The sequence below is a fragment of the Astatotilapia calliptera genome, chromosome 23 (assembly GCF_900246225.1).
Source record: "Astatotilapia calliptera chromosome 23, fAstCal1.2, whole genome shotgun sequence".
Lineage (NCBI taxonomy): Eukaryota > Metazoa > Chordata > Actinopteri > Cichliformes > Cichlidae > Astatotilapia > Astatotilapia calliptera.
The window spans coordinates 41681935-41808866 of NC_039323.1; the positions used below are offsets into that span (position 1 = coordinate 41681935).

Consider the following 126932-nt stretch of genomic DNA (forward strand, 5'->3'; position numbering starts at 1 on the left):
TGCCAGTCAGAAGACAGAGTCAGAAGACTAATTGACATTAGTCCTCTCCGGTGTACATGTACTTGTATCCACACCCATGGCCAGGTTAGAATCACCACTTTACCTGGTCATGTCCTTAGACAAGAAACTTGGTGGAAAAAAATCCACACAGAAAGTGCACAGATGATCAAGTGCTCCTTGCAATAAACTGCACTAACAACTTTGCACAACTTTGTATCCCTAAGTCTGTTTACCCCCCATTTTATTCACTTTATTTCAGTTAGTTTGCTCAGATTGAGGATTTGTTCTGTGAGAGCCCCTAATGATTTTCCATATTATGGAGCAAGAGCGAGCAGTTACTGCGCCTGTTTGCTTCACATTGACCTGCAGTTTTGCAGATTTGTCTTGTGTCTACGAGTCATCACATACAGCTTCTTTAGAATTAACACTTCACAGAACTATTTGTGAATTTCTAAAAATCTTGCCAGTTAGCAGGTCGACTGAGAGGTGAATGGTAAACGGCCTGCATTTGTATAGCGCTTTACTCAGTGTAGTGTGGCATTTTACACTACATTCAGTCATTCACACACACAGAGGTAAAACAAGAGCCATGTTTAGAAGGCAGTGCAATGTGCAGATGGCTGAAATAACAGGAGAGATAAAAAGGAGTACAGGTTGAGAGAGGAGAGAGAAAAGACATATGACATGGATATGAGGAAATGAAAATGAGAGACTGGTAGAAATGGGGAAAAGAGTATTAGAGAAAGCAATCCTGAGCTTGTGGGAGAAAAGTAGGGCATGATAGGAGGAGAACAGAGGGACTCATTCCCTGATTTAGTCCTGGTCTCCCAACCCTAATTCTCATGCTGGAGACAAAATAAGAAACACAGGCTGAAGGACAACAATTCATCAAAAGTAAGGATGTTACCTCTGTCATTTATCACCATATTATTAGGATACATTTTAACTCTATTTAATGTAGTAACACTTATGTGTTTGTGATATTTCACAGTGAGTTTTACTTGTGAGTCATAAAGGTGTTTGATAGTGAGTTTTCAAAAATGAAGAGGGAATTTGGGTCAGAATTTCACACAAGGTTTAGGTTTTGTAAGACTCGGCCTAATTCAAATGTCATTATCCCATCTGAGAAATCAAGTGACTGCTCAGGCAGCTGCATGAAATCCTTGTTGGCTCAGAAGGACTTGTGTCTTTTTATAATGTGGCTGTCCCAGCTTAGCATAGCTCAGGAACCTGTCAGACATTAGACCAACTGACATTAGATTACTGTAAGTAATCCAAAGTATTCAGAATACGTTACTCTCATTGAGTAACTTATCGGAATATGTTACAAAATACATTTTGGGCCATGTATTCTGTAATCTGTAGTGGGATACATTTTAAAAGTAACCCTCCCAACACTGCCCTTCACCTTAAATAACCATAACCAGTACATAAAATGAAATACAACCCCCTAGTGGTGATAAAGGGAAACTAGAAAAATGGCTCATATGGGGATATAAAAAGAAAATCATGACAAAGCATTAATCGACCCAGGGACAAAGAGGGACTCTGCTTTCTTATATCAAACTCCACACGTAGTAAAGAGGTTTGATCCCAGTCTGCTCCAGTCTGCATGCCAAATGCCCATCGTAGCCTCAGCATGGTCACCACGGAAGGCATTCAATAGCACCAAAAATTGCTATATAGTCATCAACCAGTAAGTTCTGGTTGAGAAAACTCAGTGAACATCAGTCAACAGGAGCACCCACAGTACACATAATGATATCCCAAAGACCTCTATCAACTATCTGAAAATAAAAGACCAGAAAGCTAGTGTTTGCAAACTGGAGATAATTTGATATGCAGTAAAAAGTGCTATCACTTTGAATCAAGGTGCAGCGGAGCTTTTGGAATGTAAACGTTAGGTCACAACAATTTTGCTTTGCCACCATACAGGAAGCTAAAGTGTACATTTGCCTTTTATAAGTTAACGGTTGCCCTTGCTTTGCTCCTTCTTGTACAAGTGGTTGATACTTTTATTATCTTTTGTATCCAGTAAATCTCTGCTGTGTATGGTTGATATCAGGTTCTGCCAGTAAAACGTGCTGGTAAGTGTTATGGTGTAGAGTCCATGTACAGCAGGGGTGGGAAACTCCAGGCCTCAAGGGCCGGTGTTCTGCAGGGCTTAGATGTGTCTGAAGTATCTGCGTTTTTTCTTTAGAGGGACATAGATCTGACAGTCATCAGCCTAAAAGTGGAGAGCAATGCCGTGCTTTCTCAGTACAGAACCAAGAAGAAGCAGATATATTATCCCCAGAGAGCACTTTGCTCTCAGACTGATGATTAACTTGTAGCTTCTAAAGTTTCTAAAAGTAGAATGGGAGGCAGAGCCTTCAGTTTTCAGGCCGCTTTCCTGTGGAACCAGCTAAGATTGGCTCCGGAGATCATCCACCATCCCTCAAGAATGGCTTTAGTTTCAGGCCTCCCATGACACACTAGGCATTTCTTCTCCACTCACTTCTGATGCATTTGTCTCTCTCCTCTCCTCTCCTCTCCAATCCTCCAGTACATGGTTCCTTCTCCCTGGCCTTGTTTCTGCCAGTGGCCTCTTCCTGTTAAAATGGAGGTTTTCCTTCCTACTTTTGCCACGTGCATGCTCATGACAGATTTTTTAATTGGTGGACTATTGTTGTACAGCGCTTTGAGACAACTGTTGTTGTTAACTAGCACTATACAAAAGCATGAAGAAAGAATAAGAAATTGAATTGGGTTTATTTTACACAGTCTTCTGCTTTTCAGAGTGTACGTTTTTGCTTTCATAAATCAAAGCACAACTTTCTGTGTTCATGAACATGATTTTATAGATATAACATATCAAATCTTTAACAAACTGTCTTCAGACTTGCTTTGTGTCTATCATCACCTTCTCCAGGCACGGGGGGGGCAGGATGTGACAGTAAATAAATACGTTGTGTTTTTCTATGCATTGTACAGGTTAGGTATAACACACAGGCCACACAATCCCCAGCAATTTCTAACAAAAGGACTCCCCCTTATATCAAATATCCTAATGATTTCCTTCAGGTGCCTCTCTGAACGGGCATGCTGTTCCCGTAGCGAAACACTAGCAGAAAACCTGCTCTTGAAGAGTATTATTTCATTGGCAGTTGTATTACCCATTTCTTCATCAGCTGTGTCGTTTTTTATTTGTTTGTTATTCGTTGTTTGTGCTTCACTTTATGGTGAATGACTCGGCTGCTTTTGTGTTTATGAATGATCATATTGTTAGTAGATCACGTGCAGAACTCTATCGCCATGTTTGGAGCTTCATGAGGGGTGTGGGGGGTGTTTCTTTTCAATCCACTCTTCAGCAAATTGGCAATACAACGAGCAGTCATAAATCTATGCAGCTGTATGAAAACCCAAGTACACCCACGATGATGACCAAACATTTATGCATTGTTCCAAGTTTGCTGGTTTGCAAACCTGTGCTGTTCTTTCTGTGAGACGGGAGGCTTTCTCCTGGGAAAAACTGGCAAACAAACCATACTTGTTCAGTATTTTTCTAATTGTTCTGTCATTACTCATCCCCGGGTGGGGGACGAGTTCCTGCCCCAAGTGGAGGAGTTCAAGTATCTCGGGGCCTTGTTCACGAGTGATGGGAGAAGGGAGCCGGAGATCGACAGACGGATTGGTGCAGCGGCCGCAGTGATGCGGACGCTGCACCGGTCTGTCGTGGTGAAGAGGGAGCTGAGTTTTAAAGCGAAGCTCTCAATTTACCGGTCCATCTACGTCCCTACCCTCACCTATGGCCACGAGCTGTGGGTAGTGACCGAAAGAACGAGGTCGCGGATACATGTGGCGGAAATGAGCTTCCTCCGAAGGGTGGCTGGCCTCTCCCTTAGAGATAGGGTTTTTTTGCAGTTTCTTAGAGTATCGCACGGTCTGATGGGGGTGAATTTGCTGGTACGTGCTCTCCTGGTAACAGTGTGGCATTGTGCTAACACACAGCTGAATGATCCGGACCTCCAAACTGCCTAAATGTTTGCTTTTACAGACGTACTCACACTTGCTGTTGATCGGATTATCACGTCCATTTGAATAGCAGCACCTGGCTGCTACTTACCCTCTTTGTACTTTGATTTTCACTGGACTGCATAGAGTCTGTATTTTATATGTTATGAAAACATAAGAGTTCTGACACAGAAACGGAGTAGGGAGAGAGAACAGGGGAAAAGATTAATATTCAAATAGTTGGCAAGGACAGCTCACCTGCAGAAAGTACTGGCATAAAGGACTGCGGGTGGTTATCTGACATATCTACAGTGGAGTTATACTGAAAGCCTGACTGCTTCACTGAGCATCCTTTATGACAACCTAAATGACACAATTAGGCTATAATAGTGCCAAACATTGACCTTATTTAGTTAAATGCTTTTGTTGTGGCCATAAATACAACTCAGACATTTGTCTTTAATCATATTTACCCTGTTTATGCCATCTCCTATTCTCTCCTGTCAGGTATTTCTCCATCCAGGTGACTGCAATATATATATATATATATATATATAATATGAACCAATCAGCTTCTCTGATTTAGTGTTGAGGACAGTTCAGAGTTGCATTTGTGAAAGCAGTTTACCCCATATAAAGAAATGAGGTCCTCTCTCTCATACTTCATGGGCTAAAAGCACAACAACATGTGTAATATCAAAGTCTGTAATTTAACAACATTACAGTCTTTTTCAAGCAACCACAGTGAGGATAAAAGGAACTTTGTGTGTGTTTACAGTTTGTGCTGTCTGTACTTTCACCTTCGCTCTCCATCTTATCTGATCTGCAGTCAAATGCTTTGTAATGATTTTAGTTTATCAGCCATTAGCCAATAAATAGCCAAAGAAAGACTCAGGTAGTAGCCCCGTGTGGCCTGTCTCATGTTTAAGTTTAACTTCATGACTAATGAGTTTTTGTGTGGTGACTGTTTCTTTCCTCTGAATTAGAAAAATTCACCAAAAGCATTTTTTTTCCAAACAAGACAGAAAAATTGTGCCATGACAGTTAAAGATCATATTCTCTGTTTTACACTTCACGAAGAATCCTGTACAATGTAACTACAACTACCTGAAGGCTAAACAACTTAATGTAATACTTTGTTTAATTTCACACATTTCAGAGATCTACATATATACATACAAATAACATATAAATGTACTATATAATATAAACGTAGTAAAAGGTGACTACAATAAAACAGTGCATTGCTGTAAATACACAACGTACTCACATACTGAATCATTCCAAAGAGACATGATCTTAATGTTAAAATATATTAACTGTATTTAGCTCCTAATGTACAGAGCATGTACCTATGTAATCTATATAGGCATTGTGAATTGTTGTCCTATCTTTGTTAAATTAATGCTATAAAACTTCTACTCTGTGGCATCAGTTAAGTGACAGCAGACATTCTATCATTTTGAAGATCAACAAATACATTTGTTTTTTAATGTAATAAAAATAGATAAATGAATAAATACATACCTGCATTAAGACAGCCAGTGTTACGTTTTTAGCTGAGCATGTAATATAGACGCCAAAGCAAAGGAAACACGCAGGTGCAAATTCTTAGTATGATGTTTCCTTTGTGCTGGTAACCATCTGTATATGTACTGTACATGCTTTCAATCTGCAAACAGTATAAAAGATGGATGTGGAAACACTGATGTTAGTCACCAGTTTGTGAAGAGCTTGAACTGAGTGATGAAACTGGACATGATGGGTGAGGGGTGTATCTGACTGTGATGCTCACAGTCCTGTGAGTCTCTGAACATAATTTACCAGCTGAATTTCTTGTGTTTTTCACTGTCACCTGGAACCCATGATGATGTCATCATAAAAGTATTTACAGCCAGGAAGCTGAGATGTTGACGTCATGTCCATCGTTTATATTCTCTATGTCTGCAGCTAAACTAGAACCGTGTTCCCAAAAACACTGTTAACATAATGACTCTTAAAGGGACGATGACCACGAGTCACGCTGTGTTTCCAGTAATGACGTTTTTCTCCCAGTAAGCTTAAACCAGATACAGAAACATCTTCTTTTTTAAAGATCGTGCTGCGTCAGGTAGTTGATTCTCTCTGATTTTTCACTTCACCTCTTTGCCTGAGATTCAAGAGACAATCAAGCACCCAGCTTTTTACAGTAAGGAGAAGGAGAGAGACTGAAGGACAGACTGTCACCAGGGTTGGCTAGTCTCATCATGTTCTCTATTACGTGCTACTTCCATCTGTTAATCTGGATGTTTTTACGTGTAAACGTTTTGCGTTCTTGCACTGCTACAGTGACCTACTTTTGCCTTTTTGGTTTTTGAAATCCTTTGAACCTATAGAAATGTATTTCCTTTTGTAATTGGTACCAGGTAAGTATGTGGTCCTGAAAATGAAAGCACTTCATAATGTAATGGCACACTGAACATGTATGTACAGTACTTTGGTTACCTTGGTTTCTAGTGGTGATGGGAAAACCTTTGTCTGCACAATGCTTTATGGCTGTGTGTAATTTCTCTTACTACTTTTTCATGTACAACTCTATTTAAACAGCCATATCATTTTCAAAGCAGTCGAGTAACATCTGGCAAAAAACACAGTTGGCATTATTTTTTTTAATGTACTGTAATATATGTGGAAAAGAATTTGTGCTGATACAGAACTGTAATGCAAATAAACATTTGGTGTGGAAAAGCTTGTATTATGTGTACTGTCTGAGGTGAAGCTTGTCATGAGAAGGAAAAAGAGAGAAAAGTGGAATCCGTCAGTTTGTGTGTGAGGTGTGTTTGTTTTTTTCAAGTGTTCCTCCAGACTACAAAACACACACACACACACACAGGTGTGTATTCATATCCTTGTGGGGACATCTCATTGACATAATGCTTTTCCTAGTCGCTTACCTTTACCCTAACCATCAGAACTGTATGCGTAACCCTTACCATAACCCAACTGTCAGCCTGACACTAAAACCAAATTTTGAGTCTCAAAAATGCCTTCAGACTTGTGGGGACCTGGATTTTGATCCCCATAGGTATAGTAAACTTCCAATTTTTTGTGGTCCCCACAAAGATGTCTAAACAGGCACACACACACACACACACACAGGGAGAAGAACATTAGTCAAAGAACATTTGCAAACGTTGTCTGACTAAAAACCTGTTTCACTGATGCAATCATAATGTCATTTCTTATTGAACAATGGAAAACCACTGATCCAAACTAGTTGTGCAAAATCCTGCAAAATCCTGCAAAATCCTGCATTACTCAGCTGAGAAAAACAGGGGTACTTATAAGCTGCAATGACGAAAAAGAAATCAGAGACAAAGGAAAACAAAGATGTTACAAACGTGTCATTTTTCTTACACGCGTAAATGGCATTGTGATATTTTAATGCAATTTTCTTTCCTCCATTTTAAGCAAGCATCTAGGATGGAGACAAGCACTAGCCCCTCCCACTGGCACTAAAATGCCAACGTCAAACTGTAGCCATGGCAACACACATATAAAACTGCACACATAATTTATTCCAGTGCTGATTTCAATGAAATGGAGCACAGAGATCAGAACATGAGAGCTGACCTAGATCGGGAGGAGCAGGTTGTTAACAGAAGGAAAACAGTGAATCCAATGGACATAAAGTTGATTGTTACCCATAAAGTCATTTAACATTCACAAATCATCATAAAGCATGTAAACATTCAGGGACACACTGAAACTGTATGGCTTTTATTTTTCTGCTACTTCTTGTGTTTATGGACAACAAAAGTATAAAACAAAGATGATTTTATTTAGTGGTCACAGACACTAATACTGAGGAGAAAACTGATGCACATGGGCTTCTGATGTGCTCATTGGTCTGCACTAGAAATGAGAGCAATATATTCAGTGGAACATCATCTTACTGTTGGACTTATTGCTACTGCTTAATGGCTGATTTTAAAACGTGCTCCCTGAGGCTTTAGTTGTATGTAAATGCAGTCAGCCCAAACCATTCACTTTATTTCACCGCAGCACTAAATAACAACAACAATCGCCTGAAGTTACTTTATATTGTAAGGTAGACCCTACAAGTCACGACAGTCACGAAAAGTCGACTCGTATTTTCTTTCTTTTATGTCAATGCCTTGAAAGATGACAGGTGTGATCTAGTATATTAGTGTTGTGTCTCACAGAATAATTGCAGTGTCACAAAAAACTAAAGAAAACAAAAAACGCCTGTCACTCAACCACTGATGACAACATTTATATTGGCGGAGAACGTCCCCAACAAAAGATCTTAACAATACTGAAAAAGCTTTGTTTGTTTGTTTGTTTTTTCAATCTAAACCACGATTTATCAAAAATGAATCCGGGCTGTGGATTGAAAAAGCAAACAAAATAAAGGGGAAAGAAGATTTTATTAAAACGTTATGAAGCAGAGACAGCTAAGCTATTAGGTTCAACAAAGCCATCACCAAAGGAAAGTTGACAGTAAATCCTCAGGCGGAAAGAAGCAAAACTGTAGAAAAACATCATAATTACAAAATGTAAAACTATATAAATAAATACTTTTCATCATAAAGAGACACTTAAAACTGCCAGAGAAGACTCACTGGGGCTGGGCAGTGCTTCTCCCCAGCTTTTCCTTTTTGCTGAGTGGAGCCAGCTGACACCAAAGGAGACAGGAGTGTCACCTGAGTAGGGGGGAAGGGAGGGGTACACCATTCAGGGAAAAACCACAAACAAAGCTCTAGGAAAAAAGCCTTTTTAGCCAAAAACCCTGAACTGCTACACTTGCACTGCCATTGAGTGCATTAGGTACCACATGGTCAGCTCCACTTCAGCTCAATTTCAAGGGTAGCTATAGGTTAAAACTGTGCCATGGTATTTTCTGGTTGTGTATATACATCAGGGAAGTGGTGTTCCATCATCAAAAACCGACATTAATTAAAACGTACCAAAACAAAAGCGATCTCTCTCTCTCTGTCATACCAGACAGCAGTCATAGCATTAGCAAGTAAACCAATTGAAACACATGAGTTTCCTCTTGCTAACCACCCTTGGTCAAAATGTGTGATGTACCAACGTTTGAAAAAGCTGTTAATAACTCGTTTAATGCATTAGTAAGGAAAGCAGTGACGACTATGGACAGGGGACGATTCCATTCATTTCACTAGGTATGAATGTGCAATTACAATAAAGAGTCTGCACAACACACACCTCAACCCTTTTATTTCAGATGATTGTTATTAATATTTGAATATGCTTTTTGAAAAATCGAGATGTAGGCCTGTGTTTCTCAGCTCATGAACAATTAGTGTTCAGGGGACATTCACTACAAACATGTGACTTATACAATTTGATGCTGGGCATTAAACAGTAATAAGAAAAGCTCAATAAAATGAGCTCAGACTTAAATTCTATTCCAGTGGTCCAAATCTTGCTTTAGCCTTGACAGCAGATGCTGATAATTGGCCTTATAAAGCTACCCTTGTACCTACATATTTTCATTTTCCATGGCTAATCTTGAAAAGGTTAGATACAATATGTGCCTCGTATGCAGAGATGGGCATTCACTCACTTTTCTGAATATTAACTTTATGACCCAATATTTCTCCAAATTTCAAAACAATAATCAACAATTTAGGGGCGCTCAAACAAGGGTCTGATATAAAACAACATGTGATCTGCATGCTTCCTTCTGCTCTGTCTATTGCAAGTGGCTCAATTGCTCAAACTTAAATACGTACTTAAGATCATTTCCGGAGCCACCGTTTCTAGATGACGTGCCAACACCTTTGCAAGGATTTTGACATCTGTGTCAGAAGAGAAACGGGGCATTCAAGAGGGTCCGTATCCTTTTTAGGCAACGGAGAAATAACAGACGGGGGAATCATTTTTGCAGTGAGGGATTTTACAAACACAGACAGCAACAAAGGAGAGTAGACCTGGAAATATTTTGAAAAATTCTGCCTGAAAGCAGCAATTTTCCATTATGCATGTCTCTGATCGCTGATGTTATTTCTGTGTTTGAGCGGTCCCACTCCAACTTAGTACCCAAGTCAACATCCACAGAGGGACTTTTCATTTAAAAGAATTTCTACCTCAGACTTGTTGGTCGATGAATCTGAGGTATAATAATGACTAACAGAAATCTCTAAATTATAAAACATAAATGAATCTCCTTATTATCTGAATGCTCTACAGGGTGGGCCATTTATATGGATACACCGTAATAACATGGGAATGGTTGGTGATATTAAAGTCCTGTTTGTGGCACATTAGTATATGTGAGGGGGCAAACTCCTCAAGATGGGTGGTGACCATGGTGACCATTTAGAAGTCGGCCATCTTGGATACAACTTTTGTTTTTTCAATAGGAAGAGGACCATGTGACACATCAAACTTATTGGTAATGTCACAAGAAAAACAATGGTGTGCTTGGTTTCAGCGTAACTTTTTTCTTTTTTTGGAATTCTAGAAACAGTCGATCATGTTTGTTTGTCAAAGCTGAATTAGCGTTTTTAGCTAACAGCTACAATAAGCATAAAAGTTACCGTACGGCTATCATTTGTTAACATGACGCTTGTTCTTATACATGTAATACATTTATTACCAACCTGAGAGTTCATCCGCTGGTCATTCGACATGACGAATGACTTCTGAAGTCTTAATTCAGCTCAAGACGCTGTAGATTCCCGTCAGTCCGCCAGTAAAATGTAGTTCTATTAATCTGCCCTCGATTACTCTTGAACCGGAACCGGATGTAAGTCCCAAAAAACTGAATTTTGGAACTGAAACTGAACGGTGAGAAGTGAATCTGAAATTATTCGAGAGCTAAATTTTTAAAGGATAAAATACGGTTTCAAAGTAAATGAATTCATTTTCAAAATATAAAATTCAATTTCAATTCAGTGATGATCATTTTCAAACCAATAAATTGAATTTCAAATTAGGCTAATTCATATTCAGTTTGTAAAAGCATTTATTCAAGTTACAATTCAGATTCAATCTGAGCAATTCAAATTCAAATTTAACTTATTCAAATTCAGTTTCTGATGGCACAGATTTCTGCACATAGAAACTCTTCAAATAAGATACTGTCATGGTTCTCAAGACCTGGAGAGGTCGTGGTGTGTGTTTTGGTCTTCGCCTCTCCCACCTGGGCAGAACTGGACCTTGATTCCTCGCCTCTGAACCCGCCCTGAAAACACACCTATGGCTCATTCACACTGATGCTGGCAGACTACTTAAGATGGTAAGAGAGGCTGCTTCCTCGCTGGATCGTCACACTACCTAGTCCAGTGTAGCCTAGCCTTTTGAGCATTCCTTGTGATTTCCTAGAGTTTCCTCCTAACGTTGTTTTCCTGTGTACAGGCCTTCTAGATTCCCTGCCCATCTTCCCTGCTGTCTGGATTCCTGTGGATGTGTGAGTGAGCATGAGCATTTTGGAGTGGACTATCTGAGTGAGTTGTGGATTGAGTTGGTCGGTGTTTACATCCCTCCTCAGGCCAACGCGAACTGAAGTCAAAACTGTGAAGAAGTGGACCAACGCAGCAAAGCAGGAACTGCAGGACTGTTTTGACTGCACTGATTGGACTGTTTTTGAAGCTGCATCTGAGATCCTGGATGAGCTCACGGACACTGTGACATCATACATCAGTTTTTGTGAAGACGTGTGTGTGCCAACAAAGACCTTTTGCACATACAACAACAACAAACCATGGTACACTAACTCTACACTAACGACTGCACCTCCAAGAACTCGGCTGTTAAACTCCTAAAGTTTGCAGACGACACCACCGTCATTGGACTCATTCAGGATGGTGATGAGTCTGCATACCGGCAGGAAGTTGAGGTATAGAAGCCTGCAGACCAGGACCACCCGACACAGGACCCTCGCCATCTCCCTCCTATACTGCTGAACTGTCACACTGCTCCCACTGCCAGACTGAAACTGACCTTATGTACATTCTGTGGTATTCATTTCACTTCATTTCATTTCTGTCATCCTGTATTTTCTGTATATAAGATTTAGATTGGTTATTTGTGGTTGGTTTACACAGCTTGTGTATGTTTGTGTATGTACGTGTATGCATTTGTAACTGTATATATCCACACGTGTGTGTGTGTGTGTGTGTGTGTGTGTGTGTGTGTGTGTGTGTGTGTGTGTGTGTGTGTGTGTGTGGGTGAATTGTGTTGATTACATTGTTGAGATTTACATTGCTGTGCCAAGGAACCAAATTCCTTGTATGTGTCTGTGCATATACATGGCCAACAAACGCGATTCTGATTCTGATTTGAAGAGGAGCGTGTGTGCACCTGCCTTGGACCTTCCCTCCACTTCTGACACCCCTCCACTCCCTGGAGCCCCGTGTTATCTGTCTCACTGTATATATGTATATATCCTCACTTGGTGCCACATTGTAAATAAACCCTTACCTTCTCTCTAAAACTTCAGAGTCCTGCGAGTGAGTCTTCTACCTAATAATCTGTGACAGATGATCTGTTAGCTGTTTGACTCTTTCAAGGATGTTTGATATAAAGGAAGGTTGGAGATTGGCCTATAATTAGCTAAGACTGCTGGGTCTAGAGATGCTTTTTGAGTAAAGGTGTAACTACAGCCAGCTTGAAGGCCTGTGGTACATAGCCGATCATTAGAGATAGGTTGATCATATTTAAGATCGAAGCATTAATTAATGGCAGGACTTCTTTGAGCAGTTTTGTAGGAATGGGGTCTAAAAGACACGTTGATGGTTTGGAGGAAGTAATTATTGAAGTTAACTCAGAAAGATTAATTGGAGAAAAAGAGATGATTTTGAGTAATTTTTTCTCTAATGATAAGAATTTTATTTGTGAAGAACTTCATGAAGTCATTACTAGTTAACGTTGAAGGAATGGTTGGCTCAACAGAGCTCTGACTTTTTGTCAGCCGTCAATCAGTGATGAGTAGTAAGATGTTCTGGCTTTCTTATAAAGCCCCAACAGGTAACACTTTATAATAAGTGCACACTATTAAGCATTAGTTAATCATCTGTTAAGCAGTAGTTAATCATCTGTTAAGCAGTAGTTAATGGTTACTTAATTATCTCTACAGTATCTACAAAGTATTTCTCATAATCAGTTAATAGTTTACAAGCACTGCTATTAACACTTTATTCATGATGATTAAGCTAATGTACAACACTTTTTATTAATCATGTTTTCATGTTCTAAAAATCATTGATTAATCATTTATAAATACTACTTTGCATCAGTTACAAACCAGTCATTTCAGGATGTTCAGTGGTATACAAAATCATTGGTAAAAGGTAAGTAGATGGTTAACACACCCTATATAACACTAAAAACTCTACATGTACCACACATACTAGTTTCATACTAGACTTTTTATAAATACTGGATATCAGGGTTACATCAGTCAGCTGCTATATCTTAACAGATGTCTTACAATTTATTTATAACTGTCACTTAAAGGCTGCCAAAGCTGTAACTCACTATCGACCAACTTCTTTTTCGATAGATTATCTATAAATACTCATAAATACCTTAATAAACTTTAGGAAGTTACAAACCATTGGCTACTTGTTAGTAAAGTATTTTGAGTGAGCTCATCTAAAGTGGGGACCATATATACCTTACAGCCTATTTATAGATGTGAAAGTTTCTAAAATATATTGTAACAAAAAATAAATGACAACACACAGGGTGGATCCAGAAAACACTGTATTTTAAAGATGCCAGTCACAAAAACATCAGAACAATGCTTACAGATTGGACACACAAATACAAAAATGAAAACAGTGTAATAAACTATCAGCCAATATTTGAAGTAATACAGAACATGGCTGAATGCAAACTATATGACCTGTAGCTCTTTACATGAAGTGTTCAAATAGCATTTTCAAAAAGGTGAAAAAAAATAGCAGTAGCAACATTAACTTTTATAATTATCTGTATTTTTTGGAAATGTCAGTCTCACCAATGTACCATTATTGTGCTTTTTTGCGAGCCACTCGTTCCACTCAATAACTGTGAGGTGATCTGACAGTAGTCTATCTGTTACCCCTGAGTCTCCAGATTTGCTCTTTGTAAGGCCTCTAGGCTCTCTCCAGATGTTGGGTGTGGGCACCTGTACGATGGTCAACATGCCACCTGCTGTGGTTAACAGTATGGTGTTCATACCCTAAATTTGGGAGTACACGATAGGCCCGCCATTCATCACTTATCACTGAGGAACCAATCCGGACATGAAGGGTAATCACAGGAACAAGATGTCTTCAAGATCTTTTCTCCAAAAGTTGCAAGATAGGTCTTGTTTTCCCTCGATGTTATTTTCTTCCTCTCCCCTACTGATGCAGAAACAAAGAAAAAGAACACAAATGACTAAAAGATACTATGAAAGGTTGATAAATGTATGGATGTAATATAAAATTACAGTCACAAAAATTTACCTTTCGTTTGGGACCAAAGTGACTCATCGATCACAACAAGCTCCCTTCGGCCACCAATCTGCTGACCTGACATCTCAATCTAATTTTTTGGACATTTTACTGAGTGTTGTTGCACAATAGTGTCATCTATCATTTCGATTTGACGTAATCGCAGACCCCGAGAAAATCTTCAGAGAACAAAAAATCCTTACAAAGAGTAATTTAAATCTATTTCTGTTGTATTCCCTCCTATGGTGTCGGCACACTAATTAGGGCTTATAGTCAGACTGATACACACGGTAGCTTGTTTATATTTCGACTTCATCTCTTTATTAACATAACACAGAAATTACACACACACATATAACGGGGGGTGGTGCCCACTACTGGTGATAGCTTGTATAGCACACCATATATTTTGGTAACATCTCCTCCCCACTAAGCTATGCGACTGTGGCACCGCGCACAGAAACATTTCCCTTAACTAAAGGGTTACTTTTTTTTCTTTATTTTTCTTATTCTTTCTTCTTCTTTTTTTGGTTTTTACAACATTCATGAAAACTGGAACTAATGTTGCTTCCTGTATTAAATTGAGAATAATGTCTCTGAACCCAACATTCTCACAGAACTACTTCAATATACTCACCCATCACGATAACGAGTGGGCGGCTTAGTGACTCTCACTGGGTAAGGTCTCCTCTGTAACCTGTGTACAGTCAGACGGTGGTGGTTTAACAGACTGGGGTGTTTCTGGAGGTATTCTGGTCCCCAGAACTTGTTCAACAGTCTCTTCCTGCGGGGATGTACAAGGGTGAAGCATGGTGTCACTACCACTCTGGGCTGGTGACATTTGAGAGCTTGTCGGAGGATCCACTGCAACCTGCTGAGATACTGGCTCAGGTCGTGTCAGCATCTGATCCACATGATGTTTCCACACTCCTTGTGCTCCCACATTCACCTTGTATGACACTGGCCCAGTCTTTTCCAGTACGACACCGTGCATCCACTTGTCCTTGTCCTAACAGAACTAAGGAGCTAGGACTACTAGAGACAGAAATCAAAACCAAGAGAATCAAAACACATCATGAAATCAAGGATAACTAATACAAACAGAAAAACACTGAGTCCACAGACTGAGGACCGTGACAGTGGAGATACTGGTGAAACTTGCACACTCCAAAAATTATCGCAAACCCCTCCCACTCGATCTGAGCATAGTTTCATTCTGCTTTGCTGAGAGTCCGTGAAGCATAAGCAATTAGCCGTTCTTGGCCATCAGACATAACATGTGAGAGCACGGCTCCAACTACATATGGTGAAGCATCACACGCCAAGCAGAGAGGCAGTTCAGGATTGTAGTGGGTGAGTATTTCTGGTGAGGCCAGATGTTCTTTAGCTTTCTGGAAAGCTGACTCACAGGCTGATGTCCATTTCTTCTCTTTACTGAGCAGCTCATTCAGCGGCTTCAGGACTGTTGCTAAATCAGGTATGAAAGGTCCAAAATAGTTGAGCATTCCCAGAAAAGAACGTAACTGGCTGACATCAGCTGGTGCTGGAGCTTCCATAACGGCACGCACCTTTTCTGGTGATTTGTGTAACCCTGCCGCATCAATTATGTGGCCCAGGTATTCCACTGATTCTTGGAAAAACAGGCACTTCTGTTTGAGACGCAGGCCATACTCCTCCAGCCTGCTCAAAACTGCCTCAAGGGTTGTCTGTTTGTCAGGACCACTGACGAGGATGTCATCCAGATAACAATGGGTGTATGGCAGGCTGAGAAGCGCTTGATCCATAGCCTTCTGAAACAACGCAGGTGACGACGCCACTCCAAAAGGTAAATGATTGAAACAGAACAGCCCTTTTTGAGTCAAATTCAAATTTTATTTGTCACGTACACAGTCATACACAGTACGATATGCAGTGAAATGCTTAGACAACTGCTCGTGACCTAAAGAAAAAAAAAGGAAAAGGCTATGAATAAGATAGGAAATAAATATGAAAAATTAAAAAGGGTAAAAAGGGTAAGGGTGAGTCGAAACAGTCAGCAGCTTCTTAGACTGCTCTTCTACCTCCATCTGTAGATAGGCATTTGCTAAGTCCAGCTTACTGAATGCTGACCCCCTGCTAGAGAAGCAAACAGGTCCTCGATGCGTGGAAGTGGGTACTTATCCGCACAGAACTGTGAATTGAGAGTGACCTTGAAATCGCCACAGAGTCTCACGGAGCCATCCTTCTTGTTGACAGGGACCACAGGCATAGCCCAGTCACTATGCTCCACTGGTGTGATCACCCCAAGCTCAGTCAGGCTTTTCAGTTTCACCTCCACCCATCATTCGATCTCATATTCACCTCCAGTCAGTCCCAAACCATCTGAGAGTATCTTCTGTACATAATCAGATAGATCGCGCCCGGCCTCTCTTCCTTCTTTTAATCCGACCAGTCTAAGGTTCTTTCGACGAGCCCTGTTTTCTTGATCATCAATCTGGGCACATAGTTGATCAACTTTGTTAATTGGCTTGGCATTATCTTTAGCCAAGACAGCCACCTGTTCCTCTGAGATACGACTTTCAGCTTCTGTTCGCCTCGTTTGGATAGCAGCTACAGAATTTTTAAGTTCTGTAGTGTCAGTTTTAATCAACGTCACATCAGCTGCAACCCCGTTCAGCGTCACTCCGATCTTAGCAATCTCAGCAAACAGGGCCTCTATATCGCTTCTTCCAACCTTCTTCTTGGTTAACAGGTCTGGCAGAGCTAGCTTCTCCAATGGCGACAGTTGGTAGGCACAACTGCACAATACACTTTTTTTGACTGGATGCCATATTTCATCCCAAATTTACTTTAAATCTTTTCCAGTTTAGTTAGAGTGCTCCCCAACGTCGAGTGGTATCATAGTAGGAGTTGTTTCAGAATTTAATTTTCATTATAATATCGGCTGGGGTTCAGAGCTTTTCTACGACGCAGCCATTCCCAATACCTCACCACGTGACTCAGACTGGTTTCTGAGTTTCACAGCTGGGGTGGACAAGGCTAAGCATCAGGCTTTCAAATGAATTAAAAGTCTGTCTGGGTCTTTGGTTGATTAATAGGCTGGTGTGAAAAATTGCTGCCACACCTCCCCCTCGGCCTGTGCTTCGAGGTTTCTGGTAGTTAGAATGACTCGGGGGTGTTGATTCATTTAAACTAACATAATCATCCTGCTGCAACCAGGTTTCTGTAAGGCAGAGTAAATCAATTTGTTGATCAATTATTAAGTCATGTACTAACAGAGACCCTTGATTGACCTTTGACATAGTTCACTCCTGACTGCATGCAAGTGATGCAATGAAGATAATACAGCATGGGCCAAAGGAGAGCAAGGCTCATGTCAGCTGATATTTTCTTTACCAAAACGTCAAACAATGTTAAGAAAATTATCATTCTCTTTTTTTAATTATTTTGGTAGGCTATTAAATCCTTTGCTTAACATAAAACGGGCATAAAATTTACCCAATGCATCAAGAAATTTCTCATGAACCAGATAGTGTTGTTTTTTTAACAAGCGTTACATTGCACCAGTTTCCTTTAAAGCTTTTAATACTATTCATAAGAATTATCCATGCTGCCTACTGATCATTCTGTGATAAATCCTTAGTTTATTTCTAATCCAGTGAAAGTGTCAGAGGTGCATAAAGCTGCTAACTTTAATCTGGCATATCCTGATCTTTAAATATCTTTATTTTGAAAGCTAATTATTTTATTTCATGATTCTTCTTGCCTAATTTGAACCTTTTAATTAATTATTATTATTATTATTTTGGATTGACTCTTATTTCAAAAATTTACAGCCCCATGACCAGATTATTAGTTCTGGTTAATGTCCTGGAAAGTGGCAAGTGAAAACAGAGCTACAGTGAGCCAACTTTCAGTGTGGGAGTTTTATAAAGCCCACTTTATTTGTGAGATAAATGAAATAACACTTCTCACTTCCCTGTAACTTCTATTGTTGACAAGTTCCATAGTCTCCTCAGTATAACTAACATCTGTCTGTTGCTCAGGGATCTTCTGCTGGGCTGCTTTTGTTTCACTGCTCACAGTCTGTGTCCCTTACTATTTCCCCCTCCTATCACCATCAGATTCATCTGTACTGAATAGCACAAAAAAGTCATAAAGTCACAGCAGAGATATGAGATAAGATGGTCATAGATGCCATTACCTAATATTGTCACAGAAATTCTAAACTATTATTTGATCATTTACCTTCTGTAGTAATGTAGGGCTGTGTAAAATGTGCTGTACAAATAAAACATGGCACCCTGATTGTCATCTCTACAGTCTTGTGCTCCACTTGGCCCCGCCTTATCTTTGCTATTATCACTCTCAGAAGAGAACTTCATTATTTGGTATTAGTGGCAACAGACTTATTTATAAAGGAAAGTAGCCCCATAATAATAATAGGAATAATAATAATAACAATAGCTTATTGTTGGACCTTAACCAGTTGTTGTGCAAGCATTTTATTTTCTTGACAAAGTATGAGGAGGTGACATCCATCCAATTTGTTTTATACTTTTCAAAGTTAGTTATGTAGCCTATTATTAGGATAGATTAGCTCCTGACGGCCACCCTAACCTTGGACTTTAAGATATCCTATCAACTCACAACATGTAGTGACCTTCAGTGAGGCTCCAAAAATAAAAACAACAAAAATAGACACAGCAGGCTTGTAAGCGATCAGCGGTTTTATGTATGCTCTGCAACACTACGTAAGTGGCCAAAGGCTGGATCACACAATATTTAAACAAAGACTTGTCTGAGTAGTGTTGTCAAAAAACAAAAGCTGTTGGGTGCTTTCAAAATGATCTGTTGTGCAGAATGAACTTTAGGCTTTGAAACCACTTCTAGGACCACTTCTGTTTATTTTCCATACTAACAATCTTGGTCGAGATTTCAGAGCAAATGTTTATTTTTATGCTGACTGCACAGCGTTCTGCTCTTCACAAGCCTCTAATTACACTATTAAACTCTTTGTTAAGGTTTTGCAGAACAGACTCAAGAATGCCAGGCAGAATAAAAGTTCAATAGGTTGTGTACAAGTTCACTTAGCAGGTGCAGTGTGTGTGTGTGTGTGTGTGTGTGTGTGTGTGTGTGTGTGTGTGTGTGTGTGTGTGTGTGTGTGTGTGTGTGTGTGTGTGTGTGTGTGTGTGTGTGGAAGGAAGTAAGTCAACAATTTTCAAATAGGTTTCTTTGCTAGCCTAGTCTGAGCCCCAGACATCTGAGGTGATCCAGGCGGTAAGATCCACTGAGGCCCTTTAGGCACGTGTTGTGATTTGGTGCTTTGTAAATAAAACTGAATTGAATTAGGAGGTGGAGTGTATGCTACTGCACCATAACACAGAGGTATATCCCGTTCACTGTTCCATGCTGATATTAGAAATGGTTTATCTCATATTTGGTCAATGATAAATGGACTGGTGCCTTTATGGTGCTTTTTTACTCTGAGCACTAAAAGTACTTTACATTCACCAACTGGCACAAGCACTCTTTTCTATGTTCTTTCTATCTGATATTCACACACATTCATACTTTGATGGATGCATCGGAGAGCAGCTTGGGATTAATATCTTGTCCAAGGATATTTTGCACGCAGACTCTGAGCAGAACCATCAACCTTCTGATTAGTAGGTGACCTGCTATACCACCTGAGCTACAGCGACCCCACCATTGTTCAACTGCTGTAAAAAAATTATTTTGCTACAGCAGTTGAAATGACGAGGTATAAACAAACCTGCTCAGAAAACTTGATGAAAGAGAGCTCAACGAGTGAAAGGAGTGCAGCTTGCCGTTCTTGTTAACAGCCAGTGGTGTAAACCTGCTCACATCTCTATCAAAGATATTGAACTGTATTATTTGCCCAATGAATTTACCCATGTGGTCTTGGTGACTGTCTATGTTCCTCGCTCTGTTAACCCCACACCTGGTAGGTCTGATCATAAACTGTCCCAATGCCGTGGAAGACGTCATGCCTCATTCCTGTACCAAAGGTGCTTTGTTCCAGTGGCTTCCACGATTACAGACCTATTGCACTGACTTCCTACATCGTAGATGGCCTGTAACTGTATAGCACTTTTACTTAGTCCCTAAGGACCCCAAAGCGCTCTACACTACATTCAGTCATCCACCCATTCACACACTGGTGATTGTATCCACAGCTGCCCTGGGGCGCACTGACAGAGGCGAGGCTGCCGGACACCACCGGGCCCTCTGACCACCACCAGTAGGCAACGGGTGAAGTGTCTTGCCCAAGGACACAACGACCGAGACTGTCGGAGCTGGGCTCGAACCGGCAACCTTCCGATTACAAGGCGAACTGCCAACTCTTGAGCCACGATCGCCCTAAGTGAAGACTGTGGAAAGGGTCATCGTAGATCAGCTCTGACCCAGGCCAGATCTCCCCTTGTGATAATCACCCTCGTGTGTATGTGTTATGTGAGTTCTCCGTTGTTCCTTGCCGGAACATCTGTTCTCCCTCCTAGTTTCTCATCCATGTTCATGACCTTAGGTTTCAGGTTTCATGTTCTTGGTGTTTAGTTGTACCCAGTTTAGTTTATTGTCAGCGATAGCTTCCTTTTGCCTTTGTTTTGCATTCATGTTTCCTCCTAGCTTAATAAGCCCCACTCTTACTTAAGTCCAGTCCTGCCACCATTGTCTGCATTTAGGTCGTCTCTCTCAAAACACAATCTGCACGTGCAGCTCTTGTGTAGCTGAGCCTTAAGATGCTTAAGGTGAAGTACCTTAAGGCAGTTGTTGTTTGATTTGGCAACAACAGTTTTTAGATTGTATAAATAAATGAAATTAAACATAACTAAATATTTTGAACAAACCGCAGTAATAACTGTATATAGGCTTCATGATAGGCTTGTTGATAAATCTTTGTTGTTCATATATATACACGTTAAATCTGGTAGTTTTTTATATTTATTTTCACATTTTTACAGCTCTTTATTTTTCATTTATTCAAAAAGTTTCTGCGACTCATGCTCCCACTCACTACCTGTGGTTTCTTCAGTAGAGACACAGACAGAAACCAGGCTGAGCATTAAACAGACTTTCATGTGTCACTGTTCACACACACTGCAAGCAAAAAAACGAATTAAAAAGTGTCCTCTGCTGTGGTGACTCACACTTAATTCTAGACAACATTTTGGTGAACATCTCAGCATCACCTGTAACATCCCTGTGTGTGTCCCTTCCAGTCCAAGCATACTACTGCAAAGCAAAAGCCAGTTTGCAAACTTGCACCAGATGTGCCAATAATGCCACCTGGCACTGTTGTTCCTACAGCTGGAGGACAGAAAAAAAAAGACACCCCACTGATTTGTAACTCAATGACCTGTAGTCAGATCAAAACCCAAGGGAACGCATGTTCTGTGGATCAGAGCCCAGATTTACTTGGGCAACCTTCATGAGCAGACAAGCATTGCAAAAGTGTTTGCATCTCCAGCACTCGTACTCTAATGTGTGATGAGCCTCCTAATTTTGAAAGTAGTTGGAGCTTGAAGCTTGGAATATGTTGAGGCCTGGACAGGAGAGGAGACAAGAAAGTATTGCTGCTGGTGTTCAGAGCTGCTGACTCTGGGTTAACTGGCTAAACAGTTAGATGTTCCTAAACCAGAATGACAGTCACTGACAGATTCACAGACCTGCAACCAACTATTCCACCATGCTCTTTTCCCTAGTCCAATCAACCAGACTAGGCTGGGAAACGCTGTTGCTGGGGAAAAGGAGAGTTGGATGGCCTGAAACTGGTGTTCCAGAACAGTGGAAACAGTCCTCAGGGGAGAAATCCATCCTGCCCAGAATACCTTGAAGTTTCCCCAGCAGCAGATAGACTGATTGCTGCAACTTGAGGTTCTCTAGTTTGTACAAATTATCTAAAAATAAAAGGTATCCGTACCAAAGCTATCTTCTATATCCCTAACAATAAATCTCCTGACTGTGGTAACTAGCCTGTAGAATTTTAGACAGCTGTTAACAGGACACTTCTTTTGGATTTTCCTCTGGGTACTTTGACTTCCTCCTACTGTTCATTCTTCTCTAGGTCACACCATATGTATGTCTGCTCTTGAGAAACCCATATTCGTAGCAGACATCAATTACAAGGATCAATTTTCACTCACTAGCTTGCAGTTAAAAGTGAGTAGAGTTAAACAAATATGATATTCCAATAAAGTTTATTATTTCAAGTAAGAATGGATGGATGGACAAATGACTATTTAAGACGATATGGTGTTTGTAAGGTTGCCCTTATTCTAGTCTGTTTTAACTTTAACTTGCAACATCTTCCAAATTCAAATGCAATAAAAAATACACACATCGGTCTCCCTGTGGAAAGCACATACATTTTTTTCTTTTTCTCTTTTTGTGTCAGAAACTCACAGTGGAGGCGAAGCTGGTGATGCATGGTGGAGTGAAAGATTCAGACACCAGTTGCAATTATGCGTTGCTGCTCTAATAACCTGTCCAGGGACTGGAGTTGCTGCAGCATCCCATGAGGATTCCCTCCAGTCGTTTGCAGGATTAACTGAAGTAAATCTTCATCAAGACATTGGGCAGTTAAACTCTCCTCTGTGTGTTATCCTGAAGATAATGATTTTTAAATGACAAGGCTGATTATGATGGGATCAAACAAATGAGGAATGATGGCAAACTGTAATATTGTTACTTTTATGAACAATATAATTCAACCTTTTTCCCCATTGAAACAAGCTAGTAACTAAGTGTCATGCATCTTTTCTGTTTTGAGGAAGAAAACAGAAGAATTCATGCGATATAACATTATTTATATTATTTTATTATATTTTGTGTAATTGTTATCCTATGAGTTACTTAACTATTCATTTACTGGGGCAACCCCCACAATTTGTCAAAGTAAGAGGTCCAATTAAACAAACACAGCTACATGTCTATTTACTGTCAGCCACGTTAAAGGCCTCGTTTTGCCGTCACTTGTAAGAGAGCCTAAAGTGTGCTTTCTGGAGCCAAAAATAACAGGCATGTATAAAAGTGCTTCCAGCACCAACATGACATTTGGCTACTTATTGCTGCTGCTGCAGTGAAGCTGTCCAATACGATGTGCATTACGATGAATGTTTTCATCCTATTACAGTATTGTTTGAGGCTTGCTCTCACCTGCAAATGACAGGCATCATGTGGACATACAGTATTTGGCTTATTGAAGAACTAGTTCATTTTCTTGATCAATCCATCATTTAAAAAGTATAAAATATTGTGTTGTATCAAGACAAAATTACATATAATACCTGACTAATGCTTAATGGTGTGTAGTTATTATGATGTGTTATCAAAAACAGCGAGAACAGAAAAACACCAACAGAAAATGGAAGTCAGAAAGACAAAAGGGGAAGTAGCCTGTCTCAAACCGGTTTGACCATAACGCACAATCTTGTCTTTAGCCCACTGAGCGAGAAACACACTGCAATCACATACACCGCAGGGCATGCAAGTGGGTGAGTCTAAGTGCACAAAAAGCAGAATGTAGTGACCAGTTGCATTTATATCAACCCATAAATATAATGTTTCATGTTTTCTTGCATATATTTACTTTTCAGATCATAAATAAATCAACAGAATTATTTAACCATGTTTAAAGCATGAATTTGGTACAATCCTCGCCCGTGTACTAGGCTGTAGCTTCTTCTGGTTGGCTTACATATTTACCCAATCCAGTTTTTAGATTTGTTTTTAGGTTTGCAGAAAACCCGTGCATTTGAGTTACGTTTCAGTATCTAAACATATGTCAGCATAGTTGTATATCATCTAGCAACATTTGAATTGTTGCTTATGTGGCAAGAATTGTTAGTGAAAATCACACCCACCGAATAATTCGATATCAGTTCATTTGCACCATCCATTAACACAGACATCATCAGGAGCAGGTTTGAAGGAGTGATAATATCAGCTGACAGAAAGAAAAGGAAGCAGAATGAAAAAATCCTGCCCAATGAGCACTTGGGTGACTTTGTTCTCTCTGCTCTCATTATCTGTGTCAGCGCCCAGAGCTCCATCTGCCATAAGACATAAAAACATAGTAAGAAAAAGAGTCTTGAAACCACATTCTGACTTTTTGCTTGAAACAAAAGCAGATTCCTGCTTTTTTCTTGGCAGATTTCTTTGGGGTCATGATGAAAAGTGCTTTCAAATGCCGTGAGTGTGTCAGAGAAAGGAAATGCAAAAAGGCTTTGCTTTTCTTTTTCGGTGGCTGTAGTGTTTTATTCATGGATGTGCGGTCCTCCTCCATGACAGAGATTAAACTAAGATGTAGCCAGGAGCGATTTAAAATTCCTTTACTGTGTCATTTGAGAGTCAGTCAACTGTACCTTTCAGATTTTCTAAAAGTCATCAGAACATACTCCATTGAGTGAAAAGTAAGGAAATGGAAAATGATTAACTTTCACCCTAATAGACACAGCTGCACCTGTTTAGCACATACATGCATTTTAAAATGTTTGCCTCAGTGTAGTTGTAGCTCAGGCGGTCGAGCAGCTTTGTGGTTCGATCCCTAGTTCACTGGTATCTTTGCACATACCTCATGTTTCCATTTTTATCTGTACAAATGTCTTCAGTGACTCGTTTATTTGAGGCCTTCTTGTCTTTTCAACACAACACTGCGTTGGGGCTCCTAATGACAATTTTGTTTATTTATACAACACATTTTATTACATGTAAACTGATTGTGCTTATGACAGAAAATAAAGACATACCAACCTGTGTAATTTGAAAAGTGCCAAAAGACTGAAAATGGGAAGACACCAAACAGGAACACCTATCAAGCGTCAGCCTGTGTGAACAGAAAGGTCTTAAATGTCATGGTCCTGGGTCATTGAGAGTTTTTGAGTTTGTTCTGGACTTCTGATTCACTTTCTTGGATTCAAGCTTGTGTAACTTAGAAACACTAGTGAAATAATGAGTTTATTTTTAGTCCCTGGCTCTTGTTTGTTTGTTTGTTCCCTTTGGTCTCCAGTCTGTCTCTGTCCCATCTCCTGCGTCTCCCCAGGCACGTCCTCGTGTCTGCCTGCTCTCCCTGTATTATCTAGTTAGGATGTCTGTATTCCTGGTTCCTGTGTCTTTCCCTTTCTGTTCTCATGTCTCCCTGTCTGTTTGTCCCCAGTCCCAGTGTCAAGTTCACACCTGAGTCTGAGTGTTTGTCTTGTATCTGCGATGTTCAGTTTTGCTTCCCGTCTTGTCAGTTAGACATTGTTCAGCTGTGTCCCCCGGGTGTTTACACTCTGCCCAAACTGGAATTGGTACCAGGTTGTAGTGGCCGTGAAAAGTTGTATCACATGTGCTACATGTGATACATGGCAGGGGATCAAGACACTCACTGGCTACAAAGACAGTCGCACACAAACAAACTCCCTGGACATCACCTTACCTGATACCCTAAACCAGTTCTTCGCCAGCTGGTCCTGATGGTGTAGCAGGAAGAGCTCTTAAAACATGTGCAGACCAACTGGCAGCTGTTGCTGCACAACTGTAGATAAGATGGGGCCTGATTATTTAAGAGCTTGTATGTGAGGAGGAGGATTTTGAATTCAATATGAGTGCAGCCCCACCAAGGCTGAAGACGGAGCAATGGAAGAACACATAAGAGAAGGACGCAACACACAAACTCAATGCTCAGTGGATCTAAGAGCATACCATTGCAACTTCCCTGAACAGGATCCAGTAACAATCACAGTGACAAACATCCAAGACGGATCCCAAAATGTCGACTGGGGAGAAACGTTTCGTCACTCATTCAAGTGACTTCAGTGTCAGCTGACTGCAGGTCAGCCTTATAAACAGGACACTTGCATGACTGAAACTAGCACGACTGACGAACAATGGGCTGCCAGGTCTGTCTCATGATCATTAATATGAAAATTGTCATGACCACCCAGTGTTGGGGAGTGTTATACCGCCACATGTATTCCGTTAATACATGTACCGCCGTTACGTATTTAAAATACAAAATATGAGTAACTGTATTCCGTTACAGTCAAAGGAGCTTGCAAAGAAAAGCGTCTGGACTTCTTTAAGTTGCTTGAAGACGTTTCACCTCTCATCCGAGAAGCTTCTTCAGTTCTAAGGTCAAATGGTGGAGAGTCCCAGATTTCTCACAACAACAGTCACCTCAAGGCGCTTTATATTTTAAGGTAGACCCTACAATAATACATACAGAGAAAAACCCAACAATCATATGAACCCCTATGAGCAAGCACTTTGGCGACAGTGGGAAGGAAAAACTCCCTTTTAACAGGAAGAAACCTCTGGCAGAACCAGGCTCAGGGAGGGGCGGGGCCATCTGCTGCGATTGGTTGGGGTGAGAGAAGGAAGACAGGATAAAGACATGCTGTGGAAGAGAGACAGAGGTTAATAACAAGTATTATTCAATGCAGAGAGGTCTGTTAACACATAGTGAGTGAAGTAGAAACTCCCAGAGCATCATGGGAATCCCCTGGCAGCCTACGTCTATTGCAGCATAACTAAGGGAGGATTCAGGGTCACCTGGTCCAGCCCTAACTATATGCTTTAGCAAAAAAGGAAAGTTTGAAGCCTAATCTTGAAAGTAGAGATAGTGTCTGTCTCCTGAATCCAAACTGGAAGCTGGTTCCACAGAAGAGGGGCCTGAAAACTGAAGGCTCTGCCTCCCATTCTACTTTGAAATACTCTAGGAACAACAAGTAGGCCTGCAGAGCGAGAGCGAAGTGCTCTAATAGGGTGATATGGTACTACAAGGTCATTAAGATCAGATGGGTGAAAGATGGTGGTGGATTGGGCAGCTCGGTGGTTAGCACTGTTGCCGCACAGCAAGAAGGTCCTGAGTTCAATTCCACCATCAGGCCGGGGTCTTTCTGTGTGGAGTTTGCATGTTCTCCCCGTGTTTGCGTGGGTTCTCTCCGGGTACTCCGGCTTCCTCCCACAGTCCAAAGACATGCAGCTTGTGGGGATAGGTTAATTGGATAATCCAAATTGTCACTAGGTTTGAATGTGCGAGTGAATGTGAGTGTGAATGGTTGTCTGTCCCTGTGTGTTGGCCCTGCGACAGACTGGCGACCTGTCCAGGGTGTACCCCGCCTCTCGCCCTATGACAGCTGGGATAGGCTGTCATGGGATAGGCTGGATAAAGTTGGACTGAAAGATAGTACAGAGGCACTAATCATGGCAATACTGGAACAAGGTCTACCATACCAGGCAAGACCCCAGGTGTAGGCTGTGCAAAGATGCTCCAAACCGGGGGTCTTGTCCCTAGATGCGGGGCGATCGTGGCTCAAGATCGCCCCGCATCTAGGGACAAGACCCCCGGTGCGGGGCGATCTTGAGCCACGATCGCCCCGCATCTAGGGGGCGATCGTGGCTCAAGAGTTGGGAGCCTTGTAATTGGTTCGAGCCCCGGCTTGGACAGTCTCGGTCATTGTGTCCTTGTGCAAGACACTTCACCCGTTGCCTACTGGTGGTGGTCAGAGGGCCCGGTGGTGCCAGTGTCCGGCAGCCTCACCTCTGTCAGTGCGCCCCAGGGTGGCTACAATGTAGCTGCCATCACCGGTGTGAATGGTGATGGCATGGGTAGATGTGTGAATGGGTGGATGACTGGTTGTGCAAAGCGCTTTGGGGTCCTTAGGGACTAGAAAAGCGCTGTACAAATACAGGTCATTTACAAACCAACCAGACATAGAAGCGCTGCACAAGCAGAAGACAACGGCTGCAGTGATAGCTGTAGCTATACTGCGTGAGGAAGAGGGAGCTCTAGAACATTCTGAGAGAGGAGCTCTGAAAGACACGGAGGGTCAACAACAGTGACCCCCATGCTGGGCATGCCAGGATTAACATTTGACAACTCCTGTTAAACGATATCACAGCAAAGCATGTAATCGACACGCTGGTCCACAGTGTCCAGTGTGAAATGGACATGCAATCTAGTTTTGTTTGCACCCTTTTCTGTTTATTTAATGTTGTGTATGTAACGGTGACTTCAGTAACAGCAACCAGGGAAACTGGTAAAAAAGAGAAAGTTGACTTGTTGCTTACTGGACTCTGACATCTCCAGTCCAACAGCTGAAACCAGAAACGATGCAAATCAAATTTCAAGTGAATCTTTCAGATATTTGAATTATTGTGTGCTTACAAACTGAATGAGTTTGACTCCTTCACAAAATAAATAACATCTCTGCATCAGAGAGTCAAGTATCACACGAGCAGGCTGGCATGCAGGGACTGCATTTGTATTCACCTGGCAGAGCGCATCCTTCTATCCTAGCGTCTGAAAATCAGATCGTAGGAGCAATGGTAGAGTTAGAAAGCATGTGGAGAGGCCATTAAACTTGGCAACAAACAATACATTTTTGTCAGTCCACAGCTTCAAGGCATTCGCAATCTGATATTTACATGCATTTATAATAAAAGTTTGAATATGAAATGTTTTTGTGTAAATATCATCACTCGTGAGCAGGAAGAAATTGAAAAACTTTAATGGCTTTTTGGGTGTACTTTTACATGCATAAAAAGCAAAAGACACCATGAAAAAACAAACTACCTCTTTGTTTTATTATCTTTACATTCCTCTCAAAAACAAACTGGAGTTAAAACCAATTAGTACATGCGGAGATAATGAAAGATAAAAACACATAATTGTTGATAATTGCGATTTAAACTATTTCATACAAATGTTTGAACAAAGAATTGCCTTGAAAAAAAACAACATTGGCAACAGATGATTGAAAAACAAATCCTAACTTTACATCACAAGAATTCCAATGCAAAGAAACCTTAAGACATCAAAAAAGCTCAAATGCTGGAAGTTACAGGCAAAACAAAAAAGTCCGTAAACTTGGGCACAGACTTTTGGTTTGAAAGGATTCAGTAGGTGCTGCGCTCGGGTCTAAACTTTGTACAGTAAATTCTATCATACACTTTGACAAAGTCACTGAAATCCCCCAAAAGTAAACTAACATTAAAATAGACAGGTTTCTGCACATATTTACTTCATGTCAAAGCAGTGTGAAAAACTTTATTTTGTAATTCTTCCTGTTTCCTGTTCAAATATTTTAGTATTGCTGGAAAGTCTGGACGTAAAACTAAAATCAATCAAAGAGCCATGTAATGAGTGGTGACATGTTTATTTGTTGCTTGTAGATGTCCTCACCACGTTTAGAGTCATTTTAAATTTTGATCTTTTGTCTTCATACATAAACAAAAAACACGAATTTTCTTGATCTCTATGCTGCTCCCGTGCTGACTACTGCATCACTGTGCCAACGTGTAATTACTCATTCATTTAAAACATTTAAAAACAACACCTTCTTTTCTTTGTTAGGGGACGGCCTAATAGTTACTGCACTTTAAAATACACAGAAACAATAATAAAGATGAAACTAAGGAAGCTCTCGATGAGCTACGTCTTCATTTGCAGTCGCAAACCGCTGATGAAATCAATGTTACAGATGTAAATATTCCAAAATATATTTCTTAATTGCTCCATCTGTTATATCTAATTAGATTTATTTAACTTAAATCGATTTGATCTAATTTGACATTATTATACTTTAATATAACACCTGCCCCACAGTCACTGAATGAAAAACCACTCTAATCACAGTTTTTTCAGTCAATGGTTTTGGCAGACATGCAGGTGGTGAATCAACTTTATTAACAGGAATGATCAAAGACGTGAAGGCTTTAATTCTAGATGTGTTGAATATTTAGGGCCTTATGATCCATGTCTTATAATAACAGTCAGTGTTGTGTGTTCTACCAAACCACGATCACAGCAGTGGTGACAATGTGCAAACAACACACATCAGTTCTGCGCGTTAAACCTGGAAAGGACTGCGTCTCCAGTAAAGCCTCGACTCATTGGTGGTTTCCTGCAGGTTCTGTTGGGGTACTGACGTCTGCGACACGCACAGCACTTCCTGTGCCACCTACTACAGCAGCAGCATGCGTCTGCCAATCCACTGTTACGTCCATTCAATACGTGTGGTTATTTGTGCTGAAATTATTCAAGAGGAATCACGAGGGTAGTGCCACCAGTTTGAGTTTTGTGGCTATAAATGAACATATCACCATCATTTATGAAACAAAAGCACAGAACTGGAAAATATTTTAAGGCTTAGTTCAAGTATTAATCTAACAGCATTTATACTGATGACGCCAATAACCTTGATAAAATGAACTGGAGGTATTCATGGTCCCAAGAGGATGAACACTTGTGGTTTTGACCAACTCTTCTTTTCACCAGTATCCAGCCCTGCGAGGCCGAGGCTGCTCTGCTCTCAGTGTCCTTGTTGGACATTCAATAAATGTTAAAGCGGAGGATGTTGGACATGTTGAACGTGCCGTCCTAACACACATCTGTGAATTTGGTAGATGTAAAAGTTTTCTGTGTCTTTCAATATTCAAATCCAAATGAATTTTAAAAAAATGAAAGAATTCGACACTGGAAAATGTTTAATTTCTTCATGCTTTGTATCCTGTTAACATCAGGTCACAATATGCGTCTACAAAGTGTGTGTGGTTTTTATCCAGCTAGTGATTCGGATGTTTATTAGTCACATGTGTATTTTACTACAAAGAACTTTGGCCTTGAACGCATCAGCAGGACATTTAACTTTTTAATCATCAGTCTGCATCCTGTGTGATCTATACACATACAGTGTCTGTAGCTTCTGACAGTTTTAGGTTTTGTGTTTGCTGTGTATTTAATAATCATAAGAAATAAAGTAAATCATTACCATATGAACATGACTCTTCAAAGCCCCACCCACCCCGCAATCCCCCAAACTGATGTTCCAAGTCAGAGAATTTCACAAAATTTCTAAATCAATATTATTATTCTTACTAAGCTATTTAACATCAAAATATCAAAACGACTTAATAAACTTCTGAAAATGTGCGTCGCTTCACCGCAGTTAACGCCAGCCCTGCTATTTAAACCACGTTTGGCACAGCTTCACTCTCCACCTGTTTTTGAGGGCTGTCAGCAGTAAACTGGGACCTGTGTCCAGTTCAGCTCGCACAAAGGCATTAAACACGTTGTGTCTGGTCAATATGAGGAAGGAGAAAAAAACCTTCATCCATGTCCAGTTCAAGGAGAGTTCCAATATCTTAGACAGCCGTCTCCTGATCCTCTCTCTGTATCATCTGGTAATGCTGTCTGTTCTCCAGGTACGCTGCCAGTTCAGCATCTTCAGCCTTCTCCGCCCTGTTCTTAGGAGTATCACCCTGAAAAAGAGACATTACACTCAAAAATGAATATTTTTGCATGACAAAGAGCTTTGTGTTAGCCCACTAAACTTGGTTTGCATTAAACTGTTTACATGATCAAAACAAAGAAACAAAACTGTGTGTTTAATGCTGCTCAGTAATGCTGCCTTCACTGTACAGGTTCCTCCCAGTTTCTGAAATGTTGCATTGCATACAAAGAAATGTAAACGCAGAAAACGAAGCTTTTTAGGAACGTTTCTCATTTGCTTCCCTGTGTCGGAGGCGGCCCAACACAGAGCAACCAGCTCACCAATCAAGACTCGGCAGTGCACTGAAAACCAAAGAACTGAGGATAGAAGCTGCTTTACAGTGTGGGTGCTTCATTTGTGTCGTATTCATGTTGTTGGGACATAAATCTATTTACTTAATTACAATATATGGTAAAAAAATATGACCGCAACTAGGGCTGGGCGATATGGCCCAAATTCATATCTCGATCTTTAGCTGGATATACGATATATATCTCAATATTTATTTAAAACCATAAAGTACGAACAAAACGAGAGTTTAGTCAAAGCTGTGTCCCAGATCTCACATAGGCAGTTTTATTAACATGCAGCGCAGATGTACGTGCAAAACTTATATAAATGATCAGCATTTGTTAAATAATAATGCTCCATAAATAAAATAAAACTATGTTGTTTTTGTGCACAACAAAAACATCACAATCGTGCAGTCAAAATGTAAACTAACAGACGCCGAGTGTAATGAGCTGCTGTTCTACTGCGTGACTGACAGCCTGGAGTTTGAAACCCTCTTTGTAACCGTGTCTCTTACAGCTGCCATTTGTGGCCCTTATACGCACACAGTACGGTAACATTACGCTGAAGCACAGTACGTATCACTCCGCTCCTGACTACGGTAGCTGTAATGCTCCAACAATCCATCAAGCGCTGCAGCTTCGTAGCAAAGTCGTACCAAAACATTTTTGACAGATTGCTGAGCGCCGTGTACATAAAATCGGTTTGCGGTCAGTAAGCACAACCAGAACTCATGCATAAGGCGCACTGATGATTTTTGAGAAAATTAAAGGATTTTAGTGTGAGTGTCCGAAAAATACGGTATACGAGTTTTGTAAGGTGGTTTGTTTCGGGGCAGGATGCTGGGAGACGGTCTGGGATGCAGCTTGTTTCACACACTCTTCATTTTGCACTTTTGTTGCTGTTGTAAATGGTGAAAATACTGGTAGTGCTACCTGCACGGCCGTGCAGCCCCACGCACGGGCGACCTGCGGTAACTCGTTAACGGAGATTTGTCGGGTTAATGCAGTTACGGCGTTAACGTCATTTTAGAGTAGCACTGCAGCACTAAACTAATAATCTTCAAATGTTTTCTGTTTGCCGAGCAGCTCCTCTGTGATAGCTGCCGTGTCCGTCCTGTCGCTGCCTGCAGGTGAAGCGATGGGGGGGGGAGAGGCAGAGTAACGCAGCGTGGAGACAAAAGTGGACGAAAGAGGCAAACTTGCAGCTCCACAAGTATAATTATAACGTAACAGACTACATCGACATAAACAATATTGTCACATCTCATATAAAAAGATATCGATATATTTAAAAACTCGATGCACCGCCCAGTCCTAACCACAACCATAACAGTGGTCGAGCCATGGGTAGGGTTTACGCTCCAGGAAGAGCCAGAGCCAAGCGGGAGAGAGTCCAAGTGCAGAGACGTTTTAAGATGAAACAAAGTACTTTATGGTGAATGTTAAAACTTCTCTTGTTTCCTCCCCCCTCTCCTCCCCTCAGTATCTAGGTCATTGCTGAGTCCAGTGAGTTAAGAGCTTTTCCTATGCAGTTAAAACCTCCATAGAAAAACTAAAAGAGAAACATTTGAGACCAGAACACAAACATGTGCTAAAGCCACTGCAATAGTGCCATTTTTGCACTGCATTCACCAAAATGTGCAGTCGTTCATCAGCTCCCCTCTGAAATGCTTCCTGAGCGAGTGTTTCTGACACGTTCTCCACATACGTGTTGTTCACTACACATTTGTGTTGGTGCTTTATTCTCTGAAAAGGCAAATTCTAGCTGTGTGGATTGTGCTCCTTCGCTGAAACGATTAAAGTAAAGAAGACTCGACGTACTCCGGGGCTGAGAAAGACAAAATGGAACAAAATGTGTGTGAAGCTTTGAAAGGATTTCTGCACAGATTGGTCACAACATGCAGTTTTCTTCCTTTTAAACCACTTCGTTGTACATTCACCTGTGTGCTTCAGCACCGTCTTCTTGCATCACCCGACCTCTCTTAAGCTTTAGTCATGCCTAAAGCTTAAGAGAGGGGTGAGTCACTTATTTACCCAGAAGAGCAGACTGTGCCAGTATACGTCTTTATGGGAAAATCTACAACCCACTAATTTTATCTCTGTGACTGAAACATCGTCAAGTAACTTTTGGACATCTCCATTTTGCAGCCAGCATCGGTGATACTCAGTATATCCAGTAACGAGGGCAGAAATACTGTTTGTATGTAGTTCTGTCATTGTGAGCCACATGAATCAGGAGTCCGTCTGCAAGTATAAAAAGCAATTTGACACTGACAAAGAAGGAGGGCGTTTCCTTTTTGTTTAACAGAGTCGTGGAGAACTGTAAATGCTACTGAACCTACCAGCAGGTCTGTTTTCATGAGTGAGGCTCCTGCTTCCACCAGATAATGACAGATAGTCCTGTGACACAGCGACGCAGCCTGATGAAGAACCGTTTCCCCACTGGTGGTCCACGATGCAGCACCAGAGAGAAAAGAAGAGAGCGAGCTGTATTTCATGTATGCTGGGAGTGAAACACAGCTGATGAAGAGGCACCCAGCTGATTCTGTTTGGCTTTTATGTTTATTCTCTTTAATGTTTTCTACACTTGTTGGAATGCCAGGCAACAGAAAGAGACCAGAGCTCATTGGCATCATCATCAAAGCTTGAATACAGTCAGTTTATTTCAGATAGAGAACACACAAACCTCGTTATTATTCTAAGACTAGTGTTAACATGCAGCCCAAAACAAATCGCCTCAAGTTATTTGTTCCTACTGTAACATCTAAATGTTTCACATACTCACTGTAGCTTTTCAGTGACATCAATCAGCTCACTTGGTGCTGGAAAACAGAGAAGGAGGAGTGACTGTAGAGACACGGGGTTCATCCAACTATGCAAACTGGTTTTTTAACCTTCAGTTTGCAGTATCATCTCATTATTAGCAACAGTGGTGGCAGTATTTTCACAGTCATAGCGCTGTGAGCTGATCCCACCGACTTGACAAATAGAAAAAGACGAACAGACGGATGGATGGATGGATGGAGCTCTGCCACAGCCTGACAGAACTGCACCAGCATGTTTTTCATGACTGTAAATACTAGATCTTCATCTCCACTCGATGCTTTTCTGTTACCATTGTCAAGGATGTAGCGCACCATGTCCTTGCTTCCTGTACTAACAGCATGGTGTAGCAAGCTCCACCCTGACTGGTCCAGGACCGTGAGGTCTGCTCCCCTCAGGTGCAGCTCCTGCAGCTGCAGGTGATATACAGGCGAGATAAACGTTAACAGAAAGGCTTTTTTAACACGATGACAAACTAAATTTGTAATTAAAGTCTAAATGCATCACAGTGAGATGTTAATCCTACTGTTAGCTGTTAACACATGGAAAGGATGCGAAAGGTGTGAGAGAGGTGTCTCAGAGGAACGTGTTTCCATGCAACTTCCTTAAGTTAGCTGCGGACTAATAAATAAATCTGCAAGCACTTATCAGTACTTACCTTCTTCAAGTCCTTGTTCTTCACACAATCCATTAACATTTCTACGAGACAGAGAGAGAACGCAAACACAAAATCACAGCTTCATTGTCACGCTACAGAAAGCATCTGCATAAACAACCAAACATCGTATCATCGTGTCCGTACAAAAAACATGTACGGGCAGTAAATTACATCCACGAGGGTCAGAATATTAGAAACACCTGAGCAGCATCACAAACAACAGCTTCAGTGCTGTGACACAATAATTGTTTTATTACATGGATAATTGGTATATTTACTGAGTCATGTTTGTAGTGATAGCTGGCATTTTCTGTTCTAATGGAAATTATGAAGCAAACAGGGATCAGCCACTCTGTGGCTACAGTGCAGTAGCGGAGTGATTAGATAACGCCACAAAGGATCATCATTATATTGAACATCCCCATGAAAACTGTTCAGAGTTGTTACTGGGTGAAACAGTTGGTTGGTGTGTGTCTGTCTAAGCCGAGATATGAGATGAATGTTTATTAGGTTGACCTCAATACTTGCTTTCACTCCCTCTCTCTTTAGTAGCTGAGTCCTAATCCAGTTATGTTAGGCTTAGTGTGTGTGTGTGTGTGTGTGTGTGTGTGTGTGTGTGTGTGTGTGTGTGTGTGTGTGTGTGTGTGTGTGTGTGTGTGAGAGAGAGTGAGACAGAAAGAGAGAGAGGGGTGCAAAGAGTGAGTGAAAGGAGGGGGAGAGAAAGCGAGCAGACTTCAAAAACCTCTAAGAGCGTTTGTAGCTGTAAGACAAATCAAAAACAACACACACACAGTCGCACACACACAACAAAACCAAACACACACTGTGAATTAAATGAATTTAGCCGAGGGAAAGAATTAAGTAAACCAGAGAAAATAAGATTCAGTCTTACGACACAAGAGAGGAGAAAAGGTAGAAAGAGGACACACAAACACACAAACACTCGCACACGTCACTTGGTCCATTGAACTCTTCAGTTTGATGCAGTCAGCCTGTCTGACCCTTATGGGAGCTGCGTGTGTGCGTATGGATGAAAGCAGATGTATGCATGTACGCAAGAAAGAAAGCCTGGAGTCACATTTCATTAAAACAAACGGAACGACAACAGGACAAAGCCGAGCCTCACGTGTTGAACATCCACTGTGCTGCACCTGAAACTGAGGCTAGTGTTTTACAGTCTGCAGCAGCCATAGAGTCACATTCACTGATGGTTACTGTTTTGCATCACATTAAACTAAATGTGTTCATTTCAGAGTAAAACGCTGGGACATGTTTGCAGAGTGCTGGATTCCTCTTAATCACAGAGGAGTTGTGACAAATTTGGAATCGTCAGACTGCAGAGCAGAGTCACACTCTTCCTGGTGAAGATGCTGGGATTTCCTGCCTTTGTTTACAGTAAATGGATTTTTGTCTTCCTGGCTGAACTATGAACAGCGACAGAGGGTTGGATGTGGAAGCGTTGCTAACCCCACAACATCATTCCTTTTAATCACATGGTTCGCTGTGGCTCATGAAAGAGAACTTATTTGTAGAATAACTGTTGGGATGCATTATTTTTTCATTACTGAACGTGAGTAATCCCTCCCTATTTTTATTTGTTGTCCAGTCTTTTTACAGGAAATCCTCTTCCTGACCTTTTGTCAGTGTGACATTCTTCTTCAGGTGTTTTTGGAACTACACAATTTGTACAGACTTTTGTTGCCTCTGTTTTTTCTGAAGCAGATGCTGAGCATATGGTTGATGTAAAAATACCACAAACAATGGGATACATGATATCCAAATTTCTGGCAATTCAGTAGGTGTAGCGGCGTAGCTGTAGGTCAGGAGGTCAATTAGAAGGTTGGTGGTTCGATCCCTGGCTCCCTCAGTCTGCATGAGCACGACCCCCCTCTGTGATGCGTCCATCCACAGTGTGTGAATGTTAGCTAGAAGCACTTAAAGCGTAGAAGACTGTGCTTGTGTGGCTGAATGTGGCGTGTTGTATAAAGCTCTGAGTGCAGAATAAGAATCAGTCCATTTTAAAACACGTGACCAGTGGAAATATGAATGTGTCCCTATGCAGCAGCTCACTCTCAACTGGCATTTTTCATGAATAACACTCCTGTATTAGCAGTTATTATTGTTATTAATGATGGGACTAATAAAGGTTATCTTATCTTATCTTATCTTTAATAACTGACAGCAACAACTGGGTCGTATTCATCTAACACACAAACCTGCTGCCAAGTGAAAACATGCAACATCCCAAAGAAACACAAGCACAGAGGTGCTGACAGAAGAGGAAGCCACGGCCACGACTCCCAGCATGCTAGAACGAGTGCAGGCAGAGCGAGTCGGAGGAAATGTGTCAGAGAAGAAAAGAGTCTTTTTGAGTCTCTTCTCTGTCTTTCACACAGACTTGTCAGGTACACGTTCAGCTCTGTGTGGAGCGAAATGTTTGAGTGAAGGAATCAGACATCATTCAGTCAGGTCCTACAAGTTAAGCCCTCGATACTGTGTGTGTGCATTACCTTTTTCTCTCTCCTTTTCTGTTTCGCTCATCTTTTGGCTCTTTTCCCATCTGGAGAAACAATGACAGCAAACACGATGATCACCTGTTCAAAATAACTACTGTGTGCTTTCATGGTTCAGTCACACTGTAGTAAAAACAGCACAGCAACCTGCTTTCAGCCAGGAAACATCAGTGGCTGCACTGAATCTTTTTGGATTCGGTGATTCAAGTAGTTATGGCAACAATTTCATTACCAAGAGTCTGAGCATGCAACCATCACAAGATGACTGCACAAGTCGCCTGGTCAGAGGCAAAAGTGTCTCCAAACAATCACGGCCTGACTCGGACTGCCTACAAATACACAGACTGCAGCCAGACTAGCAGCAGCGTTCTGGTTTCTGCCTCCAGTCTGAATGTTACTGCTCAGTCAGGTATGAATAGGCTGCATGCCAATAATCATCTGTCAGAGAGCAGGGGATGGGTTATATCTGCTTTAATGCAACCTTGAAACCTTTGTCTGAAAACAGTTCAGTTGCTTTGTTAGCTCTTTGTGGAGAGAGATCAGCTGGCCTGGATATTCCATCGTAATTTCATTGTTTTCAGTGAAATCAAAATCGAGGTTTTGGCAGAAAGTGAAGGAATCTTGTTGCTGCCGTTTGGTGTTTAACACTTTCAGTACATATGAATATGAAAAAATAAGGATAAATTATAACAAAGAACAGATTGGGTGGGTCAGTTCAAGCCGGCAGTGTTTCCAGAGTAAACGTTCAGTCTCTGTGAAGTTTGAGCAGACTCTACATGCCATCCCTCCGTCTCCTCACCTGCTCTGTGCAGCTTCATGTATCTTTAATTCAAAAATAACCCCATGTTATTTCTGGGACACTTTTGAAACCCTCTACTTCCACTTCTGCTGGAACTGTCGTATGATGCAAGCAGTGCTTTGTGTGGGATCAGCTCCAGAGGCAGCATCAAAGCAGGAATGTGATATAACCGCGCCCATTGTCTTCGCAGGGTGAAGCATCCTTCAGTATGTTACAGGGCCTTTGGCAGGTGACACAGCTGGATGGCGCTGGAGACTGCGCTCAGGGTAGAACCAGCCAGCGTCGTGTCAGTGATGACGCCTGATTCCCAAACCTGACTTAACAAGAAATGTCTAAAAATGGAGTCCAATAACAAACTCATTCACACTATTGAGATCCTGTTTCTCTTTCTTCTACCTTATTCTAGCTGCTCGGACCTTTGCTGGTTAACTCCTCCCTCAGTTTTCAGCCGATTTTCACCATTCAAACTTTAAACTGTTCTTCTCCTTCCGCTAATTCCTGCTATATCTTTTGGTGCTCATAACTGTTATACTTTTTGTGCCATTTTCTGGCCCATTTTGCTGAATAGGACCATATTATCAGTGTGATCACTAGTTTGGCTTGCCGGGCTGAGCCGTGTTTTAGCTCAGTGAGATGAGCAGCCGTTCTCAGAGCGGGAGGCCCGGGTTCGAATCCCGCTTATGGCAACAATTTCTTCAACTTTTTTTTAAACTGTTTTCAGCAGAATTTTCAGTTTCTTCACCTGTTATCAGTTACCTGAGAACCAGTTTGGCTCAGTGAGATGAGTAGCTGTGACACCAGGAGGCCCGGGTTCGAATCCCGCTCATGGCAACATTTCCTTCCAGCAGACAGTTTAACTTTTTCACCTCTTTTCAGTACAAATTTCTGCTTCTTCACCTGCAGAATTTTCAGTTTCTTCACCTCCTCTCAGCACATAGTTTTACTTCTGCTGTTTCCAGCAGATTCCACTGCGAGGCATTCACACTGCATTTTCGCAGGAAATGCAACTTTTTCTAGTTGAATTTATGTTTTTCAACTGATGCCACACATGTTACACCAGTCTGTTAGGAAAGACTTTTTATACTTCCTCATCCAGAAATAAACTGCTCTACTGCAAATTTGTGCGTGTACAAAAATGTTTTTTTCCCAGACTGAGAGCCAGTGTGCTGTGTAAACAGAGACTACAGCCTAAGATCACAAGTACAGCAAGTGATCTCTCACACAGCTGTTTAGGGTGCAAAACCACTTGTACTCATTACTCAGTGCAAAAACGTTTTAATGAGCACGTTACTTTGTCGCTTTAATGAGTACTATTATGTTTTAATGAGCAGAGATATGTGACTTGACTCAAACTGACTGGTTTCATCATTAATGGATGAAAACTATTAGCAAAACATTAACTCACATCACACCGTCAAGAACAGTCTTCCTCAAATCACATCACACTCCTGAGTGCCCATCATGTCTCCTAGTGCAGCTTAAGTAGAGTTACATGAGGGTTAGAGGAGGACAGCCATTTGTGACCGAGCTACCAAATCAGAAACCTGCCTCATACATATACATGAGAAACTGTAAATGCATCGCTCACAGTTTCTAACGTATATAAAGATAAAGGAGGCAGGCTTCAGAGACACAGAGATATCCTGTATATGATCGACAGGGTTTGTCTGTATTATTGATCTCAGAGTTGTTCTGATTTGGCGCTATACAAATAAAAGTGACCTGAACTGAATAAAGTGTATTTGTGGACAGCATCACACACAAACACACACACACACACACACACAAACACACACTCGGGAGGCTTGGTTTCAACATCAATTATATAAAATCATTTAATACCAAGCTAATCTGGTCCTAACCAAGGAGTCAGTGTGCTATGAGGCGTTCACAGCCTGATGAAAGGTAGAAAAAACTGTTTGTGTAGAGGTATTGTGTACTGATGAAGTGGTTTAAAAGTGTTTTTAAGCATACTTACTTTTGCCTTTGGTTGGTATCCGCAGCTGTTGTGTTGGAACGATGGATACAGCCCGCTCTGCAGAATACATTTAAAAGGTTTCACTGATGCTAAATAGTCAAATCAATACTCTTTGCTGTAAATAGATGAACACTGTTAAAGCTATATGGCCGGCTTCGATGTGTGTGCATTTTATGTTTTATATTTGGAGTAATGGTGTTTGCTGATCGCGTTCCTTCATTTCAAGCATCTTGTTAGTAGTTTGAATTTTTATTACATATTTATTTTTTACATGTGTATATGTGTTTATTCTTTTATTATTGACAAAAGCTTAGAAGAAAATTACATTTTCAAGACTTCGAGATGATGAACTGAACATAATACATGCAGAAATCCAAACATGTGGAAGTTATAATAAATCATTTAAAAAAAATATAGATGTTCGTATTCTTTGCACAAACATCATCACACAGACAAAGTTTGGTTAAGCTGAGGAGACGATACAGACATTTATACATCCATATACTCTGATCATCATCGCTGTTATCTTCAAGATCAGTCTGTGTTTATCTCGGCATCGTTGGCTGGATGCACCAACAGGGCTTCACAACGTCTGAGGGTTGACGTCAGCATCAGTGATAAACCCAACCTGCTGCTAGCAGAATAGGTCAGTTGTTCTTTCATGTCTTGGCAGTCGGTGGACGAGGAAAATATTCACCGACACGAACCAGAAAGATTTATTTATTTTCCAAGTCAAAACTTAGGGTTAGGATTTGTTTGGGGTTATCACTGATGATGACTTAGACCTCCAACGGTTAGCTTCAACAGTTACATTACCATCCACGCTGTTCTGCTGTGCAGTAACACAGCACATGGCCAGATTGATAGAAAAACAACTTTAAGAGGATAAAAAGAGCCACAGAGCTGAAGGGTCTTAGACTGCTTAGACCCTCCTCCTCTTTCTCACTGATTCCTCTGTGGTCATTAACCTGACTATCCCTCATCTCTAGTTCTGGAGAGAGACACTGTTAAAAATATAACCCAGCAAGCTGCAGGCTGGAAGCCAAACAGACGAGAGCTGCGACACAAAACATGTAAAAAACACGGTGCATATTTAAGAGTCACTAACCGGCTGAGTTTGCTGGTCACAGGTTCTTTGTTGTGCGTCAAAACTTCTGCTTCTGTGCTGTCACTGTTCATGTGCTGCCTTGGGGAAGAACTACAGCAGAACACAAAGGAAACAAAGGTAGAGTGAGCATGCAGCCAGGACTTCATGTTGCCTGGACAGAAGAAAGAGGCACAGTTCACAGATCCACTGAGCTCTGAAGCTTCACGTATGCATGAAAACACCTGCATGTGAGATCTCAACAACATCCCTGTGAATATTTGACACAGAGAGAGAAATGATGAACCAGTCATGACTTTACAGAGAGACGTGTTTCAGACAGATCTGAGATTCACAGGGACGTTATGAGGAACAAAACATCTTCAGCCTGTCTGCAGCGTCTTGGTCGGTGTGGTTAAAGAAGTAAACTGTGTGATAATGAGCATGATTGAGGTAAAGGCATGGGTAGAGAACAGAGGAAGGAAGTATAAAGCATTTTAAGGGCTGTGAAAGTAGGACAAGCTTAGGGCAAAGCAAGAAGAAACAGCCGCTATGTGAAATTCTCTGAATTTTCAAAACATGTGAAACTGGTAGCAGCCGAGGGAGTCTCACAAAGTCCCAAATCTATGGCACCAAGAGAAAATAGAGAGCACACATAGTGCTTTATCCCAGCACTGATGTGGTTGCTCTACCATTGTTCCCATTTTCCTGAAAAGCAAACCTTTGTGGTCATCTGTGTAATACCAGTTCTCTGAGGTGGGAGCAGCATCATGTTGCTGTATCTGCACAAACTCTCAGCCTGCCTTAAAAACACATTGTTGTGATGTGTTAACATTGTTTTTACTCTACCTCACTGTTAACACCAGTATGATGGCACGGTATCCATCAGTGGCATCCAAGCAGGAATCAGTTTAAGCACAGAAGTGTGAGTAAGAGGACTTAACTGACTGTTCATTGATGCAGCAGATTCCTGATGGTTTGCTTCTTCATCAGGTTACATTTGGATATGTTGAGTTGTTGTGTTATTTTTAGTTATCATCAAGCTCCCTTTAGTTTTGAGTCTTTGTCTGTGCAGTCTGTCTTGTCCTCTATGGACTGTTCTCATGTGTCTCTTGTGTTTCATGTCTCCCCAGTCTGTCACATGTTTCATGTCTGTGTGTTCCATGTTGTCAAGCGTGTGTTGTCATGTCATGTCCCATTATGTTGCCTGTGGTCCATGTTCAGTGTGTTTAGTTTTGCTCCCCCTGTGGCGTCATGTTCATGTGTGTCAGCTGTGTTTCCACTTCCCTCATTACCCTTCAGTGTATTTAAGTCCTCTGTCTGTTTTACGTTTGCATGCAGAGTTTTCCACGTCTTCGTTTTCGCCATTGTGTTTCTGTTTTTCTAACAGAATAAAAGGCTGACTCATCTCACCAGGATAAAGAAGCTTTAGGTTTGTCTGAGGTTAACCAGCTGGTTACTACACTGTGTACCCTGCTTGAACCTACCAAACACAATAACATCTGATCATGGATGATACTGCAAAGTAAAAATCTATGTCAGCAGAATCTTCTGTATGTGTGATCAACAGCTGCATATATAAGTTTTGGTCATTTAGGTGAAATGTCTTGTGTAGCAGCCACAGCTCCAAAGCTGCTGCTCCCAGCACAAAACAGAGACTAAAGTCAAGGATTTGTACTGCTCAGCTGTCTTTGTTTATGTTGTTAAGCTCAGCATCATCTTTGTGTCTGTGTCAGTCTACACAAAATAGAAACTTTCTTACAACGGTTTTAAGTTTTTCCCACAAAACAGACTCCAATTTTCCAAAGATTTCCAATTCTTGAGCTCCTGATTATGTCAGTCTTGATGCCAAACTGACAGTAAGTGAAGCTTTCAGGTCAAAATTCATTTAAAAAACTAAATGTTTTGTGTGTAGGTGTCCTTCAGTGTGTTTGCCAGAGAGACAGGGGAACGGAGAGAAATAGAACAGAGAAAAGTAATTGTAGTGGGAGGAATAACGCTCACCTCTGGCCCTGCGTGGGCAAACCGCTGTGCTGTGCTGCGTGTGTGTGTGTGTGTGTGTGTGTGTGCGTGTGTGTGTGTGTGTGTGTCTAAATACAGTAGATTGGTGCGACTCTGGAGTGCTCTGACATGCATTACGTTTCTCTCTCCATCCACTGTTTTCCTGACTATCTTCCTCCTGAACCTCTCTCTCCCTCACTCTGCCCCTCGATCTCATCTCTCCTCCTCATCCTCCCACTCGGTGCACTCAGCATTGCAAATCAACCCGCCAACACTCACACACGCACACACAGCCAAAGGGATTTACTGTCAGGATCAGCAGGTTGTGTTGCTATGCTTATACTCATGTTGTACCTGTTACTTTATTTACTGCCTCTTTCTGTTCCACATGCAAATGTGTGTTCACAGTTTGTAGCTCACATGGCCACAGCCGCTCAGCTGCCAGGAGAAACAGTAAACAGGTTTTTTGTAACATTTTGTTGTAACATTTGTTACTTGATGGTCATAGTTTGTGACTGGGACACATCAGATCACACAAAAGACAAGAAATAGAATTCAGGCTCTAAGCTGCCTTCTAACAGTTTGTTAAAACTAACATTAGTAATGAAATCAGTTCTTTATTAACTAACTAATTATGAGAATCTTCATGGGAGCTCATGCTGCTTTAGCTGCATTTTTGTGGCATTTATGATACTGTACGGACGAGAATGTCAATCCAGGATAAAAATGAGTGAAAACCTAAAGTGCTTAGAGTGCATACCACAAGAACTAAATGAATCCCCGGGCGAATCCCTTGCCAGGCCGCCCCTGCTAACCCTCCCCACATTTCTTGGCTGTTTCTATACCGCTGGGGTAAAATGCCAAAAAAGCTTTTTTGATACATCATGGCCATCAGAGGAACTGGTAACAGGAAGTAATAGGCCACAAATCCCAGGCCTACTTAGACAAATGGCAAAAGTCATTTTACAGGCATTTTCCTTCCTTTCATCCAGTACAGAGTCGCAGCAGAGCTGAAGCCAGTCACAGCTGTCACAGGGTCCCAGGGAGGAAGCTGAACTACCCGGGAAGAACATGCAAACTCCACACAGAGGAGAAGCAGCCTGGCGTCAAACCCAGGACCACCTTGTGTGAAGTGACGACCCACTGTACCAGTTTGCACACTGTGCTACACAAAACTGATGTAATCTGTGCAAAGACTGTAAAAACATACAGTGGGTGTGAAACTAGTGAAAAGATGATGAAAGAAACATTGCAATACATGCTTGTATAATAATAATAATAATAATAATAATAATAATAATAATAATAATAATAATAATAATAATTAGTGTTCTAAACATACTGATGTGTATTTGTGCAACACTTGATGAGCAGAAAAACATGACAAGTGCACTGCTCTGTAGAGAATGGATAATAGTCTGAGAGTGAGCATCATATTACATTTGATGGCTAGACATTTATAAAATTAGTTATTTGGATTTTGGAGTGATAGCAAATGCAATTACGCCCACAGTGCTCTACAAAACATTGTGTTGTTTGTGGCAATTGTTAGGAGTCTAAGTGTTTTAAAGCCCTAGATATGGATTCATCTACTGTCAGCTGGCTTTAACTGGTTATAGTTGCTGTAACTGAAATAATAAATATCTGAGATACTAACCACAGATGTGGCTGTCACAGATGCCTCAAATGAATCTGCATGCAAGGACATCTCAGACATCTCTGTTGTTTAGCCAGTGAAGCTTAGTTCAGACCAGTGAAACAGGCAGCACGAAAGGGTTAAAGCATTCCAGTATTCAGTAAACTGGTTAATTATTTATTATTCATTAGCAGTTTGTTTCTTTGTTAAGTGACTCCAGTAATTATATTTATACATTTTAATTTGAGATATAAATTAAGTTTCATTTGAAATAATCTTTTCCTTTAAAGAGCAACCAATCCTTCAGAGTCAACCCAACACGGTTCCAACACTCTTCTGTTGTCTAAAAACATTAGAAACACTTCATAAAGCCACAGTCTTGCACTAGGTGTCAAGTTACTTCATGATGATGACCATTTATAAGCACTGTATTTCAGCACAATCTGATGAATTTCATGGTTAGAGGGCTTCCTCATACACAACAACCACAGCCAGGTTTGGAGAGGCATCCTCAAGAACTTCAAAGGCCATGGCTCCAACAGTAGCCTCACACTAGCAGAGGAGCTCAACAACTTCTTTGCTCAGTTTGAGACCAAAGAAGTTGATTATCATATAAATGGCGGTAAAAAACGGCACGATCGTAGACTCATGTTTTCAACCCAGCTGCGACAGTCGCGGCACAGCTCGCCATCTTAAAAAAAGTACAGAGCTGCACGACCACCCGATGTGCCACAAAGATTGTGTCTTGTGAAACAGGCTGTGATGTGAAAATTATCACCAGATACCCGCAACACAAGCGACGCGGCAAGAACAAAAATGGCTGGAGAGAGTTCAACCCCAGGAGAGCTGCTGACCTTGACGGCATCCCAGCGACTGTGGACAAAGCCTGTGCGGATCAACTGGCAGGTATCCTTACCAGGCTGTTCAGCCTCTGACTCATGCCACTGTTCCCACCTGTCTGAAGGCCTCCACCATCATTCCCATTCAAAAGACTGAAATATACACCGTCAATGACTACAGACCTACAGCCCTCACATCAAGTCATCAAGTGTTTTGAGTGGATGGTGTCAACCGGTTTGCTTACTGAGCAAAAACGGTCCATGGAAGATGCCATCACCACTAAACTGCCCCGATCAGTCAGACTCGGCCACCACCTCGCCACTCTACTGTGACTCAGCACCGGATCTCTACAGGGCTGCCTTCTAAGCCTCCTACTGTACAGCCTGTCCACACATGACTGTACACCACCCACCCAACGTCATCAAACGTATGTCGACAACACCTCCGTGGTTACACTCATGTCTGACGGAGATTAGACAGCCTACAGGGCGGAGGTAGAGAACTTGTCCCACTGCTGCTCAGAAAATAACCTGAAACTGAACGAGCTTAAAGCAAAAGAACTCAACATGAAGTTCAGGAGGCACAGACAGGTCCACTACCCTCCCATTAGAGGGAGAACGAGTGGAATTCTTGATGTCCTACTATTCATATTTTATTACTGCACAGTTGGTGTGGAGCACCCATAATTTTACTGTACATGTACAATGACAATAAAGAGCTATTCTATTCTGTTCTATTCTAAGTGCAAAAAAACACATTTAAGGAAGACCAATAGGAAGACCAGAACTGCTTAAATTCCATTAAAAGGGATGGAAGTTAGACCATTAGAAACTTCGACTTTGTTCTGATGAACACTAATTTGAAATGGTGTAAAACATGGAGCTGGAGGTAGGATGGATTTGGGAGTCTTTCTCACTGACATATTCAGAATTCAAGACAGCACTTAACCAACATCTTAAAGAGACATAACATGCCATGTGGTTTCTGCTTTGTACCTCAACAGGAAAACGAGCAATAATCCCACCTCTGCCTCTGTAAGACCTGCGTGACCAAGAAGTACCATCAACCAAGCAACTACTTTCAGCTTTCCTACCCTTACAAGCTCTGGGTAGTGTGTGTCTGGGTAGTCTACACTGAAAGGAGAAGGTTGTGATGGTTTGAGGATCTGATTAGGATGCCTTGTGTATGCTGACCATGTCCTACAAGGAAGAGGCCTCTTGCAGGTCCCAGACACACTGGGGAGATTACCTTTGTTACCTTGCTTGGGAACACTTTGTTGCCCCCCCCCCCCGGGCTGGCAGGGTGATCTGAACTCAGGTGAGTGACAGATGGATGAGTGAACTACAAAGTTTGAGGATTTTCATGTTTTAGAAAATTCAAATGTGTTATTCAATTATTTTGATCTTTTTACTCTATAATGCAAAACATGAGGAAAAAACAGTGGAAAGTCTTATAATAAATAGATGTGCTGAAACCTTTCACTGGTGCTGTATTTGAGGAATGTTTTTCAAGATTTTCATCCTTAGATCAAACCAATGAAGCCGAGTGCCACAGGCAAACACAGAGATGTCAGGAAGATAAAAACACATCTTTGGCTTGGTTCTTTTCATGGGATTTCTTTACTGTAAGAAAATATTGAATAAAACCAGTTTTCTCCCCAGAAATTCTTGATCCTCTCACTCATAATCTGCTTACCCTCTTCTCATTTTGCCTCACGAGAATTGTTTATGGAGCATCAACAGACAGCTGTAGGTAAGGAATTAACCTTCACGAGTCTATGGTACATAGTTAATAATATGAAAATACGAGTAGAATACAAACGTGTTGTCTACAGATCTCAAGACCCACAGACACAAACATATGCAAACACAAGCTAACATAATGATGACAGATTTTCTCAGTAGGAAAAGAAACTGAACTCATCCATTTATGCACGATTAGATTTTATAGGCACTAAAACACAAAGCGCCACACTGAACTAGGAACTTCCAATCCCCCAAATCTACATTTTTATATATTTAACTAAAATTATGAAATAAAATAATAATTAAAACTTTAAAAAGGACCCAGGTTTTTGACATCAATCTATACTTTTTCCCCAGGTCTGGCCTGGCCCACTGCTTTAGTCTTTGAAACAACAGACTGACTTTCATTACTGGACCACAACATTGGCTTCCTTGTTTTGTTTCATTTTTTAGAACCAGAAACATAGAAGCAGGGTGAGAGCAACAGACACACATTAAAACACATTAAGGACGCATTTGTGTTTAATGTGCGTCTTTACCTGGGAACAGAGCATGAAGGTGAGTCGGAGGAGGAAGCAGCAGTGTAGACTAAAGCATCAGTGGAGCTCTGACTAGAAGTGTTGTCCCTGGAGAAGCTTTTAGGTCATGAAATAGGCCCTACAGAGTATTTCGTTTGACAGCAATACGAGGTGACTCTTGGAATCAGCTTATTTTGTGTATAATAATAGAGGGTTTCTTGTTGGTTATTTAACTTTTACAGAGAGTGAGTGGGGGAGACTCACAGCCAGAGCACGTAGGTCGGACTCGAGCCCAGGTGGCTGCATTTCAGCCGCATGGGGTATAATTACCTGCTAATCCAGGGGACTAAAGTCTTGATTTAAAAAGGATCATTGTAAACATCTATATTTATGGACTGTCGTGGTTGTTGTCCAACTACAGAATTCGCCACAGAATTATTTAAAAGGCTGTAATAAGAAAATTATCAAAGGAAGAATAATTAATACTTTTCTCATGTAAATTTTGGTTGTAAGTAACTGTAATTGGCAGACTATTTCTATTGATTTATTGATTACTTCAAGGAGTCAAAGTAAGGCCACGCTTTTCCTTCTCCTCCTCCAGCGTTATGCACTGCAATGAATGGAACAAAGAAAAAATGTTTAATGAAAATTCAGCTTAGTCACAACTGATTTACCTGCTGTTTACTGGGCTAGGGGCGGGGTTAACCAGGTCGGCCATGGCTGAGGGGGAGGTGCCTACAGTTGTCATGACAACAAGTTCAGGGTCCAGGATGAAGATCTCTTCCTGGGAGATTTCTGATACGTAGTTGAGATGTTCCTGAAGGTTTTAGCAAAGAATCAAACGAGAAGGCATCATTAAGGTCACGGAGTGAAAATGACTAAAAACTAGAACACAGGTGGTGAAACCTTACCTGTGCTCGGTCGATCCTGTAGAAACGATCGGCTGTCGTGGCTGAGGAGACACAAAAAGACGGTTTCAGCCAAATAAAGACAACGTGGGAAAATTACTATTCCTGTAAGCATGTCTCAAACTCAGCTCATTTAAAGCAGATTGCTGCAGGCGGTCATTAAGGTTCAGGTCAGCAAATAACTTTGAACATTGTTAATCTGTACATATGCTAGCTCCCACCTCCTGTGCCAATTACTGTGGGAAACCAATAGCCTGCAGAGTAACAAGATGAGACGCTGCCCCCACAGGGTGAGAAACTGTTGTTTCTTACACCATAAAATAATTGTATTTTATTTCAGTGTAACAGGGAACTCGCATTCATTTTGTGAAGACCAAATCAATGACTACTGTGATGCAACAATGACTTTCTAACCAGACTGCATTTTTGTCCCATTGCACCGAGTTCACCTTTGTTCTGCATCATTATAATGAACATGGACCAGTTTAATTCGTGGTCCAGCACAGCCCAGCAGCTGGTAACACAACTCCTTTCACACCATTCTAGGAATGTTATTCTAAAGCCAGATTCTGTGCAGTTTGTCCATCTGAGCAGCTGGTGGAGGAAATATAGTCTAATATAGGAAGAACTGATGAAATTCTTTGATGTCATGAATACAGTCATACAGTGAAATAACTTAATAACAAACAAATGTGAAAAGTACAAACAAACAATGTAGTTTTTCAAAAGCACTTAAACATATCAGCCATGTGTGTAAATCCTCTGTTGGGTTGGAGCAGAAGTAGCACTGATCACATGCGCCCTCCTCAAACACATCCTCCTTATCTCTCTGTCAGGTAGATGCTGCATCTTTTTAAATCCAGTTTTCTGCTCAATGCCAACAGGACACAACCCAGGCAGAGGTGTGTGTGTGTGGGGGGGGGTTGTGTTAATGTGCATGCACATTTAGCATTGTGTAGGAAGCCTGGTCTTTCTCTATGATATTTTTGGCAAGTTGCTCTGAGAGATAAATATTCATGACATTCTCCAAAACCCAGGATCTGATGGGACTATGTTTTATGTTATTTTGAGGAAGTGCTAACACAGAAACCTGTTTACATTAGAGAACTGTGTCAGCATTTGTCCTGCTCACACTGCCTGTGATAATGCTGCATGGACCTACGATACGATTTTCTAACAATTTGAACATTTGAAATCTACACAAAACAAAAGCAGAGTGCAGATCTTGATTGTAGGTCACTGACTGCGTTCTTACAATCAGATACACATTTCACAGCAACATGTGGTGCGAGAGATCTGGTATTGCTTGCACAAGATTGAAAAGGGGCACTCAAAATGTAACAAGTTGTGTGTTTGTCCATTTCTCCCAGTGGAACACAAAAAAACACCAGTAATGTGACTTCATCACTGCCTTAGAACAGAAGACAGTAAACTTAATCTGCAACATTTGTAAATGACTATAAACATGATTCCTCTGCCATTATGCTTATGAATGCATGCATTCATTATATGACACATCCATAGCAGCAAAAACATGCATGACTGATCTGAGCTTCATCCAAGTTAATTAAAGACCAACAGGCAGCTGATCAAAACTGAACTGGTAACTGCCATTTCAAACAGGCAAGATGAGTGTTGATAAGAGTATTTATGTATAAGTCATACTCATGAAACAGGATGTCACCATAATATCATCATACTGGGTAATGATTAGCATAAAGGTAAAAACTACTATTATTAAGTAATACTTACAGTCGAGGAAACACCACTTTGGAGACAATCTCTGTGAGCAAAGATTCTTCGGCTTGGCTGCCTCCTCCTGAATGACAAACAGACACCTGATTACAGGTCAGTGGACGAGAGAGTAAACAGAAGCTGAGCCGACGCGAGGACGAGATCCTCTGGTAATACTGAGTCTTGTTTTTCAAGCAGTCATGGCTTCTTGTTCAGCTCAAAAGTAGTCGTTGCAAATAATCTCCTCCAAATTTACTGCATGATGAATATCTGTTTCGGGCCACATATAAAGCCATGAAAATATAACACGATTACCAGACATCACAACATTGTTGGGATTTGGTTTTAAAATGAATAAATAGAGTCATTTTTACACATTCTCCTACTGTTGAATCTGGAGAAACACCTGCGAGACCTAACAAGCTGCATTCACATTTAAAGTAGATTAAAGTAGATTACTGACCCTCATCAGGTCTGACTGTTAGCTATTTAGATTTAATAAAGACTAACACAATATACATGAACAGAAACATGCACCAACAAAACACTCAGGGACTATCACACCTGACCATCAATACATCATTCAATTCAGTTTTATTTATACAGCGCCAAATCACAACAACAGTCGCCTCGAGGTGCTTTATACTGTAAGGTCGACCCTACAATAACACACAGAGAGAAAAACCCAACAATCATATGACCCCCTATGAGCAAGCACTATGGCAACAGTGGGAAGGAAAAACTCCCTTTTAACAGGAAGAAACCTCCGGCAGAACCAGGCTCAGGGAGGGGCGGGGCCATCTGCTGTGATTGGTTGGCGTGAGAGAAGGAGGACAGGATAAAGACATGCTGTGGAAGAGAGACAGAGGTTAATAACAAGTATTATTCACTGCAGAGAGGTCTGTTAAGACATAGTGAGTGAAGTAGAAACTCCCATAGCATCATGGGGATCCCCAGCAGCCTACACCTATTGCAGCATAACTAAGGGAGGATTCAGGGTCACCTGGTCCAGCCCTAACTATATGCTTTAGCAAAAAGGAAAGTTTGAAGCCTAATCTTAAAAGTAGAGATAGTGTCTGTCTCCTGAATCCAAACTGGAAGCTGGTTCCACAGAAGAGGGGCCTGAAAACTGAAGGCTCTGCCTCCCATTCTACTTTTAAATACTCTAGGAACAACAAGTAGGCCTGCAGAGCGAGAGCGAAGCGCTCTAATAGGGTGATATGGTACTACAAGGTCATTAAGATCAGATGAATGATGTCATCGCACATTAGGGCCGAGTCCCATGGATGGACATGCATTCAAGAAGTTGTAGCTTACTTTTCACTTCACATCCAGCTTTAGTTGTAAGGGGTCTCTGCAACAGCAGGTTGTCTTTTTAATGAGCCTTTACTGAGTGGGCACATCCTGCCTACTGAAGACCTTTAAATTGTCTTTGGCAATTTAAAAAATAAAGAGCTGTGACAGGTTTAATCCTCACATCCTACAGCAAACAACGTACAATAAAAATACAAAATCCTCTACAAAGCAAACCAGTTTAGTTTTAGTCATAAAAATAGATTTCAGTTTGCAAACAACAAACGTCGCATCAGGATAAAGCAGACGTAATCGCTGTTCCCTGTGAGCAGGTGCGATACAGCAGGCCCTGGATGTGTCCTGTACACATCCACTCACATTATCTTCTCGAGTCATAATGTCAAAAACTTGTGACAAGAAGAAAGTTGCACTTCTTTATACAGCCTCATTACTGCAACTTTTTGTATATTGATATGGCGCAGCCTTTTTTACATCCAGTCTCCAATTAGTTTAGAATGCAGCAGCAGGACTTTTTAACTAGATCAAAACACAGACAGCACATTACTGAGATTCCTGCCTCCCTGCTCAGTTTCCCTGTTAGCTGTAGACTGAAGTTTGAACGCTTGTTCTCTGTTTACAGAGAAGTAAATGGTCTGAGCCTGGTATCTGTGAACTCCTGCCCCCGTACAACACAGTCAGACACCTAAGATCTCCAGACCAAAGCCTGCGTCTGTCCCACAGATACACCGGATTATGAGTGAAACAGCAGAATCGATCATTATTTTTCACTGACTAAAAACACACCATCAGTTCTGGCTGACTTTGTCTGACTTCTCAAACAAACGACTCAACCCCACAGGAAATCCTTTGCTGTGTTTTCAATCCACACCACCTTTGAAAGTATTTGAGGGTCAGGAATATTTGCATATTATAGTTTTATGTTCATTTATGGCAAATGAACATAATCTAATTACAATCTGTGCAGAAGTTTATTATAGAGCTCGTGACCTCCCATCAGTATTTCATTGGAAACTTGTCAAAATATAGATATATACTGAGTGACCACCTGTAGGTTTACAGATGTGCTGCTTATAAGGTTGGAAATCTGCAGTCAGCTGGATGAGGGACGAAACATTTCTCTCACAACGCTGCGTCCAGATGAACTTCCTGGGATTTCCTTACCCGCAGGATTTAAAGTCACTTGTTGCATGCTCCGTTTGTTTAGAGATGTATTTAAAGTACTTCTAAGTTTCTGATTCCAGGTTTCTACGTGTAACAAGAAGATATGAGAGATGGGGTGGACGCGAGCTTCAGGGCCATTATGTTGTCCCCCTGTAACATTTCCAGAGTCGTTTGAAGTATAAGGAATCCTACAATCAGAAGAAAGCAAATAAAACTGCTGTTACTTTATGGTTTTTTTTGAATATCACTCAATAAACTCAGTTTGTTTGTTTGTTGTTTATGTTTCAAGCTTTAATGTGTTTGAGAGCATTTCTCTGTACAACTATGGGAGTGTGCGCCAGATTTCAGCCCCTAGCTTTGAAAAATGTATTTTTAAATGCCAAAGATGGTGGTGCCAAACTATTGATTTTTAAGTGTAGCTGAAGTTAAGCTTGACTTTTGAAATCCCATCTTTCTGAGGTCATATTTGACCTAAAACTATCTGCCTGACATGGATTAAATAGTCCTCTGGCTCCACTGAAAATTGTACTTTGAAAATATTTGTATGTGCACATTACAAAGAGCTCAAATTTATAAAGAAATGTATCATCATCCTACATGTTTTTCAGGGAGATCAGAGAGGACCTGGTATGGAGTGGCCCAGCTGAATGTAGACTGTGACTTGTGTGGCTCCTAGTAAATGAAACCATTTAATGATTTGCCAGGTAACCCATTTGAGTTCAGCACTGCAGAAAGAAAAAGTCACCTTCCAGTAGAAGTGGCAGGAAGAGGACAGCTAAAGAAAGTTGTGTTTTTCTCCTCTCAAACGGTAACAGAAAGGTTCGCTGGAGTAAACACTCCTGCTCTCCGCTGTTTGTCTTTACTTGCCTAATCCTGCTGTCATGTTCGGTACCAGTCTCAAGCTGAGTAAAATGCCTGCAGGCTTTGAAAGAAAACCTACAAACGCTTCTAAAAAGTTTGACTTATCTGAGTGACTGCGTCTTCTTTGCTTTCTCCGTCTTCACTGTCCTACTTAACCCTTATTCTGCAGCAAGTTCAAAGAAAGCAGACAAAGAATGAGTGAAGTAAAATGCCGACAGTACTGTAGGAACAGATACCGGAGTGAATAATAAGCAGACTTCGCTCAAGTGAAATGCTGGTTTTAATTGTCACTGCTTCAAGATGCCTCGTCTCTCATTTTCTCCTGAGATGAGACAGGATCAGCCAATCGCTGCAAACGATGTAACACATGGCAGCAGCTTTACCGGCACACAGCAACAATAAACTGCCTTACTGTAACACAGTCCTTTTCTAGTCAAATTAGATGACAGGTTGCCAAGAAAGGTTCGCCGAGATACACAGAGAGATGCGACTGCCAACCAGAACAGCTCCTCAATATGTTTTCATTTTGCGGACACTGAATGAATGCAGAGGGCATTACTAATATATTTTGTGAGGTTTTTAGCTGTGGTATCAGCTGTAGCAGCAACAGCCTAACCAAGGTGATCCTTCTCCAATAATATGTTCCAGCTCTTCCTCGGTGGATCCTGAGGTACTCCCACAGTTCAGACTGGATATATAACCCCTTCAACGTGTACTAGGTGTACTCAGCAGGTGAGAGCCTGCAAAAGCTCCACTTAAAGAACAGATTGGATGGACTGGCAGAAGCCAAGCTCTGTTTTACAGCTGTTATGTGGGCGTATGCATATTATAGAGCTCTGCTTTGCAAAGAAAAACATTCAAAATACTGAATATCCTGCAACACACAAAAAGTTTACTCGGTAGGTGGTTGTAGAAGCTATTTTTTCTCCCGCTCCATCACAAACTGCACCAGTGAGCATCAACAGTCACCAGAGAGCAGGAGATCAAACTGTGAAACAGGCGTTCATTATTCTGGTTGCTACGCAACACAAAGTCTGACAGCAACTCCCAAATTCTCTCCTATTAATGATCTCGCCTATATAAAATTAGGATGTTGTTAAAAATAACATTTACAGTTAGTGCTGCTCTGATTTCACCTAATGAGGAAGATGAAGAGCTTGTGATGTGGATACATGGTGTCCGACAGGCTGAGTTCATCCAGTGTTTGTCTAAATACAGCATTCACTAGATTCACACTCAAGTAATGGACTTTATCTGCTTTTCAGCAGAGCACAGAAAACTGTTTTTCTTTATCAAGTGAATGAGCTCTCTGCACGCTCTGTGAAACCTGCCTGAAAACTGGGTTTCACCTTTGATCAACAACTGCACAGCTTCTAAATGGCGAATGATGCCGTTTATATTGAGTAGGAAATGACTTCTTCTTCTTTGCTTCATAAATTTTGGACTTTATACTCAGAGTCAGACGGACAGACTCATTTACCAAAGCACTAATTATTGTGATGCCGTCTGTCTCTAAAGTCTGTTAATATAAACCACAGGAAAAGAGAAGCCGCACGCTTATGAACACAACTCAGATTGCACTGGCTAGCGTTCAATAAAAGCGCAGCAGCTACATCCCATACAACACACATATCAGGGTGACAGAACATGACAGTGTGGCATCTCATCAGCAAATCCCCCTCGGCTAGCACAAGCACAGGAAGAGCAGAGAGGGAGGAAGAACAGAGGATCCTTGATACAGACTCGCTGGAGCGCTGAGCAGGTGAGCTCGCCGAGTCCTGAGACTTGTCATTAAGCTTTGTGATTCAGACTAACCTGTTACAGTCGTAAAAAAATGTGTTGAAATGCTCGTGCATCTTCAAAAATGCTGAATATAAAAAAGTTCACATTGTTCTTAATTCAATTTTAAAAGTTTCATATATTCTATATATTTATTACAAGCATAGTCATTTTCATTTGATGGCTGTGGTTTATACCCCCTGAATATCAAAATCCTGTAATACTAATGAAAACAATCAATTACTCGTTTTTAATGAAGGCTGGCTCCATCGCTCTGGATGAGAGATGTGGTCAGAGGTTGACTCGTGGTGGGCATGAACGTCGCGGTAATGTCTGGCTTTCTTTGAACTGTTTCCAGCCTGGTATGATTGTACAGCATCTTTAACGACTTTAAAAAACAATAATTGGGTGCAGTTTGAATTTATTTTGGATTTTCTCTAATATGCACAAGGTGAACAGCACTTATACAGTACAGGCTCAAATATATATATACACACCGCTGCTAATATTTGGTTAAATATTCACCCCAACCAATCACAGCAGATGGCCCCGCCCCTCCCTGAGCCTGGTTCTGTTGGAGGTTTCTTCCTGTAAAAAGGGAGTTTTTCCTTCCCACTGTCGCCAAAGTGCTGCTCATAGGGGGTCATATGATTGTTGGGTTTTTCTGTGTATGTATTATTGTAGGGTCGACCTTACAGTATAAAGCACCTTGAGGCGACTTGTTTGGCGCTGTATAAATAACATTGAATTGAATTGAAATGTCCCTTTAACTACACTTTCGGTGGCCATCAACAAGCTTCGGGCATAATTAACGTTGGATATTCAGCAATTCTTCCGAAGAGTTGACAGGTTAATTTAACCAAGTTTCCTGGCACAAATTTGCAACAGTTTTGAGATCAGCGCTTTGGGACCATCGTCCCAGGAACTTAATGTTAGCCTACTTTAGTCCAAAATGGCAGTTTCACAATGTGAAACTAGCTTCACTGTGCAGAGTCACACTGGAGTTAAAACAGTTCATTACGGGTTCAGGTGTTGCTGATGCACACTGTAACCATTTCCCTCTGATTTCAAGGTGACGATACGGATCTTCTTCCAGACTTCCAGGCAAAACTGTGACATATCTGAGTGTAACACATGTGTAGTGTACATTTGTTTGAAATGATGAATTTAGAAATGTCTCCAAGAAACATTCCCAACTTGTGTAAATCTACACTTGACAAGGAGAATTGTCCATGAGGTGTAGTCAAACTTCTGACTACAACTAGAGTTTTTGTGTAGATTTCTTAAGTAATGGGTAAAGCTGGAATTGCAGTAGCCCAGCAACCTCACTAGTTGTTCAAACTACTCTAACTTCAGTTTCATTGATTACCTAAGATGCCCATTGGAAACCTAGTTCAGAGTGATTCACTTCTAGAACCTGAGCAATTACCTGTTGGCTTTGCTTTGTGACTAGTCCTTCTGGAGCTTCAGGTAGTTTAAAGGTTTTCTAAAGCACAAGTAACTAGAATTAGCTGTGCAGATTTAATGGTTTTAATCTTTGCTCAACAACCCTTGATATCTGAATACAGCTATAAATAGACCTCTCAAATCAGAACTGTACTGTGTAATTGTTTGATTGAGTCAGAAGAACAAAATCATCGACTTGAAGAGACCGTGAGCAGGCAGTGCAGTTTAGTACACGAATGAACGAAAAACATCTACCATTCCAGGTAACTGAGTATTCATGCTAACTTTTTTAATAATTTGGGGATTATATGACAAACCCAACATACTTTGCACACCAGGTCAAACTCAACTATTAACTTTGCTGCACACAAACGACACCACAGATACCACACGGAAATACACAAGTAATCAGAATACTTCAAGGTTACCAACACATGAAGAAACTCAAACCGAGTCAGATACAGCACAGCATGCATCATGCAGTCACACTGAGACACATGGGGAAAGTCTCCTTGAAAACAAAACGCTATCAGGAATCAAAGATTACATTATGTCACCTCACGGTGCGTTTTAGTTCCCCATCTCTCAGATTCTGTTTGTTTTGAGAGTACTTTTATTCATGTAGGTGCAGCCAGTGTATAAACACAGAGACGTGTGGTAATTCATTCTCTGACAGTGTTAGGGGTTACATGGAGAATAAAGTGTAGTGAAGACGTGTCCGGATGGTATGAATGGAAATAGCGCTCAGCAATTTGCAGCCATGCTGACGTAAACTGTCATTTGAGGAGAGACTGGAAAGTTGGTTTTGTTTTCTATGTATAATGTTGCCTTGTTTTGTTTTGCTAAACAGCCATTTTTATAAAAGCCACTTTCCTGAATCGGTTGCTGGCAACAATACTGCTCAGAAAGCAGCGGTGGATGACAGAAAAGCTAACAAGAATTAGCTCTGCAGAGTGTTATTAGCGGTTGTCACCGAGCTTAGAAGCGTCTGTGAGGCACCGGAAGAGACCTGGTTGTGTTGACATCACACATGAGTTGGGGAATATATAGTACGGGATATAATCTGGGAGCTAACGGCTGCACTCATTTCTGAAACAAGATGAATGCTGCAGTTTCTTGAAAAGGGGGATTTTCGCTGGATGTCCCAATTGAGTCAATCTTATTTAAGTAGAACTGGAGTGATAAGGCCAACACTGACTATGACAACAACATTAACACAGATAGCTCTACCAGAGTTGTTAACAAAATGCTGCATTAGGTCTGAATGAGTGAAGAAAGTCACAGCTTTCAACACCTGGTGTAAAGAAGATTACCGATCGTGGCTAAAAGAGACATTTGGTTGGTTGATGGTGGTAGACGGGGAGGCCAGATTATTCTAGTTTTATGTTTTGCATGAGAGAACGGCCTCTGGAAGTAAGAGAGCTATATACAGACAGCCTGTCAACCACAGATGGAACTAGGTTGGTTTCAAGGCTGGTGGTTGATCTGCTAAAACTGGAACACCTGTGTAAGACTCTCACACCTAAAATGCTGATAAGAATCTGCAGTCATAGTTTTGCAGACTCGGTGCAAGACCTCGTTTTTTCCCACAGTAACACCTGACTTGATGCTGACTCATTAAAAATCCATTTCATCTATTGTGCTCATCCAACATCTGTAAAAGTGTCACGTCTGACTTTTTAAAGCAAGAAAACAACATCTAACATCTCAGCCTGGCTTTCATATACTGTGTGGCAGTATATGTTGTTTGTTTGAATCATTAAGCCTTTCATTAACAAGATGGATTCAGGATGTAGTAAACAGATCCCAGAGTTTGGCAGACTAAAAGCTGGTCAGACAGGAAATCTGTAAGGTCACTGGCTTCATTTCTTTGGTAGCATAACTCCTTTGCTCTTTCACACATACAGTACAGCAGGTTTCCATAGAAACTATGTGCACATTACGCAACCATAATGGACACTGCTCGTGCTCATGTGATATTTAGCATCTGACACAAAGAGGAAGGTCTACAGACATTTTTTCCATCCTGGCCGAACTGAAAACTGAGCTGGAAACGTGGTGAGAAGAATATCATGAAAGAAGATGCTGCAGCACATAATGAAACTTCTCAGCAGTTTCCAGGAGAGTCTGTACTTAAACATGTATGTGTGTATGTTTCAATGTTGGCTTCCTTTATCGTGTAAACTCATGTGCTCGTCTCCTTGTACTGATTGATTGATTATACTAATATATGACTCACAAATATTCTCCAGTTAATTAGTTTCAATCTAAAGTTGTGCTTCTCATTTACGAAATGAAATCTTGAAAGCAAAAAAGTAGAGCAGCTGAGTGTAACTGACTTTAACAGAACGTATTTAGCTCATCTTCTGTTATAGATGGGAGGATATAATACAACACTCGCTTTAATAACTGTGTCCACGTGCCTTCGAATAAACAGCAAGAATGAGCAGCAAATATCGATCAGACTTTATGTGGAAGAGAAACTAAGTCCACGTGAAATGTCTGAAGCTCATTGTTAAGACACACCACGTGGAAGTGACTGTGTCACGGAGCCCATACTGTCTTCTTATTCTTATATCTGTGTGCTGTGTCTGGTGCTTGTGTGATGGAGTAAATATTCCATCAGGGACGGAGGACGACTGATGCCTTCAGCAACCCTGCTGTCAGACGTTACCGCTGCTCTGGCTCTGCTCTGCGGAAACCTAAAAATGAATGTTGTTGTATTAACTGATATTTCCTAAGGTCAGACTTTGCATAGAAATGTTTCTACTGAAGGCTGAACCCACACTCGTTCACATTTTTACCACAGTTGTCTAGTGTAGAGCAAAACCTACATATGGTATAAACAGAAGTTTCAAGATTTTTTATTTTGAGATAACAAATCTTCATCAGCTAGAATGATGCGATTTGCTCGATGATGTTATTTGTCTAACCTTCCATCTTTTTCTAACACGTTTACCTTTTACCAAGTAAGCCTGCAATGTGAGAGCGAAGTGCTCTAATAGGGTGATATGGTACTACAAGGTCATTAAGATAAGATGGGGCCTGATTATTTAAGACCTTGTATGTGAGGAGCAGGATTTTGAATTCTGGATTTAACAGGAAGCCAAAACAGGAGAAATCTGCTCTCTCTTTCTAGTCCCTGTCAGGACTCTTGCTGCAGCATTTTGGATCAGCTGAAGGCTTTTCAGGGAGTTTTTAGGACTTCCTGATAATAATGAATTACAGTCGTCCAGCCTGGAAGTAATAAATGCATGAACTAGTTTTTCCGCGTCACTCTGAGACAGGATATTTCTAACTTTAGAGATGTTGCGCAAATGGAAGAACGCAGTCTTACATATTTGTTTAATATGTGCGTTGAAGGACATGTCCTGGTCAAAAATGACTCCAAGGTTCCTCATAGTGTTACTGGAGGCCAAGGTAATGCCATCCAGAGTAAGGATCTGCTTAGATACCATATTTCTAAGCTTTTCAGGGCCGAGTACAATAACCTCAGTTTGATCTGAATTAAGAAGCAGAAAGTTAGCGGCCATCCAGGTCTTTATGTCTTTAAGACATTCCTGCAGTTTAACTCATTGGTGTGTGTTATCTGGCTTCATGGACAGATAGAGCTGGGTGTCATCTGCATAGCAGTGTAAATGTATGCTATGTCTTCTAATGATGCTGCCTAAGGGAAGCATGTATAATGTAAACAGAATTGGTCCTAGCACTGAACCCTGTGGAACTCCATAATTAACCTCAGTGTGTGAAGAGGACTCTCCATTTACATGCACAAACTGGAGTCTATTAGATAGATATGATACAAACCACTGCAGCACAGTACCTGTAATACCTACAGCATGTTCTAATCGCTCTAATAGGATATTATGATCAACAGTATCGAACGCTGCACTGAGGTCTAGCAGGACAAGCACAGAGATGAGTCCACTGTCAGAGGCCATAAGAAGATCATTTGTAACCTTCACTAAAGCTGTTTCTGTGCTGTGATGAGCTCTGAAACCTGACTGAAACTCTTCAAATAAACCTCTGCAGATGATCTGTTAGCTGTTTGACAACTACTCTTTCAAGGATGTTTGATATGAAAGGAAGGTTGGAGATTGGCCTATAATTAGCTAAGACTGCTGGGTCTAGAGATGCTTTTTGAGTAAAGGTGTAACTACAGCCAGCTTGAAGGCCTGTGGTACATAGCTGATTATTAGAGATAGGTTGATCATATTTAAGATCGAAGCATTAATTAATGGCAGGACTTCTTTGAGCAGTTTTGTAGGAATGGGGTCTAAAAGACGTTGAGGATTATTCTGGATGCTTCTATCAGTAGTAGTCAATAACCCAACTATGGTATTCTAGTTTTTCTATAAAGTTAAATAAAACTGCACTCAAAGATAATAGAACAACAGAACAAGTCGGTAATATTTTGGCCAATAGTCACACTTTTTACTGCAGATCTCTTTGTAGACACACTCACTCTGGATGCTCTCATATTCAGGCTATGCACACCATAGAAATCAATATTACCAAGATGAACCTCTCAGGGGGATTCTTAACCAACCAAAACGTTCAAGCTAATAAAAAAATAATCAGTTTCATTAACAACAAAAGGAAAAACTAAATTTTTAAATGTTCTTGATTACTGTGAACATTCGGCTTTCGTTGCTACAGGAGTCCGTTTTCCGATTAAAACTAGAATACAAAAGTGTTGAGCAAGCTTTTATTTCCCATGTGTCTCTGAGCCAAACAAGTGTAGAACATAAAGCCCGACATTTTACTACCAACCTGCAGTCCCACAGGTATAGGATGAAGAGAGCAGAAGTCCTAAAGGTAAAGATAAGAGCAGGAATGTAGAAGGAAACGCACTCACGCACAGACACGGAGCTTAATTAGCTTTACTCCAACTTTTAAAAAGAGTTTTCGTGCTTCTTCACGATTTTGTGTCACTGCACTTTTCTATTTAATAACACAGAACAATGACCCTTTCATCTCAACGTATCTCCTCTGCCACTCTTGTTCTCTCTTCTTCTTCTTACCTCTTGTAATCGCTGGATGTGTTCTCTGCAGGTCTCTAAGTCACTGTCACCAGGAACCACGATCAGTCCCAGAGGAATGGCTGGAGATACAGAGGAACAGGACAATTATCCACCAGCACTTTGATATCTACTTATACACTCTGCAGTCCTCAGGACCCTGAGAGTCTAATTCTGGTCATGTAGCAGCGTGACTCAGAGCTGGGATCGCACTTAAATGGTACAAAGTATACATGTGAGCGGTCGGCAGTACTGTGGTTCCTATGGGCCAAACTGGGAACTGCAAACTGTTTCCCCCACTGTAAGTAAACACCTTCATTCAGTTAACGTAAGAATTTAATTTCCCTGTGACAAAACGAGCAGCACAAGCAGGAGCAGAAGACGTTTTCTTTAAAATGAGTCATTGAGTCCGTAAAATGACAACATATTGGACAACTGCACATCAGATGGTTTTCATCCAGGGCCAGAATTTAGTATTTAGTGCCAAATTGATAATGGCACCAGTAACTTTTATTTTAATAAATAAGCCTGACCAAGCTGGCTTCCCATCAGTAAGCCGATGTGGATGCTGAAAGAAAAAAAAGTGCCCCACGAGGCAGCCCAGGCCAGCAGCCTGCACCAGCACAGCACTGCTGGCTGAACATCACACAGCTCATTGTGCTGGAAAAGCTGTCAGACTGCGTGAAGACTTGAACACACACACACACACACACACACACACACACACACACACACACCCCTCAGCGAGGGAGACAAAGTCGACGGTTGCTTCACTAACAGCAGCCCAGTGAAAGCTTGACAGGTTCAAGAAAAGTGTGGCTTGTTTACTTTTTTGCTAATTGACTTCTCTCACAATATTTCTTGAAAGCAGGCGCGGACAGCGGTCTATTAGCCAGACACACCTTCAAACAGTCACCACAGCGCTGCTTTCAAAGGCAGCTGCTGCATTTGTAGCCGCACACACTGACCTTTTCAAGTAACAGACAAGGCAAAAACATGTAGAACCAGTAAAACAGGCAGATTGTTTTCCAGGGAAACTGTGAACCTTCAGACAAAGAGAAGAACGCCTTCGTTCTCAGACTGCAGTGTTTACCTCCAGTTAGCCATAATTCCAACACTTCTAAAGATCCCTGCTAGTGTTTGGAAGTGTTACTGCGAACAGTACTACAGCACTGCTAACTTTACGTTTCTATTCTCTTTCTATTGTGCTGTTTTCAGTGGTTTCGATTCAGCAGCTTGCACATTCGCAATTTCTCTTCTCTTTTATTTCCTATTGACTCGGCGCCTGACTGGAAACACAGTCACAGCTTACAGATAATAAGCTACAACTAAAAGTGAGCTGCTGTTTTCACATTTCACAGATGGTAGTAACAATAAATGTAATGAAACCGTATAGTTATTAAACATCCTTCAACCTTTATTAAGAGTCTCTATTCTGTGCTTAGCGTGCACACAGAGCCACAGGAGTGGCATTGAGATGATACACTGAGCCTCTGGCTATGAAATGTTTTTCTTTTTTGAATCGTCTCCCTGAGTGTGACACATCTACAAGCTGAGAGCAGTGATGGACTTACATAATGAAAACTTCTGCAAGCGAGAACAGAGAACGAGGCATAAAATATGACGCTAATTATCTGAAACCAAAACATGCTGGAAATATATTGAAAACAAAGCAATGAGGTAATGCCACTATGAATTCTTAATAAGCAATGAAAAATATTAATATCGATGTTTCCACTTTGGGCAAAGACCTGCAATCATATGTTGTCTTTGCAAATGAAACACATAAAATTTACCATTATTACCAGTTTACAGTGTTATGAAACGTGCTGTTTGTAACAACAAAGGTAACAGCGCCACCATGTGGTCTGACATAGCACTGCATGTGCACGGCTGCAAAGCCCACTGACTGTAATTGTCTCTAATGAGGAAGATCATAGAGCCGTCCCTTTCTATATTCCTGAAACATCGGAGACGTGCGCTGTTCTCTGCTGTCTGTGCAGCATGAACTGAAACGAGGAGGTCTGACGCGAGCACAGCGATGAGGAACGACTGAGATGGCTGAAAATGAACATGTTGACCTTCACGCCTCTTCTCCACCTTTCAATCATCGAGCAGTTTTTATTTCCTTGTCAGCCTGAAGATGCTGCTGTCATTCAGCTACGCTACATAAGCCGACGGTTTATTGAATCTCCAAGCCAACTTTTCATTTAATTACATATTTTTAAAAAGTTGGTGTGTGGCAGGTTCATCACTATGTACTCCTGTCTCTACTTCTTTGAGCTGATGTTATCAAATTCAGTTACTTGCATCCCAGCCAGCAGGAAATTCAGCCAAATTCCAGGTGTTTGAGTGTTGTGTTGGCCAATCAGCAACACTTTACTTGATAAGTGACAATACAGCCACGAGACCAGAACCCATACATGAGATCCAACAGTACTCTTGGTACAGTGTCCTCAGCTGAGTCCCTGGATGTTGACTGAGACGGATGAAAATATTTGTTTGGCAAACAGCTACAGAAAGCATGTGGCAGGCTGGGCTGTCCCGCATGTTAAACTGAAGGGATCCTCAGTTATCTGGCAGCCTCATAATAGTGATATAAATATTATTGTCCTAATAACTTAGACATACATGTCTGTGCGGATCAACCCAAACTGAGTAACTTCATCATGTTATAAACTTCCAGTAAGGAAGCCACGGCATATTCTTGCTAAGTACAGGTCATATGATTAAAAACATAGGAATATTTGTGACATTATGAGTGAAGCGTGCATATGAAGACAGAAGCAGAATGCGTTCACAGAGTCAGCAATGTGACCGAGTGGACACACAGATGTTAGTGAGGGTGTCTCTCCTTACATGCTTGCCGTAGTTTGTCCTTGTCGTAGTGCAGAGCCTCGTAGTCACTCATGCTGATCCGGCTGACTCTGATCCTCAGCCTCTCCGGGACCGGCTGCTGACTGAGACACAAACACGGCCCAAAGACTTTTAGCAAATGCTCAGTGAAACCCGCACGTGTCATATAACGCACGCTGCTCACAGGGTTGGATTTGGCTGCTGCTGCAGTGAGTGACTAAAAAGAACGTACTCGTTGAGGTGTGGTATAGAGGTTCGCCGTTTGGTTTTCTGAACCATATTGGCCTGGTTTCTGAGGCTGATATGGATGACTGATGGAGCAAGTCTGCAAGGTTCACCGTCCACCTAAAAGCAATACAAAAGCAATAGCCTCAATCAAAAATGCAATCAGCTAAGCAGCCCACAGATTGATACCCAAATGTACTTAGACATCAGCAGAAGACCGAGGTGTTACTTGAGAGCCAGTCAGTGGGAACGATGGGTACAAGTGTAAACAGGAAGCAGGTTCAGTGACAGTGCTGGATGTTACCTCAGCCCAAAGGTGTACATTCAATATTAAAAAGCACATGGCTACAGAACGAGGCTCATGTGCACCATTTACCTGCACCGGGAGAGGTTTAGTAGTGGTGAGGATCACTTCTCTGCACTGGTTCAACCTCTCACCATGACCTCCAACCTGAAGAGTAGCCTACACACACACACACACACACACACACAGAACAACTTGAGTTCAGACTGCTTGGAATACAGTGCTTTTACACAACACTCCCACTTATGGGGGAAGTTTCAAATCACTAAGTCCAATTAAAGCTCCTATTAAAGAGCTCTGCATCAAAGGACTTCAGCTGTACAACATAATAATAATAATAATTATGTAATAATTAGGACAGATCCTTGCTTCTATCAGAAAACGTAAACAGAAAAAGCTAAATGTAGACCTGTCCCATCGAAGTGAAACTCTAAGTTCAACCAGGAGGTTCCACCTGAAACATCTGCAGCCCACAACAAACATTACCAGCTGGTTAACTAGTGAGTTTAAATTGGCCATAGAGCTGAATTCAAGCGTGAATAGCAGCCTCTGATAATAAAATAACCTGACGTTGACGTATCAGGTCAGGAGAATGTGCTTCGAGCTGATTGGTAAATGACCACATGTTACAACCAAGGATACAGAAGAGCATCTCTGAATGCACAACACACTGAACCTCGAAGCAGCCGGGCTATAGTAGCAGAACACAGCTTTTGCCCCTCTATCAACCAAGAACAGGAAGTTGAGTGTACAGTTTGCAAAGGCTCACACTGGACAGCCAGACTGGAAGACGATGCCCGGCGTGATGATTGATGACACAGTGTGGTGTAAAGAACAAAGAGCACAGTTCCATCCTGCCTGGTTTAAACCGTTCGAGCTGCTGCTGGTACATATCCCCTCGCCACCCTTTGGGTCCCAAGTTCCAAACGAGCATTGTTTAAACTCCACAGCCTGCCAGAGTATTGTTGCTGACCACGGGGTCCTCAAACATGAAGGTGGGTTCACTGTACTCATCAGCCCCACAGCACCTTTGTGATGTACTGAATGGGGTTTGGGATCAAGAACAGGCAGCTGACAGATCTGCAGCAGCCATGTGATGCTATCATGTGAATATGATGATGTTTCCATCTCTTTGCTGTATCTATGTGGTAGTAGCAAGGTGTACCTAATAATCTGTCATAATTCTGTAATTATGACAGATTTTTAGATGCGTTCTAAATCAAAAACAAAACTGAACACAAGACAAAGGCTCTCAGGTGGGAGCTGGTCATCCTCCTTTGTAACCATGGTTACCAGGACACAGAGAGAACGCCATACCAGTGAAGTCATCGTGAATCCGATAACTTCGATGTATCCGTCGTCATGGCGTTGAGGTTCAAAGTCATGATGCTCACTGGGGTTACCCCACGGTGTGGTGCCTGCACAATACCTGGGAACACAACAAGTACCATCACGAACACAGAAACACCTGCTTCAACGTGAGTGTCCAACGCACTGTATTTGTTTGAATGAACGTTGCTCAAACACCACAGCTGCAGTTCTCTTATGATATTTACAGCTGCTCTGCTTCTCTTTAATCTGAGTAGGAAATGTGCCTTTGGACTCTCGCCATTAATGTAACAACACATGACAAACACAACATGCTTTTGTAACCAAAGCTCTCCTGATAGGGCTGACTTAGGATCTAGCACCCTTTACATTTGTTAATGCTGCACACCCGGCAGCCTGACTGGTATGTATGTCTTTGTGTTACTAGTCACAGCTTACATAGATGGTAATGTGTACAACTAGCAGTTTTCTGTCAGTACACTGACTGACCTGGGGATGTTGAGGAAGACCAGGCACTGTAGCTTCAAGTCCTGAACCTTTGATGTTAAATCTGTCCCATCACACTGCAGAGGGAGACAAAGAGAGGAAGAGAGATACAGATGGACTTAAACTCATCACTTTGGCATCATCGTGGAAAAAGTCCTAAAATGCCAAAGAGAAGCACAAAGACTAACCGCCTCACTCAGCTGATCCTTACTCACACTTCCCCACATAGCAAAACTGGTATGGCCCGGATCCAGCCCACACAATGTGCTTACACATGGCCCACATACTGCAAAGAATGACGGCCCTTTGGTGGCCCAGATCAGGTTTGCCAGAGGTGGCCCACACATAGGCCAGCACAAGGCCAGTTGCAGACACACTGGTGGTCCTGAGCTGGCCCATGTGTGGATTACCTCTGGCAAACCTGATCTGGGCCACCAAAGGCAGTATGTGGGCCATCTGTAGGTGGTGTGCAGCCACGGGCCAGTTGCAGACTCACTGCTGGCCCAGATGGCAGCCTAATCTGTGCCTTAATCAAGCCCTGTAATAACAACATGCGCCAGAACATGCATAACAGTGCAAACGTAACATGACGAAACTCTGTTCAGACAGTGAATGGACTGATTCTTATATAGAGCTTTTTTACTCTCCCAATTACTCAAAGTGCTCTATACAACATGCCACACTCACCCAATCACACACTTCCTCTTATCTGAGTGCTCCATAAACCTCTGACTGGGTGTGTGCACACACTGCAGTTACCAATGATAAGTACTCTCTTGCTTGGGCCATACTCTACTGTATCTGAATACGGTGTATAAGATCTGAATCGGACAGACAGAGGTTTGGCTGACAGCTACTCACCACCACCTTGATGTGCTTTGACAGGTCTTTGGAGCTTCCCATCAGGAAATCTGAGAATGCCGTCTGTGTGAGACAAGCAGGAGTGCATCATGAAATCAAAGCAGGCCCTTATTCTTTGCTTATTGGTTGCACCAGTCACACAGACATGATTGACTGATTGGAACAGAGTTTGAAAAACGAGCAGTGGTCCTTTAAGTTGGATCATTATTAAAGACACATGCTTCCAACATGATTTTAAACTTGAGGGTAAACTCACCCCAGCGTAGAACATCTTATTCCTGAAACGACTGTTAAACTTCTCTGGGTTGGCCTCTGAAACAGTCACAGACAGTAAATGAAGCACATGCAGAGCCACCAAACAACAAGTCAGAATGTGAATCTTTGTGTCACAGTGGTGTTTGTACCTCTCGACTCGTGAAATTCAAGCGTCACATGGGCATCAAATCCTAGGCTGAAGTAATTGTTGAAAACATCCAAAGGAAGCTGAGACCATGCAGACACACACACAAAGGTTAGCTGAGGTCACATTGGTAAAGCCATTGCTTGAGAGTGTGTGTGTGTGTGTGTGTGTGTGTGTGTGTGTGTGTGTGTGTGTGTGTGTGTGTGTGTTGTAAGGGGCTTGGAAAGAAAGCATCTGGAGTTCTTTACATTTCTTGAAGATGTTTCACTTGTCATCTGAGAAGCTACTTCAGTTCCAAAACCAAATGGTAGAGAGTCCCAGGTTTGTGTGCGTGTCCATGTGCGTGCGTATGCACTGACCTTATCAGTTTGCTGTTCATCTGGCTCAGCCCCTGCACTGTGGTTTGGTTCAACCAGGAGGTTCCACCTGTCTAGCTGGACAACTGTTCCCTCCTCCACATGAGACAGGATCTTAGACAGAGGTTCATCCGTGTAGCCCTGAATGCATTCACATACAGAAATGCACGCACAAATATACAGATATGTGACACATTTAAGGAAAGTTCTGAGGGTTCACCTTCATCATAGCATGCTTTCCAGCGTGCAAACATCCGCAGAGCACAAAATTAAAATACATCAAAATAAATAAAAAGCTATGGCCCCTCCTGTGGCTGATTATGTGCCTATGTTTAAGGCACCACCACAAACCAAAATAAATTTGGGGAGAATGTTGTTCCATCCATCCAGCACTTTGCAGACACTTGTAGAATTCATGCCAAGTCAAAGGCTCACTAAAACACTTTGCATTTTTACTTCATTCTTTACTTTTAAAAAAACTGTCACTTCCAAAATCAAACGCTACAGGAGGTGAAACTCAGGGTTAATCCAAGCCTATAAACAGACTGGAGGTAAATCTAAACGTAAAAACATGGCACACACACAAGAGTTAGAAGACATGATAAATGTTGATACAAAGGAGTTTGACTTCCAGCAGCCAGCGACTGGAGTCTGGATTTATTCATGTTAGATGTGTGTGTGTGTTTCTTAGTTTGTACCCACCCCTCCCCAGTTAAGGGTCCTAGCGAGGTCATTTCCTGTCCCAAGTGGTAGCACAGCAACCGGAGGCTGGGGGGTTAATGCCAGTTCATCAAGACAGGATAGGATCCAACCCACCTGGTTCAATGCACACACACACACACACACACACACACACACACACACACACACACACACACACACACACAAAATGACTTTAACACCACAACCGCATTAATATGGCAAATCTCCGTTAGCGAGTTAACGCAGTCTGTCCTGTGCGTGGGCTGTACAGCGCTAACACGTTAACGAGCTAACCACGCTAACGGTTGTTTAGCCGCTTGTTTAGCCGCTTGTTTAGCTTGTCAACATGAGGGGGGAGACAAAGAGCGATTCAAAAGACCACTATGAGTAGAACATTGAGGAAACAGTTCACACTGCACGGGATAGGGTTACCGGGGCCCCACCCTGGAGCCAGTCCTCGGGAGGATCCTCGAGACAAGCGTCTGGTGGTCGGGCCTTAGTCCATGGGGCAGGTGCAGCTCGACAAAGGACATGGGCCCATCCTCCTGTAGGCCCACTACCCGCACGAGGCACTGTTGGAGTCGGGTGCAATGTGTGTCGGGTGGCAGCCAGGAGCAGGCCCTGGGAGACCGATCCCTGACTACCAAAACTAGTGACTGGGACATGAAATGTCACCTCCCTGGTGGGGAAGGTATAGTCGGGCTCACCTCAATGCACATCTTGGGCTCTGGAACCAGTCTCCTGGAGAGGGGTTGGACTCTGTCTTAGTCTGGAGTTGCCCCTGGTGAAAGGCAGCTTGTATCCCCTTGGCTTGCTGCCTCTACGTTGGGGTTTCTCCCGGTGGACGAGAGAGTTTGCTCCCTGCGCCTACGGGTCGGGGAATGGGTCCTGACTGTGGTCTGCACTTATGGGCCAAACAACGGTTCAGAAACGCAGCCTTCTTGGAATCCCTGGGTGAAGTGCTTGAGGGTGCTCCACCTGGAGACTCTGTTGTCCTACGCGGAGGACGTCCAAAAGTGCACGTGGCACCAAGACACCCTAGGCCGCAGGTCGATGATTGATTTTAGAATCGTATCACCAGACCTGCGGGATATCTTCTGGTCAGTCGGGTGAAGAGAGGGGCAGAGTTGTCAACTGATCACCACCTGGTGGTGAGTTGGATCAGGTGGCGGGGGAGGATACTGGACAGACCTGGTGTAGCAGAGGCCCTGGACCACAAGATCTTCAACTCACACCTCCGGCAGAGCTTCAATAAGTCTGAATGGGCCATGTTCAGCACCTCCATTGCCCAAGCTGCTGCACTGAGCTGCGGACACAAGGCAGTTGGTGCATAGTACGGGTGGAGTACTGATGACTGCAACTGAGAACATTGTTGGGCGGTAGAAGGAATACTTCTACCGCCCGACGAGGGGGACGAGTCGTTTATCTCTGGGGGTGATGTCACTGAGGCAGTGAAACTGCTCCTTGGTGGCAGGGCGATGTGGTGGATGAGGTTCGCCCTGAGTTCCTGAAGGCTCTGGATCTTGTAGGGCTGTCCTGGTTGACACGCCTCTACAATGTTGCATGGAGGTCAGGGGCAGTACCTCTAGATTGGCAGACTGGGGTGGTTGTTCCAACTATAGGGGGATCACACTCCTCAGCCTGGGAATGTCTATGCCAGGGTGCTGGAAAGTAGAGTCATTCCGTTAGTTGAATCTCGGATACAGGAGGAACAAGGTAATGTTCCTGGTCATGGAACACTGGACCAGCTCTTTATCGGCTCAAGGATACTTGAGGGTGAATGGGAGTTTGCCCAACCAGTCTACATGTGCTTTGTGGACTTGGAGAAGGCATGTGACCATGTCCCTCGGGCCATGCAATCCTTATACAACCGTTGCAGCTCCGCAATAAGCTGGACTTGTTTCCGGTTGGTGATGTACTCTGCCAGAGCCACCCTCTGCTCTGCATCTCTAGGTGTAGCCAAGTGGCACAAGGCTTTCACTTTGGAGGTCTCAGAATCTCATCTCCGCTTTTCGCGGATGATGTGGTTCTGTTGCCCTCATCAGGCGAATGGAACAGTTCGCAGCAGAGTGTGTTATAGGATATGAATTACCATATTTATTGTTTGATTGTTTAGTCCTGTTGGATTATAAATAAAGACACTGCTCAGAAACGGACTGTTCTGTACTACCTGTCTAAACCAATCAAATGGAAGCTAATTAGTGGCTTTGAACATTTTAACTCCTTAGTACAAAAAGTAAGGTTTTCTTGAAGCAGTGCTCAGATGACACTCATGCATTTATTCTGCCAGTCAGAGGTTCATTCAACTAAATCAACCTGCAGCTAGTGTAGCCTGCAGGGACAGCCCTCTAAAGCGCTCTGCAGAAAGTTGATCACTAGAGATTTTGAGCATAAAGAGCCCAAGTCTCCAGTCAGCAAAGGTCTGAGACTTTGTGATGTCAGAGGAAGAACAGCATCACTAAACCAGATCTCATGAGGGGAAGCCAAGCCGAAAGCTTGAAACTGGAAATCTATCCATCCATCTATCAACTTCTAAATAATATGCAAATTAAATACACATTATAATTCATTTGATTTGTAGTTTTACACCCTGATTAAAAGCAAGAACGGTTTAAGCAGGGCTCTGTACTACTATTACAGTACTGTTTTGTCCAAGCATGAGCTCAGACAAGAAGCAAATGTGCACATTTAAAAAGCTTGGTCCAGCAGGTCCTGGGAGTGCAAAAACACTCGTAGCTAATGATCAGCAATTTACCATATTTTCTTATATCTGAGACTATTTTCAAATAGAGGTAAGAGAAATCATTCCACCTAGTAAATAATTTATTCCCAGGCGGCAGCTGAATGCAAATGCACATGACTTTTGCAAAGTGAACATATTAATGGTACATGTCTGTGTGCATGTGGTCATTCTTACAGTGCCGTCTCCTCCACAGGCCAGTATCCTTAGGTTATGGACTTTACGATACAGCTCCAAACTACAAGACAAAGGTCGATGGTTAATTCAGTTCATTCTAACACAGCAGATATACAGTGGTGTGAAAAAGTGTCCGATTTCCTGAGTTTTTTGGTATGTTTGTCACACTTAAATGTTTCAGATCATCAAACAAATTCAAATATTAGACAAGGACAACACAAGTATCATCTTTGTAGAATTGTTGTAATTCAACCTCATTTGAGGGTTTTTGAGGATGAACAGCCTTTTAGATCGGATGCAGGTCAGGACTCCAAAGTCTTCATTTTGTTTTTCTTAAGCCACTCAGAGGTGGACTCGCTGGTGTGTTTTCGATCATTATCCTGCTGCAGAACAGAAGCGTCTTCGAGGTCACAAACAGATGGCCGGACATTCTGCTTCAGAAAGCTTCAGCAGAACTGATGCTTCCATTTGCTGCAGCCAGGCTCCCAGGTCCTGCCCCAGACCATCACACAACCACCACCAGCCAATTTTACTGTTGGTATGATGTTCCTTTTTCTGAAATGCTGTGCTAGTTTTACGCCAGATGTGATGAGGCACACTGAAAAAATTAAACTTCTGTCTCTTCAGTCCACAGAACACTTTTCAAACTGGGGGTCATCAAGATGTTTTTTTGGCAACACTGAGACGAACCTTTATGTTCCTTTTTGCTCAGCAGTGGGTTTCATCTCAGAACTCTTGCAGGCCAGTTGTGCCCTGCGTCTGTCTTATGGTGGAGTCAAAGTGAGGCCTGCAGTTCTTTGGATGCTTCTCTCTTAGATAAATCGTTACTGTGCTCTTGGGGTAATTTTGGCCAGCTGGCCACTTCTGGGAAGGTTCGCCGCCGTTCCTTGTCTTTGCCTTCTGTGGATAATGGCTCTCATTCTGGTCTCGGTCTACTTCCCTTTGTCAGGCTGGTCATAGTTAAGTGACTTCTTGACTAAGAACAGGTGGTGGCAGTAATCAGGCCTGGGTTTAAGCTTCACCACAGTAAACCACATATACCACAGTTAATTTACATTAAACGAGGGTGGGGTGGAATTTTTTCCCTTTAATAATAAACAATGATAAACAGCTTCATTTAGTAACTGTATTTAGTGTTTACTCATATTATCTTCTGTTTATCTAATATTTAACTTTGTTTGATGATCTGAAACATTAAGGGTGACTAACCTTGAACAACAAATAGGAAATCAGGAAGGTGGAAAACATTATTTCACACAACTGTACATGTGTATGTGTATGTATATGTGTATGTGTATGTGCATGTGTATGTGTATGTATATGTGCATGTATATGTGCATGTATATGTATATGTGTATGTGCATGTATATGTATATGTATATGTGTATGTGCATGTACATGTGCATGTATATGTGCATGTACATGTGCATGTATATGTGCATGTATATGTACATGTATATGTGCATGTATATGTATATGTGCATGTACAGTACATGTGTATGTGCATGTATATGTGCATGTATATGTACATGTATATGTATATGTGTATGTGCATGTACATGTGCATGTATATGTGCATGTATATGTACATGTATATGTGCATGTATATGTATATGTGCATGTACAGTACATGTGCATGTATATGTGTATGTATATGTATATGTGCATGTACAGTACATGTATATGTGTATGTGTGTGAGACACTAACCCCTCCTTTGGTCCTCCTTGGCTCAGGTCAAACACCTGTCTGGGGTTCAGATACCACATGAAGGACTGCAAAATCTTAGTGCCCTGACCAACAGAGAAGCAGTCAGTCAGACACACTTCGTCACAGTTTTTGTTCCTGTGAGTCCACAGATATGTTCATGTTTGTTTCATTGTGGCCTCAAACATCAACAGTGACACGATTGATCACTAATGTTCTCTCTTTGGTAATGAGTTAGTTAACTACACCAAGTTATTATTTTACTTTTGTTTAGAATTGACTTTGTTTTAGTTTATATTTTAGTTATTTTTCCAGCTTTTGTCCTGTGGTTTACTGTTTTTATTTAAAATGTAAAACTTTCTGTTGCCAAAAACACTAGATCTAAATCATTTTGGACAAAAAGAGGACTACTACGAGGCCACTGACTGCATGCCTGCACTGGTGTGGATCTGTTTCAAATCTGAGTACCTGGTTTCCTCCACTCTTGGGATTGACAAACACAAGCAGGGGTTTCATAAGTGGTGATGGGATGGGTCGGATTATGAATGGCTTCCACTGCCGCCCGTCCTGTCAGAGAAAAAACAGGATCTGCTCAGATGGTCAAAAGCACAGCAGCTGTTGTTCACTGCAGTATTTAAAAAATAGAATTAAGGACCGAAAACTAAAAGCTATTTTAGCTTCTCATTAGAAGACATCTGAAGGTTTCCTGTGCCAAACTAAAAGCAAGTCATGTCCTAAAAAACAGGCTTTATTAACCAGTCATCATCACAGAAACAATATTTAATGTGTGACTGTAGAACAGTGCAGACTGTTCCCGATTTGCTGCCTCCTCATAAACGTCCTGTTACACATGAAGTGAACATGGAAGAAGCTCTGCTTTGACTTTATGAGAATTCAATAAACTGAGTGCATCTTACGCACACTCACATCAACCTTTTACTAAAACAAAAAACTAAAATAAAAATAGAAGAAAATAGAACTAGAGTTAGAAAACAGACTGATTGTGGTATTACAATCAATTACAATCATCTATAGCTATTCGTAAAAACATCCATCCATTCATCCTCTTATCATTTTCAGGGTCACGGGGGGGCTGGAGCCTCTCCCAGCTGTGGCTGTGAAGGTCCTCAGCCTCCAGGTCATCGAAGTTTGAAAGAGGAGTGAAAGAAGCATCTATGTCCGCTGTGACGGAACGACCATCTTTGAACAGAGGGCGGGGCTTATCACACCAACTGTCTGCCATCTATGATACAGCTTTGAGATCCTTCCCAGACGCCTTAACGCCCACTCACATCCTGGGCCACTTGACCTCAGGAGATCACATGATAGGGTGGGGCCAGGTTTCACAATGGGCCTTGGGGACACTCATAGGGCTTAAATCTGGGACTCTCCACCAATTGTCTCTTAGAACTGAGAAGTTTCTTCGGCTCTAAGAAACGTCTTCAAGAAACTCGAACGTCCAGACGCTTTTCTTTCCAAGCTCCTCAGACTACGATGGCCTGGATGACCGAGAAGCTTCACAGACGCTGGCTGTGTCTGTCCCAGCTGGGATAGGCTCCTCCCTATATCAGCTGTCTTAGGGGGAGGGGCAGGGTACACCCTGGACAGGTCGCCAGTCTGTCGCAGAGCTAACACGTAGAGACAAACAACAACTCACACTCACATTCACACCAGTGGGCAATTTAGAATGACCAATTAACCTGACCCCACTAACGTCATGGAGAGTGGACGGAGGAACCCACGCAAACCTGGCCAGGTGGTGGAACTGAACTCAGGACCTTCTTGCTGTGAGGCAACAGTGCTCACCACCGCACCACTGTACTGCCTTTAATGGAGTCATATAGCATCTTTACAACGTGTATAAATGTAGGTAAGGCACTAACGTTGATGCATGGACTGTACAAAGATGTCAGCATGTGAACCGGGGCTGAGCTTGCCCTCCGTGTTTGGATGATATCATCGGAAACGTGCTGTTCAAAGGTTCTTTTTCCAAAAATAAAATATATAAAGTGTTCGTGTGTTGATTTAAGATGACAAAGACTCACAAACACTAGACAGGCTTCGCTGTTTGCTTAAGACGCCAGAGTTCAAGCTTCCTCTGCAGTGTGCCTTAGCCCACCCTGTAGCACAAGACTAACCTCTTTTTTGCTGCTTTTCCTCTTGAACGATGTTCTCTTTTTCTTTTTGCTGGACTTCATCGATGACTGTGAGATGGAGAAAAAGCAGCTGATTTCACATCATTTCATCATTTGTACTGCCATCACTACTCCCCACAGTTCCTTTTATTCTATCCACACACCACTTAAAGGACCTGCAGTAACATGAAACCACTGATCTGACTGATGGCTGCCTGAATGACAGCAGACAACAAAATGACCTCATAATTGAAGCAGGATGGAAGCACTAAGAACAGCGTTACCTGATGGCGTTTGACCCGAATTATCCATGTTGGTGGAACTATGAGGGCAGCATGAGCACCCATTGGACAAGCTTCCTCAATTTGCTGCAGCATGAAGCAAGAAACCTTGTTGTGGTACTAATGGAAGAGATGCATGGTTATAATATGTGCATTTATTGAGCTCTGGAGACATGAACGGCATCAGTTTGGTACCCACAGCCTGTTTGCACCACGAGCAGCTGATGGCAACAATCTCTTTACTGTGGAACGCAAACTTCTGCTGGAAGCCCTGAAAGCACAGAAGGAGAAACTGCTATAACAATTAAACTTGTTTCCACTCCTGTTCAGTTAAAGATGCAAAGCAGATGTTTAGGACAACAGCGCTACTGCTCGTCAGTAAGACAATCATTTCCACACCTTCCCACACTGTCTGCATTTGCCTTCTTGTCGTCTCCGATGCACCCAGTGATGGCGAACCACAATGGGCTGAGCACACACAAAAAACACAGCAGAAATTTACAACACTCAGAATTCAACGAACATGAGTGATTATAGCTGTGACTGTACGATGATCCAGCTGCAGCAGCAGGTTTGAACCCCAGAGAAAGAAAGAAACCAGAACTCACCTCTCGAATATTTCTGGATCCTGATTCTCTGAATGATGGTTTACACCTGAAATTAATCTGGAGCAGAGAAGAAGAAGAGGGTTACCGGGGTCTAACGGCACAGCTGAACACTGGGCCTCTGACTGGCACACTTCCTGGGTAAGCAGCACTGACACGCCTGTGGGACCAGGCCAATTAGGTGTCATGTGTCTTACAGATAAGGGTCATGACTTCCTCAACAGGACTCGCTGACAGAAAGGAACAAGCAGACGGGACCCCCCAAGCAAGAATTACGTCACACAGGTGTGACGACACACATCTTTAGTTAGCACTGTGTAGCGCTACCTCCATCCTGGCATTGTGTCTGCAACCAATCGTGGCCCTTTTTGATAGTTTCCTACACCAGAACACTTTCAGAAAGCAGCTTCAGATCAATGACCTCCTTGTGTTTTCAGATCAAAGCACCCAAACCGTCAAGATTATCAGATTGTCACACCACAAGAAAAACGAGAGGACCAAATTTGAAGGATTTCAGAAAAAAGGACCCTGACAGAAGAAGAATTTTCAGAGGACGTGTCTGCCCTGGATTAGCTTCCACGTTGATTCACTCAGTGTCTAAATACCTACACCTGTTCCCAGTGGAAATGACATCTCCATCAACAATAATTATTTTTGAGTGGCATATGCCACCCCTCATCCCATGCTGCTGTGCAGTGATTCATTATAATAGACTGATGTAAGGTTCAGAGCACCCACGATCAACCTGTGCATCAGGCCGAGGATCAGAGAGGAGGACAGAGGACAGAGAAAGAAGACAAGGACGAGTTCTGTGTGTCTCACTCTAAAGCTGGGGTCACTGACGGGTAGCGTGGCATCCATAAGAATAGCTTTAGAGCCGGGAAACTGCAGATCAGACAGGACGCTCAGTCAAACACAACCTGTTGTCCTCTGCTTACAAATGATGAATTCGACTGCACTGACATACAGAATCATCACCAGCTGCAATCAACACTGGATCCATGTTAGACTTCCAGGTGTGTCCAACTCCAGTCCTGGAGAGCTGCGCTCCTGCAGCTTTTAGATGCATCCTTGTTCCGACACACCTGAATCTAATGAATGGTTTGTTATCAGGCCAAACGTGATGGCTGCTGAAGAGGGAATCCAACCATCGGATTCAGCTGTGTTGGAGTAGGGATGCATCTAAAAACTGCAGGACTGGAGCTGCACACCCCTGCTCTAGGGAGCGTTCAGTTTGCTTCACACTTCTCTGCGATAATAAAGGCACAGAGTCTCTGGGACAGAGACTCACCTTACTGGTAGTCATAAGGACTAATATACACCTCTGTGTCTTCATGTATCCTCACAGGCAGCGTTATACCTTCTCCAGTTGTTCTATGCAGACGGTGTGAGCGACGATCTTACAGGCAGCACACTTCCTTCGACTGACAGACTTTTGCTACAAAGAAAAAAGGGAAAAGGTGATCAGCTCTGAATAGAAACATTGATTAACAATTAAATCACATGAACAGGAGAAAAAAAACAGGGTTCTTGTGTTGTAGTCGTTCATTTGCTTTATGAGCCTCAAAGAACAGCCGTAATTCCATCTATGACCACTGGGAGACAGTCCTGCACCACGTGAGTGAAACCACCACAGATACACAACATAGCAATGATATGACTTGACAGTATCTAAAAATATGACGGCTTTGTGCGTGTGATACAGCCAGCATGTGTCTGACAGTGATATGAGCTGACACGGTGCTGCAGGAGAGCAGCCTCAGTGTGCATGTTATTATTATAGAAACACAGCGTTTACTATCCCAGATGAATCAAAGCACTCAGGGGTTCAGGCCTCATACAGCCGGCAAATGGAAATAATAACTTTTCAGTCCAGTGGCTCAGGAGGTGGGCAGGTCTCACTCATATGCACACATTACAAGAACTATATTATCTATTGATTTACTTGTCGCTATGTCACTGAATGATAAGACAGAATACAGGAGAACCTGGGACGAGTTCATGGTTCAAACACAGAACGGCTATTTTCAACAGAACCCTGTTATTTCCTTGTGATCGGACACTGAAGGCAGCCTGTAACCAGCACAGCCTGTGGCACTGACTCGGCTGCATCTTTTTACAAACCTTTGGACTTTTCACATATTTACAGATGTTTACAAAAGCAGCACTGCACTGATTTTTTTAAAACACAGTAGTGAAAATGCTCTCCCATCACCAACTGAAAAGGTCAAAGGTCATTTGCATCTGATTAGTCAACATTTTTATGAGTGAGGTCGACGGGAATTAGGATACAGACAGAAACAAGTATACGTCATGCAGGTTTCTCCAGCCACCAAACATGAATGAGTGCATGAGTTTACAGATGTACTGTAAATGTGGTGGAACAGCCTGTGGGAGATATTGGTTTGCTATCCCTGAACGCTAACCGCTCACATTAAAAAGAGAGACTGATGCAGAATGTAAAGTTTTTAATAAGAGCTGCACTTAAGTGTTTATGTGGTAGTGTCAGAGGTGGAGCTGTGTGCTTAGTTTGTGGAGAGCACGCTGCTGTGTTTAAACTACCATTACAAGACTGAACATGCAGAGAAACACAAGAACTCCACTGATCCAGAGCAGAACGAGCCAAGCAGACAATGTGGACGGTTTCTCCTGGAGACAAAAGCTGGCATGCTTGGATAGGCTAGGTGTGCTAGGTTGTTCTAGTCTGAAGGAGGATCTTGTTGTCACTAATGCAAATGTCCTTCACATCTCCATCTCAGAACTTGGATGCACGTGTTCGAGCCCAAACACCCTAGATATCGCTCGCCAATCAAGAAAAACAACTGAAAAACTTCAGATGAAGTCATTAAACTGCAGGCAACATAACAATCTCACTCTATAGAAAGTTAAACCCTGAAATAAATGGGAATTCTGTCAAAGGCTTTTTGGGAATGTTGACTAAACCGTGATAAAATGTTGGAGCTCTTACTGTGCAAGTCTCACATGTGAAGATTGTAACGTCTCTTCTTACCAGCAGCACTTTATAAAGACACCGAGTGCAGCTCATTGCTCATTCAGGGTGTCCCATTAGGACTAGGGATGGGTACCGATATCCGGTGCCATTATGGCATGAACGGTAGTAACCTGAGCTGTGATACACTTTGGATTCCAGCCAATCATTTTACCTTTCCAAGGATAGTAGGCGGGCCCAGGTTCTTTTAGAGCAGAGCTACAGATTAAAAATGTCCAAGGCGAAGCGGTCAAAGTCTGGCTGTACTTCACAACAAAAGGTGCAAACTCAGCAGCAACAAGTGCTTTAAGCTGATACTGTGCAAAAGAGGTAAGACCTCGAATCTGATGAAGCACCTGGCGACGCATAGCGTTGTTTTAAAAGCCGAGAAATGCGCCGTATTTGATAGCTTGCTGCGAGACCTCACACCGAGCGCATCTACTGCGGGTGTGGTAAATCTCCATTAGTGAGTTAGCGCGGATCGCCCGGTGCGTGGGGCTGGACGGTGGTTATCATTTTGCAGAAAAAAAGAGACTGCTAAAAATAAAAACATGAGAGGTTTGTGTTCTCCATTCTTTAAGCACCGGTTCGAGCACCGTTTAAGCACCGGCACCGTTTCAAAAGTACCGATTTGGCACCGGTATCGGATAAAACCTAAACGATACCCATCCCTAATTGGGACTGGGAGTGTGATGCACACCTGCTAACTGGTGGTGCTAGCTGGTGGTGCTCATAGCTGTTTCACTGCGTCCACAGAAGCTGGAGGGGTTGACCAGTCTAAATTCTGCTTCTTGTTGCTTCCAGTAACTTGTCATTTGTTTAAAGCTGTTGCCAAGAAAACTTAACAGTATGTTTGCTGAGCAGCCAGTACACACTGTGCAAGGAGATGCTTTCACACTGATCTCCTCCAGATTGTTATGCGTGTTCTCCGTAAGTCGGTTGCTTAGTTGTTGATGTTAATGCAAGGACTTGTAGAAAGCAGCAGACATTGAGCAGGTGCACGTGGAAGCATGCGACTGTATAAACATTCAGTGTAACACAGTAAAGAAAACCTGGAGCCATGTATAAATCACACTCTACCCCAAACAGAACAAAGCGCAGTGTGAGTGCAGGCGGCTGCACAGAACTCGGCCGGGCTGGAAACACACAGGCAGATACTAACCAGTAATCTGGCAATACAGTGCTGTTCTCCCACATAGCAGTAGTCTCCAGACACGTTTGTTTCAAACCAGATATGATCTCCATACACAGCTACCTCCTACAGAGACAAACATGGAGAGAGACAAAGAAGAGCTAAGAAAAGGACAGAAGCTGAAAGAAGAGCTGCGGTTCCTACGGACCGTCAATGAAAGATCTGAAGTATCAGCTCACTGATGAAATGTGCACAGTGTTTGACAGAAGACATTTCAAATCACTGTGAAAAATCCTGTGAGTGAACCACGATCAGCTAGCAAGAAAAAAAACCCATACCCAAATGTTAATATTTCATACAGTATGATTCAGTCTAATGTGCTTCTCATTGGCAGACACAAGATGGACTGAAGACCCACTGAAATGCATGATTGATTCCTAAGCCTATGAAAGCCGTAGCTTTCCCTCTCCTGATAATCCAGCAGTTCTGCTGAGCAGTCTGACATGGCATAAAGAGCCGACCCTGTACGTCTCCGTCACACTCACAGTCCAGTCCACAGTGCTGGAGATGTTTGCTTCTGGGTCGGTCACAGAGGATGTGCTGGGCTGACAGGGGAGATGGTGCAGACCGGACTTGGCTATGGCTTTTCTGGAAACACAAAGACCAGGAAAACTGTCAGCGTCCGAGAAAACAGAGAAAACGCAAAGTCGTCAAGGTAACAAAAGGTGACAGGAACATATGTGGAGGTCTATGCACACACGCACACACACATGTGCAAGCAGTCGTGTGAATGCTGAGGCATTTACACTATTGTCAATGGAAAATTGTACTTAGCAGTCAGTATAAGCTTTTAGTGATATAAGTTTGCATGTGGTAGAATACTGCATGTTGACCTTTTGATGACTTAGGCTGTTGTGTGCATTCCAGAGCGCTCTGGCATGCACACCCTGGGGGCGTGGGAGAGGTCGGAGCTTCTCTTATTGTTTTGTGGCAGGATAAACGTAACGATGTCTGTTTTAGTCTAAGTGCCTTTTGTTTAGATGAACTGCTGGACGTCCAGACCAGCAGGTTTAGGGGAGTCTTTATGGGGTCACATTGACCCCCCCCCCCCCACACACACACACACACACACACACACACACACACACACACACACACACACACTCCAATGTAAGGAACAAACACCTGCTGATGTATAAAGACCAGGGCAGAGTCCCGGAGCCCTCACTCCTGTGCGAGCGCTCTGTGGCTGCTCTTGCTGCAAGTAAAACTGTGTTTCTCCTCTCTGACTCTCAGCTGAAGAAGTGTCTTAGAATACATCTCTGGACATCTCTTGAGTTCCTAATCTTCAAGTCACTCCTGTTTTCTGCTGTTAAACCACTTCCACAGTTTCTGTGCTACTTTCATGGTTCAATTTTAAAATATTCTGCTATTTCTGCTTATGAAGGCTATATCCGTTGGTATTTATTACTTTTACACATTTTAAATTATTAAGCTTTTTATGAGTTTTTTCTCCTATTGAAATGAATGGCAAACATCCCAAATTGCACTCAAACTTGCTTCTTTTCAAGCTCAACTCCTTCCTCACACTTTCACGTACAAACACCACTCCAACGTTAAAATGCACTCAAATTATTGGGCTACTACCAAATAATTCAGCTGTTTCGTGTCTCTTACCGTTTTCGTAAAATCCCTGTTGAAGTTTTCAGTGACACCGTGAAGATTTTTCAGAAAATACATGCGTCGCTATGGTTGCTATGCAGCTCAGCTACAGCGCACCACTCTAGTTTTCTGAATCTGTTCTTCACGTCTGACCAAATTCTTCTTCCTCGCTCAATTTTCACCCTACCCTACACAAATCATACATCGAAACGTAGGTATTTTTGTTAGGATTCAGAAAATGTGACTTATTATTGTGGGAATTACAGATTTCTGCCAAATGGCCTCAAAGCAACACAGTCTTCAGACTCCGCATTCACAGTCTCAAAGTCTCTGACGGGACGCGTTTTCAAATGGTCATAAATGATGTCATGTACAGACGGAGCCCAACATATCTCCAGACAGCCCTGCTCACGATTCAGTCATGTTTTTGATACCTTTTACCATTAACTGTGTTTGTTTCAGGGTACCAATCTGTTTGTGGAAAACACCAGACACACTAACACAAAGAAGGTCGATGAAGGTTGCACAGCAGCGTGGGGAGTTTGGGCCTTTCTCATTTTTCCCTTTTCATTTTCAATAAATATGAAGACACTGACTATTCAAAGTCATTCACATTTGGAAAAGAAATGTTTATTATTTATTTGCATAAAGCACGAGCTACGTGTGAGTCAGAAGCTGCTCTGCATATTTCATACTGCTGTGATTCTGGCTGACACGGTGGTGCGTGGGTGTAACACAGCGCACGTACAGCAAGTGTGTGGGCAGTTACGGCTGTGCTGGTGACTGCATGTTATGTATTACTGGTAACAAGAAGTCACGTAAGCGTCCCAGTTTGGGCAGATGTACAGCATCAGAGCATAACTGGAGTCTAACCAACAACTACACGTAGCAGAAGCTTCAGCTGCCCAGCCAGGCTGCTGACTGCCTGTTAATCACGATGAACACTGAGATAACAGGCGGCTTAGTAGAAAACAGTCGTTGCTCATAATCGTCAGAAAAATGTAAAAAGCAGCCACAGAGCAAAATAACTAGCAGGGATTTCAAAACTTGTTTTAATGGACTGAAGCAAAATCCTGCCCCCCCCTAACAGGCATAATGGTGCACTGCCTGTTAGCTTAACCCTTCCTTACTTCATATCACACTCACATCTGTGTTTTGCCACAAAATTGTGTAGCATTTGTCATTTTTCTGACAGACTGAGTATTAAAATACGATGCACCGTTTTAGACATTTATCACAGGCTAATAAAAAGAGGTTGTATTAAAGCATCATTGATCACCAACACCCATCCAAACAGGGTGCCCTCCACGCCAATACTTAGCATTTCTAAGATCTGATTGGTGCCTGCAGCTCACTGCACACATCCTGAACATGCCACAGACACACAAACATACTGCTGTGACGTCCCAACTGTTTGACCACGTCTGACATGTAGTGACGGATCATCATGAAGGGTCGGTTGGTAGAAATGGACGTTACTTCTGCTAAAACCATCAGACATTTTCCCTAATTTGCATCTTTTTTGACTGCAGGGCTCTGAACACGCTGCTGTGTGTGATACAAACATTCCCACAGCTCTATGTTATGGTGTCATTTCAACATTTCCACAGACTTCTTTAATATTCAATATGCAGCTCAGTTTTATTTAGTGCTTTATGAAGCACGGCAGCCTGAAAGAAAGCTCTTTTTCTTAGATTATATTTGTACGTGAAGCAGAAGGCGCGACGGTTAGTGAAGAAGCTGCAGTTTGTTTCAGGGAACACAAACTTTACTGTGAGGGTTTGAGAGAATTAGCCTGTGTGTGTGATAACTGTGCAGATGTTGTTCCCAGAGCTGCCACAAGAAGGCTGAAGCAGGTATTTGTAACTATAGTGAAGTCAAGTGGTTTCTCATTCTTATCTCAGAAAGGAAACGCCAGCATTGTTCAGGGTCTCGAACCAGCTACTCGCGCTTTGCTAGTCAGCTGCTCTAACCTCCAGTCTTCATCTCACCAAGGAGCTCAAAGTTTGATTTGAGTTGCCAGTGAAAAACACAGCAGCATAGATCAGCCCTCAGATCCTGCAACGGTAACGCCAGTGTCATGTGATCACTGACATTCAAATATTCATTAGTGTAGAGCTAAAGGTCATAGCTCTCTCTGTTACATTATGAGCCGTCTTTAAGCTGATGGGTCTGCTCAGCTATCTTCAAAGAAACACTGTGTCTCGCATTAAGCAGAAAAATGATCTACAGTGGCTTTGAAAAGTATTTTGCCCCCTTGAACTTTCCCACATTTTGTCACATTACAGCCACAAACATGAATCAATGTTATTTGAATTCCAGGTGAAAGACCAACACAAAGTGGTGTACACGTGAGAAGTGGAACGAACATCAGACATGATTCCAAACATTTTTACAAATCAATAACTGCAAAGTGGGGTGTGCGTAATTATTCAGCCCTCTTTAGTCTGAGTGCAGTCAGTTGCTCATAGACGTTGCCTGATGAGTGCTAATGACTAAACAGAGAGCACCTGTGTGTAATCTAATGTCAGTACAAATACAGCTGCTCTGTGATGGCCTCAGATGTTGTCTAAGAGAATATTGGGAGCAACAACACCATGAAGTCCAAAGAACACACCAGACAGGTCAGGGATAAAGTTATTGAGAAATTTAAAGCAGGCTTAGGCTACAAAAAGATTTCCCAAGCCTTGAACATCCCACGGAGCACTGTTCAAGCCATCATTAAGAAATGGAAGGAGTATGGCACAACTGTAAACCTACCAAGACAAGGCCGTCCACCTAAACTCACAGGCCGAACAAGGAGAGCGCTGATCAGAAATGCAGCCAAGAGGCCCATGGTGACTCTGGACGAGCTGCAGAGATCTACAGCTCAGGTGGGGGAATCTGTCCACAGGACAAATATTAGTCGTGCACTGCACAAAGTTGGCCTTTATGGAAGAGTGGCAAGAAGAAAGCCATTGTTAACAAAAAACCAGAAGAAGTCCCGTTTGCAGTTTGCCACAAGCCATGTGGGGGACACAGCAAACATGTGGAAGAAGCTGCTCTGGTCAGATGAGACCAAAATGCAAAACGCTATGTGTGGAAAACTAACACTGCACATCACTCTGAACACACCATCCCCACTGTCAGATATGGTGGTGGCAGCATCGTGCTCTGGGGGGGCTTCTCTTCAGCAGGGACAGGGAAGCTGGTCAGAGTTGATGGGAAGATGGATGGAGCCAAATACAGGCAACCTTGGAAGAAAACCTCTTGGAGTCTGCAAAAGACTTGAGACTGGGGCGGAGCTTCACCTTCCAGCAGGACAACGACCCTGAACATAAAGCCAGGGCAACAATAGGATGGTTTAAAACAAAACATATCCATGTGTTAGAATGGCCCAGTCAAAGTCCAGATCTAAATCCAATCCAGAATCTGTGGCAAGATCTGAAAACTGCTGTTCACAAACGCTGCCCATCTAATCTGACTGAGCTGGAGCTGTTCTGCAAAGAAGAATGGGCAAAGATTTCAGTCTGTAGATGTGCAAAGCTGGTAGAGACAGACCCTGAAAGACTGGCAGCTGGAACTGCAGCAAAAGCTGGTTCTACAAAGTATTGACTCAGGGGCTGAATAATTACGCACACCCCACTTTGCAGTTATTTATTTGTAACAAATGTTTGGAGTCATGTCTGATGTTCGTTCCACTTCTCACGTGTGCACCACTTTGTGTTGGTCTTTCACCTGGAAGTCCAATAAAACTGATTCATGTTTGTGGCTGTAATGTGACAGAATGTGGGAAAGTTCAGGGGGCCAAATACTTTTGCAAACCACTGTATGCTGCCAGTAAATTAGTCTGACTATAGAATCAAACTGAACCAGCACAATAATACACTGCTGCTTAGTTATTATTTAGTTACATGTCACTGTATATTTTTAACATCTGAGGAAAAAAAATGTATGTCTGCAAAACATAAAACACCAGTTCTGTCAGGTCTATGTTAGGTGTGTGTGTGTGTGTGTGTGTGTGTGTGTGTGTGTGTGTGTGTGTGTGTGTGTGTGTGTGTGTGTGTGTGTGACAGAGAGAGAGAGACATACGAGAGGAAGTTGTCCCATGTATCCTGGTAAGGATTGTAATAAATGCTTTGCTGGGGTCCATCTAGTGGAGAGGAACAGCCTTTATGGAGCATGGAGCCACATGAGGTAGCATCTGCTGCAGCCGCCCCAACATCAAAGCTCAGGCCTGCTGGAGCCGGCTGGCCAAGGCTGGGACTGGTCACGGAAGTCGACATTGCGTTCGTCAACTTCGCTGTACTGAGACTCGACTCTAATGGATTATATCGGCCGAAGATGCCAAACCCTGCTTCGTTGTCCTGAAACACGGAGTCTGCCGGAAGCAAGTGTGAGGAATTTCGTCTCAGACAGCGAGGAGGCCAGAGCAAGGGCCGGGCTTTGATGTTCTCCGTAACCACAGCCTGCGTTAGGTGCCTGTGAGCTGCCAGGGTGAAGCTTTCTTCATCAGCTTCATCATCGCTTTCTTCTTCTTCACCCGACTCAGAACAGGAGCACGGGGAGACATCCATGCCCTCTTCATCCTCTTCTTCCTTTTGCAGTCCTGTGCCCATATGCACTACACTTGCCAGTAACATAGAGGATCCCAGTAAATGAGGTTCGATAGATTTCACTTTCGAACGACGTGCACAGGAGACTGAGCAGCAGGGACGATGTCTTCCTCTTCCTCTTCCTTCACTTGCATTTGTTAGCCCAAGCTCGATGATAGACTGTCGCTTCTGTCCACTAGCCACTAGTAGGCCAACACTCGGGCGCCTGCGCTGGTCAGTGCAAACCAGAGGCAAACCGACAGAGGAGCGTCTGGACTGTACTAATGCTACAGAGGGCAGACCGACGCTGGAGCGCCTCCTGGCTTTACTGGCCTGAACAGAGGGACATTTGTGACGCACTGCAGCAAAATGCTTTTGTCTTTTTTGGCGTCGACCAAAGTGTCGCTGGAAAAACAAATCCATCTCGTCTTGGAGAGCGATATAGTACACTGCTACTCAAAATGCATCTGATGAGATACGGTTGGGTAAAGAACACACAGTGCCCTTTCCTTGTCTTCATTGACTGCGGGTTAGCAGTCAGATATCAGATATCCATGCGACCGAAGATTGGTTTCCTCCACTCGAAGCTGGTACAGCTACTGCTGGACATCTCTGACTCTCCAGCCCTCCTTTGGAAATGCTGCAGAGGCAAACAGGCCGTTACAGAAATCTGTCATTTCTCATTAACAGAGAAAAATGTTCCCACCAAGGAGTTTACTGAGGTTAACGACTAAAAGAATCTCCAAACAAATCAGACTCAATCAGCTGTTCTCAGGTTGGATGATCTAACTTGCTGTTTCATGATGCAGTGCTGCTTTCTTCAAAGTCAATCAAATTATGACCAAAACTTTATTGATACCAAAACATCTGACACCCCACACACACACACACGGGTATGTATTCATGTCCTTGTGGGAACATCTCATTGACATAATGCTTTCCCTGGCCGCTCACCCTAACCTTAAAAAATGAATGTCTAACCATAACCCTGATACTAAAACCACATTTTGAGTCTCAAACTTGTGAGGACGGGGATTTTGGTCCCCACAAAGACATCTAAACAGGTACACACACACACACACACACACACAGACCTACTGTATCATAAATATAAACTAAAGCTCATACAGGGTCACATCATTATTGTAGGATCGTTACAATATAAAGTGAAACGTTTAACTGATAAGTTGCTTTACTAGCAGCTACACTGTTCACTGCAGCTGTGAAGCTGCTTCCAATGAAAAGGCTCATGTGTGAGCACAGGGACCGTAGTGTGTCGCAGCACAGCAGGGTGGACTGTAGTGTCACGTATCTTAATAAAACACACAGCTTCACTTTCCAGTCAGAAGAATCACTCAAATTAGAGTTAGAGTTACTAAATAAAGGTAACATTCGATCAGTCAATCTAATCTTTGTGGTTCTTCAGAAGAAGTCAAATGTAAATATAAAAGTGCTAAAATAAATTTCAGTTCCTGATTCTGAGAAGTATCAATTTATGCCCTCAGAGATGACAAAGCATGAAACCAAAGCTCAGCTCTGAAATCTGACCATAGCCACATACTTAGCAACTGAAAAATGTTGCATCAATTTGACCTCCAACCACTGACTGAAGTGTGCGAGTGGTTAAAATTAGATTGCTGTGGATGTGTGGCACATAGGCCAGCTATTCAGTATTTATATAAACTTCATCTTCTGTGGTCTTTGAAATATGAATTTGGGCCCTGCGGCTGCCGACGCTGTCTAAACAATACGATCCTCGAGAGTCAGCAAGACCAGAAAAGTCCTCAGTAGACGAAGCTGTGACCAAACGCAGCGTTTTCTTTGCTTTTTAACTAGAAAAATCAATTCTACGTGGAGCTTCCCGCGGCGTGAACAGGCAGATTGTTTAAAAGGCTCTTCATCCTTAAATAAGTGAAGTGAGGAAGCATGCTTCGTAGCGTTGGCTTGGTGGGTAGCAAACAGGAAATGAGTGTAGATATTTAATCAGGAGATTATGAGACTCAGCATATAGACAGTTTGTACGAGTCACACGTCTGAACAACACGGTTAAGCGGTGAACGACCAGCTCATTTTACCATCCGTGGCTTTGTTCTGTGTTCGCCCATCAGCAACCCAACAGTTTGTTAATGCTCACACTATTATACTCAGCAATAAGCTCCAGCTTCAGCCGCTCGCTCGGCTGCTGGCAAACCAGTTAACCTGAGATGAACACCAACACGTCACATTTTTAAATATTCTCTAAGATCACTGCTGATGTCTTTCCTCCTCCTCCTCAACACCTGAATGCTCCAGACCAGCAAACTACGGATCTATGAAGCCTTAAAGCTGTGCTTTAATTCACCATGACTGTACAAAGATATTTGTTTGTGTTTCTCGCCTTAATAAATAACAGAAAACATTTTCTATAAATGAAAGTCAGCCAAGATGACTGGATGGAACTTAAGACGGTTTTGAACCGTTTCTGTTCTAGTTCCGTTTTTCTAACACTGAATTTACAAGAAACAGAGCGAAGCACACACCACCACAAACGAACCTCGAGACGACAGATGAGATGATAACAGTGGGGCAGAACATTTGACATGTGGTGTGACTAACTGAACGTATAAGAGCAAACTGAAGATCACGCAGCGCATCGGATGAGGACAGTAAAGCGAGAAAAAGGCGTTTTAGAACCGTGAAGCTGAAACCTCGGGTATCACAGGAAGTCCCATCACAGACTCATTAGCCCACCGAAACCTCCTCTGTTCGCTTACAGTAATCAGCTTGACATTCAGCAGCAAACGGCTCTGCCACTCACTACGTTCAGAGATCATCACACTGACATACATTTCTTCTATTCTGAATCTTGAATGTGGGCACATTTGATCCTTACGGTTACGTAACCACAATCAGAACCAGAGCGACTTACTGCAGGCTGATGTGACGCGGATGATTAATCTACAACTTCTTAGTTTCCAACACAACAGTTGTTTTTTAACTGGGATAAGCTCAAAAGAGTCACACACAAGTTATATGACAGTAACAGGCTGGATATGTCTACAGTTCCTTCTAATCGAGTTCTAATATTTTCCTCCGCGATGTGTTTTCTGTTACATAACGGCTTCTTTCTCCGGCTCTAATCCCACAATGGGCCAAAGTGAGGCAGCGATGGGATGAAAGTACTCAGTAATAACCCATCAGACATCCCCGCAGTCGAGCTGTCAACAAATACTTTTGTTATATAATCTTTAAAAATGTAAACGTGCATTTTTCAAGCAGCCAAACCAGTTGCTGTCGCTCTACAAAGCCAAGCTTCCCACAGAGCAGTTGCAGTTTCCCAGCACTAACTGGGTGCTTAGCAGAACACCGTGCAACCACACAGCTGGAACAGTTGTGTGTCACAGGTGCGGTCTCACTGCAGTGCATGTTCCTTCAGTTATTAGCACCGTTACCATTTTTCTGCTTTATTTCAAACCTTAAGGCTCTTTTCATACTTAGAAGAAAAATCGAATTGTTGTGTTTCTGGTAAAACTCTCGCGGCGTGCTTGCCAAACTTTAACTGTGCTGAATGAATAATCAGCAGGGCTGTGGAAAAGCAGACTGATGGATGCATCAGGGGCCAACCACAGTCCACCATCTTTAATGTAAAACACACTAAAACAGACAGTTGGACTCTTTGGAAAACGCTCAAAGAACTTTGAAGTTGGGCGCGAGTACGCGCAGCCACACCGCCGCACGTACTCACGCATCAACACGTTGCTGCTCGGAGCTGGGCTCAAGTGATGCCCTGCAACACAACTTTGCATGCTGGGATAATTTACTAGTATGTGCAGCTTTAGTACAAACTTGTGAACACCAGCAGGGTTTTTGACTGCTTACATACAGATGTTCAAAATGTTCAGACCAATGCACACTCCCAGTAACTTTCACTGGTCAAGTGAGGGACTCTGGGATGCAGAGAGATGACACAATATGTGCTCTAAATGTTTTCCAACACTTTACTTCTTCAAGTTAAATGACACAGCTCAGTGACAGTTATCCTGCAGCAGGTCACAGAGTGCTCAGCTGGATGTTAAGTCTTCTCCCTCGAGTGTCATTCAACATACATACAATGCTGACATCGTGGTGCTCCGAGGCATCCACTGTGGACGAGCTCTGCACTCATTTCCATTAACAACAGTCATTTCAAATTCTCTCACTGACACTGTGGGATGAAATTACCAAAGTGTGCCAGAAAAATGTTGTGAAATTAATCACAAGAACAACAAGTCTGCTTTAAAGTGTGCTTGGGGTTGATTTAGACTATTCTCAATAACCGACCAAGTATTCACATGATTATCATCATGGGACGATAACAGTCATTGCAAACAGGAAACAAACGTGGTCTCCGTCCAAGAATTTGATACAGCACGTCATCGTTTGACTGGCTAAGTGCATGCAGCTAAAAATACTTCTTATTGGCTGGTGGAACCCACAATGAGACATTAATAAGGCTCCACCATCCCATCTTGGTAAGCTAGCCTTGACATTTCAAGATGTGCCGCTCTCACTAAGCAGTGCAATAAATGATATGTGCAGCGTTCAGTCTGTGGCATGGTCTGGTGGTATAAATGGCTGAGGTACAAGGGAAGAGGACACTAAGAACAGGTCTGCCTTGAAAGCATCTTTACAATGAGCAGCTACTTTAGGAAACTATTTTTACACTTCACCAAAAATTAAAGATTTTTAGTCCGTAAGTTTGCCAAAGGGTGTGAGGCGTTGCAGAGCTCTGATCTGTTGGCTTAAATATTTACATGAAAAGCAGTGGTCTGCAACGCAAGCACACAAAGAGTGCTCTAGATAAATGTGGTTTTCCTCTATTGGAGTGAAACAACGCCTCAGAGCTATGTGGCAATCACCTCTATACACCAACACTTCATTATTAGAGGGGCTTTGCAGCTATCACACACAGCAATCAGATTATTTTACATCCTGATGGCAGATTTTTGGGGTCTTTTCTGGCTTTATTTGATAGAAACAGTGAAGACTGACGGGGAGGGCCGCAGGTCGGATTCGAACCCGGGCCGGCCGCTCTCAGCCATACTGTATAGCATGTGGTCGCCTGCTGCCCCAGTGAGCTATGATGGTAGATTTACCTCAGCCTGTTTCTTCTACCTCCACTGCAGGCAGCGTCTGAATCAACATCCTGGTGATTAATCCACCAATAGGACTCTGTCATGTGTTACTGTTTAAACTGGTTTCATCTTTGAAGGCGTGCAGTGACGGGAAACAATAACTTGCTTTCTCACCAAAAGTAACAAGAACGTTCTCAAAATGTTGTTTGTTTGTAACATTTGTTACAAACAAACAGAAATGCAGCAATAACTGAGACTAACGTTTGTCAGATCAATGGCTGAATTTTACAATATGTAATATTGACCTTAATAAATTCCTTCCAGACTTTATGTGAAGAAAAAGCATAAAGTGCAATGAGTGCGCTTATGCCTGCGACAAAGTAAAGGTAACTTTAGAACGCCGTCATGCTCTGCACGCCACCTGAGCCATCAGATGAACCACAGGTAGGACTTTCAGTCATTTCTGCCGCTTCAGGCTTGTTTGCTTTGCACCACAATCTGCGTTTTTCCATCACTGAAGAGCTATTTCTGATTTCAAGAGACGGTCAAACGCAAGACTACAAGAACTGTAATTTAACTATAGCTCATGTTCTTAATAAGATGCTTGCAAAAACAATCCGTTTATAAAACTGCATCAATGTACACGTGCAGCAGGAAGGTGAAACAGGTGGAACACATGTGGATCTGCCTCACATCCATATACAACCACAGATACTGAATGCAAGGCAGCTCACAAAGTTCTTCAGCCATCCAGCTGCATCCAGCTGCATCCAGCAAGAACAGTGCCACATCCTGCCGTCACTGCAACGCTCACCGTGTGTTACACAGCCGAACAGCAGCGCAGTCTGGCACTGAGGAAACACTGACTGGAATGTGATGTGGTTGATTAAGTGGTTATATGTAAAGTGCATGTAAAGGGCTCCTTACATTTCATTTTTAGCCCCCAGCCCCCCTCATGTTCTGATGCATAGATCAGACTTTTCCCACAGAAGCACAGACAGGTTCGTCTTTATTGATCCCAAAGTTTTGATCTGCAGTGGTGCAAAACAACACCTACACACCGAGTTACTGGGAAAACGTTTCCTGGAAACAGAGTCAAAATTAATAATAGCAATAATAATAATGGCAACAACAACAAAGTGAGACAGCTAGCAAAGAGGTTTTTTCTTAAATGAATGCAAATAACCTCTGCCTCTCTGCCCCCACCCTCACATGCACCCAAAGCCTGGTGGGGGGGGCGGGACTAAGCCAACCACAGGAAACCTTCACAGCGCACTGGGAGACATTCAGGATCCAGAGCAGCAAAACAGTCAGGCTGAGATGTTTACGTTGGACTGATGATGTTGGCGTCGAGGGACGTCTAATAATACAGGAACAACGGCCCACAGAGCTGATACACGGACTCTCTGACATTGTCCCTCTGTCTGGTAGCTGCGCCCTGCTCTTATTACCACTCTGCACCATTGTCAGGCTAAACAGTGACACGCTTCCATTCTAAACCACAGCGAGGCAAAGTCACTAAAATCACACTAACAAACACACGTAGACGTGCGTAAGTAATGGTGCTAACATACCTCTAATCACAAGCATTTGAACAGCAGGGCAGTCAGAGCACGTGTCACAGTGTCATCTGAAAGCAGACTACAGACACTCCGTCAACCTTTCAGTTCTAGTCTCTCTTCTGGTTCCATCTGACATCACCGATGCTTTCATTGTCATGACGATACAAGAGTCACGATCCAAAGGGAGCAGCTAATTTCCACAGCATGCTGGCCTTTGGCTCAGAAATGCACATTACATGTAGAACAGCACTGTGACACATTTCAGTTTCAGGGTGTGCCCCTGACCTGGGTACCACCCACTCTGTGTGGAGCTGGTGCAGCTGCACACAGCCGACAGGATATTTATGTGTCAAGGAAGGTGGCTTTGATCCACTTGACGAGTGACAAGTTTGTCGTTTTACTTTCAATTGCTGAATAAAATCTTCTTTTGGTTCCGAGTGCACTTCCCCCACAACACTCGGACAGCTACACCCCTTCGTCGCTTGGACTCTGTGGGGCACAGAAAGTCTATGTGCTGCTTGCCTCTGGACAGATGTTCTACAGATGTGATACTGAGATGGAGGCAAAGCACTGAAGCTGAAGAAGCTAAAACACAGAGTGCTGCACAGTCTGCAATAAACTCGTCACTCCACTGTGGACAGTCGTATATAATAGTAATCAGAACTGTCACCTCACAGCAAGACGGTTCTGGGTCTGTCAGCGTTTGTACGTATTAATATTAATCGAATACGGACCAAAATTACTTGAAACAGACATCCAAAAAGAAGAAAGCTTTTCAGAGTTTCTGACTGCTCTAAAGTAAACGACGGAGTTCCTGTCAGAGCTACGCTGCCTGTCGTCCACTGTGTGTAGCCTCCGACTGTCGTACATGCACCGCAGCACTGGATGTTCCTGCACATTCTTCAACTCGGAGAAAATGTCACAGATTTTCCAAAATGAGCGCATGAGCAACACAGGATGAACAAATGAATGTAGCCATTACATGTTTAGGATTACCAGATGAACTACTGGGTTTCACACACACACACACACACACACACACACACACACACACACACACACACACTTGTTACAGGACAGCGACTGTGGCCTCCTGCTACACTGGAGTCTAAACTCTTTATATGAACAAAACCTACAGCTGTGCAAAGATGTCAGCTCATCTTGCAAGTGCCCCTGTATGCCTGCTAGACTCATCATTACTGTTCTGCTCTCTGCTTGAAGTCACAAGAACAAGGAAGAACACAGCACTGCATCAGCCTGCAAGAACACAGACTCAGTGTGAGTGGATTCAGCCTCATGTTCAACACTTTCTTTCACTATCAAACCCTCCAGCTGAGACATTATTATTATTGTTAAGACTGTGTGGAAATAATGTTCACTCAACTCAACACTGACTTCATTTTAAGTTAGCATGTAGCAAACTTTTTAACCTAACAAATATTCAAAAATCAAAAGGAGAAATTAAAAGCCAACCTGTCAAAGAAAGCAGAAAACTATCCATCCGTGAGTCCACGCCTCTTATTTGTCGAGCTTAGACTAAACCCTGGTGTACGGTGACGGCTATTAGGAACAGAGGGGAGGGAAGTGTGTGTGTGTGTGTGTGCACATAGGGGGGTTAGGGGCGTGTGCTAAGAGGAAGAGAGAGTGGGCGTGGCCCTGAGACACGGAGAGCCTGAGAGAGGACTAAAATAACTACTGTATTTCCTTGACAAGCCGAGTGCAGAGCTGTTTGATAAATGCTCACACACTGACACACACACAGACACACACATACAACCAGCCTCTGTGAGAAAGAGGAAACTGAAGTAACACACAGCGAGTGATTATGACACCGCAGTCTTTCAAAGGCACACCGAGCTATTCAGAGTAGGTGTACAGTGAGGATAGACGAAACACAAAGCACCCACTCAAACACAAAGTCTATGACTCAGAGCTGCAAAGGACGTCTTTACACCAGCGCAGGAGGGAACAATGAAGAGCACTGAACAGCGAACAGATGACCATCAGACCTAAAAATACATCCCCAATTCCAGCCGGGACGCCGCGTTAAATACTAATAAAAATCAGAAAGTCCTAAACTTTGATTTGATTCACAACAGAAAACATGTTCAATGTTTAACTTAAAACCAACCATGTGACAGTGAGGTCATTATGAATGTGATGACAGCAACAAAGGTGGACGGGGCCACGCTTCTCGCTGTGCAGCATCCTGCCTTCTTTTAACTACAGGCTGTGAACTGGACGTTTGAGAGGGGACTGGTCCCGACGGGTCAGACTATTTAACATCAGCTAAACGTGAAAAGGTTCCAACCTGAGCCTGGCTTTTTTGGTTTGTTTTTCCACAATAACTCCAGCACATTGGATAAAGCTTGCTGTGGTTTTACCTTGAAAGTGGGAATATTTCGGGCCCTCGCGGTACTTCAGGTACTCGTCACCATGTAGCACAGGTGGCTGCTCAAAACAAGCTACAACCTAACATCTACACGTTGATGCCAGGTTCATCTTCATAATCAGTGTCATCATTTAACATGTAGATTATTTAGTCTATTCACACACACAGCAACCCAGATTATCCACTAGTTGCACACCACGCTCAGTGACTCACTGACACTTTCTAACCAAGCTGGAAGCACAGCTGTCATCTTTATTTCTGTTGACCTGACAACTACAGCCCCCGTTGCCGTGGGAATTGTGTTCCCAGTCCACAGGATCACTAGTAAACCACTGGCAAGGTTATACACACAGACACATATGCACATTTGCACACAAACAATCCTGCTGTGAGTGCCAGCGTGAGCAGGAAATAACAGTGCAGAGACTTACAGCCTGTGTGTGTGTTGCCTCTGAGGATGTTTCAGGCATATCTGCCCTGCCAAGGTCTCTGAAGCACAGAAGGCAATAGCTCCACCTACTGGTCATTAACAGATGTTACACCAACAAAGTGCAACTCTCTCTTAAGGTCTTGTCGCTCTTTCAGCCTTACCTCCTGGTGAACAGCTTGAATCCAGTGAAGGACTTGGAGCAGCCACTGTGGATCTCCTCTTCCTCCACACAGAAAAGAGGCAACAAGGCTGGACCGGGGGCAAAGGAAGAAGGCAAAGAGGAACTGGATGAGGATGCAGAGTTGCAGTCTCCATCATCTACGTTAACATTTTGTAAGCACGTTCCTTCCCCTTCTGCGTTTGTGTCCACACTGGTTTCTTCAAGCTCACCACTGCAGGCCTCCGGGTCAGTGCCGTGCTCCAGATCTGTACCTGCTCCCGGTTCCGAATCCATGAGAGAGTCTGTTCAGGTCCTGTGATCTCACATTGTGTTAGAACGACCTGCAACGCTCCTGGATTTCTGGGTAGTCTTTGAAAAGCATGATGTTAAAGACGAGTCCACTTATGACGTCAGTCCAGCTCCTGTGTTACAAAGGAACTCCCACAGGACCACTTTAATTATTCCTCCTGCCTGCAAGTCCTTTACACTCTACCTCTCAATGACACCAGCTTCACTCAACTTATACAGATGTGAGATATGACCTGAAATCACGAGACAGAGAGTGAGTGTACATTGTGTCCACAGAGATATCATTAAAGGACCACACCAGCAATCACAACATGTCAGTAACTGAAGTGTGTCCTTACACAAGACACTACATGGTTCTCCTGCAGTTACTTAAGAACACTACTCTAAGTACTAAAGCACAGCTCAACTAAACGTATTGTGCCTCAGTTACAGTGACCCATACACTAAAAGAGTTCTAGCAGTAATGACAAAAGTTACCTGTTACTAGAGTGTCTAAAGAATTGTGATGTAACAAACACAACTCTAGTAAAGCCTTAAAGTGCAGTTCAACTACTGTTAGCCTGAATAATAATCAACACTTACGAGCTGGTCAAGGACTTCAAACATGGCTACCCAGCAGAAGCTACAAAGTCAATAATCCACAAACCAAAGGTCGTTCACAAGAGAGACAAGGTGTGTGTGTGAGTCTACAGACGGATTAGTGCGTCTTGAGGGAGAGTTAATCCTTCCCAGCCGTCCACATGTACGCCTGCAGTAAGCAGCAGCAGCTCACAGCCACTCACTCTGCATCTCACCCTCCACACTTCTTCCTCTGACAAAGTTTACACTCAGTCTTCTTCGCCTCCTCCTTTTGGATTCGTGTTGAGTTTAATGACACTTCATGTAACGTGGATACTGACGCGCGTGCGCAAACACTATAACTACTGTAGCGAACTGCTGCACGCGCAGTTTGGTAAATACACACTGATCCTGTGTAGTACTACTCGGCCGGCTAAACCCAGGAAGTGGATAATGAAAACAATCAGGGCCTCGGCGCGAGTTGCCTTGTCACGTGCCTGACTGAATGTCTTCAAATGAATTAATGCTGCTGTTCACTATACAAACGTTTTATACACACAAGAAAGAAAGAAAGAAAGAAAGAAAGAAAGAAAGAAAGAAAGAAAGAAAGAAAGAAAGAAAGAAAGAAAGAAAGAAAGAAAGAAAGTTTGCTGGTGAGAGATTTTTCAAATTGACTGTTCTCTGCTGCACTTCGCTCTCTCTGCAGGTCATTACTATAAACCAGGTTGCGCACGCAGCCTGCTGTGAGTCTACCTTGAACATTTGCGTTGGCTCTATACTTCAGCGTCACTGAAACACATTCACGCACAGACTTTGGCGACACTGATCAGCCGTTGTCTCTGCCCTGCTGTAAATGCCCACATGAGGGTGCTGTGTAACGGACAGCCACTCGGTCCGTGACAGGATTTTACTTTCTGCTATATTTGTTTTAGATTAGTTTCTTTAACCCGGGATTACCAGACAGTCGTTAGTGTGGTTTCAGCAGTGCTCGGATGTTGCAACACTAATACAAGCTACACCATCACCGAAGAGGCCGTGACTCCTGCTTCCGTTTTGTAGGGTTACACTTTCTAACATCAGCTCATTGACAGGTTTAATACGCGGGAAAAATTTTTCAGATTTCACTGTCTCGTCGGGGCGTTTTCACGCCGGTAGTGGGTTTACTGTGGTCTGAATCCGTTCTTGATTTTGTAAACTTGTACCGTTTTCCGTGGTTTTCGTTTCTTTTCACAGACAACATTTCAAGCAAACAAAAAGGCGTGTCTACAAACCACGTGAGAATATTCAGTCCGCTCATTGGCCAGAAGTATCTGGGGCGGGAGCCACAAAGGTAAATACAGGAAGAAGGTGCCGTGTTCTGGTTCTGGACGCGGGCAGTTAACGTTCATTTCACGGTGTGTTGCTAGCTTGTACAGAGCTTTGCACCTTCCCACATCGAGACGGCAGACCGCACGTCACTACGGGCCGTTTAGCTCTCACGTGGTGGTTGGTTAGGATCACGTGCACACCATAAACTCACCGCTCGATCGATGTGGAAACGAACACAGCTTTAAGGCATCCGATCAGAAATGCCGTTCACATTTTTTAATAAGCAAATATTAATACCTCACTTATCACATGTCCACTGCCTCTTACACAGCACGTGCACCTTGATGTCTGCCTCAAACAAAGTGAGACAGAGTCAGAATTAGTGAGTGAGCGCAGAATTAAATGTGGAGAAGAATTACTGTGAAAAGCAGACATATTCGCAGCTTTTGCCCAACCCTGAACTCTGAGGAAACTCGGAGTTTTGAGAACAGCTGATCATTTAGAGCAGCGGTCCCCAACCCCCGGGCCTCGGACCGGTACCGGTGCGTGAGTCGTTTGGTACCGGGCCGCGAGAGTTGAGGCTCAGGTGTGAAATGTCTGGTTTTCAGGGTTATTTTGTTATCATTTTTATCGTTTACTCGGTTTTCCTCGGTCTTTTCACGTGTGTTATGAATAAATGTTCTTTTTTTCGGTACCGGTACTAGTTTTATTTTGTTGTATTTATCCGCGACACCTTAAAGGCCGGTCCGTGAAAATATTGTCGGGCATAAACCGGTCCATGGTGCAAAAAAGGTTGGAGACCGCTGATTTAGAGTCCACACCAGACCAGGATTGTTCTGTGCAAACATTTTGCAATGAATCTTAAATTTCATTTTGTGATACTTTTTACAAGAACTGGTCTGCATGCAACAAGCGGAGGACGTGTGAATTAGCATCCAGGCAGCATTCACACTGCTTGTGTATACACACACATATTGATATATTATATATATAGATACACACACACCTGCTCTTCTCCTTTCTATTTCACTGTTCTCTCGTCCTTCGCCCACTCCATATTTCCATGACAAATAAAAAGCCACTCAGCAGCATGACACACAATTCAGAGAAATCCTTTTAACTTCCAAACACCCACAGCTGACCCATTTTCTGTGTTTCTATGTAAAGAAGGGCTCAGGTTCTGAATCGTAACCATAACCCTATACAGCCCGATCATCTCATTTCTTCTCTACAGATGATATTTACGGAGTCAGAGGGACACTGACAACTGATAACACAGTGGAAAAGTGGAAGTGTTGTGTTCACAGTTCATTTGTTCCGTTTGTTCATAAACACACACAGTCCAGAGTAATCGATCACTGGGACATGCTCAGTCCTGACTCTTCTGCTTATACTATTATAAGCAAATGTTTCACTTATGTGTCAACGTATGTTTCAGTTACAGTAATACGTGTGCAGCAACATGGGTTTTCAATTAGGACAACATGGTGCAGTGGTTAGCACTGTGCCCTCACAGGAAGAAGGTTCCTGGTTTAACTCTCCTCAAGCACAGGTTTCCTCTGGGTACTCCAGCTTCTTTCCACAGACCAAATACATTAGGTGCATAGAATACGGTGCTATATGAAAATGAAGACTGTCTATGTAAGATCAGAGAAGCACTCTGTAAATGCCGCTTTGCTGCAGCAGTGAAGGCAGAGCCAGCTGATCCTGGTTCTGTTTACAGATTTGAAAATTCTGCACTGGTCTGAAGACTTCGACCACCAGTGTGTGGATGTGTGTGTGGATGTGTGTGTGAATGTGTGGATGACCGAATGTAGTAAAGCGCTTTGGGGTCCTTAGGGACTGAGTAAAGCGCTATACAAATGCAGGCCATTTACCATTTCGACAACAGTGAATGTTGTCACTAGTTGTTATTATTGCCATTAAAATGAGTGTCTAATATTGTAGGCTATTTATCTTACAGTGTGAAGCTCCGTGAGTGGCAGCTGTTGTGAACTGGAGCATGTATTTGGTCTGTGGAAGGAAGCTGTGAGTGTTTGGAAGCAGCATGTCTTTATCCTGTCTTCCTTCTCTCTCCCTGACCAATCACAGCATATGGCCCCGCCCCTCCCTGAGCCTGGTTCTGTCTTCCTGTTAAAAGGGAGTTTTTCCTTCCCACTGTCACCAAAGTGCTTGCTCATAGGGGATTGTTGGGTTTTTCTCTCTGTGTATTATTGTAGGGTCGCCCTTACAGTATAAAGCACACTGAGGAGACTGTTTTTCTGATTTGTCGCTGTATAAATAACATTGAATTGAAAACTGCTGCTGCATGCAGAGTGGACTGTGGACCCATCCCATTTAAAGGTCACACCCAGGACACTGGACCAGTCAAATGCCACAACTTTGATTCTCTTTAAGCCAACATGGTCACCATAACTACATATTTAAGGAAAAGCATTTCATTGTGAAGCTTGTTTGTTTTAACAAATTATATGCTGGGACATATTGCACTGGAGCAGGTAACTGATTACACAGTTAGAGGTTTGATCTGCAATAAAACTGTAAAGCTCTTTATACAAGACTGCGATATTTTCATTTTGCATGTAGCCACACTTCACTACACCTATGCACACCTTGCATACAGCTGTATTGTAATAACACGTGAGTTCCCAGAATTAGAGTTACACTAAGTATTCAGCATGATGTGAGACGCTGACGAGTCACGAGTATAGATCTGCACCATCGTCCTGCTGACTGTCAGCTCCATGTCTTACTGTTGGTGTTGTCACAGAGCGACAGTGCTGAACAGACTTCATGGGGCCTGATCCACTGCTGATTATTCATCACAAAACAATCACATCATTGTTTGTCATACTTTTCTTACTTTCAGTCAGATGATAGAGTTTAGTTTTAAGTGATCTTCTGTCCATTGTGGGGGACAGTACTGATCAGAGACATTGATTGACCTACTTTCTGAATGAGGGCGTGCAGACTGATAGCTAATGCTAACTAGTCCTCTCCTTGTTGAATGTAGCAAAGTAATCATGACAGAAATGAGGAGGAATGGTAACAAAACTGTGATGAGTTATTGCTCTCTGCAAAAACATCCCATTCCAGTATAATGCAGCTGACCCATGACAGCATTTATTGTTGTCAGTCATCACAGCACAGACCTGTCAGATCAGCCCATGGCATGTATATCCATGGAATGAAAACCATCTGCTTCCTGGCTAATGCAGATAAAATATTTGAATGCATGCTTGCCAAGTGTTTGGCTCCGATGTCAGCTTGTTTGTATCACGTGTCCACAAAGTTTTAATAAATGCATGTGTCCTTACACATGAGCAAACTGATGTTAACTAGGCTTAATTTCAGTTGATAAGAGGCACATAAAACTATTTCCTTCACCGTAGAAAGAGAACTTCAGTCTGATAGGCCGCTTTTCACTTCCCAGTGTGTTCATCAGTGTGTAATTTATGACAGATACATGAAGAGCAACATTAGTGAAATCAGAGAAAGATATGATAACTACAGCACAACATTTTATGTGTTTATGTACATAAAAAAACACTTATGGATTATTCGCTCCCAGCAATCTTCAGCCAGGAGTGAAAGTCATGCTTGTGTTTTTCCTCCTTCATCTGCAAAGTTCTCACACAGTTTATCAAGCTTACAGATACTTGAGCCTCTGGCTACTGAGCAGGATTAGATCATATCTGCTACTCATGTGTGTTAGGGGACATACAGACTGAACAGAAAGGATATTTCAAAATGGGAAATGGTTATATCCTCTTTCTTGTTAAAGGCACATCCTTCATGTATGGACTGGAATGATTCTTATATAGTGCTTTTCTACTCTGAGCAAATTCATTCACACAAGCACGTTTTCTAGGTAAATGGTAAATGGCCTGCATTTGTATAGCGCTTTTCTAGTCCATAGGACCCCAAAGCGCTTTACACTACATTCAGTCATCCACCCATTCACACACACATTCACACACTGGTGATAGCAAGCTACATTGTAGCCACAGCTGCCCTGGGGCGCACTGACAGAGGCGAAGCTGCCGGACACAGGCGCCACCGGGCCCTCTGACCACCACCAGTAGGCAAACACGGGGTTAGTATCTTGCCCAAGGATATTTGGCATGCAGCCAGGATGCAGCCTGGGATCAAACCACCGACCTTCTGATTAGTGGTTGACCACTAGGTTGTTAAGTGCTCAGTATCTAACATTTACACACATTCACACTTCGATGGATGCATCAGAGAGCAACATGGGGTTAGTATCTTACCCAAGGATATTTGGCATGCCAGGAATCAAACCACCAACCTTCCAGTTAGTAGCTGACCTGCTCTACCTCCTGAGCTGCAGCCATCCTGTAGCTGCTGTTTAGACTTTGGCAGTTCTAAGTTTTATTGGCTTTAATCCATCAAGTTCTGTTCTGTTTGTTTAAAAAACATGATGCCACTTAACTCAGGATGGACGCTCAGTCCTTACAGCTGCTGAATTCAAACTACAGGCTGGATCCGATGACACGCAGAGCTACAAATCAATAGAAAACAGCCAAGCATGAGCTGTGAGGTGTTCGGTGTTTGAAAGCCAAGTGCATCGTGCTGTTTATAGCATCAGCTGCACCTCTTCCCTGCCTGTAGGCAAACCGTAGTGGATTTAATCTGCAGTTTCAGTACCCATGAAACCAAAGCATCACAACAGTTGTATGTGATACTGGTCATTAAAATCAGCTGGATGAGCCTTCTTTGGAGCAGGAATGATAACAAACATCAGGAACAGTGTGAGTATCTACGGACTGCTGAAATGCAGACACCAAGCTGCTGCCAGCTGCTCCGTCTTTAGAAGAAAAGCTGAAATTCTGTCAGAAGAATTCTTAGAGCTGACGTGTTGAGACAGAGACGGATGGATCAGGTGACAGGCCGTCATAATCTCCACTCAGTGATAAGGACTCCAGCTGGTGAAACCACCAGCCAAAGCCTAACCCACACTTTTGGAGTTATAGAAGTGTTCCTCTAAAATATCCATCTGTGGCTTCCTAGCTACACTCGAAAGCTGATTCGCTTCTCCTTGCACAGATCGAAGTGCTACACGATCAGGATTTAGGGAAATTTCCTTCCTGTCGATGCATGATTTTCAGCACTGATTTTCAGTCTGTGCAGAAATGAATGATCTGTTATTGGTTTTACAGCCTCATTTATGTCAGAACGATGAAAAATATTCAGTCAGTACCACAAAACCAGCTCTCTGTGGGGCAGCGCTGTGCTTGTCCACAGTTACTGTTTTGGTCTTTCATTTGCAGGTAGCACTCGCAGCACTCGCCTATCCCGTGTTGAACATCCGAATCAGGCAGTGACAGGTGCAGCTTACAGTGGATAAAATCACCAAGAACAAAAACGGTGCTATCAGAGTAGCTGGTGTTGACTACAGTGATGTGTCGGTCGCGAACGAAACGGCTCTTAGAGCCGACTCTTTCAAGTGAACGACGCGAGCCGACTCCTTATTGGGATCCGTGGGCGGTTTTTTTTTCTCTCTCTCTCTCTCTCGCACTTTTTTCCGCTTCACTCCGCACGCGAGCCTTGTGCTTTGCGCTGGGCAGAGGGGGGAGGGGCGGTAGTTACACTCAGTAGCACAGGAACAGAGCGGGAGGGAGAGAGAAAGAGAGCCAGGGACAACAACGTCACATTAGAAAGGTATAGTAATCATCCACAACTATTTTCAGTTGGAGATGATAAAGGATTCAGAAAGTTTATTCATGCAGGTCCATATGACAGAGAATATGCATGTTCTGTTTGTTTTCATATTATAATTTATATTTAATTGTGTTGTGGTTTGCAGTGTTTTGTGTTGTTTTCACTTTAAATTTGTTTAAAAGGAAAAAGCTGAAAATTTAATTAGTTAAAAGTTGAAATGTGAATAGTTGGTTTTTGTATTATATGATTTATTTATTACATTTTATGTGGAGTGAATAAATAAAAGTATGTTTACAGTGGCGCCTAGAGACAAAGCACATACAAACTTCAAAACACGTACAACACACAACAGAAGTGCTCCAGGATGCTGGGCGCAGTGTTGAGCTTTTGTTAACTCGTGGCTACACAAGCCAGCAAGTACCAACGACCGGATTTGGTGTGTGGTAGTAACAGGTAAATGAACTTTATTTAAATTATTTGAATATATATGAGTGCCTGTGTATAAATACACAAACAATACACACATGCTTTCAATTGTGTAATTTAAGTGATCTTGTAGCTCTGTTTGGAAGTTCAGTTCATGCTAGAAATGTGTTTTGGAGTAGGGCTGGGTATCGTCACTGATTTCTAGAATCACGTCTCTAGAATCGATCCACGATTCGATTCGATTCGATTGAATTTGAATCTGGGAAATCATCAGTACATTTACATATTTTTGTATCTATAAAAAGGAAGCTGACACACGCAAGGCTTTATCAAAGGTGTGAGCATCACAGCAGAGGCCTTTGTGTCAAAGTAGCTGAAGATAAAACACAGAAAAACATGAAGGTTTTCCTGGCCTGGATTTTATAAAAATATTCTGCAGTACATCAAAAACGAAAGAAAACATTTAATCAAGTTATTAACATCACCTCTGAAGTTACAGCGGTTTTATTAGAGACACAGCGTTTTGCATTTTGCATAATTTTAAAAAGTTTCAATTTGTTCAGAAGCCTGTTGAACTGCAGAAATTAGGTTTTCTTTTCAGAAGTAAAAGGAAAAAAAAACATCAGCAACAGCCTGTAAATAACGGTAGTCTTGTGCGTAACAAACAAGCGAATAATGCAGAAAACAGATTTCAGGGATAGACGGGAAACTGTTCTTGAAGTACACAGAGAGAGAGAGAGCTGTGCATGAAGTGTGATTTCATCCTGGTGGAAGCAAAACAGCAAAAGTCAGAGAAAGTCCATGACGATGTTTATGTGAAGCGTAGTTTGGATCTTCTTTTGCTGCTGGTTCGGTCAATACTGTTTGAAGGTAGATCAAACTAACAGCTTTAGAATCAGCGCAAAAAGGGCGTGAACACAAAGCGCGGACCTGCCGAAACATCAGAATCAGCGAGCTGTCGGCTTTCAGCCCCGACCGTGTCCGTGCCGTCGGTGAGAAAGTCACATCTCACTGATTCTGATCTGCAGGTCGCGCTGTGTGTTTACGTCTTTGTACAGAAGCCTGTACCTGCTCTCATTTACTGTTTTAAATGTTTGGTGGTTGTCAAAATTTTGTGACGTTTCACCTGAGATTCTGGAGTTTCGGGCAAAATACATTTATATTAAAAAATCGATTCAGGATTTTAATGAATCGATATCACGTTATCCAAGCCAGAATCAATTTTAATCGATGAATCGATTATTAAAACCCAGCCCTACTTTGGAGTTTGTACGTGCTTTGTCTCTAGGGGCCACCGCATATATTTATATATAAACATATATAAATAAAACCACTTTTTTTACATTAGTAATTCCTTTTGTGTATAATTTTATATTGTTGTTAATAATAAATTAATTAAAGCAACAAAACAACCTGAAGAGCCGGTTCTCTAAAAAGAGCCAGAAATCCCATCACTACTGCAGCGAGTTATTTGGTTTGCAGCTGTTGCTTCATTACCAAACGGAGGGACACAAACTGCATAAAACAACATCTGCTTTTGCTTTGTGAACACAAAGCACATAAAACAGGAAACACGACACTGAGACAGACAAAAAGCTAAACTAAAGAGACAGGACTGACTGGGGAGACACAACTAAACAGAAGAACCAGCCAACCACAGGCAGACACAGGGAACAGACAGGGATTACAAAAGGGAACTAACAAACCTATAATGAACCAAAGCTATGCAAGGGCATTAAACTCAAAGGCACAAAGGAACAAATGACCAAAGCACTATGAGCTCACTATACAGCTAGTCATAAAGCCTCTCTAAAAACTAAAGCAAATCATGAATTGCCAAAAGACCCCGGGGCCAAGGCCGAGGGAAATCCTGACGTTAGCACGGGACAGAAAGCTCACTCTTCAAACACAAACATGAGCTCCTCTCGCACGTTGACAGGAGAGAGTTTTACATTGATCGTGCCAATTTAATCAATTGTGTCAAAGGTCACCAACCAGGAAGCTCTTCTGTCGCCACAGTTACCCGCTGACCATCTATGGCTCACATCACCTGTATATGCTGCTGGTTTGGTGTTTTGAAGCGTTTTTAGCCACTTGGCCCCATGTTAGCACATCGCACGTCATTTGCTTACAGTTAGAATTAAGCACCTTGAGGTGACTCTTGTTGTGAGTTGGTGCTATATACAGAAAATTGAACTGAAATTGATTGCAACACAAATATAACACAGCTTTGACGTGAGGTAAGATGAACCACTGGCTGAGTTTTCCCCCAAGCTTCCACCTGCCTTTGCCCTTCAGTCTCCATTTAACAGCATATCCTTTATGTAGCTGCCAGTTCTCAAAACACCTGATCTAACTTAATCTGAACTAAGATTACTTACTCTGCCACTCTTCTCTGCTTATAGGTAGTGCCAGAGCTATAATAAATAAGGAGGCCACAGATCTCTAGTCACCATGCTAGAGCTGGTGCCTTATGGATTATTATTGCACGCTTACAAAGAAGAGTTTTTGTTTTATGCAGCCAATGACGCGAGACGAGAGAGGAGTGGCTGTTTTCTGCAACTGCTTCAGCAGGTTCAGCTGATGCACCAATGCGTGCCGCTCACAAACATCAGCGTGAACATCAGTATGCTGCCACACCGTTGTATGCCAGTGATGACGAGAAGATTTACGAACTAAAGGCGTAGCTGCAGCTACTGGCTGGAACAATAAAAACTGACCAGACTAAGGCGAAAAAATAGTCCCAGAGCAACGTTCCCTCTAAGCTGCGCGTGAGCAGTTGCGCACTGCTGGCACGTCTCTGCGCACAGAAAATCTGCGTTGCCCACAAAACAAATCTAACCTGAATTGAAATTAAAATTAAAACTTCAACAATCCTGTTCTGCAGTGTGAGTCAGTGACTGGCTGCTCCCGTATGGGATCAGAACGATGCCACCTTATCCCACAGTCCAGCCAATGATGCGATTCACATTCGTATATATGCAGCTGATCAACGTCGCTGACAGGCTCTGACAGCGTCCTTATGTGCGACACCGGTGTTTTAGCAAAGCGGCTGATGTGGAGTGAAGCCACGTTAATGACAATGTGTACAACCATTGGAGACGTGAGCAGGACCGTCTGTCCTGCTCACGTCTCCAATGGTTGTACACATTGTCATTAAAGTGGTATAAAGTCCACACTTTGTCCGTCAGTTGTTAGACGAACAACTGACGGACAAAGTGTGGACTTTATACCAGTTTTTAAATTGTGTTGATCGGCCACGTAAAACCAGAGTTATGATAAAATATCTGCAATGTTTGGTTTCCTTCCTGAATACTGTCGTTGTTTATATTTACTGCAGGAAGAAACGGTAAAAACTGCGTTTTATAAGGAAAACGCTCGAAAGCCTGTGAGCAAAAACAAAACTCCCAGCCTTTCCTATTGGTGGAAAAATGTACCATGTGGACCAATCAAAGAATGATATGGCAACATGACCTTTAGTTGTTTAGGGAGGGGGAAGTTTTAGGAGGGACGGCGTGTTTGAGATGTGAGAGATTTGAGACGTTTAGCGCAAATCTTGTGTAGTTAGTGTGTAGTTAGTGTGTAGTGAGTGTGTAGTTAGTGTGTAGTTAGCGTGTAGTTAGCGTGTAGTTAGTGTGTAGTTAGCGTGTAGTCAGCGTGTAGTCAGTGTGTAGTCAGTGTGTAGTTAGTGTGTAGTCAGTGTGTAGTCAGTGTGTAGTCAGTGTGTAGTTAGTGTGTAGTTAGCGTGTAGTTAGCGTGTAGTTAGTGTGTAGTGAGTGTGTAGTTAGCGTGTAGTTAGCGTGTAGTTAGTGTGTAGTTAGCGTGTAGTCAGCGTGTAGTCAGTGTGTAGTCAGTGTGTAGTTAGTGTGTAGTCAGTGTGTAGTCAGTGTGTAGTCAGTGTGTAGTTAGTGTGTAGTTAGCGTGTAGTTAGCGTGTAGTTAGTGTGTAGTGAGTGTGTAGTGAGTGTGTAGTTAGCGTGTAGTTAGTGTGTAGTTAGTGTGTAGTCAGCGTGTAGTCAGTGTGTAGTCAGTGTGTAGTCAGTGTGTAGTCAGTGTGTAGTTAGCGTGTAGTGAGCGTGTAGTTAGTGTGTAGTTAGCGTGTAGTGAGCGTGTAGTTAGCGTGTAGTGAGCGTGTAGTTAGCGTGTAGTTAGCGTGTAGTGAGCGTGTAGTTAGCGTGTAGTGAGCGTGTAGTTAGCGTGTAGTTAGCGTGTAGTTAGTGTGTAGTTAGCGTGTAGTTAGCGTGTAGTGAGCGTGTAGTGAGCGTGTAGTTAGCGTGTAGTTAGCGTGTAGTGAGCGTGTAGTTAGCGTGTAGTTAGTGTGTAGTTAGCGTGTAGTGAGCGTGTAGTTAGCGTGTAGTTAGCGTGTAGTGAGCGTGTAGTGAGCGTGTAGTTAGCGTGTAGTTAGTGTGTAGTTAGCGTGTAGTGAGCGTGTAGTTAGTGTGTAGTGAGCGTGTAGTGAGTGTGTAGTTAGCGTGTAGTGAGCGTGTAGTGAGTGTGTAGTTAGCGTGTAGTGAGCGTGTAGTGAGTGTGTAGTTAGCGTGTAGTTAGCGTGTAGTTAGTGTGTAGTTAGCGTGTAGTGAGCGTGTAGTTAGTGTGTAGTGAGCGTGTAGTCAGTGTGTAGTCAGTGTGTAGTTAGCGTGTAGTTAGCGTGTAGTTAGTGTGTAGTGAGTGTGTAGTGAGTGTGTAGTTAGCGTGTAGTTAGCGTGTAGTTAGTGTGTAGTCAGTGTGTAGTCAGTGTGTAGTCAGTGTGTAGTTAGCGTGTAGTGAGCGTGTAGTTAGTGTGTAGTTAGCGTGTAGTGAGCGTGTAGTTAGCGTGTAGTTAGCGTGTAGTGAGCGTGTAGTTAGCGTGTAGTGAGCGTGTAGTGAGCGTGTAGTGAGTGTGTAGTTAGCGTGTAGTTAGCGTGTAGTTAGTGTGTAGTTAGCGTGTAGTTAGCGTGTAGTGAGCGTGTAGTGAGCGTGTAGTTAGCGTGTAGTTAGCGTGTAGTGAGCGTGTAGTTAGCGTGTAGTTAGTGTGTAGTTAGCGTGTAGTGAGCGTGTAGTTAGCGTGTAGTTAGCGTGTAGTGAGCGTGTAGTGAGCGTGTAGTTAGCGTGTAGTTAGTGTGTAGTTAGCGTGTAGTGAGCGTGTAGTTAGTGTGTAGTGAGCATGTAGTGAGTGTGTAGTTAGCGTGTAGTGAGCATGTAGTGAGTGTGTAGTTAGCGTGTAGTTAGCGTGTAGTTAGTGTGTAGTTAGCGTGTAGTGAGCGTGTAGTTAGTGTGTAGTGAGCGTGTAGTGAGCATGTAGTGAGTGTGTAGTGAGCGTGTAGTTAGTGTGTAGTGAGCGTGTAGTGAGCATGTAGTGAGCGTGTAGTGAGCGTGTAGTTAGTGTGTAGTGAGCGTGTAGTGAGCGTGTAGTTAGTGTGTAGTTAGTGTGTAGTGAGCATGTAGTGAGTGTGTAGTTAGCGTGTAGTGAGCGTGTAGTGAGTGTGTAGTTAGCGTGTAGTTAGCGTGTAGTTAGTGTGTAGTTAGCGTGTAGTGAGCGTGTAGTTAGTGTGTAGTGAGCGTGTAGTGAGCATGTAGTGAGTGTGTAGTGAGCGTGTAGTTAGTGTGTAGTGAGCGTGTAGTGAGCATGTAGTGAGCGTGTAGTGAGCGTGTAGTTAGTGTGTAGTGAGCGTGTAGTGAGCGTGTAGTTAGTGTGTAGTTAGTGTGTAGTGAGCATGTAGTGAGTGTGTAGTTAGCGTGTAGTGAGCGTGTAGTGAGTGTGTAGTTAGCGTGTAGTTAGCGTGTAGTTAGTGTGTAGTTAGCGTGTAGTGAGCGTGTAGTTAGTGTGTAGTTAGTGTGTAGTCAGTGTGTAGTTAGTGTGTAGTCAGTGTGTAGTTAGTGTGTAGTCAGTGTGTAGTCAGTGTGTAGTTAGTGTGTAGTGTAGTCAGTAGTGTTGTTGTGTGTCAGAACAATGAGGCGCCTGCTGAGTGTTACAGGTGTTACAGCAGTGACACATCTGCTGTTGTCAGGCCTGCAGGTATCAGGCTGTTGTTCTCCTTCATCTCATAGTGGACACAAATTATTTTTGGAGCAGCACAAATAATTTGTGTGGCATCAGATTAGATGCAGAACAGCTGATTGTTCTGTAAATAGTTTGAAATCTTTATTTAAAAACACCTTGGCTGCATTTTTAGGTAAACAGCTGCAAAAAACTTTGTTGTTTGCATAACTCAGTTACTTTTTTGAAGAAGTAACTATATAATTAATTACCCAACATTGGTCATTATTTACTGTATTTGCAGACAGAGTTACAGACTCTCTCCCAGACCACAGACTCATCATACAGTCAGAGCTTTATTAAAAAATAAAGAAAGTTGTGTTTTCAAAGTTGGAGTTGAAGTTATTTTTACTTCCAGTAGTGTTAACATGCTGCAGGTCAGGAACAAGATATTTTAAATATTCATTGTAAATGGGCTAAAGCAGTTAATTAAAAGTAGTCTAACATAAATGCTGTAATTGGATTATTTTAATAAACATGTGACTTGGATGGATTTGATGCTGGCGTGACCACAGTGCACACGCCTGCTGCTGCTCACAGTGGTCCAAACTCAGGGAGTTTGTGTGTTCGCTCAGACACATGAAACATTAGAGGGAACATTGTCCCAGAGTACACTCTGCTCATTCGGTCAGTCCCATTTCCTGAACTTTAACTCTTTTCTCCGTCTGTTTTTAACAACTTTTTTTTGTTGTTCTGACTTGGACGAACCAACCAGATTTCCTTCATCAGCTCAGTATTCTTCTCCACCTGCCTGGAATAGCCTCCGCTCCATGTTTGTAGCTAACAGAGTGAGCCACAGCTCAGTTTGTCTTCTCTGTCTCTGAAATCTTCTGTTGGATCGTCCCTTCTCCTCCAGGCTCGCACACCCACCAGCTTCTGTTCAGATTGTAAACAGAGCTCTACAGCATATCAAAGATAACAACTGTGCTATATTAGGCCACTGATACACACATTCAAAAATAACTTACAGGGAACGTGAATTTGCATTCACGTTCCCTGTTCTGTGGAAATGCTGCTCCAGCTTTAGCATGAGCCCTTCTGTTCCCCCTTCAGTAAACACTGGGCTGAATTTCACTGGAAGGAATCAGGATGCTGGTCTTCTTTTGTCGTTTGTCCACGCACGGCTGTTTGTCCTTTATGAACACAGCCCCAGGTTATTAGCTTGTGTAAGAAGAAAGCATTTCGCATAATGGTGCTACAAAAGAGCTACAGCACCGACAAAAAAGGGGGGGTGGCAGGAGCATGAGTGTCCTAATTAAAATCCATAATTATATTTACTTTCTTGTGTACAGAAAAGCAATATTTCCTCCTGAAGGTTTCACAAGATAAGGACATAAAACACGTGTGACTAGCTAGTCAGACGCACAGCACGAGTGAGCTGTCAAGCTGGACGCCGTCAGCAGAGCTGTGGAGGTGGCACCAATCTGCCCGTCTTTGTCTGTTTCACCATCGAGCCTTTAAACAGAATAAGTTCATCTAATTACAGAACAGACGCAGTTTATTCCAGTTACTATTACTATCATCATCACAAGGGAAGCAGCGTCTAATGTCTGATTGTTATCAGCCTCTGCTCCATATGTGCAGGCCTTTCCTTCCAGCTGCTTCTGTATGTTTGCAGCTGCGTGGAGTGCACGGGCCTGTTGTCACTGACTGCCATTGTCAGCGTGTGGTTAGAAATACAAACACGACAGCAAGCCTGTTTTATGCAAACACAGACACACACATCTGACATGTTCCTGACTGTTGTAACAGTTTTTGTCATCATGCAAAACACAGCGCCAAGGTTTTGTTCTTCTCTGCAATTTTTACACCCTGCAAAACCATTTGATTATAAGAAATGCAAATAATTAAAATGTCTACATGTAACATAATTGCATCAGGCTATTCAACATGAAGCTACAGGCTACGTGCTCGGCTGAGGCTTCGTATGATGCAGCAGCACTACTGTAATAGCTGTGAGGCACCGAGCATGAACAGTGTCTCTGCTGCCACACAGACACTAAAAACAACAACATAACAACTTTGGACAAACACATTTTAATCAATAGCACCAAAAATGAAACGCGCTGCCTCGAGCTCGAATCGCTGAAGCCTTTCAGGAGCTGCAGCTGCAAACTGTATCCGATCGTTCTTGCTTCATGTGGACTTCATTCATGTCACACACTTGTGTTGATGCTAATGGAATTCCGGCTGACCTCGAATCTTATGTAGATTATCTCACAGCATGAAATATACACGCAGCAACACACACTTTTGTAGGCAACAGCTACAGATGATCCTTACATAACTCGTCTGAGTCAGGAGAGCTGAAAGCCAGGCAGCCCGCCCCACCCCCACACACACAATCCCATGTGGATTACAGACCATACTAAATTATGCTGAGATTATGCCTCATGGTGGCAGTGACATAAGAAACTAGTTGATGAACAGTTCCACTGAGAACGTCAGTGCAGGGATGGAGAACATCAAAGCTTTTCTCTGAAGTGTTCCACCTGAACACTTCAGAGAAAGTGCTGAGGAGCTCAGGCAGATTCAACAGGGAACACAAGGAAATCTGAAGGAAGACAGGTGGGTGTTTGTCATGATTTAGTTCAGTTTATCAATCGCCTCTAACATGAGAGACCAGCACAGCTGGAGGAAATGTTTCAGGCGTAATACTGCCTGCAGATGATGTTTGTGCAGTACGGCTAACACATCTGGTAAAGGTTTCACATCCCATGTGAGCTAACAATGCTCTACCGTCTATTAATAGCAGGAGTAAAGTGCAGCACAGCATCATACATCCAACCACACATGCAGGTGAAGCCAGAACAGAAGCTACATCCACAGCCACAGCTTCAGTCAGCACACGCAGCTGCAGCTGCGCTCAAAGCCACTCCATATGCATGTCCCACTTCTTTCTTTTGAAAAGAGTAAGAAGCACATCACTCATCGGGTACATCTCGAGTCCCACAAGACAAACAAAAACCTTCGTACTAAACAGACGATCAGTGTAAGTAAGAAGAGAGGGGAGAAAAAAGAATCAGGAGAAACAGGCTAAAAACTGTCCAATAAAGTCCCTGCAAGTACTTTAATCATTGCTATTTGCAGTCCTGCTCAAAATACATCAACAGCAAGTCCGTCAGTAGCTGAAGGAAGTTGGAGAGCATTCATATCTGACAGCAGAGCTCGTGAGGAAAACAGACGCCTGCCCACCGCCTCAGATCGTCGCTCCGTATTAGCTTTGGTTCACCGGCAACAGGCCGAGAATCATATCAGGAAAATTAGGTCAGACATGTCTGCAGTCACCTTTTCACGCGTGTAGCTCACAGCATGCCCCGCTATTTATTATCAGGCTGTAGTGATGCAGAGAGCATGAAGGAGGCAGCACACGTGACTTCACTGTGCTTTATCATGACACTGATGTAAAAGTACTTTCACTTCCTGTATCTGAAGATCTGACTTTGTTCTCCTCACCCAGACCTGCTCAGTGCATCTCGGGCACGTGGAGCGCTTGCTGTTTATCCTCCCTGAGTACAAGCGGCATGTGTCGGCGAGGCCTGATCGGGAGGTGGAAAAACTAAAACACAACCTGACACCAGTGAAACACTGGACACCAGCTCAGCGTTTAATAGAAGTGCACGTTTTTAGCTGCAGTAGTGACAGGAGAGCTGGAGACGAGGACCAATAATCAGATTAAAGACAAACAGATCGTAACTGCAGTTTCTAAGGCAACAGACTCATTTCTTTCTTTCATTGATGAGAAAACAAAAAGGACAATCCAGTTTACAGTGCCAGCCCAGTGTGGTGCCGCTTCTGTAAACACAGAAGGATCAGATGGTAAAATGGATTTTAGATTACAAGCTTCACTTATTACTTTGCTCCTGTTGCTCCTTTTCAGGAGACCAATTACATTAGCTGTGTTAGAGGGCGTCACCCTGGTAACCCAGGAAATGGATTCGAACATTGATCCTAAACACAGCGAGTTAAACTAATGGAGCCCTTACGGTCACCTTTCTCTGGCTGTGAACAGGCTGAGTGACTGAATGAGGCACACATACATGCACAGCAGTCACCTGCAGCAGCGCTCTCCAGACCAATCAACTCGTCAGTTTCACTGCTTCTCTTTCTGATTCCTCCAATTTTTCAAGCCAGTTTGTAAACACGCCTGTTATGTCTGTACATCGTCTTCTTTCAGCCTCCATAGTGTCCTCTTCTGTCACACCAGTCGGTGCATGCGCCAGTTTCGTATGCAGCAAAGTCGTGCACATGCTTTTATTGTCTTAATAGTTTCAGTTGGGAAATCTGTTGGAGGTGGTTGTAGCTCCGAGGCACAACAGGTCATCTGTTAATTGGAAGGTTGGTGGTTTCGTCTCGTTCAGCCATTCAGAGTGTGAATGTTGGAAAGCACAGAAAAGAGTGCGTCTATGAATGAGAACCAGTCCATGTACCTGATGATGGCTGCCATCACGTCTATACTGAGAACACACCAGGTCACATTCATGGTCATAATCATCAGGATTTGTGGTGAAAGTGCAAGGAAGAGAATCACTAAGCTCACCTCAGCCTCTTACTCAGTGTGCACTACCACTGATTACCTCGCACCTTACAGCACATATAACCTCATCTTAAGCTGGAACAGTGTGCGTGTCAGTGTCAGGTGACCACTTCACTGTGGGTAACAATTCACCTCCTGTTAAAGTGTAACTGTGCCTTTCCACAGCAAGTCCCAGCACGCAGACAACGTGGGGACTATCAGTGTTTCGTTGCCACGTTCACTCCTCCGGTCTGTTTGGAGACTTCCTACCTGTAAGACACCTGCTTCCTGAAGGTCAGCTGCACGAACTCTGCCTCCATCTGGGATACCGCCAGCTGCTGCTCAGCCCCCTTCAGCTCTTTCTGTTTGGGTACCTGAAATCAAAACACATCTGTTGTTTCCGATGAAAGCTTGCTGCCTCACACGGGCGCCGGCAGCCTGCAGCAGCGGCTCCTGTACGCGGTAAGCATGGAAGGAGAGCAGCACACACCTGAGAGACACCGGACTCCTGTGCGCTCCTGGAGTGTTCCAGCCCAGCGAGCACGTCCTCCTCCTCGGCCACGTCTTCCAGCTCGGGCCGCTCCGAGTCTCTCATCATCGCTGCGATCAGCGCGGCCTGCGTGCTTTTACCCGGATTAATGCTCCTGTCCTCGGCACGGTGTCGCTGATCCCGGTGCTGCTGCTGTGTTTATTTTGGTGCGCGTTTCCACGAAACTACAGTCCCATCCTCCACGCTGCGCGACACGCTAACCCGGCGCGGACCGTAACTGTCCTTGAGACGCACACGATAAAAGTTGCGTGCGGCAGGTGAGAGCTGTCCTCCTGTCCCCTCCCGCACCGTCCACTCACGCAACGTGTTGCCGGAAATCAGCTGTGAGCGCTCGCGTCCTCCCCCCACCCCTCCCACTCTCTCTCTCGCTCTCTATTGAATGACTTGTGTTGAGGGTAAGAAATAAAACACGTCTCGTGTTTTATTATATCATTGACGGTGGTCCTTGGTTTTACGCAGTTCTGGCATTTAGAACAGCGAGTGTGTGTGAAGAGTTTGCTTGGAGCTTAGAGGGAGGCTGCGAGTGTTTGATCGGAGCGCTGCCTGTTTCTGCGCAGCTTCTAATGTTAGTAAACGACTGGCCTTTCAGAGAGCACACACATGTTCACAAACTCAGGGGTTTCTGCGCACACGTCAGGTCTGGTCTGGAAAATGTCGGTATTTTATTGGTTCGGGACGTGGAAGTTTAAATGGCTCTAGAGCGCCACCTATACAGGCAGTACTGCAAGTGCATAATTTGACCTACATGAATTACACGCGTGTAACGACCAGTGTGTCCCAAACTTCACGTCCTTGACAGGAGTCTGACCTGGGAGACATGTATGCGCCAATATTACGTCACACATATGGCGCCAAGTAGGTTCTAATCGTCATCCAACCTCGTGGAATTTGACTTGTTGCAGAAAACAATAGAAAGTATTTTAAATACATTTCATTGAGTCAACACTGTCACTGATTTTTGATCATTTTTGAAATAATAAGATAAAATTGTGTTGCTCTTGAGTCTGTGTCTTAACTATGTGTTAGCTCTACAAATGACTATTCTTGGTGTTACAGTGTTTCTCACACTGAAGCATTTTTCTCACGCATCAACTGCGATGCTTATTACCGTGAAACATGCTCATTTTAAAAGTGAGACTGAGCAATAATATGAGACAGTTTGGTATCAACCACAGAAACTAAAGCTAGCTTAACATTCTCGGTCCTATCTGTTGGAAGACTTGAGCAAGCATGTGAAATAGCACAGATGTAAAGTTAGGGTTAAATGTCCCCAGGTTAGACATAATTTTGTCTAAAATACAGGAATGTTTATATATATATAGTTACATAGTTATTTATACTTATTAGAACTATATTGTTATATTTTGTAACTTTGAGATACATTGTGTTATTTCATTTAGTTTAGTGACAGGAAGATGGCGACACGTCCGTCTGCTAGCTTTGCTTTGGCTTGGCTGGTCTTATCCTTTTCTATTTTATCCCAAAATGCCCTCGCTCTGCGAGTGTACAATCACCAGTTACTCTGAGAAATCAAAGCATCGTATGACCTGGCTCTTAAACAAACAGAGACAGGAGATGATTATGGGCCTCCTCCACCACTTTTTTATGTATAACCCTGTATTCAGATTTATCTGTGCCAACACTCCTACACCACTTCCTGGAAGAAGCGCCGAGGAAAGCGGGCTGGTACACTCATCAAAGTCCGAGCTCTTCTCCGTGCTTCTCGTGGAGCTACTGGACCAGCAGAGTGCATCTTTAGATGGATCCTGCCTGTTGTCCCTGGAGCTCCCACGACACTTGATCCGCGCTCTCAGCATTCTATTTCCCTAAGCGGCCTCGGACCCGTGGATGCGGCGTGGACCACGGAAATCTTCACACACTTAACCGAGCTGGACCATCTGATGTTAGGATCTACACACTCCAAATGGCTCTGCTAAATGTAAGATCATTAGCAAACAAGACGTTTGTATTAAACGACTTCCTAAAGTCACAACAGCTGGACTTTCTGTTTCTGACAGAAACATGGCTTCAACCTGGTGAGTCTGAACTGGTTCTTCAGCCTCCCTCGGTCCTCTGGCGGGGGGGAGGCTTAGCCACCGCGTTCAACGCTCGATTTCATTGCCATCAAACATTACAGCACGACTCATTTTCTAGTTTTGAACTCCAGCTGTTTAAGTTACACCTGAACTCTGCTGTGCCTTTGCTGTGTGTCCTCATATACCGTCCTCCAGAGTTTAATAAGGATTTTATCAAAGAGTGTTTCGGTTTTATGGCTGGAATTGTTCTTACAGTTTTTCTCAAATGCTAAAACACAAAAGACAATCCTCTAAACCAAATGACCAGTTGTCTAAACACATCTAAATCTAGCCATCATTTACCAATATCATAAACACGTCACATGAAGACACGAGTCACAGAACACAATCTTCCGTTGTCATAAATCTAAACACATCTTTCCTAAAACACAAGTTGCAAAAGAACTCTGCTCATATTCTCAAATGAAAGCTCATGTGATGCAACATGCTTGCCACAGTCAGCAAGATTTGAACACAATGAACACACCTGGCGTCATTCATTACACACAACGACTCAAAATTGAAGACACCTGTTGCTAATGCTGTGACCACATGTATAAAAGCAAGTTCAGAGTGCACAGTATGCTGAAGATGCCTGAACACCATGGATGAAGGCAGAGTCAGGGGAGGAGGAAGTCGATGCAGAGGAGGGAGAAGAGCTGGCCCTGGAAGAAGAGGAGCAGGCCAACGAGGAAGAGTAGCAGACCGATGAGGAGGAGGAAGAGGAGGAGGCCAACATGAGAGAGGAGAAGGTCCAGGAGGGAGAGCAAGACAACCTCGCACCATCATTACAGACGAGATGCGAGCAACAGTCATTGACCGTGTCATGACAAAGGCTGAAGCAGGACTGAGTCCGTCCAAACCTGAGTAGGGTCACCGTGGCCACCATTATCAGGGCATTCAGACAACACAACAGGTACTCGATCGCTTTCTTTGTCACAATACAGTTTTACAAACCTGTGAAAGTAGGCTATTGGTTTCAAATCAGACTGTATTGTAACACATGTGACAACACATGTTTCTTTCTTTAGAGCTGAAAGAAAGCCACAGAGGTGGGAGGGTTGCCATATTCACAGCGGCACAAGAAACCCTCATTGTGGGTATGGTTCGTGGGAACAACCTCATCAGACTCCGGGAGATCAGAGACAAAGTCATTGCCAATAATGTCAACTTTGAGAACACTGACGATGTCAGCTTGGCCACAATAGACCGAGTTCTCCGGCGCCAAAACACGCGGATGAAACAGGTCTATAGGGTTCCCTTTGAGCGCCACTCTGCGCGACACAAAGACCTGCGTTACGAGTGTGTGCAAGTAAGTATACATGTCCACAGTACAGTCAGTGGACATACTGTGTTGCTCAGTGGCCTACATTACTTCTGGACAATCCTGCGCTACCTGATTGACTGTTCTTCTGAACACCTGTGCACTTTCACATTGTCACAGAGGATATTACAGTTGGACGCGATGGCCAGACCTCATGAGTACCTCTTCCTGGATGAGGCTGGCTTCAACCTGCAGAAACTAAGGCAAAGAGGCCGTAACGTCATTGGCCAAAGAGCCATCACTGAGGTCCCTGGCAAACGGGGAGGGGGGTAATATTACCCTTTGTGTGGCCATGGGTTCAGAGGGGCTTGTCCACCGGCATGCTGTCCTTGGGTCTTACAACACCCACCGTCTCCTCACCTTCCTAGAGGAGCTAAGACATCCTCCTGGACCGCCAACAACACCATCCTGGGCCCGCACATCACATTTATGTGATCATCTGGGACAATGTCGGCTTCCACAGAACAAGCCAAATCAGAGAGTGGTTCACCGCCAACAGTGACCACTTTTTAAACGTCTGTCTGACACCCTACTCCCCTTTCCTGAACCCTATAGAGGAGTTCTTCTCATCGTGGAGATGGAAGGTTTATGACAGACACAAGAGAGAACCTCCTCAGGGCAATGGAGCTGGCCTGTGCTGACATCCCAGCGGAGGCCTTCCAAGGATGGATTCGCCATTCCAGGGCGTTTTCCCGCGGTGCCTGGCAAGAGACATCCTGCGATGTGGATGAGGTGATGTGGCCCGATGCAGCTCAGCGACATGATGCCGCACAGTGGTGTGAATGACGTAAATAAAAAAACTTCACACCCTGACCATGTTTTCAGGAGTACTGTTGTGTGCAATAGATTCCTTTTTTGCATTGAGTTGTGTTACAGCAGTGTACGTACATGCAGGATGTTTCTATAGATTTATACTCTTCATATGAAACTCACAAATCTAAACGCCTCTGCAGAGATCTATGGCGATCCGTTACTGTGTGGTTTCTAAAATATGCACTGGCAGTTATGAAACAAAGAACCGTCTCACAAACTGAGCATTGTGTTTTCAGTTGTTTTGCTGTAGTGTGTAATGCTGTGTTCACATTTTTGAAAGCTGCTCTTTTGGTGTGAAAGTTTGATTTTAGCAGTGGGACGGTGTGGTTGTGTTTAGACACTGGGGAACATGTTTGTGAAATGTGTTTTAGCATTTGAGAAAAACTGATTTTAACATCCATCTCTGCTGTGACTCTAAACTTCTGGTCAAGGACTTTTTAAATATTGTTGACTCTTTTAACTTGACCCAGTGGGTTACTGGTCCCACGCATGAAAAAGGTCACACACTGGACTTGGTGCTCTCCCACGGGCTGGATGTGTGCATCACGGAAATATCAGAGTTGCGCATCTCCGATCATCTTCCTGTGTTGTTCACTCTAACGCTGCTCGGTAGATAAGCCGTACGTCCCAGGGCGCAAATCCAGCACCCTTCATTTATACCGTTAAGAAGAGAAACTTAGTAACCCAAGATCATCACACTGCCCCTCTGACTGTCTCCCCCCGAGCTTGCTTAAAAGCACTTTTAATACTGTTGGGCCTTTCATCCTGAGATTAATTAATACGTCCCTTGCTACAGGCTGCGTCCCATCATGCTTTAAACAAGCTGTAGTTCAGCCTCTTCTTAAAAAAACAAAACCTGGACCCACCTGTTCTGTCCAGCTACAGGCCTATCTCAAAGCTTCCTTTTCTATCTGAAGTCTTGGAGAAAGTGGTCTACCTACAGTTGCAGGCCCACCTTGATTTTAATATGATCTCTGAAAAACTTCAATCTGGTTTTAAATCACTACATAGCACTGAGACGGCACTTTTAAGGGTTTTTAACGATATTCTTTTAACTCTGGACTCTGGCAGCACTGCTGCCCTTTTATTGTTGGACTTGTCAGCAGCTTTTGACACGGTCAACCGTGACATCCTGTTATCACGGCTAGAATTTCATGCTGGCCTAAAAGGATCTGCCCTACAGTGGTTTCGGTCCTATTTGTCAGAAAGGTTTTTTTGTCAATATGGGCCCCCACAACTCCAAAATAGCCCCTCTTAAATACGGTGTACCTCAAGGCTCTATTTTGGGTCCTGCCCTGTTCTCACTCTATTTGTTGCCATTGGGCTCCATCTTCTCGCGGTGCAGCATTTCATTTCACTGTTTTGCTGATGATTTGCAGATTTATCTACCTTTAAAAGCAGGGTCAGACCATCCGCAGCTCTTATTACGCTGCCTTGATGATGTCAAACAGTGGTGGTCATTAAATTTTTTAAAGCTAAATGAAAATAAAACTGAGGTTGTCATTTTTGACAACGTTAATCATATCGACAGCACTCTGGGCGCCTTTTCCTCGTATTGTAAACACATGTAAAAAAAACCTCGGTGTCTACATTGATGGTTCTTTTAAATTGAATAAGCAGGTGAGTGCAGTAGTTCAGTCCTGCTTCTTTCAGTTAACGCAGCTAGCCAAGGTAAAGCCATCCCTCCCGGCTAACATCTTTGAGCGTGTTATTCACCTTTTCCTTACTTGCAGATTGGACTACTGCAATTCGTTGTATTATGGTCTAGATCAGGCCACCATCCACCGTCTTCAGCTGGTTCAAAATGCAGCTGCTCGCCTGCTAACTGGTACCAAACGGAGAGAGCATATAACCCCAGTTTTAGCTTCTTTACACTGGCTTCCTGTCTCCTACAGGATCCAATTTTAACTTTTACTTTTTGTTTTTAAGTCACTTAATGCCTGAGCTCCTCCTTACCTGTCTGAGCTCCTCTCTGCCTATGCTCCAGGAAAAACCACGAGGTCTAGCTCAAAACTAATGCTGTCCATCCCACGGACTAACCTCAAATCCCGTGGTGATAGATCCTTCTCTGTGGCAGGTCCCAGACTTTGGAATAGTCTCCCCTTAAATATTAGATCTGCACAAACACTTGAGCAATTTAAATCTTTACTAAAAACACATTTCTATGCCCTGACTTTTAACACACTATGACCCAGGCATTCTGGTCTTATTTGAATTAGTTTTAGTTATTGTTTTAATTCTTTTATTGTCCTATTATTGTTATTATTGTTTTACATTGTTGCTTTTTAATGCCACTTTCATATTTTTAAGCACTTTGTGCAGCCTCGGCTGTTTGAAAAGTGCTATATAAATAAATTTGACCATGACTTACTGTTTAGGAGCAACTGTGACCACATAATTTCCTCTGGGAACAACAAATTATTCAGATTCTGATTCAAGCCTAAAAAGGCTCCTAACACAAGGAACGAACCAGTATTCCCTGACTAATAGTGAGTGGCTGTTGGAGGATGATGGCAGTCACCAGGAAATGGTTTGCAACAATATTTTTTAGTCTTTAATTTGAAAAACAAACAAACAAACAAACCAGAAACTAAACAGTTTTCGTCCAAAAAAATCCTCATTCACAGTTATTGGTGTTTCTTGTCATTTTATGTTAGACGTGTTAATTCTGCTTTGGTAATTGTGTTGATATCTATTTAAAATAACAGGAAAATTCTGTGAAAGGGAAAAAAAGTATTAAAATGTGTAAATAATAATAATAATAATAATAATAATAATAATAATAATAATAATAGATACCTATTCGTATATTAAAGTAATACTTTCTGACAGTATATAAGTAAGAAAATATTCTGAAAGTCCAGTAGGGGGCAGCAGAGCACACGGTGTTGTTGAAGAACCTTACCCTTACAATATAACTGTTGTAATGTGGTACTTACTATACAGATTAGATGAAATACTTCTGACACAGTGAGAGTGAGAAAAAATGTTCTCAGGTTGAAACATGGAAAATGTTAAAGACAAGAAGTTAATGTGCACTGTGTGTGTTTAAAGGTTTAATTTCGTTTTTAAAGACCTGTCATCAAATCATTTTATTTGCTGTAAATGTTTTTATGTCTGGGAAGAGAGTATGTAACTTAAATATCTATTAATCTAATTTTTAATATTTCTAATAATCCTTTCCCCCACTCGACGGTGTACAAAGATCCTGCGTGATGAACCGTAGGTTTCAGATTTTGATCCATCAGTCCATAAAACCTTCTTGCAGTCTTCAGTAGTCCAGTGTCGGTGTTTCATGGCCCAGACGAGCCTCTTTGTCTTATTCGGGCTTTCTTGCTGCCACTCGTCCTGTCAAACCTGCAGCTTGAAGTTTTCTCTTCACAGCTGAAACTGAGACTTTCTCACTACAACCAGTATGAAGCTGCTTGAAGCTGTTGTCCTGTGAGCTGCTGATCACACAGCTGTTAACTCTCAGAAACTTGTCCTCTGAGTCAGTCGTGTCTTTGGGTCTGCAGACCTCCTGCTGTCACAGTTTCTGAGCCTTTGATGCTGAAGGAAACTGGACTCACTGACACCTTGACTTTCTTTGCAGTCTCTCTGTAGGACAGACCGACATTTATAAGTGTTATGATGGTCTGTGTCTCTTCCACTGTTAATTGCCTCTTTCTCACCATGTTTGTAGCAACACATTACTTTCTGCAGGACAATAGTGTTCAGCTGATGCTCACGAGGGTACATCAGTGTGTCCCAGCACTGCTTTTATGCAGACAGAGGGGGAAGTAATCCAGAAAGGTTGGAACAGCTGTAGGAATTAGTAGCAGCAGCTTTCAAGGCTTGATCAACCTCATTGCTGCAGAACTGCTTTAAACTGTTAACCATGTTGTCCCTGAAAAAGGCCTTTTTGTATAATTCTGAAATGCACATTATTCTTCAGTTTTGGCCAACCTTACCTTTCATAACCTTTGGCAGTTCAGCACTTACCTTTGTACCTTAAACTGTTCATTGGACTTGAATGACTTGAAGAGCTGGAAAGATTGGGGCATTCTGAAACTCTTGACCAGTATATATTGTAGTGTATATGGCAGGTTGACTTTGGGATGCTTTTAACTAAATGTAAACATTTATGTTACCATTAGTGTTTGCCCTGATCAACCTACTTTATTTTCTTATGAAAAACTCTTGAATATGGGCATGAGTCGCCAGTTTGTGGACCAAAACAGCTTTTCAGAGCTGTGAAAACATGGAGAACACGGGCATTATCTGAACCATTGAAAAAACCCTCAGAATGCTGACTTTGCTGAAATGCAGCCAGTGCAAGTACATCTGCATCCGGTAGCAACCCTGAACCCTAACAAGCTGCCTAAACTGCCCCCAAAACATCCCAACCCAGCTACCCAGCCCAGTTGCTCTTGGCCTGTGGGTGCATGGAGCGGCTAAGCCCCCGTGTTCGCTGGCCAAAGCCCTGTGGGATTAGACCCATTCAGGCAGCGGGAAGCCACTGGTGGAGAAACAACAGACATGGGAAGTGACCCTTAGCTATAAATTAGAATTCTGAAGCTATGCCTTACTGTGATAAAATGTATATTTCTGTGTAAAGGCTTCTGTCACATCACAACTTTATCTATTACAGTAGAACAACTGAAAGTGTGTGAGGACATTGGGACCAGACCCCTTTATGTTTTTAAGTCATTTGTGTCTCTGTTTGTGTGAGTCTCACTTTCTTTCACCGTCGCTCTGCCAAAACTGATCTTATGCTGCACAAGACCAGGCCTCTTGTTTATGAGCGCCGTGCTTGATCCTTGAATATCACCTCGTGCAGAATAGACCCAGTATGAGGAACTTCATCTGCCATTTATATATAAGGCTCTGCAAAAAAGAAAACTTACTGACCAGCCCTTTGAAAGTTAACCATCACTCATGGTGCTGCATCATAATGACGTTGGTCTAGGACTGACCAATCCCTGGTCTGGTCATTCAGTTAGCATTAGCCAAGAAGTCGGCTAATGCTAATCAACATGAGTAACCCAAATATGGCTGACAAAAAACCGAACTTGGTCATATAGTTGTTCTACTGCATAATTTAAACAGTTTCTCCGTCTTCAACACCAACACTGAGACATCAGACAGACCCGCTGTCCTTTGGTCATTGCTGTCCACGCTTTAGTTGTTGGACAGGTTGTGTGGCTGCAAACATTCACCACGCTGACAGGTGCTTGTGTTGGTGCATCGCAGCCAAACATCTACACTTGCACAGACCAAACACACCATATTTCCCCAGTCTTGGCTCATTTAAACTGGCTTCCAGTACGTTGTTGAATTGATTTTAATGCTTGTTTTTAAATCTCTAACTGGATTATCTCCATCATACCTCTCTGATCTG

The 126932-nt window shown here is 42.7% G+C and overlaps 1 protein-coding gene across 8 annotated transcripts; it reads right to left on the bottom strand.

The window, feature by feature from the left end:
* Positions 1–28994: 28994 nt before the first annotated feature.
* LOC113015958 (diacylglycerol kinase zeta-like) lies at positions 28995–117996 on the bottom strand. Of its 8 annotated transcripts, none has more exons than XM_026158349.1 (37): positions 117281–117996; positions 117061–117164; positions 82649–82751; positions 82134–82229; positions 79343–79420; positions 78805–78867; positions 77986–78042; positions 77777–77845; positions 77577–77648; positions 77381–77497; positions 77100–77165; positions 75430–75528; positions 74965–75047; positions 73257–73317; positions 70340–70453; positions 69641–69778; positions 69286–69364; positions 69138–69193; positions 68882–68944; positions 68024–68097; positions 67523–67634; positions 66278–66364; positions 65909–66021; positions 65680–65780; positions 62824–62903; positions 62573–62611; positions 51257–51323; positions 49508–49548; positions 49271–49413; positions 41881–41970; positions 40773–40829; positions 37993–38042; positions 35483–35523; positions 35117–35237; positions 34787–34823; positions 34344–34443; positions 28995–31697 (listed from the first exon to the last, which is right to left on the bottom strand). In XM_026158349.1, the coding sequence occupies exons 1-37, from the start codon at positions 117386–117388 to the stop codon at positions 31581–31583; spliced, it is 3096 nt and encodes a 1031-aa protein (XP_026014134.1). In that variant the 5' UTR covers positions 117389–117996; the 3' UTR covers positions 28995–31580. The 8 variants fall into 8 exon arrangements, with proteins under 8 accessions (XP_026014134.1, XP_026014132.1, XP_026014131.1 ...); XM_026158347.1 differs by lacking the exons at positions 117061–117164; positions 117281–117996 and adding exons at positions 97978–98518; positions 99068–99402; XM_026158346.1 differs by lacking the exons at positions 117061–117164; positions 117281–117996 and adding exons at positions 97978–98518; positions 98868–99402.
* Positions 117997–126932: the final 8936 nt, after the last annotated feature.

Excerpts from the sequence above, each read along its gene's own strand:
- LOC113015958 (XM_026158341.1), bottom strand. The coding sequence starts at position 88,762 with ATGGATTTGTTTTTCCAGCGACACTTTGGTCGACGCCAAAAAAGACAA. Across the intron at positions 82,752-87,836 it reads ACATGGGACAACTTCCTCTC|AAAAGCCATAGCCAAGTCCG; the intron begins GTATGTCTCTCT and ends TTGTGTTTCCAG. Across the intron at positions 34,444-34,786 it reads GATGTCACTGAAAAGCTACA|TGGGGAAACGGTTCTTCATC; the intron begins GTGAGTATGTGA and ends GTGGACCACCAG.